At 38.7% G+C, this 115,067-nt stretch overlaps 12 protein-coding genes and 1 long non-coding RNA gene across 20 annotated transcripts in view; 2 read left to right on the top strand and 11 right to left on the bottom strand.

Moving 5' to 3' along the window:
- Positions 1–14,372: 14,372 nt before the first annotated feature.
- LOC116330755 (hemicentin-1-like) lies at positions 14,373–20,776 on the bottom strand. 2 transcript variants are annotated; one of them, XM_039619768.1, is made up of 8 exons: positions 19,838–20,776; positions 18,428–18,777; positions 18,130–18,170; positions 17,678–17,836; positions 17,452–17,589; positions 16,130–16,372; positions 15,960–16,046; positions 14,373–15,847 (listed from the first exon to the last, which is right to left on the bottom strand). In XM_039619768.1, the coding sequence occupies exons 3-8, from the start codon at positions 18,155–18,157 to the stop codon at positions 15,681–15,683; spliced, it is 822 nt and encodes a 273-aa protein (XP_039475702.1). In that variant the 5' UTR covers positions 18,158–18,170; positions 18,428–18,777; positions 19,838–20,776; the 3' UTR covers positions 14,373–15,680. The 2 variants fall into 2 exon arrangements, with proteins under 2 accessions (XP_039475702.1, XP_039475703.1); XM_039619769.1 differs by having other exon boundaries at positions 15,978–16,046; positions 18,428–20,776.
- A 1,346-nt stretch (positions 20,777–22,122) lies between these two features.
- Positions 22,123–27,231, bottom strand: LOC120442703. The gene is made up of 8 exons (XM_039619766.1): positions 27,105–27,231; positions 26,213–26,253; positions 25,760–25,918; positions 25,534–25,671; positions 24,166–24,408; positions 23,978–24,082; positions 23,764–23,865; positions 22,123–22,319 (listed from the first exon to the last, which is right to left on the bottom strand). The coding sequence occupies exons 2-8, from the start codon at positions 26,238–26,240 to the stop codon at positions 22,312–22,314; spliced, it is 783 nt and encodes a 260-aa protein (XP_039475700.1). The 5' UTR covers positions 26,241–26,253; positions 27,105–27,231; the 3' UTR covers positions 22,123–22,311.
- Positions 27,232–31,024: 3,793 nt separating this feature from the next.
- LOC116330754 lies at positions 31,025–35,946 on the bottom strand. The gene is made up of 7 exons (XM_039619767.1): positions 35,661–35,946; positions 34,744–34,784; positions 34,314–34,472; positions 34,088–34,225; positions 32,985–33,227; positions 32,809–32,901; positions 31,025–32,696 (listed from the first exon to the last, which is right to left on the bottom strand). The coding sequence occupies exons 2-7, from the start codon at positions 34,769–34,771 to the stop codon at positions 32,530–32,532; spliced, it is 828 nt and encodes a 275-aa protein (XP_039475701.1). The 5' UTR covers positions 34,772–34,784; positions 35,661–35,946; the 3' UTR covers positions 31,025–32,529.
- Positions 35,947–40,168: 4,222 nt separating this feature from the next.
- LOC116330753 lies at positions 40,169–43,860 on the bottom strand. Of its 2 annotated transcripts, none has more exons than XR_005614880.1 (7): positions 43,658–43,860; positions 43,360–43,400; positions 42,913–43,071; positions 42,687–42,824; positions 41,711–42,340; positions 41,558–41,626; positions 40,169–41,436 (listed from the first exon to the last, which is right to left on the bottom strand). XR_005614880.1 is itself a non-coding variant. In XM_039619771.1 (7 exons), the coding sequence occupies exons 2-7, from the start codon at positions 43,385–43,387 to the stop codon at positions 41,303–41,305; spliced, it is 771 nt and encodes a 256-aa protein (XP_039475705.1). In that variant the 5' UTR covers positions 43,388–43,400; positions 43,658–43,860; the 3' UTR covers positions 40,169–41,302. The 2 variants fall into 2 exon arrangements, 1 of the variants encoding a protein (XP_039475705.1); XM_039619771.1 differs by having other exon boundaries at positions 41,711–41,953.
- A 7,701-nt stretch (positions 43,861–51,561) lies between these two features.
- Positions 51,562–55,353, bottom strand: LOC116323831 (hemicentin-1-like). The gene is made up of 7 exons (XM_039619770.1): positions 55,184–55,353; positions 54,682–54,722; positions 54,229–54,387; positions 54,003–54,140; positions 52,690–52,932; positions 52,537–52,605; positions 51,562–52,406 (listed from the first exon to the last, which is right to left on the bottom strand). The coding sequence occupies exons 2-7, from the start codon at positions 54,707–54,709 to the stop codon at positions 52,240–52,242; spliced, it is 804 nt and encodes a 267-aa protein (XP_039475704.1). The 5' UTR covers positions 54,710–54,722; positions 55,184–55,353; the 3' UTR covers positions 51,562–52,239.
- A 1,760-nt stretch (positions 55,354–57,113) lies between these two features.
- Positions 57,114–61,854, bottom strand: LOC120442546. Its single transcript, XM_039619161.1, has 7 exons — positions 61,744–61,854; positions 60,973–61,013; positions 60,533–60,691; positions 60,307–60,444; positions 59,441–59,656; positions 59,240–59,335; positions 57,114–59,128 (listed from the first exon to the last, which is right to left on the bottom strand). The coding sequence occupies exons 2-7, from the start codon at positions 60,998–61,000 to the stop codon at positions 58,962–58,964; spliced, it is 804 nt and encodes a 267-aa protein (XP_039475095.1). The 5' UTR covers positions 61,001–61,013; positions 61,744–61,854; the 3' UTR covers positions 57,114–58,961.
- Positions 61,855–65,617: 3,763 nt separating this feature from the next.
- LOC120442539 lies at positions 65,618–69,045 on the bottom strand. 2 transcript variants are annotated; one of them, XM_039619149.1, is made up of 7 exons: positions 68,928–69,045; positions 68,157–68,197; positions 67,717–67,875; positions 67,491–67,628; positions 66,625–66,840; positions 66,424–66,519; positions 65,618–66,311 (listed from the first exon to the last, which is right to left on the bottom strand). In XM_039619149.1, exons 2-7 carry the CDS (start codon positions 68,182–68,184, stop codon positions 66,145–66,147), a joined length of 804 nt encoding a protein of 267 aa, XP_039475083.1. In that variant the 5' UTR covers positions 68,185–68,197; positions 68,928–69,045; the 3' UTR covers positions 65,618–66,144. The 2 variants fall into 2 exon arrangements, with proteins under 2 accessions (XP_039475083.1, XP_039475084.1); XM_039619150.1 differs by having other exon boundaries at positions 66,451–66,519.
- Positions 69,046–70,825: 1,780 nt separating this feature from the next.
- LOC116323832 lies at positions 70,826–75,859 on the bottom strand. 2 transcript variants are annotated; one of them, XM_039620195.1, is made up of 7 exons: positions 75,685–75,859; positions 74,716–74,756; positions 74,276–74,434; positions 74,050–74,187; positions 73,183–73,398; positions 72,973–73,077; positions 70,826–72,861 (listed from the first exon to the last, which is right to left on the bottom strand). In XM_039620195.1, the coding sequence occupies exons 2-7, from the start codon at positions 74,741–74,743 to the stop codon at positions 72,695–72,697; spliced, it is 813 nt and encodes a 270-aa protein (XP_039476129.1). In that variant the 5' UTR covers positions 74,744–74,756; positions 75,685–75,859; the 3' UTR covers positions 70,826–72,694. The 2 variants fall into 2 exon arrangements, with proteins under 2 accessions (XP_039476129.1, XP_039476130.1); XM_039620196.1 differs by having other exon boundaries at positions 72,982–73,077.
- A 3,533-nt stretch (positions 75,860–79,392) lies between these two features.
- LOC116323833 lies at positions 79,393–83,455 on the top strand. Of its 2 annotated transcripts, none has more exons than XR_004199729.2 (4): positions 79,393–79,457; positions 80,557–80,706; positions 81,019–81,194; positions 81,289–83,455. It is a non-coding gene; the product is annotated as an uncharacterized LOC116323833 (long non-coding RNA). The 2 variants fall into 2 exon arrangements; XR_005614975.1 differs by having other exon boundaries at positions 79,400–79,462.
- A 4,147-nt stretch (positions 83,456–87,602) lies between these two features.
- On the bottom strand, positions 87,603–90,391 carry LOC116323835 (T-cell surface glycoprotein CD4-like). Of its 2 annotated transcripts, XM_039620197.1 has the most exons (6): positions 90,307–90,391; positions 89,406–89,434; positions 88,853–89,011; positions 88,627–88,764; positions 87,833–88,075; positions 87,603–87,755 (listed from the first exon to the last, which is right to left on the bottom strand). In XM_039620197.1, the coding sequence occupies exons 1-6, from the start codon at positions 90,321–90,323 to the stop codon at positions 87,643–87,645; spliced, it is 699 nt and encodes a 232-aa protein (XP_039476131.1). In that variant the 5' UTR covers positions 90,324–90,391; the 3' UTR covers positions 87,603–87,642. The 2 variants fall into 2 exon arrangements, with proteins under 2 accessions (XP_039476131.1, XP_039476132.1); XM_039620198.1 differs by lacking the exon at positions 88,853–89,011.
- Positions 90,392–93,542: 3,151 nt separating this feature from the next.
- On the bottom strand, positions 93,543–96,327 carry LOC116323811 (T-cell surface glycoprotein CD4-like). The gene is made up of 6 exons (XM_031744273.2): positions 96,178–96,327; positions 95,544–95,572; positions 94,959–95,117; positions 94,733–94,870; positions 93,913–94,155; positions 93,543–93,835 (listed from the first exon to the last, which is right to left on the bottom strand). Exons 2-6 carry the CDS (start codon positions 95,569–95,571, stop codon positions 93,711–93,713), a joined length of 693 nt encoding a protein of 230 aa, XP_031600133.1. The 5' UTR covers position 95,572; positions 96,178–96,327; the 3' UTR covers positions 93,543–93,710.
- Positions 96,328–96,447: 120 nt separating this feature from the next.
- On the bottom strand, positions 96,448–109,052 carry usp5 (ubiquitin specific peptidase 5 (isopeptidase T)). Of its 2 annotated transcripts, none has more exons than XM_039620194.1 (20): positions 108,800–109,052; positions 108,111–108,239; positions 107,944–108,010; positions 107,709–107,836; positions 106,372–106,517; positions 105,879–106,063; positions 105,669–105,763; positions 103,186–103,379; positions 102,898–102,969; positions 101,999–102,086; positions 101,714–101,839; positions 101,276–101,429; positions 100,967–101,129; positions 100,786–100,874; positions 99,739–99,924; positions 99,293–99,436; positions 99,058–99,200; positions 98,208–98,358; positions 97,977–98,061; positions 96,448–97,315 (listed from the first exon to the last, which is right to left on the bottom strand). In XM_039620194.1, the coding sequence occupies exons 1-20, from the start codon at positions 108,905–108,907 to the stop codon at positions 97,222–97,224; spliced, it is 2,547 nt and encodes an 848-aa protein (XP_039476128.1). In that variant the 5' UTR covers positions 108,908–109,052; the 3' UTR covers positions 96,448–97,221. The 2 variants fall into 2 exon arrangements, with proteins under 2 accessions (XP_039476128.1, XP_031600035.1); XM_031744175.2 differs by having other exon boundaries at positions 99,796–99,924.
- Positions 109,053–109,187: 135 nt separating this feature from the next.
- Positions 109,188–115,067, top strand: part of p3h3 (prolyl 3-hydroxylase 3) — a 10,727-nt gene continuing 4,847 nt past the window's right edge. The window contains exons 1-9 of the mRNA XM_031744180.2: positions 109,188–109,913; positions 111,207–111,391; positions 111,620–111,778; positions 113,149–113,341; positions 113,424–113,555; positions 113,660–113,802; positions 114,017–114,106; positions 114,198–114,250; positions 114,359–114,438. Of these exons, the coding sequence (XP_031600040.1) occupies positions 109,619–109,913; positions 111,207–111,391; positions 111,620–111,778; positions 113,149–113,341; positions 113,424–113,555; positions 113,660–113,802; positions 114,017–114,106; positions 114,198–114,250; positions 114,359–114,438 (1,330 nt within the window). The 5' untranslated portion in view covers positions 109,188–109,618. The remainder of the gene's footprint in view (positions 109,914–111,206; positions 111,392–111,619; positions 111,779–113,148; positions 113,342–113,423; positions 113,556–113,659; positions 113,803–114,016; positions 114,107–114,197; positions 114,251–114,358; positions 114,439–115,067) is intronic.

Genomic DNA, 115,067 nt, shown 5'->3' with positions numbered 1-115,067 from the left:
TCAGCCTGCACTAGAGCTATCATAGGTCTCTGAGGTGCACACCTTCACTTGAGCGTTGAAGATCACCCATCTGTGAGACACAAAGAGAAAACACACAAAGGCCTGTTTAACAGCACCTGCTGCCTCCAAATGAACAGCTCAGTTACAGATGTTGTAATAAAAGTTAAAGCAGGACTCATTAGCAGAAATTGATCCATTTTCTTTTATTCAGACATGACAAACATTTTTCCTCCAGGTATGTTGGTAATAGATGGATATAAATCATTCAAACCTTCACTTCTCTGATAGATTAACACTTCAGACTGTGCACATCAGCAGCCATGAAATGAGTTTTGTCAGAGCAGATGTGGAGTATGGTGCCCCCTGCTGAAGAAGCTCTAAAATTACCACATTTTATTTTAATGCAATTCTTTAGTGATATTTGCCCTGAACTAATAAATAACTTAAACACTGGCAAGACAGCAGCAAGCACATATATAATAAGCAGTTTGGACGTTTGTAAGGCAGTAATCTATTTTGGTTTCTGTTGGAAAAAATGTTTTTACTTTTTCTTTGGTTATTATTTGACTAAAGTTGCTTCCAAAAATTTTAATTAAAACTATGAATTATCCCTTAAACCAGGGCTGATTTGTTAATAACAAATATGAACATGGAAAAATAGCTGATCCCCTCTTTTTCTGTCAGCTGCTCCTTTCAGGGTCTTTACAGCAGATCATCTCCAAGGATTTTTTTAACAGAAGAAATGTTCACAACCTCATGTCTTTTTAATCACTAAAGTGATGTTGTCTCTCCTATGATCTCTAAAGAAGATTTGCAGATTTTATCAAATTGCTCCACCAAGTTTCCACATTCCTCTTTTACACCAGTGAACAATTGCTTGGTTTTTTTGCATTATGTAAGAAGTGATTTTAATGTAAATCTGGTACTTTTAAACTTGCTGTGTTTCCCATAAAAGCAGACATTGTGTCTGCTATTTGCGATATCGTTGCTATAACGAGCTCCAATGCAGAGATTAAAGGAGTTAAGAACTCGCACAGCACCCATCAATAAAGTATTCTGAAAAGCATTGCAATGTGGTTGCTTCCCACAGGATCTTAGCTCGGTCATTCTCCACCACCCCTGGGGGCGTCTCCCATTTTGACCTCGAGACTTCCAGGCCTGATTCAGCAGAGACGTTTCTCTATACCTCTTGGTTATGGCGTTCCATGTATGCCCTGCCTGCTAGCATCTTGCACGCTGCCGTTATGTGCTGGATTGTCTCAGGGACATCTTTACACAGCCTGCACCTGGGGTCTTGTCTGGTGTGATAGACCCCAGCCTCTATGGATCTTGTGCTCAGAGATTGTTCCTGTGCTGTCATGATTAGTGCCTCTGTGCTGTCTATCAGTCCAGCTTTGTCTAGCCACTGGTAGGATTTCTGGATATCAGCTACCTCTGCCATCTGCTGGTGGTACATAACGTGCAGGGCCTGTCCTTCCATGATGGTTCCTCCTCTTCCTTGGGGCCATCCTCCTGATGTATTCATGGAAGTTCGTTGACTCATCCTGGACTGTGGTGCAGACACTTACTAGTCCCCGGCCTCCTTCCTTCCACTTAGCATACAGCCTCAGGGTGCTAGACTTGGGATGAAACCCTCCATGCATGGTCAGGATCTTCCTTGTCTTGATGTCAGTGGCAAGTCCTGAGGAGGAATTGCCCGACCCTCTGCAGGTACTTGGTGGTTGCGCCCCTCTTCTCCCTGTGCAGCAAGCAGCAAGGTGCCCTTACTCCCTGCAAATGGGCAATGGAAAACTAGGGATGGGTACCGGTATCCGGTGCCATTGTGGCACCGGTTCTGACATAAACGGTAGTAACCAGACCGAAAAGCAGCGCACATTTCGGTGCTTTATTTCGGTGCTTTTTGTTTCTTGAGATGTCATACACTTTGGATTCTAGCCAATCATTTAACCTTTGCAAGGATAGTAGGCGGGCCCAGGTACGTACGTTCTTTTAGAGCAGAGCTACAGATTAAAAATGCCCAAGGCGAAGCGGTCAAAAGTCTTGCTGTACTTCACAGCAAAAGACGCAAACTCAGCAGCCTGCAACAAGTGTTTTAAGGTGACACTGTGCAAAGGAGGTAACACCTCGAATCTGATGAAACATCTGGCGACGCGTTTTTTTAAAAGCCGAGAAATGCACCATATTTGATAGCTTGCTGCGAGACCTCACAGCGTGCACATCTATCTGTTATCGGACCCGGAGTTACCAGCATCCCCCAAGAACCCAAAGAGTAGAATCCTGGCCCCTAGCCCTGCCAGTGTAGCAGAAATGATGACGGATGATGATGGCAGCAGCAGCCGTTCTTCTCTGGGCGAGTAGCTTAATGTTGTTCGTGTGTATTTTATGTTGAGTAGGCTAACCACGTTATTAAATTAATGCATGTAAGGTGAATTAGCAAACACCATCGTAGTTACATGCGGCTGTCTTCTTGTTTGATAGAGTGATACCATATATGCCCTATAGCTGCAGAAAAGGCTAAAATTGTTAACTTTTTACAAACCCCCCCCCCAGCTAAACATGAGAGGTTTTAGGACCAAGTTTGTGTTTCCCGTTGTTTGAGCACTGGTTCCAAACAAAGGAGGTATGTTGTATCAACAGAAAAGGCTAACTTGGTTATCATTTTGCAGAAAAAAAGAGACTGCTAAAAATAAAAACATAAGAGGTTTTTGGACAAAGTTTGTGTTCTCCATTCTTTAAGCACCAGTTCGAGCACCGTTTAAGCACCGGCACCGTTTCAAAAGTACCGGTTTGGCACCGGTATCGGATAAAACCTAAATGATACCCATCCCTATGGAAAACTGATCGGTGCGTATGATATTCCCATAATGCACTGGCATAATGTCAGGGCAGCACGGGTGTGAGCAACTTTTATTGCCGATGCCCATGATGTGACCCCACCACAATGCTGCCCTGGGCAACAGCTCATGTCACCCATATCAAAAACTGCCACTGGTTAACAGATAGTATTAACAAAAAGATCAGGCCTTGATTCACAGATTTTTGGCATTTCTCAACACTGCGTCATCTGGTGGCAGACTGTTGCCAACATTTTGGACAATTAAACATATATTTTAACCACTAAATTAAACGAGAAGTAAATGTGGGACTGACTAGTGACAACATCGATGATTAGTCGCACACATCCTGAGTTCCAAGTAATAAACTAATAAAACACTTGAATTTCACTCACCTGAACTGAAGCACAGACTTCTGGGTTGGTTATCAGTTATGAGAATATTAGTCACATAATCCATTAAAACTTCCCCAAAAGGCACCAGCTGGTCATATCGATTGACAGGTGAGCCTTATTTATCTGATTTTCATCTAATATTCAGCCCTACTCTCCATGAGAAAACCTTCTGATTGGCTGCTGCTGACAAATACAAGAGAAGAAAGGCAAGAGGGCGGGGCTTATGAGCTCAAAGCTAAAGATATACAGCTGAGAAATTAACAACACCATTAACATTATCCACTCTTTTTGACAGCATATAGGAAAAACGTAGAAAAAAATATCAGAAACCAAAACTGAAAGAGCACACAGCCTGACAGAAAAACGTTTATTTATCACGGCAGAAGTAACAAAGCTTTTCTTTTTGAAATAAAAAACAAGACAAATTATCACATCTCACCAAACCAAAGAAAAACAAGTTGTGTTGATGCTTTTTTGTTGTAACACACTTTTGTTGTTTTGTTTATGTGGATATTTTGCTATTTCCTCGGACTAGCAGCTCCAGGAGGAGGCTGAATGCTGAAGTGGTGACACCAAGCTGTAATTAAGCTGTATTCGTCCAATAAAAGAAGAGGAAGCAGTGACAAATTATGGCAGTGGAAAAAAACAGTCAGGATGTGAGGAGGCTCAGAAAAGTTGCTTTTGTTTGAAACTTCTTATTATACTCAAAATATTCACTCAAGCATCCAAATCATTAAATTCAGATGTTTTGGTCACTTCCACTTCTAAATTTCCACATTACTAAATATTCCACGGTCAGCTGTTAGTGGCATTATACCAAAGTGGAATAACAGAACCCCAGCCATGAAGACGTAGGACACATGAACTCACAGAGCAGAGTCAATCGCTACAGACAACTTCATGTGACCTTCAGATCAGCATAAAGCGCACTACGACTGGACTCTAGAGCAGTGGAGACATGTTCTCTGGAGTGACGAATCAAGATTCTCCATCTGAACAATGCAGGGGAACGATTCTTGTCAGATCGTATTCGGCCAAGTGTAAAGTTAAGTGGAGGGGGTATTATTGTGCGAGGTTGTTGTTCAGGAGTTGGGTTCAGTCGGTTAGTTCCAGTAAAAGAAACTCTTAATCAGTGTTGGGCAAGTTACTTTGAAAAAGTAATTAATTATAGTTACTAGTTACTTCTTTAAAAAAGTAACTGAGTTAGTAACTGAGTTACAATATTCTAAAAGTAATTAATTACTTAAAAAGTAACTATTGTGTTACTTAAAAAAAAGTTTAAGCCTCTGGGGTCCAGGATATAATTGGCCATTTTTAACTACTTTTGATTTTCCCTCCACATTTTACCTTTAAAAACTATTTACTTTGCCTTGTTTGGTATCATTCTTTTCAGCACAACCTCACGTGTCTGAATTTACAGTTATGTTTTCATTTTTTACATACTGTATTAACACAACTGATCTAAAATCAGACAAAAAACATAGAATCAGAGTAGAAAAAGTTATATTTTTTACTGTAACAACCACAGACATGTTTAATGAATCATATTTCATAACTATAAATTGTCAATTTTAAAGTCCTATGCACAAGTTTTGCAAACAACAAAGTTATTTGCATCCATTTACCTTTTACCTTGATTTTTTTAAATAACCATTTCAAACTATTTACAGAACAATCAACTGTTCTGCATTCAATAAGATGCCACACAAATTATTTGTGCCACTCCAAAAAAATACTTTCTGTCCATTATAAAGGAGAACATCACAGCCTGATACCTGCAAGTCTGACAGCAGCAGGTGTATCACTCCTTTTTCTACCTGGAGACAGCAGTCGCCTCATTGTTCTGACACACAACACAAAACTATCCACAACACTACACACTAACTACACAAGACAACACATTAACTACAAACTCCAAACACGCTAAACGTCACAAATCTCACATCTCAAAACTCACTCTCTCTCTTTTTCTGCTGTCTTCCTCTCTCTTTCTCTCTCTCTCTCTCACACACTCCTAAAACTTCCCCAGAGCGCTGGCTAGCGCTGTCCTTAGACGTTAAACCTGACGAAACTATTCAGGAAAAAACACTCGTATATATTGTTTATCATGCGATTGTTTTGCCCCCTTAGCTCCAGGTGTTGTGCTAGACAGCGATCGTGATTGCCCTCCGCGGGAGCGCGCAGCTGCTTAAAGCTGTAGCGTCCAGATTACTTACAGCTACTTCCTGCAGCTGATATAAGATGCGGTAAGCTGAACACAGCTTCAACCGTCTGTTTGCTGAAAATAGTAACGGACCGCGTTTCCTTGTTAGTAACTGTAACGGCGCTGTAACGATAGGAATAGTAATTACTTAGATTACTCGTTACTGAAAAAAGTAACGCCGTTAGTAACGCAGTTACTTCTGACTGCGTTATTCCCATCACTGCTCTTAATGCTTCAGCTTACCAAGACATTTTGGACAATTTCATTCTTCCAACTTTGTGGGAACAGTTTGGGGATGGTCTCTTCCTGTTCCTGTTGGAACAACGTGACTGGCCTGCACAGAGTCCCGACCTCCACCCAACAGAACAACTTTGGGATGAATTAGAGCAGAGACTGCGAGCCAGGCCTTCTAGTCCAACATCAGTGTCTGACCTCACAAATGTGCTTCTGGAAGAACGGTAAAAAAAAAACAAAACAGCAGAGGGATTGACAGAGACCAAAACTGAGAAGGACAACAGACGGACAACAACAGATACATGAGAATCACAAAGAGAAAGGAGACCATGCTGAACAGTGTTTCATCCAAACTCGCTACACACATGACAAAGCTTTATAACATGAGAGGAAAAACAATGAGAGCATATTACACTAAGTATTAAAGGAAATGTGGTAACTCTTTCACACATCGGAACATTTTTGGTGATATGAAAATATCATAGATAACCATTTAACTGTAGAGGGATTGTAATAAGTAGTGACCCAGCTAGTGACAGAAAAGATCAGGCCTGGACTGTTTATTACATCACAAGCTGATGTTTGTGTCTTTTTCCTTTACTACAAATTAGTGTAGACGAAATTGTATTTTTTTTGTCACTAACTGCCGTAATTTGCTTACACAGGCATCACTGTCATATAGAAACACAGCATAAGCTTTTTTGTTTAAGCAGCCGTTCACTAAAAAAACCCCAAAACTTAAGACTGTGGTGGCCCTGCCCACCCCGTGGCTCATCTCCTGTTCAAGAAGTTTCAGTGGTGTCCCATGTTGGGATTAGAGACATCAAACAAGGAAAGGTGCCTGTGCTACAGAGTTTGTCAAAGAGCTTGTGTTCCCATACACGTCTGAAAGGGGACAGAGCCTTTCAGTCTGTGGAAAAGTTTACCTCCACAACTGTGTACAGCGCTTTGTGACGGCCTGTCTATGAAAAGCGCTTCATTAATAAACTTTATTTACTTATTTAAAGATGCCGAAGGCTGACTGGGAGAGGATTAAGTTGAATTAAGGGAAATGTAGAACTTTTACCTTGATTTTTCAATAGTATAATCTGGATTTTGGTCTCTGTTGCTTTGAATAGTCTAATGTTAGTCTCCAGACTTCATCAGAGTGCAAAACGCGATGTGTAAGTAATGCATTGTATATACTTGTTCTATATCCTTTTACCTGTTATAGTAACAGAACCATCAGTCACATTAAACAAAATTTCCCCTCATTTCACAGCAGTGATGTTTTTATTAGCCTGATTGTCAGTGTAACATGGAAGGATCCAGAAAACAAAACCATAATCCTAATATGTTAAACCCATCACTGTTCCAATAAATATGAACATTTATTTCTAAATGCATATTTTCCAGGGTCTGCTGTTTACCTGAGACCACAGAAAGTGAATGTTCATGCCGTGTCCCATCTGCCAAACATGTGAACCATCCAGCATCTGTTTCTTTCACACTGGAGATTTCCAGATTTGTCTGTCTCACGAGTGACCTCTGCACAAGTTCAACAGTGCCTAACACAGAAAATAAAAACATGTTCTAATATAATGTAATCATCATATACTGATGTTAACTATTAAGTAGTTCAAGATAATCAAGTACCTTTGCGAGTGAAGCCTCTCTGATCAACACTATGAAGAAAGTCATTTCCATGATGCCACGTCAGAGAGCGTGTGTAGCTGCTGACCCCACAGTTCAATGTGACCTTCCCCCCGACTTTTGCAAAGAACTCTTCACCTGCAGCAGAGAGTGCACCCAGCACTGAAAAGAAGATGATCACAGTAAATAAATACGCATCTTGTATTAATGTGTATTTAAAGGAGGATATATGAAACGTCTCTACACGGAGACAAAACCAGTCTATTCTCTTTATGTCGTCGTAAACTTGTGCAGTGACATTAAAGAACCTGAGATGATTAAAAGACCAGTGCAACAATATTTATAGATGATTTTTGAGTTTGATTAAACATGAGGTCACACACCATCTACAACATGTGTGTGCAGTATTTTAAAGGATTATTTACAATATTCACTTCACAAGTATATTCACTCACCAAACACAAACAACACAATCACCTTCATTCTGAAAGTTGACCTGAGGGTTTAAAATAAAACACAAATGAACATTACTGTTAACACGAAATCATAACAAGAAAACTAATTAAAAGTGAACACTTTCATTTTATACACAGCCACAGAGAGATTCTTCTTCACATGAACACTTTACAGAGAAACCACCAAGCCCTCGCTCTGTTTCCGTCCTCTCTCTGTGTCGAATGTTAAAAATAATAAAACCAGGTGTTAGATTTACAAACTGAAAAGAGTGTAACTGAGAAAGTCAAACATTTCTTGTGGCTCTTTAATTTAATCTAACCAACAGCTCATGTGAAGGTGTTTCCTGTAAAGCTGCTGTAACTTTATCTGACTGCTCATCAGAAATGAGACGTTTTTAAGAAGAAAAATAGAAATTTGCCTCCACTGAACTGACGTATATTAATTCTCCTGAAAAACAACTCAACTGAGATCATTATACATCCAATTAAATTGAATCAAAATAAATATTAACACTTATTGAGAATTTGCTGCCTCCACATGAGGTGCTTTGATTTTGATCATGCCAAAAATAAAAACGTCAAAGCTCAGTTTCAAACTTATCATTTGAAAACCTTAAATCTCAGTGACTGAACCACAGAACTAAACTCACAGGTTAAAGAATCTTTAAGCCTATTAAATTAATGTGATCGTACACATCAAAGGCTTGGAAACAAAATTGAGCGCATTTTTCTTCAGGTTTGTTTAAAAGCCTTTAACTTCAACTGCGTATATAAAACAATTTTTGAAACACTTAAAACATTTAATCTGTATTTGCTCTTAAACTGGTGCCTCTGCAGTAACTTTGAACTCCATTACAGAGCAAACAGAAAGTTTCCGGGATGGTCGAGTTAACACCTTTATTCTGAAATATAAAACCCAATTATAAAATATAAGTTGAGATCTTACCTTAATTTTGAGCAGATTTTGTGTCTTTTAGTTCAGTTATTGAAGGCAAAAATCTTTCTTCATCCTCTCCGTGCTTCACTTCACTGAAAACAAGAGCTCAAGGATGCAAAAGTGTAGAAGGCGGAAGACATCTGAAGAGAGAGCTGCAAAGTTGTTAGCCACTGCGTACCCCAGATCTTTGTGGGTTTGCTACTCATGTCTGCGCTTTCCTGCAATCTAGGCCTGGCATTTTCTACTCAGTGCAGTTCTTACAAAGAGCTGAAGAAAGTTCTGCACAGTGACTTAAAAAAAGGCTCAACCTCACACACTCAATCAGATTATACTCATGGATCCACAATGACTCCTGTAACAAATAACTAAACAGAGAAATCATAGCAGGAAGAATAGAAAGAACAGAGAGTTTTAAAAAAGACCAATATTTATTAATCACAGCAGAAATAACAAAGTATTTGTTTTCAAAATAAAAGAAACTGAAGGTAAACGAGCTGATTTGGTGTTTTTTTCTTTTATGACAGACATTAGATGTAATTCTTTTATATTAAATGACATTTTCTCTTATTGTGGATGTTAAATTCTTTCTTTGTCTTATTTCCTCACACTAACAGGCAGAGGAGGAGGTGGCGTCAGACTGAAGTGATGACACCAAACTCCAATTGTCCAATAAACGAAGAGAGGACCCGAAGCAGCCGTGGGTCTTGTTGGTTTTCTGAAATCATTTGTGAGTTAAACTTGAACAGATGTCTGATCGATCTCAGGTGGTTCTCAGTTTTACTCAGCAAGGCCCAGGAAACAAACTGAACCTGCTCTCTGAACAGACCTGAGGTTTGTAATCAGAGGATTTAAAGATAAATATCACCCCATTCAGCCTGCAGCAGAGGTAGATCCCAGGTCTCTGAGGTGAACACCTTCACCTGATCATTGAAGATCACCCATCTGTGAGACACAAAGAGAAAACACACAAAGGCCTGTTTAACAGCACCTGCTGCCTTCAAATGTACAGCTCAGTTACAGATGTCGTAATAAAAGTTAAACTGATCCATTTTCTTTTATTCAGACATGACACAAACATTTTTCCCTCCAGGTATGTTGGTGATAGATGGATATAAATCCTTCAAACCTTCACTTCTCTGACAGATTAACACTTCAGACTGTGCACATCAGCAGCCATGAAATGAGTTTTGTCAGAACAAATGTGGAGTATGGTGCCCCCTGCTGAAGAAGCTCAAAAGTTACCTCATTCAGGGGCGATTTTAGCCCATTTTTGGGGGTGCTTCAGCACCCCCAAAAATGGATAGATAACCCCTCTCCCCCTCCCAAAGTGGTTTGTTCCAGCTCTGCTCTCCCCTACTCTGGCTCTAGCGCCGTTGCTGCCAGAGTGATGGTGGCTGAGACGCAGCGGAGTGGAGGTGAAAGCACCTGCCTTAAAACAGGACATATTAGCTGCATTTAACCTTCAGTTACTCTTTATATAGTTAGGTAGGAGTCAGGCCATGTTTCGTTTTAGCTGAAAAACATTACACCCAGGTAACCTGCTGTGTTGAAAACGTGTTTCCCGACTATGTTTGCTACCCTACAATCCGTCCTATTCTGTAGTAACATCAGCAACATTTGACCGTCCTGTTGCTCCCATTTAAATGTATACAGCCTATTTAAAATCTAAAACTTAACATTGTCCGTAGCCTGCTGTTGTTACCACTGTCCTGTTTGAAATGTAATGAGAGAAACTGGTTATTTTGTCCTATGTACAAGGTACTAACTAGCTAACTGGCTGGATGCCCATTAACCTTATAACTCCACTGTTGTGTGTGTGTGTGTGTATGTTTGTGTACAGAGAGACAGCCAGGTTCATAATGGATATGAGGAAGTTTTTTCAAAAAAAGAAGCCACATTTAGGTAAAAGTGTTGGATCAGTGTTTCAATATTTATATCCTTTATTAGATGTACATGCGGTTTGGTTATTTGCCTTTTGGTTGAAAGTACACTGAGAGAGGACTTTTTTTATTAGTGATCTTAATAGTATTTTTTTTAATCTAATTGAATACAGTCTATTTGTGTATGATTGTCAGTCCAAAGAGGGAGAGAGGAAAGAGGGGAACCTGAGGAGAAAGTACAAGGTCAGGAAGAACCAGGTAAGAAAACAGACAGGGAACAGTGACAGGCAAAACAGAAACTATTAAACTGACGAAGAGAAAAAACCTGATTTTACTCATACAGTCTGGAAGCTGTGTTCTCCCTATATTAAAGCTGCTATACAGAATCTGCAAAACAAACTGGGTTGTCAGCCCTGGCACTGCATTACCATATTGAAATTCAGTCAGAGGAAGTCACGGTTGCCAAAAACTTTTTGAAGCTGAAGAGTGAGGCTGGTGCCATTCCAGATATCTTAACATCTTCTGGATAATCAGATCTTCCCCACACTGAAAACTGTTATTCAGGTTGTCCTAATGAACCCAGTTAGCAGCTGTAGCTGTGAAAGGTCTTTTAGTGTCTTGAGTCAGCTCCATACCTGGCTGAGAAGGACCATGGGTCAAAGCAGACTCCAGCACCTGGCTGTGATGTCAGTTGAGAAAGAGATGCTTGAGAGACTTGACCACCAAAATGTGATAGACAGATTTAACAACCTCAAGGTGAGGTGACATAGGATAAAAGAAAAGAAAAAATCTGCAGAGCCACAGTAGTATCGGCAGTAAAGATCTTTTCATACATTGTATACATTGTACTATAGGCCAAGGTGTCTCATTTTTTAAAATTTTTTAATAATATTTTGTACAGTTCAAGGACTCTTCTATTTTTGGAGTGTATTTTTTATGTATCTGTATTGTATTATACATATATTTTAAAAGTGAATCTCTGTCCAAAAAATGCACCCAGTTTACTTTTTACTCGCTATGAGCATCATTCATTATTCTCCCGCAGTAATTAAGGTTAGGATATGTATTTTTTTAAAAAATTCCAATCCATTCTTCTTTAGCAGCATTTAAATAACCTTTATCAGATTTGATGGTTTTGTTACAGACTTTTCAAAAAAGTGTTTTGCTTTTCTTTCACAAATGTGGGGATTAAATTGTTTTAAAATGTACAAAACAGTGATGTCATGTTTTGTCACGAGGACCCAGGCACAGAGAGACTTGATGAATTTAAGAATCATATGACTTAATAAAGAAATTTGCAGACTTGCACAGAGAGGGTAAAATTATGATGACTGATAACAGAGATGAAGACAACAGACGATGAGGACAGGGAGGAACAGGGGTTTAAATGCACCAAAGAGACAGTCAGAGGGAACTCGGGACAACTGGAGACATTTAAAGATGCAGGGACTGACAGAGACAGGGAAGAAGTCTCATCGTGACGAGTAAAGTTTACCTTGCCTGGATGGGCAGCTCTCTGGGTGCTCAGCACCCCCAAAGCTCTGATCCTAGAATCGCCCCTGGATTTGATCAAATGGCTCCACCCAGTTTCCACATTCCTCTTTTTCACCAGTGAATAAGTGCTTGTTATTTTGCATTATGTAAGAACTGATTTTAATGTAAATCTTGTACTTTTAAACTTGCTGTGTTTCCCATAAAAGCAGACATTGTGTCTGATATTTGCGATAACGTTGCTATAACTAGCTCCAATGCAGAAATTAAAGGAGTTAAGAACTCACATAAAATGGCACACAGAGGGCAGTAGTCAGACACCTAAAATGCTCAAAATATGCAAGTTATTAAAGCTTGCATGACATTTGTCTCCACATCAGATTAAAAATAAATACAGGATGTAAAGAAAATCCAGGAAAACTGTCGATCTCTATATGAATGCCTTATATTTTCTAGTTCTCAAGGATATGACGGTTGTTTTTACTTGTTGTTAAGGCCTGTTTTTTTTTTGTGGGGTTTTTCATTAACACATCAACAGATATGGGAACTTTTTTCTTTTAGTTGTGTTGAAAGAGTGTTTAATAAATAGTAATTACAAATAAAAATTATATAATTAAGGTAAAAGAAAAGACAGTTGTATTAACAGATGATTATAGTGGTAAATAATTGTGTTTAAGTTTTTATAATATTTTTTTTAAGTTAGACTCCAGGAAATAAAAAAAATATGATTTTGAATAAATACTGCTATTGAAAATTTGATTTGTTACTGCATCAATTCAGATTGTCTTAATACAAATGAACAAATGTAGTTTCATCTTTAAATGTTTTAAGACATGATTTTCTCATAACTTTGTCATAAGTGTTTGAGTTATATGTTTCAAGTAGAGGCCGGGCCTGCTATTGGTAGGACATTGCCCGAGTGACTGTTTGCCAAAAAGTAATTGCTTGTATTTAAACTGCTGTAAATAACTTGTTGGCCTATAATATGTGAAACATATGTCAACCCTGTCCCTGATTAATTATATTAAGTCATCTTGAACCACAAACGACATTCCTATCACAAGGTAAAAGCTGCAATCAGTCTCAGCCGCCTCTGTCAGTGCGCCCCAGGGCAGCTGTGGCTACAATGTAGCTTGCCATCACCAGTGTGTGAATGTGTGCGTGAATGGGTGGATGACTGAATGTAGTGTAAAACGCTTTGGGGTCCTTAGGGACTAAGTAAAGCGCTATACAAGTACAGGCCATTTACCATTTGCTTTACTCATCCAGTTAAAAAATCTCATTGATATTAAAAATGTCTTTTTTTAAAAAGAGTAATTTGGCCAAGTGGACAGCAGGAATTACAACAAATATAACAATAGTTCTGTAAACATATTTTAAGTTGCCAAAAAAGACATAGATACAATAACACAGAGCCATAAAGATTCTTGAAAAACAGGTAATTATTCAATTTTACATATAATGTTTGTAAATGCTGTTCAGTAAAGTGTATTTACCAATATAAGTAAAGACATTACACATAAGAAACATGTGAAAACAAATCAGTTTTGGACAGAGGATCACTTTTTGGCACAAAAACACCCAGGAGGCGACAGCCTTAGTGGTCTCCTTCAATGTGGAGGAGCAGTGGTTCTACTCTGAACCATAATCACTGAACTCCTCATCCTATCGCTAAGGGAGAACCCATCCACCTTTCAGAGAAAGCTTATTTCCTGTCGTTAACACGGGGCTTGATTCACAGATTTTTGACATTTCTCAACAATGCACTATATAGTGGTAGAGTGTTGCCAACATGTAGGACAAAGTAAGTTACTGGCAGTGGGCATCATTTTTTAATTTTAACAATTAGATTAAACGACAAGTAAATGTGGGACTGACTAGTGACAGTGACGATGATTAGTCCCACACATCACGAGTTTGAAGTAATTAACTAATGAAACACTTGAATTTCACTCACCTGAGCTGAAGCACAGACCTCAGGGCTGGTTATTAGTTATCAGAATATTAGTCACACAATCTACTAAAACTTCCCCAAAAGGCACCAGCTGACCACTTAGATTGACAAGTGAGGCTTATTTATCTGATTTTCATCTAATATTCAGCCCTACCCTCAGTGAGAAAACCCTTATCTGATTGGCTGCTGCTGACAAATAAAAGATAAGAAAGGCAGGAAGGTTGGGCTTATGTCCTCAAAGCTAAAGCTATATACCTGAAAGATTAACAACATTAACATTATCAACGTCCTTTGACATCATATAGAACAAGAAGTAGAAAAAAATAATCAGAAACAAAAACTGAAAGAGCACACAGCTTGACAGAAAAACATTTATTTATCACAGCAGAAGTAACAACGATTTTCTTTTTGAAATAAAAAACAAGACAAAACAAGAATCATCAAATTATCACAATGTCAAGCTGTAATTGTCCAATAAAAGAAGAGGAAGCAGTGACAAATGATGACAGCAGAAATCAACAGTCAGGATGTGAGGAGGCTCAGAAAAGTTGCTCTTGTTTGGGAGTTCTTATTATACTCAAAATATTCACTCAAGCATTAAAATCATTAAATTCAGGTGTTCTGGTCACTTCCATTTCTGAAATTTCCTCGCTAAATTTTCCACAGTCAGCTGTTGGTGGTATGATACCAAAGTGATATAACAGCAGCACACCCATGATGATGTAGGACACATAAAATCACAGAGCAGAGTCAATTAGACCTCCAACCTTCATGTGACCTTCAGATCAGCATAAAGCGCACTACGACTGGACTCTAGAGCAGTGGAGACATGTTCTCTGGAGTGATGAATCAAGATTCTCCATCTGGACAATGCAATGGATGGTTGCCAGGGGAACGCTACTTGTCTGATTGCGTTGTGCTAAGTGTAAAGGTTGGTGGATGGGGGATTATTGTGCGAGGTTGTTGTTCAGGAGTTGGGTTCAGCCGGTTAGTTCCAGTAAAAGGAAGTCTTAATGCTTCAGCATACCAAGACATTTTGGACAATTTCATTCTTCCAACTTTGTGGGAACAGTTTGGGGATGGTCTCTTCTTGTTGCTGTCGGAACAACATGACTGGCCTGCACAGAGTCCCGACCTCAACCTGACAGAACAACTTTGGGATGAATTTCTCCCACAAAACGCTACGTCCAGATGAACAGATTCAACTTTTGGAGATTTGGGATGAATTAGAGCAGAGACTGCGAGCCAGGCCTTCTAGTCCAACATCAGTGTCTGACCTCACAAATGTGCTTCTAGACAGGTGTACAGAAGCACCAAAGACTCCTATAAACACTCCTAAACCTTTGGAAAGCCTTCCTAGTTAGTTGGTTCTCAGTTTCACCCAGGAAGGCCCAGGAAACAAACCGACACCTCATCTGTAAATCTGCACCAATTTACTGAAGAGTGTAATACTCAATCTGAGACACTCATTTAGACTTTTGCCAGTTGTGAAGCGTGCCAGGACTTTTGTAAGAGCTTGGTGGAGTGAAATCATGACTCTGATCAGTTACACATTCAGTGAAGAGGACTGAACAGAACAGAAGACCAACATAATCTGTAAACACAGTGGTGCAGGAGGTCTTTAACCCATTTTCTTTTGGTTTCTTTTACCATCAGCTATCAACTCTATACATAAATATTGGATGAACGCCTTTCCTCACATACTGACCTTCTTTTTATACACTTACACAAGACAGTGACACAAACTATGAGGAGCATCCCACACTGGCAGCACACCCCAATCACAAACCACATCGAACAGGAGAGTCCCAGTGGGCAATCGTTGGCAGTACCTGAATGCAACACAGACCATTGGACAAAGTGAGAATGACAAGAATGAGTTACACGTTCAGCAAAGGATCACTTTGAGCTAATTTGCAGACATTTTGCAAAAGCTGGACGCACATGTTGTACATGTTGTACCCTGAACACTCGTTACAAATGATGTGATGTTCTTCAGGGTGGTTGGTGGAGTTGTTGTAGTTGGAGGCTCTGAAGAACAAAAACACACATCTTTATGTTTCTTTGGCCACATATGCACACAAAGGTCTTCATTCCTAGTAACTGTGTATTACCTTTCACTTTGATGGTCAGACGCTCACTAAACGTATTCCTGCCACAGGTGACGATACACTCCCAGGCCCCGTTATGTGAGGTTTTTACAGGTTTGAGTTGAACTGTTGATGGATTTGTGAGTGAATATGTATTTGGACTTCTCCACTTCACTTCACATCCTTGGTGCTGACCTTTCACCTCACACTGGAGCTTTGCCTCATCGTTCAGCTCGAGAACAGCAGAGGGTTTGACGGAGACCAAAACTGAGAGGGGAAACAGACAGATAACCACAGATACAGTGAGAATCACAAAGAGAAAGGGAGACCATGTTGAATAAGGTGCTTCATCCAAACGCATTACTCACATGACAAAGCTTTATAATATGAGAGGAAAAACAATGAGAGCATATTACACTAAGTATTAAAGGAAGTGGTAACTCTTTCACACACGGGAACATTTTTGGTGATTTGAAATAACATAAATAAACATTTAACTGTAGAGGGATCATAATAAGTAGTTACCCAGCTAGTGAGAGAAAAGATCAGGCCTGGACTGCTTTTTTTTTGTTGTTTTTTTTGTGACTGTCATAATTTGCTTACACAGACATGACTGTCATATAGAAACACAGAGTAAGGCTTTTATTCAAGTATCTGACAAAAAGAAATAAAAAACTAAGGAATACAGCTAAAGTAATTTTTTAAAGAAAATTATGTTTATATAGTTAATAGTATAACTATAATAGAATTATTAATTCATAGTTATGTCTTATGTAATATTTAATAGTTATGAATGTAATTCTAGAGCCCAGCATATGTTCATAGCCCCTCCGATGCTTCCCCTTCTCCTGATGGACTCCAGCAATGGCAGGGTGGCCACAGTTAAGAGTGTGGTGGTCTTGCCCACCCTGTAGCTCCGCTCCTGTTCAGGAAGTTTCTGACATTGCCACAGTTTGGAATCAGAGAGGACAAAGTTTTAGCAGGAAGGCTGCCTGTAGGACAGAGTTTGTTAAAGATGTTGAAGGTTGACTGGGAGAAGACTAAGCTTGATTATGGGAAATGTAGTCTCCAAACTTCAAAACATATACAAGACATGCTGTGCAAGAAATACATTTTGTATATTTGCTGTATATCCCTTTACCTGTTATAGTAACAGAACCATCAGCCACATAAAAAAAATCCCCTCATTTTTCAGCAGTGATGTTCTTATTAATCTGATTATCAATGTAATGTGCAGGGATCATTAAAACAAAACCATAACTGTCCTAATATGTTAAATCCATCACTGTTCCATTACATGTGAACATTTATTTGTAAATGAATATTTTTCAGGGTCTGCTGTTTACCTGAGAACAGAGAAAGTGAATGGTTATGACGTGTCCCATCTGCCGAACATGTGAACCGTCCAGCATCTGTTTCTTTCACACTGGAGATTTCCAGATTCGTCTGTCTCACGACTGACCTCCGTGAAAGATCAGCAGTGCCTAACACAGAAAAAAAAAACATGTTCTAATATAATGTCATTATTATATACTGATGTTTACTTTTATGTATTCTGAGATACTCAAGTACCTTTGCGAGGGTAGCCTCTTTGATCAACACTATGAAGAAAGTCATTTCCATGATGCCACTGCAGAGAGCGTCTGTAGCTGCTGACTCCACAGTTCAATGTGACTTTCCCCCCGACTTTTGCAAAGAAATCTTCACCTGCAGCAGAGAGTGCACCCAGCACTGAAAAGAAGACGATCACAATTAATAAATACTTGTCTTTTACTGATGCTTACTTAAAGGAGGATATAAAAAATGTGTCTGCATGGAGCCAAGCAAGTCATATTTTCTTAATTTTGTCGTAAACTTGTAGAGTGACATTAAAGAACCTGAGATCAGTAAAACACAAATACAACCATATTTATAGATGATTTTTCAATTAGATTAAACATGAGGTCACACACCATCTACAACATGTGTGTGCAGTGTTTTAAGGGATTATTTACAATATTCACTTCACAAGTATATTCACTCACCAAACACAAACAACACAATCACCTTCATTCTGAAAGTCGACCTGAGGGTTTAAAATAAAACACAAATGAACATTACTGTTAACATTAAATCATAACAAGAAAACTAATTAAAAGTGAACACTTTCATTTTATACACAGCCACAGAGAGATTCTTCTTCACGTGAACACTTTACAGAGAAACCACCAAGCCCTCGCTCTGTTTCCGTCCTCTCTCTGTGTCGAATGTTAAAAATAAGAAATCCTTTGAATTTATTCTGAAACATAAAACCCAATTTTAAAATGTAAGTTGAGCTCTTACCTTAATTTGGAGCAGATTTTGTGTCTTTTAGTTCTTTTTAGTGACGGCAAAAATCTTTCTTCATCCTCTCCGTGCTTCACGTCACTGAAAACAAGATCTCAAGGATGCAAAAAGTGTAGAAGGCGGAAGACATCTGAAGACAGAGCTGCAAAGTTGTTAGCCACTGCAAACCCCAGATCTTTGTGGGTTTGCTACTCATGTCTGCACTTTCCTGCAATCTAGGCCTGGCATTTTCTACTCAGTGCAGTTCTTACAAAAAGCTGAAGAAAGTTCTGCACAGTGGCTTAAAAAAGGCTCAACCTCACACGTTCAGTCAGATTACTCTCATGGATCAAGTATCACAATGATTTCTGCAACAGAGAAGTGAAAAGAACTTGGAAATAAACAAGGAAGCCACAATAGGAAGAATAGAAAGAACAGAGTTTGAAAAAAGACCAATATTTATTAATCACAGCAGAAATAAGAAAGTATTTGTTTTCAAAATAAAATAAACTGAAGGTAAACGAGATGATTTGGTGTTTTTTCTTTTTTTTCCCCGACAGTCATTAGTTGCAATTTTTTTTAATTTAATGACATTTTCTCTTATTATGGATGCTAAATTCTTTCTTTGCTATTGTTTGAATAAAGTTCTATCCAAAATTTGATTAAAACTATGAAATATCCCTTAAACCAGGGGTGATTTGCTAATAACAAATATGAAAATAGCCGATCCCTTCTTTTCTGTCAGCTGATTCTTTCAGGGTCTTTACAGCAGATCATCTCCATCCTCCAAGGATTTTTTAACAAATGTTCACAAGCTTGTGTCTTTCTAACCACTGTATTGATATTGTCTCTTCTTTGACCTCCAAAGAAGATTTGGAGATTTGATCAAATAGCTCCACCCAGTTTCCAAATTCCTCTTTTCACCAGTGAACAAGTGCTTGCCATTTTGCATTATGTAAGAAGTGATTTTAATGTAAATCCTGTACTTTTAAACTTGCTGTGTTTCCCATAAAAGCAGACACTGTGTCTGATATTTGCGATAACGTTGCTGTCACTAGCTCCATTGCAGAGACTCAAGGAGTTAAGAACTCACATAAAATGGCACACAGAGGGCAGTAGTCAGCCACCCAAAATGCTCAAAATATACAAGTTATTAAAGCTTGCGTGGCATCTGTCTCCTCATCAGAATAAAAATAAACACAGGATGTAAAGAATGAAAATCCAGGTAAATTTTTAGCACTGAAACAAAGAACATGTTGCATTTACTTAATTTAATAGTGGACATTGGTTGTACATAGACGTTCTAACAATTGAGGTAAATTGATGACGTTATTCATATTCAATAAACTGGTGCATTTTGTGTTGATAAAATGTCATTGTAATGTGTTTTATTGTGGCGGGGCGTGGTTGGTAGTGCGGCTGTCACACCTGGGCCACATCAGCTGGTCACGCCTCCCCTGCACATTATAGGGAACTGGGTCCTGAACATGGGTTGTTTTTGGTGATGTGTTCGGCTGCGAGCTGAGAAGCTGCTGCTGTGGTATAAAGTTACAGCAACCATAAAGATAAATGAAAAACAGGTAATTTCCTGAGTTTATCCTTTGTAAATCCTGTTTACTAAAGTCTGTTTACTAAAATAAGTAATGCCATTACACATAAAAAACAAATGGAAATAAATCAGTTTTGGGCAGACGATCCCTTTTGGCACAACACCCAACAGTGTTGTGCCAAAGGCGAAAGCCTTAGCGGTCTCCTTTCGATGTGAAGGAGTAGCGGCTCTACTCTGAACCCATCCATAATCACTGAACTCCTCACCCTGTTGCTAAGAGAGGGCCCATCCACCTTTCATAGAAAGCTCATTTCCTGCAGTTAACAAAAAGATCAGGCCTTCATTCACAAATTTTTGGCATTTCTCAACAATGCGTCATTTGGTTGCAGACTGTTGCCAACATTTTGGACAATTAATAATACATTTTAACAATTAAATTAAATGACAAGTAAATCTGGGACTGATTAGTGACAACATCGATGATTAGTTGCACACATCCCGAGTTCCAAGTAATAAACAAATTTCACTCACCTGAACTGAAGCACAAACCTATTATTTATCAGAATATTAGTTACACAATCCATTAAAACTTCCACAAAAGTCATTAGCTGATCACTTTAATTGACAAGTGAACATTATTTATCTTATTTTCATCTGGAACTAAGCCCTACCCTCCGTGAGAAAATCCTCTTATACAGTGGCCCTGAGAGGCCAATTGGACTGCAACTTAAGAAAACACCAGCAATACGAAAAACACTGCAAAAACACACAAAACACAACAGAAATAGGAAAAATGAAAACAGAAATAGGAAAAAACACATTTCCAAAAGCACAAGGGAAGTGTCTCTGGGGAGAAAATAACCAGTTGCAGGAACCAAAATATGCTAAGAAGTGCGCTGGGAGACATTTAAAAGAAATGGATGTCTATCAGTTTTGTGAGGAAAGAAAAGATGAGAGGTAAGTGTGTCAGCCTAACTATTAGCCTAAAAATCTGTCATCAGTATTATATGAACCATGAGACTAAAACACACTTACATAGCATATTTTGGTTCCTGCAACTGGTCCGTAGGGTTATTGTCTCCCCAGAAACATGTCCCTTGTGCTGGGGAAATCACTTTTTTTATATTTCTGTTTTCATTTTTTCTATTTTGGTTTTCTTTTTTCCTATTTCCTTTTCCATCCATCCATCCATCCATCCACCTTCTTCAGCTCTATCCGGGGCCGGGTCGCGGGGGCAGCAGCCTAAGCAGAGAAGCCCAGACCTCCCTCTCCCCAGCCACCTCCGCTAGCTTATCCGGGGGAACACTCAAGGCGTTCCCAGGCCAGCCGACAGATATAATCTCTTCAGCATGTCCTGGGTCTGCCCCGGGGCCTCCTCCCGGTGGGACATGCCTGAAACACCTCACCCAGGAGGCGCACAGGAGGCTTCCTTGTCAGATGCCCGAACCACCTCAACTGGCTCCTTTCGATGTGGAGGAGCAGCGGCTCTACTCTGAGCCCCTCCCGGATGGCTGAACTTCTCACCCTATCTGTAAGGGAGAGGCCAGCCAGCTTTCGGAGGAAGCTCATTTCCGCCGCTTGTATCTGCGATCTTGTTCTTTCGGTCACTACCCACAGCTCGTGGCCATAGGTGAGGGTAGGGACGTAGATCGACCGGTAAACTGAGAGCTTCGCTGTTACACTCAGCTCTCGCTTCACCATGACGGACGGACCGGTGCAGCGTCCGCATCACTGTGGCCGCAGCACCAATCCGTCCGTCGATCTCCAGCTCCCTTCTCCCGTCACTCACGAGCAAGACCCCGAGATACTTGAACTCCTCCACTTGGGGCAGGAACTCATCCCCAACCCGAAGTGGGCACTCCACCCTTTTCCGGCTGAGAACCATGGCCTCAGATTTGGAGGTGAACCGTTCCAGTGCGAGCTGGAGGCCATCACCCGATGAAGCCAACAGAACCGCATCATCTGCGAAAAGCAGAGATGACATTCTGAGGCCACCGAAGTAAAAGCCCTCCGCCACTTGGCTGCGCCTAGAAATCCTGTCCATAAAAATTATGAACAGGATCGGTGACAAAGGGCAGCCCTGGCGGAGCCCATCACCCACCGGGAACGAGTCCGACTTATTGCCGGCAATGCGAACCAAGCTCTTGCAACGGTTGTACAGGGATCGAATGGCCCGTAGCAATGGGGTTCTCAGTTTTACTCAGCAAGGCCCAGGAAACAAACCGAACCTGCTCTCTGAACAGACCTGTGGTTTGTAATCAGAGGATTTAAAGACAAATATCACCCCATTCAGCCTGCAGTAGAGGTAGATCCCAGGTCTCTGAGGTGCACACCTTTACCTGATAATTGAAGATCACCCATCTGTGAGACACAAAGAGAAAACACACAAAGGCCTGTTTAACAGCACCTGCTGCCTCCAAATGTACAGCTCAGGTAAAGATGTCATAATAAAAGTTAAAGCAGGACTCATTAGTAGAAACTGGTCCATTTTCTTTTATTCAGACATGACACAAACATTTTTCCCTCCAGGTATGTTGGTGATAGATGGATATAAATCCTTCAAACCTTCACTTCTCTGATAGATTAACACTTCAGACTGTGCACATCAGCAGCCATGAAATGAGTTGTCAGAGCAGATGTGGAGTATGGTGCCCCCTGCTGAAGAACCTCAAAAGTTACCTCATTTTATTTTAATACACTTCTTTCCTGATATTTGCCCTGAACTAATAAATAACTTAATCACTGGCCAGACAGCAGCAAGCACATATATAATAAGCAGTTTGTAAGTGTGTAAGGAAGTCATCTATTTTGTTTTCTGTTGGAAAAAATGTTTTTACTTTTTCATTTGTTATTATTTGACTAAAGTTGCTTCCAAAAATTTGATCAAAACTGTGAAATATCCCTTAAACCAGGGCTGATTTGTTAATAACAAATATGAACATGGAAAAATAGCTGATCCCCTCTTTTTCTGTCAGCTGCTCCTTTCAGGGTCTTTACAGCAGATCATCTCCAAGGATTTTTTTAACAGAAGAAATGTTCACAACCTCATGTCTTTGTAATCACTATAGTCCTATGACCTCCAAAGAGGATCTGCAGATTTTATCAAATTGCTCCACCAAGTTTCCACATTCGTCTTTTTCATTAGTGAACAATTGCTTGTTATTTTGCATTATGTAAGAAGTGATTTTAATGTAAATCCTGTACTTTTAAACTTGCTGTGTTTCCCATAAAAGCAGACGGGACTGGCCTTTGTTCCTGTTGGAACAACGTGACTGACCTCCACCCGACAGAACAACTTTGGGATGAATTAGAGCAGAGACTGCGAGCCAGGCCTTCTAGTCCAACATCAGAGTCTGACCTTACAAATGTGGTTCTGGAAAAATGGTCAACAACTCCTATAAACACTCCTAAACCTTTGGAAAGCCTTCCCATAAGAGTCTAAGCTGCCACGGTTGGATCTACATCATATTAAACCCCAAGGATTAAGAATGAGATGCCACTCAAGTTCATATGTGTATGAAGTCAGACGAGTGAACACTTTTGGCAATAAAGTGTCATTTGCAAGTAAAGTGTGAACAGATGTTTCACAGATTTCAGGTAGTTCTCGGTTTGACTCAGCGAGGTCCAGGAAACAAACCGAACATTTCATCTGTACATCTGCACCAATTTACTGAAGAGTGTAATACTCAATCTGAGACACTCATTTAGTCTTAAGCCATTTTTTGTTTCATCGACAATGATCAACTCTACACATAAATATTTGAACGCCTTTCCTCACATACTGTTCTTCTTCTCATGCACTTACACAAGACAGTGACACAAACTATCAGGAGAACAAACTGGCAGCAGACCCCGATTGCAATCCACATCCAGCAGAAGAGTCCCAGTGGGCAATCGTTGGCAGTACCTGAATGCAACACAGATCATTGGAGAAAGTGAGAAAGACAAGAATGAGTTACACATTCAGCAAAGGATCACTTTGATCAAATTTGCAGACATTTTGCAAAAGCTGGACGCACATGTTGTACATGTTGTACATGTTATCTTCTGAACACTTGTTACAAATAATGTGATGTTCTTACGGGTGGTTGGTGGAGTTGTTGTAGTTGTTGTAGTTGGAGGCTCTGAAGAACAAAAACACACATCTTTATGTTTCTTTGACCACATATGCACACAAAGGTCTTCATTCCTAGTGCCTGTGTATTACCTTGTACTGTGATGGTCAGACTCTGACTAAACATATTGCTGCCACAGGTGACGATACACTCCCAGGCCCCGTTATGTGAGCTTGTTACAGGTTTCAGTTGAACTGTTGATGGATTTGTGGGTGACTTTGTATTTGGACTCTTCCACTTCACTTCACAACCTTTGTGCTGACCTTTCACCTCACACTGGAGCATTGCCTCATCGTTCAGCTTGAGAACAGCAGAGGGATTGACGGAGACCGAAACTGAGAAGGACAACAGACGGACAACAACAGATACATGAGAATCACAAAGAAAAAGGGAGACCATGCTGAACAAAGTGCTTCATCCGAACTCGCTACACACATGACAAAGCTTTATAACATGAGAGGAAAAACAATGAGAGCATATTACACTAAGTATTAAAGGAAATGTGGTAACTCTTTCACACATCGGAACATTTTTGGTGATATGAAAATATCATAGATAACCATTTAACTGTAGAGGGATTGTAATAAGTAGTGACCCAGCTAGTGACAGAAAAGATCAGGCCTGGACTGTTTATTACGTCACAAGCTGATGTTTGTGTCTTTTTCCTTTACTACAAATTAGCCTGGTCCAAATTGTATTTTTTTTTTTGTCACTAACTGTCATAATTTGCTTACACAGGCATCACTGTCATATAGAAACACAGCATAAGCTTTTTTGTTTAAGCAGCCATTCACAAAAAAAACAAACAAAGCAATCTAGCTAAAGTGAATTTTTCAGTAAATTATGTTTACAGGTTTAATAAGATAACTATATTGTAATAGTTAGTTATGGATGTAATTCTAGAGCCCTGAGTATGTGTGTAGCCGTTCCAGTGCTTCCCACTCATCTGACTGACTGGGCCACACTTAAACTGTGGTGGTCCTGCCCACCCCGTGGCTCATCTCCTGTTCAGGAAGTTTCAGTGGTGTCCCACGTTGGGATTAGAGACGACAAACTTTTAGCAGGAAAGCTGCCTGTACTACAGAGTTTGTTAAAGAGGTTGAAGGCTGACTAGGAGAAATGTAGTAATCTGAGCTTGATTTTTCAATAGTATAATCTGGATTTTGGTCTCTGCTGCTTTGAATTGTCTAATGTGAGGGCAAAACATAGTGTGTAAGAAATCCATTGTATATATCTGTTGTATATCCTTTTACCTGTTATAGTAACAGAACCATCAGTCACATTAAACAAATTTCCCCTCATTTCACAGCAGTGTGATTTTTATTAGCCTGATTATCAGTGTAACATGGAAGGATCCAGAAAACAAAACCATAATTGTCCTAATATGTTAAACCCCTCACTGTTCCAATAAATATGAACATTTATTTGTAAATGTATATTTTCCAGGGTCTGCTGTTTACCTGAGACCACAGAAAGTGAATGTTCGTGACGTGTCCCATCTGCCAAACATGTGAACCGTCCAACATCTGTTTCTCTCACACTGGAGATTTCCAGATTCGTCTGTCTCAGGACTGACCTCTGCACAAGTTCAACAGTGCCTAACACAGAAAATAAAAATATGTACTAATATAATGTAATCATCATATACTGATGTTAACTATTAAGTATTTCAAGAAAATCAAGTACCTTTGCGAGTGAAGCCTCTCTGATCAACACTATGAATTAAGTTATATCGATGAAGCCACTGCAGAGAGCGTCTGTAGCTGCTGACTCCACAGTTCAATGTGACTTTCCCCCCGACTCTTGCAATGAAATCTTCACCTGCAGCAGAGAGTGCACCCAGCACTGAAAAGAAGACGATCACAGTTAATAAATACTTGTCTTCTAGTAATGCTTATTTAAAGGAGGATACAAGAAACGTCTCTATATAAAGACAAAACCAGTCATATTCTCTTTATGTCGCCGTAAACTTGTGCAGTGACATTAAAGAACCTGAGATGATTAAAACACCAGTGCAACAATATTTATAGATGATTTTTGAGTTTGATTAAACATGAGGTCACACACCATCTACAACATGCGTGTGCAGTATTTTAAAGGATTATTTACAATATTCACTTCACAAGTATATTCACTCACCAAACACAAACAACACAATCACCTTCATTCTGAAAGTCGACCTGAGGGTTTAAAATAAAACACAAATGAACATTACTGTTAACATTAAATCATAACAAGAAAACTAATTAAAAGTGAACACTTTCATTTTATACACAGCCACAGAGAGATTATTCTTCACATGAACACTTTACAGAGAAACCACCAAGCCCTCGCTCTGTTTCCGTCCTCTCTCTGTGTCGTATGTTAAAAATAATAAAACCAGGTGTTACACTTACAAACTGAAAAAGAGTGTCACTGAGAAAATCAAACATTTCTTGTGGCTCTTTAATTTAATCTAACCAACAGTTCACGTGAAGGTGTTTCCTGTAAAGCTGCTGTAACTTTATCTGACTGCTCATCAGAAATGAGAAGTTTGTAAGAGGAAAAATATAAATCTGTTTCCACTGAAGTGATTTAAATAAATTCTCCTAAAAAAGAATTTGCTGCCTCCACATAAGGTTCTTCAATCACGCCAAAAATAAAAAAGTTAAAGCACAGTTTTAAACTTAACTCTGTGAGTCTCATTTGAAAAATTAAATGTCAGTGACTGAACCACAGAATTAAACTCACAGCTTAAAGAATCTTTAAGCCTATTAAATTAACATGATCGTACACATCAAAGGCTTTGAAACAAGATTCAACTGATTTTTCTTCAGTTTTGTTTAAAAGCTTTTAACTTTGACTCCGTACAAACAACAACTTCTGAAACACTTAAAACATTTCATCTGTATTTGCTCTTAAACTGGTGCCTCTGCAGTAAGTTTGAACTCCATTACGGAGCAAACAGAAAGTTTCCGGGATGGTCGCGGTAAATTATATGAATTTATTTTGAAGTATAAAACCAATTTTAAAATGAAGTTTTAGATCTTACCTTAATTTTGAGCAGATTTTGTGTCTTTTAGTTCAGTTATTGAAGGCAAAAATCTTTCTTCATCCTCTCCATGCTTCACTTCACTGAAAACAAGAGCTCAAGGATGCAAAAGTGTAGAAGGCGGAAGACATCTGAAGAGAGAGCTGCACTCTGGAAAGTTGTAGGCCAGTGAAAACCCCAGATCTTTGTGGGTTTGCTACTCATGTCTGCGCTTTCCTGCAATCTAGGCCTGGCATTTTCTACTCAGTGTAGTTCTTACAAAAAGCTGAAGAAAGTTCTGCACAGTGACTTAAAAAAGGCTCAGCTGAACACACTCAGTCAGATTATACTCATGGATCCACAATGATTCCTGTAACAGAGAAGTGAAAATAACTTGGAAATAAACAGAGAAGTCATAATAGGAAGAATAGAAAGAACACGGAGTTTGAAAAAAGACCAATATTTATTAATCACAGCAGAAGTAACAAAGTATTTGTTTTCAAAATAAAAGAAATGGAAGGTAAACGAGCTGATTTGGTGTGGTTTTTTTCTTTTTTGACAGACATTAATTGCAATTCTTTGTTAATGACATTTTCTCTTATTGTGGATGTTAAATTCTTTTTTGTTTTATTTTCTCACACTAACCGGTAGAGGAGGAGGTGGTGTCAGACCAAAGGGATGACAAGAAACTGCAACAAAAGAGTAGATGGCCGGAAGCAGCCGTGGGTCTTGTTGTTTTTCATAAATTATTTGTGAGTTAAACTTGAACAGATGTCTGATCAGTCTCAGGTGGTTCTCAGTTTTACTCAGCAAGGCCCAGGAAACAAACTGAACCTGCTCTCTGAACACACCTATGGTTTGTAATCAGAGGATTTAAAGACAAACATCACCCCATTCAACCTGCAGTAGAGGTAAAGCTATCAGAATCAGAATCAGAATCAGAAAGGGTTTTATTGCCAAATGTTGAGCAGGTTACAACATTAGGAAATTGCTGCGGTACTTAGTGCAGAACATACTGTCAGACAACACTTAAATAAACGTAAAAATAAAAATTAAAAGTGCTAAGTAGATAGATATGTACATGAATGCAGGTGGTCATCAGTGCGAAGATGGAATGATGCAGTGAACACAGTGTAGGGTCATGTGTTAGTGGTGCTAACAGTCATATGGTTATCCCAGGTCTCTGTGGTGCACACCTTCACCTGAGCGTTGAAGATCACCCATCTGTGAGACACAGTGAGAAAACACACAAAGGCTCTTTAACAGCACCTGCTGCCTCCAAATGACCAGCTCAGGTACAGATGTCATAATAAAAGTTAAAGCAGGACTCATTAGCAGAAATTGATCCATTTCCATTATTCACACATGACACAAACAGTTTTCTTCCGGGTATGTTGGTGATAGATGGATATAAATCCTTCAAACCTTCACTTCTCTGACAGATTAACACGTCAGTCTGTGCACATCAGCAGCCATGAAATGAGTTTTGTCAGAGCAAATGTAGAGTATGGTGCCCCCTGCTGAAGAAGCTGAAAAGTTCTTCTTTTGTTATTTTTTCACTGAAGTTGCCTCCAAAAACCAAGGGTGATTTTTCAGTAGCCGTAAACATGGAAAAATCGCTGATCCTTTCTTTTTCTGTCAGCTGCTGCTTTCTGGGGTCTTTACAGCAGAACGTCTCCATCCTCCAATGATTTTTTTCAACAGAAGAAATGTTCACAAGCTCATGTCTTTCTAACCACTGTATTGATATGGTCTCTCCTTTGACCTCCAAAGAGGATTTGCAGATTTGATCAACAGTACTTACAAATAAAAATGGTATTATTAAAGTACAAGAAAACACAGTTGTATTAACAGATGATTTTAAGTAGTGACCCAAATTGCGTTTAAGTTTGTATAATATTTTTTTCAGTTAGACTCCAGGAAATAAAAAATTATGTGAGCTAATGATTTTGAGTAAATACTGCTGTTGTAAACTTGATTTGTTTCTCCGTCAATTCAGATTCTGTCTTAATACAAATGAACAAATGTAGTTTCATCTTTAAATGGTTTAAGACATGATTTACTCATAACTTTGTCATAAGTGTTTGAGTTATATGTTTCAAGTAGGGGCCGGGCCTGCTATCAGTAGGACATTGCCTGAGTGATTGTTTGACAATCAATCAAAATTACTTGTATTTAAACTGCTGTAAATAGGGCTTTGGTCTATAATATATGAAACAGTCAAATGTATCCCTCATTAATAATATCAAGTCATCATGATCCACAAACGACATTCCTATCACAAGGTAAAAGCTGCAATCAGATTTTTTGCAGTGGCTTATATATATATGCTTTATTTCTCAAGGTAAAAAATTGACATTAAAATGTCTTTTTTTAAAAAAAAGAGTAATTTGGCCAAGTGGACAGCAGGAATTGCAACAAATAAAACAATAGTTCTTTAAACATATTTTAAGTGGCCATAAAGGACATAGGTACAATAACACAGAGCCATAAAGATACTTGAAAACAGGTCATTTTAAAATTTTACATATAACGTTTGTAAATATTGTTCACTAAAGTTTATTTACCAATATAAGTAAAGACATTACATATTTTAAAAAACACATGGAAACTGTCACGGCATGGGGGATCAGATCTCTCTCTCGCTCTCGCTCTCCTCCTCTCTTTCGCCGGGGCGGAACTCATTGTGGGTTCACGCCCTCGGCCCACGCCCACTGAAGGGGAACACACCTGATGCCCATCAAGGCGATCGGCATTTAAGCCAGGAGGAGTCTGCTGGTCTTTGCTGGATCGTTGTCTACCACGCGTCAGTGAGAGTCAAGCTACAGCTCAAGAAGTCAAGTGTCTATTGTGAACATTGTAACTCTTTCTCGTTTTCTCGGCTTCAGACCTCCTGGATAACCTTTCCTGTGTAAATCTTTGTGTCAAGTGTGGAGAAAGGAACTGCAGTCGTGAGTGTGGAGAGTTGGAGAACGAGTGATTCCCTCCTTTGGATTTCCCTGGAGCCCCGTCCCTCATATTGTTGTATATAGCACTGCCCTGCACTTCCTGTATATACACCTGGTGAATTCTGTAAATAAATTCTTGTGTTCAGCTAATTCTGGAGTCCTGCGCTTGAGTCCCCCACGTTGAACCATAACAGAAACAAATCAGTTTTGGACAGACAATCACTTTTTGGCACAACACCGAACACCCAGGAGCCGACAGCCTTAGCGGTCTCCTTTCGATGTGTAGGAGCAGCGGCTCTACTCTGAACCATCCATAATCACCGAACTCCTCATCCTATAGCTAAGAGGGACCCCATTCACCTTTTGGAGAAAGTTCATTTCTTGCAGTTAACACATAGTGTTAACAAAAAGATCAGGCCTTGAGTCACAGATTTTTGGCATTTCTCAATAATGCGCCATCTGGTGGCAGAGTGTTGCGTAACATTTAGGACAAAATAAGTTCCCTGCATTGGGCATCATTTTTGAATTTTAACAATTAGATTAAACGAAAAGTAAATGTGACTGACTAATGACAACATCGATGATTAATGTTTCACATCCCGAGCTCCAAGTAATAAACAAGTTGGATTTCACTCACCTAAACTGAAGCACAAACCTCTGGGTTGGTTATTAGTTATCAAAATATTAGTTACACAATCTCATAAAACTTCCCCAAAAGGCACCAGCTGACCACTTAGATTGACAAGTGAGGCTTATATATCTGATTTTCATCTGATATCTAGCCCTACCCTCTGTGAGAAAACTCTTTTCTGATTGGCTGCCCCTCACAAATATAAGATTAGAAAGGCAGGGGGGTGGGGCTTATGTACTCAAAACTAAAGATATATACCTGAGAAATTAACAACACCATTAACATTATCCACTCTTTTTGACACCATATAGGAAAAAAGTAGAAAAATATATCAGAAACAAAAATTGAAAAAGCACACAGCCTGACAGAAAAACATTTATTTATCACAGCAGAAATAACAAAGCTTGTCTGTTTGAAATAAAAAATAAGACAAAACAAGAATCATCAAAATATCGCATCTCACCAAACCAAAAGAAATTAGGTGTTTTGGTGCTTTGATTGTAACACACTTTTGTTGTTATTCTGTGTTTTTATTTCTTTCTTGTATTTCTTGCTATTTCCTCACACTAGCAGGTTGAGGACGAGGCTGAAGCCTGAAGGGGTGTAATGAAGCTGTAATCGTCCAATAAAAGAAAAGGAAGCAGTGACTAATGATGGCAGTGGAAATCAACAGTCAGAGTTAACAAAGAGTGAAGAGACTCTGGGAAGTTGCTCTAATGTTTGGGACTTGTTATTATACTAAAAATATTCACTTAAGCACCCAAATCGTTAAATTCAGGTGTTATGGTCTCTTACATGTCTGAAATTTCCTCTCTACTAAATTTTCCATGGTCAGCTGTTAGTGGTATGATACCAAAGTGGTATGACAGCACCACACCCATGAAGTGGAAGACCACATAAAATCACAGAGCAGAGTCAATCACTACAGACCTCCAAACTTCACGTGACCTTCAGATCAGTGTAAAGCACACTGCGAATGGACTCTAGAGCAGTGGAGACATGTTCTCTGGAGTGACGAACCAATGGATGGTTGCCAGGAGAACGCTACTTGTCTCACTTTGTTGTGCCAAGTGTAAAGTTTGGTGGAGGGGGGATTATTGTGCGGGGTTGTTGTTGTCCAGTAAAATGAAGTCTTAATGCTTCAGCATACCAAGACGTTTTGGACAATTCTTCCGACTTTGTGGGAACAGTTTGGGGATGGCCCCTTCCTGTTCCTGTTGGAACAACGTGACTGGCCTGCACAGAGTCCCAACCTCAACCTGACAGAACAACTTTGGGATGAATTAGAGTGGAGACTGCGAGCAAGGTCCAACATCAGTGCCTGACCTCACAAATGTGCTTCTGGAAGAACGGTCAACAACTCCTATAAACACTCCCAAACCTTTTGGAAAGCCTTCCCATAAGATTTTAAGCTGCCACATTTGGGCCTATTTTATATTAAACACTATGGATTAAGAATGGGATGCCACTCAAGTTCATATGTGCGTAAAGGCAGACGAGTGAATACTTTTGGCAATAAAGTATAATTTGCAAGTAAAGCCTGAACAGATGTCTGATAGATCTCAGGTGTTTCTCAGTTTGACTCAGCAAAGCCCAGGAAACAAACAGAACACCTCATCTGTACATCTGCACCAATTTACTGAAGAGTGTAATACTCAATCTGAGACACTCATTTAGACTTTGGCGAGTTGTGAAGCGTGCCAGGACTTTTGTAAAAGCTTGGTGGAGTGAAATCATGACACTGAGCAGCTACACAATCAATGAGGAGCTTTAAGTAGAAGTTCACCATAATCTGTAAACACAATGGTGCAGGCGGTCTTTAACCCATTTTATGTTTGTTTGTTTGGTTCATCGTCAAGAATCAACCTTACACATAAATATTTGATGAACGCCTTTCCTCACATGCCCTCCTTCTTCTCATACACTTACACAAGACAATGACACAAACAATCAGGAGCATCCCAAACTGACAGCAGACTGCGATTGCAATCCACATCCAACAGGAGAGTCCCAGTGGGCAATAGTTGGCAGTACCTGAATGCAACACAGATCATTGGAGAAAGTGAGAAAGACAAGAATGAGTTACACATTCAGCAAAGCATCACTTTGATCAAATTTGCAGACATTTTGCAAAAGCTGGACGCACATGTTGTACATGTTGCACGTGTTGTCTTCTGAACACTCGTTACAAATGTGATGTTCTTCAGGGTGGTTGGTGGAGTTGTTGTAGTTGGAGGCTCTGAAGAACAAAAACACACATCTTTATGTTTTGTTGACCACATATGTAAACATGGGTTTTCATTCCTAGTAACTGTGTATTACCTTGTACTGTGATGGCCAGAGGCTCAATAAACGTATTCCTGCCACAGGTGACGATACACAGCCAGGGACCATTATGTGAGGTTTTTACAGGTTTGAGTTGAACTGTTGATGTATGTGTGAGTGAATATGTATTTGGACTCTTCCACTTCACTTCACAACCATGGGGCTGACCTTTCACCTCACACTGGAGCATTGCCTCATCGTTCAGCTTGAGAACAGCAGAGGGTTTGACGGAGACCAAAACTGAGAAGGACAACAGATACAGTGAGAATCACAAAGAGAAAGGGAGACCAACAAGGTGCTTCATCTAAACTCATTACACACATGACAAAGCTTTATAATATGAGAGGAAAAACAATGTGAGCATCTTACACTAAGTATTAAAGGAAAAGTGGTAACTCTTTCACACATGGGAACATTTTTGGTGATATGAAAATAACACAAATAAACATTTAACTGTAGTTATACAGCTGGTAAGAGAAAAGAGCACGCCTGGACTACTTTGTATTATTAGTTTTTTTTTGTTGTCTCTGTCATAATTTGCTTACATGGGCATGACTGTCATATAGAAACAGAAAGTAAGTTTTTCATTGAAGTGTCTGAAAAATAAATTAAAAATTAGGAATACAGCTAAAGTAAATTTTAAAGAAAATTATGTTTATTGAGTTAATAATGTAACTACAATAGAATTATTAATTAATAGTTATGTCTTATGTAATATGTAATAGTTAGTTCTGGATGTAATTCTACAGCCCTGCGTATGTGTGCAGCCCCTCCAGTGCTTCCTCTTCTCCTGATGGACTCCAGCAATGACAGGGTGGCCACACTTAAGACTGTGGTGGTCCTGCCCAACCCATAACTCCAATCATGTACAGGAAGTTTCTCATGATGTCACAGTTTGTAATCAGAGAGGACAGGTTTAGCAGGGAGGCTCTCTATAGGAAAGAGTTTGTTAAAACATCACAGCAGTGATGTTTTTATTAATCTGATTATCAGTGTAACGTGGAAGGATCCAGAAAACAAAAACATAATTGTCCTAATATGTTAAACCCCTCACTGATCCTTTAAATGTGAACATTTATTTGTAAATAAATGCTGTTTACCTGAGAACAGAGAAAGTGAATGGTTATAAAGTGTCCCATCTGCCGAACATGTGAACCGTCCAGCATCTGTTTCTTTCACACTGGAGATTTCCAGATTCGTCTGTCTCACGACTGACCTCCGCACAAGTTCAGCACTGCCTAACACAGAAAATAAAAATATGTTCTAATATAATGTAATCATCATATACTGATGTTAACTATTAAGTATTCTGAGATACTCAAGTACCTTTGCGAGTGAAGCCTCTCTGATCAACACTATGAAGAAGGTCATTTCCATGAATCCACTGCAGATAGTTTCTGTAGCTGCTGACTCCACAGTTCAATGTGACCTTCCCCCCGACTTTTGCAAAGAACTCGTCACCTGCAGCAGAGAGTGCACCCAGCACTGAAAAGAAGATGATCACAGTAAATAAATATGCATCTTGTGTTAATGTTTATTTAAAGGAGGATATGTGAAACGTCTCTACATGAAGACAAAGCCAGTCAAATTCTCTTTATGTCGTCGTAAACTTGTACAGTGGAATTAAAGAACCTGAGATGATTAAAACACCAGTACAACAATATTTATAGATGATTTTTCAATTAGATTAAACATGTCACACACAGTATTTTAAAGGATTATTCACAATATTCACTTCACAAGTATATTCACTCACCAAACACAAACAACACAATCACCTTCATTCTGAAAGTCGACCTGAGGGTTTAAAATAAAACACAAATGAACATTACTGTTAACATTAAATCATAACAAGAAAACTGATTAAACGTGAACACTTTCATTTTATCCACAGCCACAGAGAGATTCTTCTTCACATGAACACTTTACAGAGAAACCACCAAGCCCTCGCTCTGTTTCCGTCCTCTCTCTGTGTCGTATGTTAAAAATGATAAGATCAGGTGTTACACTTGACAAAGTCAAACATTTCCTGTGGCTCTTTAATTTAATCTAACTGACAGCTCATGTGAAGGTGTTTCCTGTAAATCTGCTGTAACTTTATCTGACTCCTCATCAGAAATGAGAAGTCTTTAAGAGGAAAAATAAAAATTTGTTTCCACTGAAGTGATTTAAATAAATTCTCCTAAAAAACAGCTTAACTGAGATCACTATGCGTGCAATTAAACTGCATCAAAATGAATATTAAACAAGAATTTGCTGCCTTCACATGAGGTGCTTTGATGACGCCAAAAATAAAAACATCAAAGCTCAGTTTCAAACTCATCATTTAAAAAAATTAAATCTCAGTGACTGAGCCACAGAATTAAACTCACAGCTTAAAGAATCTTTAAGCCTATTAAATTAATGTGATCGTACACATCAAAGGCTTTGAAACAAGATTCAACTGATTTTTCTTCAGTTTTGTTTAAAAGCTTTGAACTTCTACTCCGTACAAACAACAATTTCTGAAACACTTAAAACATTTAATCTGTATTTGCACTTAAACTGGTGCCTCTGCAGTAACTTTGAACTCCATTACGGAGCAAACAGAAAGTTTCTGGGATGGTCGCGTTAAATTATATGAATTTATTTTGAAGTATAAAACCAATTTTAAAATGAAGTTTTAGATCTTACCTTAATTTTGAGCAGATTCTGTGTCTTTTAGTTCAGTTATTGAAGGCAAAAATCTTTCTTCATCCTCTCCGTGCTTCACTTCACTGAAAACAAGAGCTCAAGGATGCAAAAGTGTAGAAGGCGGAAGACATCTGAAGAGAGAGCTGCACTCTGGAAAGTTGTAGGCCACTGCAAACCCCAGATCTTTGTAGGTTTGCTACTCATGTCTGCGCTTTCCTGCAATCTAGGCCTGGCATTTTCTACTCAGTGTAGTTCTTACAAAGAGCTGAAGAAAGTTCTGCACAGTGGCTTAAAAGAAAAAGCTCAGCTGCACACGCTCAGTCAGATTACTCTCATGGATCCACATTGATTTCTGTAACAGAGAAGTGAAAAGAACTTGGAACTAAACAGAGAAGTCATAATAGGAAGAATAGAAAGAACACAGAGTTTTAAAAAAGACCAATATTTATTCATCACAGCAGAAGTAACAAAGTATTTGTTTTCAAAATAAAAGAAACTGAAGGTAAACGAGCTGAATTGCTGTTTTTTTTTTTCTTTTTTGACAGACATTAGTTGTAATTCTTTTTCATTAAATGACATTTTCTGGTCCTTTTTCTTTTATTCAGACATGACACAAACATTTTTCTTCCAGGTATGTTGGTGATAGATGGATATAAATCCTGCAGCCTTCACTTCTCTCACAGATTAACATGTCAGACTGTGCACATCAGCGGCCATGAAATGAGTTTTGTCAGAGCAGATGTGGAGTACGGTGCCCCCTGAAGAAGCTCAAAAGTTATCTCATTTTATTTTAATACAATTCTTTCCTGACATTTGCCCTGAACTAATAAATAACTTAAACACTGGCCGTTTGGACGTTTGTAAGGAAGTCATCTATTTTGTTTTCTGCTGGAAGAACTTTTGCTATTATTTGACTAAAGTTGCTTCCAAAAATTTGATTAAAACTGTGAAATATCCCTTAAACCAGGGGTGATTTGTCAATAACAAATATGAACATTGGAAAATAGCCGATCCCTTCTTTTTCTGTCAGCTGCTCCCTTCAGGGGTCTTTACAGCAAATCATCTCCATCCTCCAAGGACGTTTTTAACAGAAGAAATGTTTAAGACTTCATGCCTTTGTAATCACTATACTGATTTGGTCTCTCCTTTGACGTCTTTCAGCACAGATTTGATCAAATAGCTCCACCCAGTTTCCACATTCCTCTTTTTGACCAGGGAACAAGTGCTTGTTATTTTTCATTATGTAAGAACTGATTTTAATATAAATCCTGTACTTTTAAATGTGGTCTGTTTCCCATAAAAGCAGACATTGTGTCTGATATTTGCGATAACATTGCTGTCACTAGCTCCATTGCAGTTTCAAGGAGTTAAGAACTCACATAAAATAGAACATAGAGGGCAGTAGTGAGCCACCTAAAATAATCCAAATGTACAAGTTATTAAAGCTCGCATGACATTTGTCTCCACATCAGAATAAATTTTTAAAGTTAGACTCCAGGAAATAAAAAAAATGTGATTTTGACTAAATGCTGCTATTGTAAACTTGATTTGTTACTGCATCAATTCAGATTCTGTGTTAATACAAATGTAGTTTCATCTTTAAATGGTTTAAGACATTTAAATATTTGAGTCATATCTTTCAAGTAGGGGCCAGGTCTGCTATCGGTAGGCCTGAGTGATTGTTTGCCAAAAACTAATTGCTTGTATTATATCTGCTTTAAATAACTTGTTGGCCTATAATATGTGAAACATATGTCAACTCTGTCCCTGATTAATTATATCAAGTCATCTTGAGCCACAAACAACATTCCTATCACAAGGTAGAAGCTGCAATCAGTTTCTTTTGCAGTGGCTTATATATAAGGTAAAAAATCTTGTTGAGATTAAAAATATCTTTTAAAAAAGTAATCTGGCCAAGTGGACTGCAGGAATTGCAACAAATATAACAATAGTTCTGTAAACATATTTAAGTTGCCAAAAAGGACATAGATACAATAACATGGAGCCATAAAAATACTTGAAAAACAGGTAATTATTCAATTTTACATATAATGTTTGTAAATCCTGTTCACTAAAGTTTGGGGCGATCGTGGTTCAGAGTGTTGGGAAGCTCATCTTGTAACCGGAAGGTTGCCCGTTCGATCCCCAGCTCTGGCTGTCTTGGTCGTTGTATCCTTGGGCAAGACACTTCACCTACCGCCTACTGGTGTTGGTCAGAGGGGCTGATGGTGCGATATGGCTGCCTTGCTTCTGTCAGTCTGCCCCAGGACAGCTGTGGCTACAACTGTAGCTTTCCTCCACCAGTGTGGGAATGTGAGAGTGAATGGATAGTGGAAATGTAAAGCGCTTTGAGGGTCTCGTAAAGCGCTATGTAAATGCAATTTATTATTATTATAAAGTGTATTTACCAATATAAGTAAAGACATTACACATAAGAAACACGTGAAAACAAATCAGTTTTGGACAGAGGATCACTTTTTGGCACAACACCGAACACCCAGGAGGCGACAGCCTTAGCGGTCTCCTTTCGATGTGGAGGAGCAGTGGTTCTACTCTGAACCATAATCACTGAACTCCTCATCCTATCGCTAAGGGAGAGCCCAGCCACCTTTCAGAGAAAGCTTATTTCCTGTCGTTAACACAGGGCTTGATTCACAGATTTTTGGCATTTCTCAACAATGCACCATCTGGTGCAGAGTGTTGCCAACATTTAGGACAAAGTAAGTTACTGGCATTGGGCATCATTTTTTAATTTTGACAATTAAATTAAATGACAAGTAAATTTGGGACTGACTAGTGACAGTGACGATGATTAGTCCCACACATCACGAGTTCCAAGTAATAAACAAATAAAACAACTGAATTTCACTCACCTGAGCTGAAGCACAGACCTCAGGGCTGGTTATTAGTTATCAGAATATTAGTCGCACAATCCATTAAAACTTCCCCAAAAGGCACCAGCTGACCACTTAGATCGACGAGTGAGGCTTATTTATCTTTCATCTAATTTTTCATCTAATATTAAGCCCTACCCTCTGTGAGAAAACCCTTATCTGATTGGTTGTCCCTCACAAATACAAGATAAGGAAGGCAGGAGGGTGGGGCTTATGTCCTCAAAGCTAAAGCTATATACCTGAAAATTTTACAACATTAACATTATCAACATCCTTTGACATCATATAGAAGAAGAAGTAGAAAAAAATATCAGAAACAAAAAATTTTAAAAGCACACAGCTTGACAGAAAAACATTTATTTATCACAGCAGAAGTAACAAAGATTTTCTTTTTGAAATAAAAAACAAGACAAAACAAGAATCATCAAATTATCACAATGTCAAGCTGTAATTGTCCAATAAAAGAAGAGGAAGCAGTGACAAATGATGACAGCGGAAATCAACAGTCAGGGTGAAGAAAGAGTGAAGAGACTTGGGGAAGTTGCTCTAATGTTTGGGACTTGGCATTATCCTAAAAATATTTACTCAAGCATCCAAATCAGTAAATCAGGTGTTCTGGTCACTTCCATTTCTGAAACTTCCTCACTAATATTTCCACGGTCAGCTCTTAGTGGCATTATACCAAAGTGGTATAACAGCAGCACACCCATGATGATGTAGGACTAGGGATGGGTACCGGTATCCGGTGCCATGACGGCACCGGTTCTGACATAAATGGTAGTAACCAGACCGAAAAGCAGCGCACATTTTGGTGCTTTATTTCGGTGCTTTTTTCCCTGAGATACTTTGGATTCTAGCCAATCATTTTACCTTTGCAAGCGTAGTAGGCGGGCCCAGGTACGTACGTTCTTTTAGAGCAGAGCTACAGATTAAAAATGCCCAAGGCGAAGTGGTCAAAAGTCTGGCTGTACTTCACAGCAAAAGATGCAAACTCAGCAGCCTGCAACAAGTGCTTTAAGCTGATACTGTGATACTGTGCAAAGGAGGTAACACCTCGAATCTGATGAAACACCTGGCGACGCATAGTGTTTTTTTAAAAGCCGAGAAATGCACCGTATTTGATAGCTTGCTGCGAGACCTCACACCGAGCACATCTACTGCGGGTGTGGTGCCTGTTATCGGACCCGGAGTTACCAGCATCCCCCAAGAACCCGAAGAGGAGAGTCCTGGCCCCTAGCCCTGTCAGTGTAGCAGAAATGATGACGGATGATGATGGCAGCAGCAGCCGTTCATCTCTTCGTGAGTAGCTTAATGTTGTTCGTGTATAATTTACGTTGAGTAGGCTAACCACGTTATTACATTAATGCATGTAAGGTGAACTAGCAAACAGCGTGGTAGTTACATGCGGCTGTCAGACACTCCCTTCACCCTGGCCAAAAAGGCTAAATTGACCAAAGAAAAAGTGGAAAAGAGCTAAACATGAGAGGTTTTTGGACAAAGTTTGTGTTTTTTCCATTGTTTAAGCACTGCTTCCAGCCAAGAGTGATGCCATATATGCCCTATAGCTGCAGAAAAGGCTAAGATTGTTATCTTTTTACAAAAAACAGCTAAACATGAGAGGTTTTTGGACAAAGTTTGTGTTCTCCATTCTTTAAGCACCGGCACCGTTTCAAAAGTACCGGTTTGGTACTGGTATCGGATAAAACCTAAATGATACCCATCCCTATGTAGGACACATAAAATCACAGAGGAGAGTTAATTGCTACAGACCTTCAGATCAGCATAAAGCGCACTACAACTGGACTCTAGAGCAGTGGAGACATGTTCTCTGGAGTGATGAATCAAGATTCTCCATCTGGACAATGTAATGGACGGTTGCCAGGGGAACGATTCTTGTCAGATCGTATTTGGCCAAGTGTAGAGTTAAGTGGAGGGGATATTATTGTTGTCCAGTAAAAGGAAGTCTTAATGCTTCAGCATACCAAGACATTTTGGACAATTTCATTCTTCCAACATTGTGGGAACAGTTTGGGGATGGTCTCTTCCCGTTCCTGTTGGAACAACGTGACTGGCCTGCACAGAGTCCCGACCTCCACCCGACAGAACAACTTTGGGATGAATTAGAGCAGAGACTCCGAGCCAGGCCTTCTAGTCCAACAACAGTGTCTGACCTCACAAATGTGCTTCTAGACACGTGTCCAGAAGCACCAACAACTCCTATAAACACTCCTAAACATTTGGAAAGCCTTCCTGTAAGAGTTTCAGCTGCCACAGTTGGTCCTACATCATATTAATCCCTATGGATTAAGAATGGGATGTCACTCAAGTTCATATGCATGTCAAGGTAGACGAGTGAATACTTTTGGCAATAAAGTGTAATCTGTGTGTAAAGCCAGAACAGATGTCTGAGAGATCTTAGTTGGTTCTCAGTTTCACCCAGGAAGGCCCAGAAAACAAACCGACACCTCATCTGTAAATCTGCACCAATTTACTGAAGAGTGTAATACACAATCTGAGACACTCATTTAGACTTTTGCCAGTTGTGAAGCGTGCCAGGACTTTTATAAGAACTTGGTGGAGTGAAATCATGACTCTGATCAGTTACACATTCGGCAAAAAACTTTAAGTAGAAGTTCACCATAATCTGTAAACACAGTGGTGCAGGGGGTGTTTAACCCATTTTCTTTTGGTTTCTTTTATCATAAGCTATCACACCTACACATAAATATTTGATGAACGCCTTTCCTCTCATACTGTATTTCTTCTCATACACTTACACAAGACAGTGACACAAACTATGAGGAGCATCCCAAACTGGCAGCACACCCCAATCGCAAACCACATCGAACAGGAGAGTCCCAGTGGGCAATCATTGGCAGTACCTGAATGCAACACACACCATTGGAGAAAGTGAGAAAGACAAGAATGAGTTACACGTTCAGCAAAGGATCACTTTGATCAAATTTGCAGACATTTTGCAAAAGCTGGACAGACATGTTGTACCCTGAACACTCGTTACAAATGATGTGATGTTCTTCAGGGTGGTTGGAGGAGTTGTTGTAGTTGGAGGCTCTGAAGAACAAAAACACACATCTTTATGTTTCTATTGACCACATATGTGGACAAGGGTCTTCATTCCTAGTAACTGTATATTACCTTGTACTGTGATGGCCAGAGGCTCACTAAATGTATTCCTGCCACAGGTGATGATACACTCCCAGGCCCCATTATGTGAGGTTTTTACAGGTTTGAGTTGAACTGTTGATGTATTTGTGAGTGAATATGTATTTGGACTTCTCCACTTCACTTCACATCCTTGGTGCTGACCTTTCACCTCACACCTGAGCCTTGCCTCATTGTTTAGCTCGAGAACAGCAGAGGGTTTGACGGAGGCCAAAACTGAGAGGGAAACAGACAGATAACCACAGATACAGTGAGAATCACAAAGAGAACAAAAAGAAATAAAAAACAAAAGAATACAGCTAAAGTAGTTTTTTAAAGAAAATTATGTTTATATAGTTAATAGTATAACTATAATAGAATTATTAATTAATAGTTATGTCTTATGTAATATTTAATAGTTATGAATGTAATTCTAGAGCCCAGCATATGTTCGTGGCCCCTCCGATGCTTCCCCTTCTCCTGATGGACTCCAGCAATGGCAGGGTGGCCACACTTAAGACTGTGGTGGTCCTGCCCACCCCGTAGCTCCGCTCCTGTTCAGGAAGTTTCTGACATTGCCCCAGTTTGGAATCAGAGAGGACAAAGTTTTAGCAGGAAGGCTGCCTGTAGGACAGAGTTTGTTAAAGATGTTGAAGGTTGACTGGGAGAAGACTAAGCTTGATTATGGGAAATGTACTCTCCAAACTTCAAAACATATACAAGACATGTTGTGCAAGAAATACATTTTATATATTTGTTGCATATCCTTTTACCTGTTATAATAACAGAACCATCAGCCACATACAATAATTTCCCCTCATTTTTCAGCAGTGATGTTTTTATTAATCTGATTATCAATGTAATGTGTAGGGATCATTAAAACAAAACCATATTTGTCCTAATATGTTAAACGCTTCAATGTTCGGTTATATTTGAACAGTTATTTGTAAATTTGTATTTTTCAGGGTACCTGAGAGCACAACAAGTGAATGGTTATGACGTGTCCCATCTGCGAAACATGTGAACTGTCCAGCATCTGTTTCTTTCACACTGGAGATTTCCAGATTCGTCTGTCTCAGGACTGACCTCTGCACAAGTTCAACACTGCCTAACACAGAAAATAAAAATATGTTCTATTATAATGTAATCATCATATACTGATGTTAACTGTTAAGTGTTCTGAGATACTCGAGTACCTTTGAGAGTGAAGCCGCTCTGATCAACACTATGAAGAAAGTCATTTATATGATACCACGTCAGAGAGCGTCTGTAGCTGCTGACTCCACAGTTCAATGTGACTTTCTGCCCGACTTTTGCAAAGAAATCTTCACCTGCAGCAGAGAGTGCACCCAGCACTGAAAAGAAGACAATCACAGTAAATAAATACTTGTCTTTTAGTAACGCTTACTTAAAGGAGGATATAAGAAACGTCTCTACATGGAGCCAAACAAGTCATATTTTCTTCATTTTGTCGTAAGCTTGTACAGTGACATTAAACAACCTGCGATCACTAAAACACAAATACAACCATATTGCTACATGATTTTTCAAGTACATTAAACATGAGGTCACACACCATCTACAACATGTGTGTATTTTAAAGGATTATTCACAATATTTACTTCACAAGTATATTCACTCACCAAACACAAACAACACGATCACCTTCATTCTGAAAGTCGACCTGAGGGTTTAAAATAAAACACAAATGAACATTACTGTTAACACAAAATCATAACAAGAAAAATAATTAAAAGTGAACACTTTCAATTTATACACAGCCACAGAGAGATTCTTCTTCACATGAACACTTTACAGAGAAACCACCAAGCCCTCGCTCTGTTTCCGTCCTCTCTCTGTGTCGAATGTTAAAAATAAGAAATCCTTTGAAGTTATTCTGAAACATAAAACCCAATTTTAAAATGTAAGTTGAGCTCTTACCTTAATTTTGAGCAGATTTTGTGTCTTTTAGTTCAGTTATTGAATGCAAAAATCTTTCTTCATCCTCTCCGTGCTTCACTTCACTGAAAACAAGATCTCAAGGATGCAAAAAGTGTAGAAGGCGGAAGACATCTGAAGACAGAGCTGCAAAGTTGTTAGCCACTGCAAACCCCAGATCTTTGTGGGTTTGCCACTCATGTCTGCATTTTCGTGCAATCTAGGCGTGGCATTTTTTTACCCAGTGCAGTTCTTACAAAAAGCTGAAGAAAGTTCTGCACAGTGACTTAAAACAGACTCAACTGCACACGCTCAGTCAGATTACTCTCATGGATCAATTGTCACAATGATTTCTGCTAAAGAGAAGTGAAAAGAACTTGGAAATAAACAAGGAAGCCACAATAGAAAGAAAAGAAAGAACACAGAGTTTGAAAAAAGACCAATATTTATTCATCACAGCAGAAATAACAAAGTATTTGTTTTCAAAATAAAAGAAACTGATGGTAAACGAGCTGATTTGATGTTTTTTCTGTTTTTTCCACGACAGTCATTAGTTGCAATTTTTTTTTTATTTAATGACATTTTCTCTTATTATGGATGCTAAATTCTTTCTTTGTCTTATTTCCTCACACTAACAGGCAGAGGAGGAGGTGGCGTCAGACTGAAGTGATGACACCAAACTCCAATCGTCCAGTAAAGGCAGAGAGGACCCAAAGCAGCCGTGGGTCTTGTTGGTTTTCTGAAATAATTTGTGAGTTAAACTTGAACAGATGTCTGATCAGTCTCAGGTGGTTCTCAGTTTTACTCAGCAAGGCCCAGGAAACAAACCGAACCTGCTCTCTGAACAGACCTGTGGTTCGTAATCATGCCCTGAACTAATAAATAACTCAAACAATGACCCAAGAGCAGCAAGCACATATATAATAAGCAATTTGTAAGTTTGTAAGCAAGTCATCTATTTTGTTCTTTGTAGGAGAAAATGCTTTTATTTTTCTTTTGCTATTGTTTGAATAAAGTTCTATCCAAAATTTGATTAAAACTATGAAATATCCCCTAAACCAGGGGTGATTTGCTAATAACAAATATGAAAATAGCCAATCCCTTCTTTTCTGTCAGCTGATTCTTCCAGGGTCTTTACAGCAGATCATCTCCATCCTCCAAGGATTGTTTTAACAGAAGAAATGTTCACATGCTCGTGTCTTTCTAACCACTGTATTGATATTGTCTCTTCTTTGACCTCCAAAGAAGATTTGCAGATTTGATCAAATAGCTCCACCAAGTTTCCAAATTCCTCTTTTCACCAGTGAACAAGTGCTTGCCATTTTGCATTATGTAAGAAGTGATTTTAATGTAAATCCTGTACTTTTAAAGCCTTAGCGGTCTCCTTTCGATGTGAAGGAGTAGCAGCTCTACTCTGAATCCATCCATAATCACTGAACTCCTCACCCTGTCGCTAAGAGAGGGCCCATCCACCTTTCAAATTAAGCTCATTTCCTGCAGTTAACAAAAAGATCAGGCCTTCATTCACAAATTTTTGGCATTTCTCAACAATGCGTCATTTGGTTGCAGACTGTTGCCAACATTTTGGACAATTAATAATACATTTTAACAATTAAATTAAATGACAAGTAAATCTGGGACTCATTAGTGACAACATCGATGATTAGTTGCACACATCCCGAGTTCCAAGTAATAAACAAGTTTCACTCACCTGAACTGAAGCACAAACCTATTATTTATCAGAATATTAGTTACACAATCCATTAAAACTTCCACAAAAGTCAATAGCTGATCACTTTAATTGACAAGTGAACATTATTTATCTTATTTTCATCTGGAACTAAGCCCTACCCTCCATGAGAAAATCCTCTTATACAGTGGCCCTGAGAGGCCAAATGGACTGCAACTTAAGAAAACACCAGCAATACGAAAAACACTGCAAAAACACACAAAACACAATAGAAATAGGAAAAATGAAAACGGAAATAGGAAAAAAAGAAAACAGAAATTAGAAAAAACGAAAACAGAAATAGGAAAAAACACATTTCCAAAAGCACAAGGGAAGTGTCTCTGGGGAGAAAATAACCCTACGGCCAGTTGCAGGAACCAAAATATGCTAAGAAGTGCGCTGGGAGACACTTAAAAGAAGTGGAGGTCTATTGGTTTTGTGAGGAAAGAAAATATGAGAGGTAAGTGTGTTAGCCTAACTATTAGCCTAAAAATCTGTCATCAGTATTATATGAACCATGAGACTAAAACACACTTACATAGCATATTTTGGTTCCTGCAACTGGTCCGTAGGGTTATTGTCTCCCCAGAAACACGTCCCTTGTGCTTGGGAAATCACTTTTTTCATATTTCTGTTTTCATTTTTTCTATTTTGGTTTTCTTTTTTCCTATTTCCTTTTTCCATCCATCCATCCATCCATCCATCCACCTTCTTGTCAGCTGCTCCTTTCAGGGTCTTTACAGCAGATCATCTCCATCCTCCAAGGACGTTTTTAACAGAAGAAATGTTTAAGACTTCATGCCTTTGTAATCACTATACTGATTTGGTCTCTCCTTTGACGTCTTTGAGCACAGATTTGATCAAATAGCTCCACCCAGTTTCCACATTCCTCTTTTTGACCAGGGAACAAGTGCTTGTTATTTTTCATTATGTAAAAACTGATTTCCTGTACTTTTAAACGTGGTCTGTTTCCCATAAAAGCAGACATTGTGTCTGATATTTGCGATAACGTTGCTGTCACTAGCTTCATTGCAGTTTCAAGGAGTTAAGAACTCACATAAAATAGAACATAGAGGGCAGTAGTGAGCCACCTAAAATAATCCAAATGTACAAGTTATTAAAGCTTGCATGACATTTGTCTCCACATCAGAATACATTTTTTAGACAAGTTAGACTCCAGGAAGTAAAAAAAAATATGATTTTGACTAAATGCTGCTATTGTAAACTTGATTTGTTACTGCATCAATTCAGATTCTGTGTTAAAACAAATGTAGTTTCATCTTTAAATGGTTTAAGACATTTAAATGTTTGAGTCATATCTTTCAAGTAGGGGCCAGGTCTGCTATCGGTAGGCCTGAATGATTGTTTGCCAAAAAGTAACTGCTTGTATTATATCTGCTTTAAATAACTTGTTGGCCTATAATATGTGAAACATATGTCAACTGTGTCCCTGATTAATTATATCAAGTCATCTTGAGCCACAAACAACATTCCTATCACAAGGTAAAAGCTGCAATCAGTTTTTTTTTGCAGTGGCTTATATATAATGTGGTGTCGCGAAAATGAGAGATAACCGGAGACGGTTACTAAAGTAGTGACAACGCCACCTGGGGGAGGGCGCTACAACCCCAGGAAAGATTTCTCTAGCCAATGGGAGGATTGCATTGGCTACCAAAGCCCACAGACTCGTTATTTAAAGGCAGAGGTGAGACAAAGGAAGTTTATAATTCCAAAGTTTATTAAGAGAAACTACTAAAACATAACTATAAGATTAAGGCACCTAGGGTAGCAGGGTTGAGAGAGTAAAATAATAGATTAAAACACTTTATTACCAAACAATGATTAAAACAACATACTCCCTGCCACAATGCTACCCTAAAACAAGCACAATATATTAAAAAGAAGCAACTAAACAAAATGGTGGAGACCGCCACTTGAGGAGGCAACCTACAGGAGGAGTGCCCAAGGGTGCCACCAATTACTCACCCGTGTGATTTCACAGCAAACCTCACTCACACTAAACTCTAAATGGTGCAATCTGCCTATGCCCGGTGTGTACACTCGCATGCATCGGGGAGGGGATTCCACCTCACGTGCCTAGCCTCTAAACAGGCGGCCGCACCTCCACTAAAGCAATAAAAGAAAAGATAAAACGTTAAACAATCAATAAAAGATCTACATAAAAACACATCCCAAATCACTATACTTTATAAAAGTAGTGCATAACAAACAAAACAGCATCTGACAAGACAGCAGCAGTCTAATGCACACCACTCTCTAAGGGCAACTGAGTAGCTTTCCTTAAGAGATATGTGGAGCTCAACTGCCTAGTGCTGCAGCCACCTTAGATTGCCAAGACTGCCAAATGCCTTCTCTCAGTAGTGAAGCGCAGCTATTTCTTATAGCCAGGTAATTGTCGGCTGAAAGGTGTGGATGTCAGTGGTGCGTTTAGGGACATCATGTAACATCCTAACCCAAAATCTACTTCACTACAATAAGGTAAAAAATCTTGTTGAGATTAAAAATAACTTTAAAAAAAAAAAGTAATCTGGCCAAGTGGACTGCAGGAATTGCAACAAATATAACAATAGTTCTGTAAACATATTTTAAGTGGCCATAAAGGATGTAGGTACAATAACATGGAGCCATAAAGTATGGGCTCAAAATGTGGTCATAAATATTTTGTACTTGTAAATCAGGATTTGTATGTGTAAAAAGAATTTGTGCGTGCGTAAAAAAGATTTGTATGTGTAAAAAAGATTTGTGTGTGTGTAAAAAAGATTTGTATGTGTAAAAAGAATTTGTGTGTGCGTAAAAGATTTGTATGTGTAAAAAGAATTTGTGCGTGCGTAAAAAGATTTGTATGTGTAAAAAGAATTTGTGCGTGCGTAAAAAGATTTGTATGTGTAAAAAGATTTGTGTGTGGACTTAGCCAAAAACCCCCTGCAAGTTACAAGTACGAATTTTGACCCTATTTTTCTTCCTGTCATCTGATTGGTCAATGTCATGTCAATCACAAATGTAACAATCCAATCAGAGAACAGATGGGTTTGGCTGTCGGAGGGCACTTTTTGAACTGCAGGTCCTTGAAGGGTAATACAGTTTGAAGCTGGAGGATCTCTATATAAATATCCGATAGCAGCTAGGTCCCCTTACTTTCAGCAGCTGTTGAAAGGATAAAGTTGTGGTATGTCAGTGGTTAGAAATACCATTATTACTTTAGGATTAGTTTAACACAAAGTCAGGGCTGACCCGGGACCATTGCTGTGAGTCACAGTGCGCAGCATAAAGGTCCTTTCACATCGGACGCAGGATGTGCTGCTAATGCTAACTGCTAACTAAAAGCAAAGGATCCAGAATTTGTTGCGCTGGCTGCTGAGCTCTGTGGGTTTTTGCAGCAGCTCTACCTGTACTAGATGCACCTGCTCCTTGTCGTTTCTATCTCTGACTTTATGTCCTCTACAACAGTTTCTGGTTTTTTTGCTAGTTCTTCAAATGTTCAATAAAAACATGTATGCTAATTCATAACGAAGAAAGCTTTGTAATGAAGACTGTCATTTCCAAAACACTGCCCCCCCCGCGGTCCGCAGCGCTGTTGAAAAGCCTGTGGAAGTCCCTGTATAAAGCACGTAGACCTGTGACACAAAAATCACCAAACTCGGACGACCACAGACTGTTTTCCTTCGTGGTGATGAAGGAAAACGCTGGGTTGGCATGTAAAAGGGCATGTATTCCCTTCAAGGACCTGCAGTTCAAAAAAGTGCCCCTCCGACAGCCAAACCCATCTGTTCTCTGATTGGATTGTTACATTTGTGATTGACATGACATTGACCAATCAGATGACAGGAAGAAAAATAGGGTCAAAATTCGTACTTGTAACTTGCAGGGGGGTTTTTGGCTAAGTCCACACACAAATCTTTTTTACACATACAAATCTTTTTTACGCACGCACAAATTCTTTTTACACATACAAATCTTTTTTATGCACGCACAAATTCTTTTTACAAATACAAATCTTTTTTACACACACACAAATCTTTTTTACACATACAAATCTTTTTCACACACACACAAATCTTTTTTACACATACAAATCTTTTTTACGCACGCACAAATTCTTTTTACACATACAAATCTTTTTTACGCACGCACAAATTCTTTTTACACATACAAAACTGATTTACAAGTACAAAATATTTATGACCACATTTTGAGCCCATAATAAAGATACTTGAAAAACAGGTAATCATTCAATTTTACATATAATGTTTGTAAATCCTGTTCACTAAAGTTTGGGTCGATCATGGTTCAGAGTGTTGGGAAGCTCATCTTGTAACCGGAAGGTTGCCCGTTCGATCCCCAGCTCTGGCTGTCTTGGTCGTTGTATCCTTGGGCAAGACACTTCACCTACCGCCTACTGGTGTTGGCCAGAGGGGCCGATGGTGCGATATGGCTGCCTTGCTTCTGTCAGTCTGCCCCAGGACAGCTGTGGCTGCAACTGTAGCTTTCCTCCACCAGTGTGTGAATGTGAGAGTGAATGGATAGTGGAAATGTAAAGCGCTTTGAGGGTCTCGTAAAGCGCTATATAAATGCAATTTATTATTATTATAAAGTGTATTTACCAATATAGGTAAAGACATTACACATAAGAAACACGTGAAAACAAATCAGTTTTGGACAGAGGATCACTTTTTGGCACAACACCGAACACCCAGGAGGCGACAGCCTTAGCGGTCTCCTTTCGTTGTGGAGGAGCAGTGATTCTACTCTGAACCATAATCACTGAACTCCTCATCCTATCACTAAGGGAGAGCCCATCCACCTTTCAGAGAAAGCTTATTTCCTGTCGTTAACACGGGGCTTGATTCACAGATTTTTGGCATTTCTCAACAATGCACTATATAGTGGTAGAGTGTTGCCAACATGTAGGACAAAGTAAGTTACTGGCATTGGGCATCATTTTTTAATTTTAACAATTAGATTAAATGACAAGTAAATGTGGGACTGACTAGTGACAGTGACGATGATTAGTCCCACACATCACGAGTTTGAAGTAATTAACTAATGAAACACTTGAATTTCACTCACCTGAGCTGAAGCACAGACCTCAGGGCTGGTTATTAGTTATCAGAATATTAGTCACACAATCTACTAAAACTTCCCCAAAAGGCACCAGCTGACCACTTAGATTGACAAGTGAGGCTTATTTATCTGATTTTCATCTAATATTCAGCCCTACCCTCTGTGAGAAAACCCTTATCTGATTGGCTGCCGCTGACAAATAAAAGATGAGAAAGGCCGGAAGGTTGGGCTTATGTCCTCAAAGCTAAAGCTATATACCTGAAAGATTAACAACATTAACATTATCAACATCCTTTGACATCATATAGAACAAGAAGTAGAAAAAAATATGTCAGAAACAAAAACTGAAAGATCACACAGCTTGACAGAAAAACATTTATTTATCACAGCAGAAGTAACAACGATTTTCTTTTTGAAATAAAAAACAAGACAAAACAAGAATCATCAAATTATCACAATGTCAAGCTGTAATTGTCCAATAAAAGAAGAGGAAGCAGTGACAAATGATGGCAGCAGAAATCAACAGTCAGGGTGAAGAAAGAGTGAAGGGACTTGGGGAAGTTGCTCTAATGTTTGGGACTTGGCATTATACTAAAAATATTCACTCAAGCATCCAAATCATTAATTCAGGTGTTCTGGTCACTTCCATTTCTGAAATTTCCTCGCTAAATTTTCCACGGTCAGCTCTTAGTGGCATTATACCAAAGTGGTATAACAGCAGCACACCCATGATGATGTAGGACACATAAAATCACAGAGCAGTCGCTGCACACCTCCAACCTTCATGTGACCTTCAGATCAGCATAAAGCGCACTACGACTGGACTCTAGAGCAGTGGAGACATGTTCTCTGGAGTGACGAATCAAGAGTCTCCATCTGGACAATGCAATGGACGGTTGCCAGGGGAACGCTACTTGTCTGATTGCGTTGTGCTAAGTGTAAAGGTTGGTGGATGGGGGATTATTGTGCGAGGTTGTTGTTCAGGAGTTGGGCTCAGCCGGTTAGTTCCAGTAAAAGGAACTCTTAATGCTTCAGCATACCAAGACATTTTGGACAATTTTAATTCTTCCAACTTTGTGGGAACAGTTTGGGGATGGTCTCTTCCCGTTCCTGTTGGAACAACGTGACTGGCCTGCACAGAGTCCCAACCTCCACCCGACAGAACAACTTTGGGATGAATTAGACCGGAGACTGTGAGCCATGCCTTCTAGTCTGACATCAGTGTCTGACCTGACAAATGTGCTTCTAGACAGCTGTACAGAAGCACCAACAACTCCTATAAACACTCCTAAACCTTTGGAAAGCCTTCCTATGAGAGTTTCAGCTGCCACAGTTGGTCCTACATCATATTAAACCCTATGGATTAAGAATGGCATGCCACTCAAGTTCATATGCATGTCAAGGTAGACGAGTGAATACTTTTGGCAATAAAGTATAATTTGTGTGTAAAGCCTGAACAGATGTCTGAGAGATCTTAGTTGGTTCTTAGTTTCACCCAGGAAGGCCCAGAAAGCAAACCGACACCTCATCTGTAAATCTGCACCAATTTACTGAAGAGTGTAATACTCAATCTGAGACACTCATTTGGACTTTTGCCAGTTGTGAAGCGTGCCAGGACTTTTGTAAAAGCTTGGTGGAGTGAAATCATGACTCTGATCACTTACACATTCAGTGAAGATGACTGAACAGAAGACCAACATAATCTGTAAACACAGTGGTGCAGGAGGTCTTTAACCCATTTTCTTTTGGTTTCTTTTAACATCAGCTATCAACTCTATGCATAAATATTGGATGAACGCCTTTCCTCAAATACTGCCCTTCTTTTTATACACTTACACAAGACAGTGACACAAACTATGAGGAGCATCCCACACTGGCAGCACACCCCAATCACAAACCACATCCAACAGGAGAGTCCCAGTGGGCAATCGTTGGCAGTACCTGAATGCAACACAGATCATTGGAGAAAGTGAGAAAGACAAGAATGAGTTACACATTCAGCAAAGGATCACTTTGAGCTAATTTGCAGACATTTTGCAAAAGCTGGAGACACATGTTGTACATGTTGTACCCTGAACACTCGTTACAAATGATGTGATGTTCTTCAGGGTGGTTGGTGGAGTTGTTGTAGTTGGAGGCTCTGAAGAACAAAAACACACATCTTTATGTTTCTATTGACCACATATGTAGACAAGGGTCTTCATTCCTAGTAACTGTATATTACCTTGTACTGTGATGGCCAGAGGCTCACTAAATGTATTCCTGCCACAGGTGACGATACACTCCCAGGCCCCGTTATGTGAGGTTTTTACAGGTTTGAGTTGAACTGTTGATGTATTTGTGAGTGAATATGTATTTGGACTTCTCCACTTCACTTCACAACCACGGTGCTGACCTTTCAACTCACACCTGAGCGTTGCCTCATTGTTTAGCTCGAGAACAGCAGAGGGTTGGACGGAGACCAAAACTGAGAGGGAAACAGACAGATAACCACAGATACAGTGAGAATCACAAAGGGAAATGGAGACCAACAAGGTGCTTTATCCAAACTCATTACACACATGACAAAGCTTTATAACATGAGAGGAAAAGCAATCACAGCATATTACACTAAGTATTAAAGGAAAAGTGGTAATGTCTTTCACATATTAGAACATTTTTGGTGAAATGAAATAACACAAATAAACATTTAACTGTAGAGGGATCGTAATAAGTAGTGACCCAGCTGGTGACAGAAAAGATCAGGCCTGGACTGCTTTGTTTGGTTTGGTTTTTTGGTCACTGTTATAATTTGCTTACACGGGCATGACTGCCATATAGAAACACAAAGTAAGCTTTTTTAATTCAAGTATCTGACAAAAAGAAATAAAAAACTAAGGAATACAGCTAAAGTAGTTTTTTAAAAGAAAATTATGTTTATATAGTTAATAGTATAATTATAATAGGATTATTAATTCATAGTTATGTCTTATGTAATATTTAATAGTTATGAATGTAATTCTAGAGCCCAGCATATGTTCGTAGCCCCTCCGATGGTTCCCCTTCTCCTGATGGACTCCAGCAATGGCAGGGTGGCCACACTTAAGACTGTGGTGGTCCTGCCCACCCCGTAGCTCCGCTCCTGTTCAGGAAGTTTCTGACATATCCCCAGTTTGGAATCAGAGAGGACAAAGTTTTAGCAGGAAGGCTGCCTATAGGACAGAGTTTGTTAAAGATGTTGAAGGTTGACTGGGAGAAGACTAAGCTTGATTATGGGAAATGTAGTCTACAAACTTCAAAGCATATACAAGACATGCTGTGCAAGAAATACATTTTATATATTTGTTTTATATCCTTTTACCTGTTATAGTAACAGAACCATCAGCCACATAAAATAATTTCCCTTCATTTTTCAGCAGTGATGTTTTTATTAATCTGATTATCAATGTAATGTGCAGGCATCATTAAAACAAAACCATATTTGTCCTAATATGTTAAACGCTTCAATGTTCGGTTATATTTGAACAGTTATTTGTAAATGTGTATTTTTCAGGGTACCCGAGAGCACAACAAGTGAATGGTTATGACGTGTCCCATCTGCGAAACATGTGAACCGTCCAGCATCTGTTTCTCTCACACTGAAGATTTCCAGATTGTTCTGTCTCACGACTGACCTCTGCACAAGTTCAACATAGCCTAACACAGAAAATAAAAATATGTTCTATTATAATGTAATCATCATATACTGATGTTAACTGTTAAGTGTTCTGAGATACTCGAGTACCTTTGCGAGGGAAGCCTCTCTGATCAACACTATGAAGAAGGTCATTTATATGACGCCACTGCAGAGAGCGGACGTAGCTGCTGACTCCACAGTTCAATGTGACTTTCTGCCCGACTTTTGCAAAAAAATCTTCACCTGCTGCAGAGAGTGCACCCAGCACTGAAAAGAAGATGATCACAGTAAATAAATACTTGTCTTTTAGTAACGCTTATTTAAAGGAGGATATAAAAAAACGTCTCTACATGGAGCCAAACAAGTCATATTTTCTTCATTTTGTTGTAAACTTGTAGAGTGACATTAAACAACCTGGGATCAGTAAAACACCAATACAACCATATTGCTACATGATTTTTCAAGTAGATTAAACATGAGGTCACACACCATCTACAACATGTGTGTGCAGTATTTTAAAGGATTATTCACAATATTTTCTTCACAAGTATATTCACTCACCAAACACAAACAACACGATCACCTTCATTCTGAAAGTCGACCTGAGGGTTTAAAATAAAACACAAATGAACATTACTGTTAACACGAAATCATAACAAGAAAACTAATTAAAAGTGAACACTTTCATTTTATCCACAGCCACAGAGAGATTCTTCTTCACATGAACACTTTACAGAGAAACCACCAAGCCCTCGCTCTGTTTCCGTCCTCTCTCTGTGTCGTATGTTAAAAATAATAAAACTCTGTGTTAGACTTAAAAACTGCCTCCAAAAAGGTGCTTTGATTGAAGTTTCAAACGTAAATCTGTGAGTCCAAATTGACAAATTAAATCAGTTTTAACTTCGACTCCATACATACAACAATTTCTGAAACACTTACATTTTCTCCTGTATTTGCTCTTAAACTGGTGCCTTTGCACTAACTTTGAACTCCATTACGGAGCAAACAGAAAGTTTCTAAGGTGGTCGTGTTAAATCCTTTGAAATGTAGGTTGAGCTCTTACCTTAATTTTAAACAGATTCTGTGTGTTTTCGTTCAGTTATTGAAGGTGAAACATTTTTTCTTCCTCTCTGTGCTTCACTTCACTGAAAATAAGATCTCAAAGATGCAAAAAGTGCAGAAGGTGGAAAACATCTGAAGAGAGAGCTGCACTCTGCAAAGCTGTAGGCCACTGCAAACCCCAGATCTTTGTGGGTTTGCTACACATGTCTGTAAGTCATAACAGGAAAAATAGAAAGAATGGTAAATGGACTGGTTCTTATATAGCGCTTTTCTACTCTGTCTGAGCACTCAAAGCGCTTTATACGACTAAGAACATAAGAGTTTGAAAAAAGACTAATATTTATTCATCACAGCAGAAGTAAGAAAGTATTTATTTTCAATATAAAAGAAAATGAAGGTAAATGAGCTGATTTAAAGAGTTAAACTCAGTTTTATTCTTTTGTGTTGTGTTTGTGTTCAAATATTGTGTTCAGCATTTCATCACTGATCTTCCCCTCCATTCTTACCAGGTTAAGGAGAGTGGAGCGACTGTGACATCGAGTGTTGGAGTTGTTTGTCTGTCACAGGAACACGAGCACGGAGCGGGACTTGGGAACCACGTTATTGAAACTGTTGCACATTGCTCACTAACTGCCACTATAAATAAACACACTATCTCAGACTGGAAGGTCCTGCATTTGGGTCCCGTTCTTGCCATGCACCCTGACAAACTCAGTTACAGATGTCTTGATAAAAGTTAAAGCAGGACTCATTAGTAAAAACTCATCCATTTTCTTATTCAAACATGAAACAAACCTTTTTCTTTCAGCTATGTTGGTGATAGACAGATATAAATCCTTCAAACTTTCATTTCTTTGACAGATTTACACATCAGCAGCTATGATATTGATCGCTGTTCAGAGCAGATGTGGAGTATGGTGGCCCCTGATGAAGCACCTCAAAAGTTATCTCATTTTATTTTAATGCATTTATCATCTGTCCTACATTATAAGTAAAGGAAGGAGGAAGCACATATAATAAACTTGTAGGTTTCTTATTAACTAATCTATTTGTTTCTGTGGGAATAAATACATTGTTTTTAGGTTTTATACTATGCATTTAATAAATAAATTATGTAAATGTTTTTGGGTAAACACTAATATTGTAAAGCTGATTTCTCCACTACATCAATTAAGATTCTATATTTCTAATTTAATCTTTCATAAAAACTTAAATGGTTTAGGGCAAAGGGTTTCTATGCGATTTACTAGTAAAGTTGCCCAGTATGCTGCATTTTGGTCCTCATCCCTCTCTTGCACTGCATTTCTCTTGGATGGATGTCACCATGATGACTTAATGGTTGTGAAATTCATATTCTAAAGCCACATTAGCCTCCCCCAGGTGTTAACAAAGGAAAACATCATCATTTTTATACCACATTCAGGGTGGTCAGTTGGTTCTCTGCTTTCTTGGTTAAAAAGCTGCATCCATAAAACAGTACAGTATGACGCACATAAGACACATACTTACTGATATGTGTTTGAGCTCTATATGCTCAAAGTAATAAACTAATAAAACACTTGAATTTCACTCACCTGAACTAAAGCATAAACCTCTGGGATGGTTATTAGATATCAGAATATTAGTCACACAATCCATTAAAACTTCCCCAAAATGCACCAGCTGACCACTTTGATTGACAAGTGAGCCTTATTTGTCTAATACTATCTAATATTTAGTTAATATTTATCTAATAGATAGCTTTACCCACCTTGAGAAAACTTTCTTCTGATTGGCTGCCCCTCACAAATACAAGATTAGAATGGCGGGAGTGTGCACTTATGTGCTCAACCCTAAAAGCTATTTAGCTGACCAATTAACATTAAGATTATCCACTTTTTTGACACCATATAGAGCAAAAACTAGAGAAAAATATTAGAAACAAAAACTAAAAGAGCACACAGCTTGACAGAAAGACATTTATTTATCACAACAGCAGCAACAAAGTTTTTTTTTTTTTTTTGTAGTAAAATAAAACAAAACATGAATCTCCAAACCAAAGGAAAACAAGTTGTTTTGGTGCTTTGTTTTCTTTCTGTAAAACACATCAGTTGTTATTCTTTTTTTTCTATCTCTTCACTCTAACAGGTCGAGGAGGCTGAAGTGATGACAGCAAGCTGCAATCGTCCAAAGACAGAGGAGGGGACTGAAGGTGACAACTGATGGCAGTGGAAATCAACAGTCAGAGTTAGCATAAAGAGTGAAGCAACAACAAAGTTGCTCTAATGTTTGGGACTTGTTCCCTGAAGGAGTTTTTTGTGACATACACATTATGCTAAAAGCAATCCCTCTCGCATTCAAATCATCAAATTCAGGTGTTCTAGTCGCTTCTCTGGCCACAGGTGTATAAAATAAGCCACGTAGGCTTTCAGACCTCTTCTACAAACTTTTGTGAAACAACGAGTCGTTTTCAGGAGCTCATTGAATTCCAGTGTGGTGCCATGATAGGATGCCACCTTGCAACAAATCCAGTTGTGAAATGTTGTTGTTACTAAATATTCTACAATCAGCTGTTAGTGGTATTATAACAAAGTGGAAGCGATCGGGAACGACAACAATGCAGCTATAAAGTGATAGGTCGTGTAAAATCACAGGGTAGGGTCAGCGGAGGACGAGCTTCATAGTGTGCAGAGGTGTCCAACTTTCTGCACAGTCAATCGCAACAGACCTCCAAACTTCAGGCCTTAAGATTAGCTCAAGAACAGTGCACAGGGAGCTTCAGGGGATGGGTTTTACACAACCAAGCAGCTGCATTCAAGCCTCACGTCAACAAACACAATGCAAAACATCACATCCAGTGGTTTAAAGCATGCCACCACTGGACTCTTGAGCAGTGGATACATGATTTGTGGAGTGACATATCATACTTCTCCATCTGGCAATCCAGTGGATGAGTCTGGTTTAAAGGTTGCCAGGGGAACGGTACTTGTCTGACTGCATTGGACTTACTGTAAAGTTTGGTGTAGAGGGGATTATTGTGTGGGGTTGTTGTTCAGGAGTTGAGCTTGGTCGCTCCAGCAAGAGGAACTCTTACTGCTTCAGCATACCAAGACATTTTGGAGAAGTTCATTCTGCCAACTTTGTGGGAACAGATTGAGGATGGCCTCTTCCTGTTCTTCTACAAGACAGCTCAAAGCAAGGTCTATAAAGACATGGATGAGCGACTGTGGTGTGGAAGAACTTTTGAACAGAACACCTTTGGGATGAATTAGAGCGGAGACTGCAAACCAGGCCTTCTCATCGCAGTGTTTGATCTCACAACTGTGCTTCTGGAAGAACAGTCAAGAATTCCCATAAACACACTCCAAAACTTTGTGGAAAGCCTTCCTAGAAGAATTGAAGCTGTTATAACTGAAAAAGTTGGGCCTACATTATATTAAATCCTATGGATTAAAAATGGGAGGTCACTCAAGTTCATGTGGGTTTGGAGGCAGACGAATAAATACTTTTGGCCATAAAGTGTAATTCGGGAGAAAAGCCTGAACAGATGTCTGAGAGATTTCAGGTGGTTCTCGGTTTTACTCAGCAAAGCCCAGGAAACAAAACAAATACTTCATCTGTACATCTACTGATTTACTGAAGAGTGTAATAGATAATCCGAGACACTCAATTAGACTTTTGCCAGTTGTGAAGTGTCCAGGACTTTGTAAGAGCTTGGTGTAGTGAAACTATGAATCTGATCAGTTACACATTCCGCGAAGAGGTTAGACCAACATAATCTGTAACCACAGCTATCAACACTATACATAAACATTTGATGGACGCCTTTCCTCACATACCATCCTTCTACTCATGCACTTACACAAGACAGTGACACAAACAATCAGGAGCATCCCAAACTGGCAGCAGACTCCGATTGCAATCCACATCCAACAGGAGAGTCCCAGTGGGCAATCGTTGGCAGTACCTGAATGCAACACAGATCATTGGAGAAAGTGAGAAAGACAAGAATGAGTTACACATTCAGCAAATGATCACTTTGATCAGATTTGTAGACATTTTCAAAAGCCGGACGCACATGTTATACATGTTGTACATGTTGTTCCCTGAACACTCGTTACAAATAATGTGATGTTCTTCAGGGTGGTTGGTGAAGTTGTTGAAGTTGGAGGCTCTGAAGAACAAAAACACACATCTTTATGTTACTTTTGACCACATATGCACACATGGGCCTTCATTCCATGCACCCGTGTATTACCCTTTATAGTAATACTCTTACTCAGTTGTTTGCCATCACAGGTGATGATACACTCCCAGGTCCCATTATGTGAGCTTGTTACAGGTTTGAGTTGAACTGTTGATGGCCATTCAGGTGAATCAGCATTTGGACTCTTCCACTTCACTTCACAACCTTGGAGCAGATGTTTCACCTCACACTGGAGCGTTGCCTCGTCACACAGCTTGAGAACAGCAGATGGAGTCACAGAGACTGAAACTGAGAAGGACGGAGGTGAGGATACAGTGAGAATCAGAGAGAGAAAGGGGAGTCATTAGACACATGGCACAGCTTTATAACATGAGAGAAAGACTTAAGAAAAAACAAAACATATTACACTGCATATTAATAGACAAATAACCATTTCATACACTTGTCAGAATTTTATGGATATAAAACCACCAAACATTTCACTGTGGCAGGATCACAGGAAGTAGTTGGTGAAAGATAGGATCAGGCTTGGACTATTTATTTATCAGAAACTGATTCTTATTTTTGCATTTCAAACAATTGAAGGCCAGACTGTAAGGTTTGTTGGTTACTCTCTCATCATTCGCTTATACAGGCAAGACTGCCACATAGAAACACACCATAGGCTTTTCTCTAAGCAGCAGTTTACTGAAAACAAATACAACAGAAAATAAGGACACTTTTATGTTAAAGCTCATATAGTAACAGAACTATTAGTCACATTGAAAAAATTCCCCTCATTTCACAGCAGTGGTGTTTTTATTAATCTGATTATCAGTGTAATGTGGAAGGATCCTGAAAACAAAACCATAACAGTCCTAATATGTTAAACCCCTCACTGTTCCATTAAATGTGGACATTTATTTGTAACTGTATATTTTCCAGGGTCTGCTGTTTACCTGAGACCACAAAAAGTGAATGTTCATGATATGTCCAATCTGCCGAACATGTGAACTCTCCAGCATCTGTTTCTCTCACACTGGAGATTTCCAGATTCGTCTGTCTCACAACTGACCTCTCCACAAGTTCAACATAGCCTAACACAGAAAATAAAAATATGTTTTAATATAATGTAATCATCGCATATTGATGTTAACTATTAAGTATTCTGAGATACTCAAATACCTCTGCGCATGAAGCCGCTCTGATCATCAGTATGAAGAAGGTCATATCCATGATACCACGTCAGATAGTTTCTGTAGCTGCTGACCCCACAGTTCAATGTGACTTTCCCCCCAACATTTGCAAAGAAAACTTCCCCTGCTGCAGAGAGTGCACCCAGCACTGAAAAGAAGGCAAATGAATTAAATAAATACTCATCTTGTATTAATGTGTCCTTAAAGGAGGATATAAGAAACATCTTTACATGGAGACAAAACCAGTAATATTCTCTTTATGTTGTCATAAACTTGTAGTGACATTAAAGAACCTGAGATCACTAAAAATAATTTTATACATGATTTTTTAATTACATTAAACATGAAGTCACACACCATCTACAACATGTGTGTGCAGTGTTTTAAAGGATTATTCACAATATTGTCTTCACAAGTATATTCACTCACCAAACACAAACAACACAATCACCTTCATTCTGAAAGTCGACCTGAGGGTTTAAAATAAAACACAAATGAACATTACTTTTAACATTAAATCATAACAAGAAAACTAATTAAAAGTGAACATTTTCATTTTATCCACAGCCACAGAGAGATTCTTCTTCACATGAACACTTTACAGAGAAACCACCAAGCCCTCGCTCTGTTTCCGTCCTCTCTCTGTGTCGAATGTTAAAAACAATAAAACCAGGTGAAAAAGAGTGTCACTGAGAAAGTGAAACATTTCTTGTGGCTCTTTAATTTAATCTAACCAACAGCTCATGTGAAGGTGTTTCCTGTAAAGCTGCTGTAACTTTACCTGACTGCTCATCAGAAATGAGACGTTTTTAAGAAGAAAAATAGAAATTTATTTCCTCTGGACCGACTTAAATAAATTCTCCTAAAAAAACAGCTCAACTGAGATCATTATACGTCCAATTAAATAGCGTCAAAATGAATATTAACACTTATTAAGAATTTGCTGCCACCAAAAAGGTGCTTTCATTGGAGTTTCAAACTTAAATCTGTGAGTCCCAATTGACAAATTAAATCAGTTTTAACTTTGACTCCGTACATACAACATTTTCTGAAACACTTTCATCTGTATTTGCTCTTAAACTGCAGTAAGTTTGAACTCCATTACGGAGCAAACAGAAAGTTTCTAGGATGGTCATGTTAAATCCTTTGTATTTATTTTGAATATAAAACCAAATTTTAAAATGTAGGTTGAGCTCTTACCTTAATTTTGAACAGATTCTGTGTCTTTTAGTTCAGTTATTGAAGCTAAAATCTTTCTTCATCCTCTCCGTGCTTCACTTCACTGAAAGCAAGAGCTCAAGGATGCAAAAGTGTAGAAGGCGGAAGACATCTGAAGAGAGAGCTGCACTCTGGAAAGTTGTAGGCCTCCGCAAACCCCAGATCTTTGTGGGTTTGCTACTCAGGTCTGCACTTTACTGCAATCTAGGCCTGGTATTTTCTACTCAGTGCAGTTCTTACAAAAAGCTGAAGAAAGTTCTGCACAGTGTCTTAAAAAAGGCTCAACTGCACACGCTCAGTAGGATTATGCTCATGGATCCACAATGATTCCTGTGACAGAGAAATGAAAATAACTTGGAACTAAACAGGGAAGTCATAATAGGAAGAATAGAAAGAACACAGAGTTTTATGTAACTTTATCTGGCTGCTCATCAGAAATGAGAAGTCTTTAAGAAGAAAAATAGAAATTTGTCTCCACTGAACTGACTCCATCATTGAAATTTCTTTATACACAGTTTCACTGATTTTCCTTAATTGAGACATGAGTAGCAAACCCCAGATCTTTGTGTGTTTGCTACTCATGTCTGTAAGTCATAACAGGAAAAATAGAAAGAATGGTAAATGGACTGGTTCTTATATAGCGCTTTTCTACTCTGTCTGAGCACTCAAAGCGCTTTATACGACTAAGAACATAAGAGTTTGAAAAAAGACTAATATTTATTCATCACAGCAGAAGTAAGAAACTATTTATTTTCAATATGAAAGAAAATGAAGGTAAATGAGCTGATTTAAAGAGTTAAACTCAGTTTTATTCTTTTGTGTTGTGTTTGTGTTCAAATATTGTGTTCAGCATTTCATCACTGATCTTCCCCTCTTGTCTTACCAGGTTTAGGAGAGTGGAGCGACTGTGACATCGAGTGTTGGAGTTGTTTGTCTGTCACAGGAACACGAGCATGGAGCGGGACTCGGGAATCATGTTATTGAAACTGTTGCACATTGCTCACTAACTGCCACTATAAATAAACACACTATCTCAGACTGGAAGGTCCTGCATTTGGGTCCCGTTCTTGCCATGCACCCTGACAAACTCAGTTACAGATGTCTTGATAAAAGTTAAAGCAGGACTCATTAGTAAAAACTCATCCATTTTCTTATTCAAACATGAAACAAACCTTTTTCTTTCAGCTATGTTGGTGATAGACAGATATAAATCCTTCAAACTTTCACTTCTTTGACAGATTTACACATCAGCAGCTATGATATTGATCTCTGCTCAGAGCAGATGTGGAGTATTGTGGCCCCTGATGAAGCACCTCAAAAGTTATCTCATTTTATTTTAATGCATTTATCATCTGTCCTACATTATAAGTAAAGGAAGGAGGAAGCACATATAATAAACTTGTAGGTTTCTTATTAACTAATCTATTTGTTTCTGTGGGAAAACGCCTTCTTTTTAAGTTTTATACCATACATTTAATAAATATATTATGTAAAGGTTTTTGAGTAAAGACTACTATTGTAAACCTGATTTCACCTCAGCATCAATTAAGATTCTATATTTCTAATTTAATCTTTCATAAAAACGTAAATGGTTTAGGGCCGTGCGATTTACTAGTAAAAATCTCGTGTGCTGCATTTTGGTCCTCATCCCTCTCTTGCACTGCATTTCTCTTGGATGGATGTCACAATGGTTGTGAAATCCATATTCTAAAGCCACATTAGCCTCCCCCAGGTGTTAACAAAGGCAAATATCATCATTTTTAGACCACATTCAGGGTGGTCAGTTGGTTCTCTGCTTTCTTTGATAAAAAAGCTGCATCCATAAAACTGTACAGTATGACGCACATAAGACACATACTTACTGATATGTGTTTGAGCTCTATATGCTCAAAGTAATAAACTAATAAAACACTTGAATTTCACTCACCTGAACTGTAGCACAAACCTCTGGGATGGTTATTAGATATCAGAATATTAGTCACACAATCCATTAAAACTTCTCCAAAACACACCAGCTGACCACTTTGATTGACAGGTGAGCCTTATTTGTCTAATACTATCTAATATTTATTTAATATTTATCTAATAGATAGCTTTACCCACCTTGAGAAAACTTTCTTCTGATTGGCTGCCCCTCACAAATACAAGATTAGAATGGCAGGAGTGTGCGCTTATGTGCTCAACCCTAAAAGCCATTTAGCTGACCAATTAAGATTAAGATTATCCACTGTTTTTGACAACCTATAGAACAAAAACTAGAAAAAAAATATCAGAAACAAAAACTTGAAAGAGCACACAGCTTGACAGAAAGACATTTATTTATCACAACAGAAGTTTTTTTTTTGTTTTTTTTTTTGAAGTAAAATAAAACAAAACATGAATCTCCAAACCAAAGGAAAATAAATTGTTTTGGTGCTTTGCTTTCTTTCTGTAAAACACATCAGTTGTTATTCTTTTTTTTCCTATCTCTTCACTCTAACAGGTCGAGGAGGCTGAAGTGATGACAGCAAGCTGCAATCGTCCAAGGACAGAGGAGGGGACTGAAGGTGACTACTGATGGCAGTGGAAATCAACAGTCAGAGTTAGCACAAAGAGTGAAGCAACAACAAAGTTGCTCTAATGTTTGGGACTTGTTCCCTGAAGGAGTTTTTTGTGACATACACATTATGCTAAAAGCAATCCCTCTCGCATTCAAATCATCAAATTCAGGTGTTCTAGTCACTTCTCTGGCCACAGGTGTATAAAATAAGCTACGTAGGCTTTCAGACCTCTTCTACAAACTTTTGTGAAACAACAAGTCGCTTTCAGGAGCTCATTGAATTCCAGTGTGGTGCCATGATAGGATGCCACCTTGCAACAAATCCAGTTGTGAAATGTTGTTGTTACTAAATATTCTACAATCAGCTGTTAGTGGTATCATAACAAAGTGGAAGCGATCGGGAACGACAGCAATGCAGCTATAAAGTGATAGGTCGTGTAAAATCACAGGGTAGGGTCAGCGGAGGACGAGCTTCATAGTGTGCAGAGGTGTCCAACTTTCTGCACAGTCAATCGCAACAGACCTCCAAACTTCAGGCCTTGATTAGCTCAAGAACAGTGCACAGGGAGCTTCAGGGGATGGGTTTTATACAACCAAGCAGCTGCATCCAAGGCTCACATCAACAAACACAATGCAAAACATCACATGCAGTGGTTTAAAGCATGCCACCACTGGACTCTTGAGCAGTGGATACATGATTTGTGGAGTGACATATCATACTTCTCCATCTGGCAATCCAGTGGATGAGTCTGGTTTAAAGGTTGCCAGGGGAACGGTACTTGTCTGACTGCATTGTGCCAAGTGTAAAGTTTGGTGGAGGGGGTTATTGTGTGGGGTTGTTGTTCAGGAGTTGAGCTTGGTCACTTAGCTCCAGTAAAAGGAACTCTTACTGCTTCAGCATAACAAGACATTTTGGACAAATTTATGCTCTCAACTTTGTGGGAACAGTTTGAGGATGGCCTCTTCCTGTTCCAACATGACTCTACAAGACAGCACAAAGCAAGGTCTATAAAGACATAGATGAGCGACTGTGGTGTGGAAGAACTTTTGAACAGAACACCTTTGGGATGAATTAGAGCGGAGACTGCAAACCAGGCCTTCTCATCGCAGTGTTTGATCTCACAACTGTGCTTCTGGAAGAACAGTCAAGAATTCCCAGCTAATTATGATTAAGGAACTGACCTCACAGCCCATTGTTCCTTCAGTGGGCTGGTTTCAGTCATTATGCAAATGTACTGTTTATAAGGTTTGGGGAAACCTGCAGTCAGCTGAGACTGAAGAAGTCACTTGGATGAGTGACGAAACGTTTCTCCCACAAAACGCTACGTCCAGATGAACAGATTCAACTTTTGGAGATTTACTTTCCTGGATGATTGAGAATGTATCAAGAAATTCCCATAAACACACTCCAAAACTTTGTGGAAAGCCTTCCTAGAAGAATTGAAGCTGTTATAACTGAAAAAGTTGGGCCTACATTATATTAAATCCTATGGATTAAAAATGGGATGTCACTCAAGTTCATGTGGGTTTGGAGGCAGACGAATAAATACTTTTGGCCATAAAGTGTAATTCGGGAGAAAAGCCTGAACAGATGTCTGAGAGATTTCAGGTGGTTCTCGGTTTTACTCAGCAAAGCCCAGGAAACAAAACAAATACTTCATCTGTACATCTACTGATTTACTGAAGAGTGTAATAGATAATCCGAGACACTCAATTAGACTTTTGCCAGTTGTGAAGTGTCCAGGACTTTGTAAGAGCTTGGTGTAGTGAAACTATGAATCTGATCAGTTACACATTCCGCGAAGAGGTTAGACCAACATAATCTGTAACCACAGCTATCAACACTATACATAAACATTTGATGGACGCCTTTCCTCACATACCATCCTTCTACTCATGCACTTACACAAGACAGTGACACAAACAATCAGGAGCATCCCAAACTGGCAGCAGACTCCGATTGCAATCCACATCCAACAGGAGAGTCCCAGTGGGCAATCGTTGGCAGTACCTGAATGCAACACAGATCATTGGAGAAAGTGAGAATGACAAGAATGAGTTACACATTCAGCAAAGCATCATTTTGATCAAATTTGCAGACATTTTGCAAAAGCCGGACGCACATGTTGTACATGTTGTACATGTTGTACCTTGAACACTCGTTACAAATAATGTGATGTTCTTCAGGGTGGATGGTGGAGTTGTTGAAGTTGGAGGCTCTGAAGAACAAAAGCACACATCTTTATGTTACTTTTGACCACATATGCACACATGGGCCTTCATTCCATGCACCCGTGTATTACCCTTTATAGTAATACTCTTACTCAGTTGTTTGCCATCACAGGTGATGATACACTCCCAGGTCCCATTATGTGAGCTTGTTACAGGTTTGAGTTGAACTGTTGATGGCCATTCAGGTGAATCAGCATTTGGGCTCTTCCACTTCACTTCACAACCTTTTAGCAGATGTTTCACCTCACACTGGAGCGTTGCCTCGTCACACAGCTTGAGAACAGTAGAGGGAGTCACAGAGACTGAAACTGAGAAGGACGGAGGTGAAGATACAGTGAGAATCAGAGAGAGAAAGGGGAGTCATTAGACACATGGCACAGCTTTATAACATGAGAGAAAGACTTAAGAAAAAACAAAACATATTACACTGCATATTAATAGACAAATAACCATTTCATACACTTGTCAGAATTTTATGGATATAAAACCACCAATTTTTTAACTGTGGCAGGATCACAGGATGTAGTTGGTGAAAGATAGGATCAGGCTTGGACTATTTATTTATCAGAAACAGATTCTTATTTTTGCATTTCAAACAACTGAAGGCCAGACTGTAAGGTTTGTTGGTTACTCTCTCATCATTTACTTATACAGGCAAGACTGCCACATAGAAACACACCATAGGCTTTTCTCTAAGCAGCAGTTTACTGAAAACAAATACAACAGAAAATAAGGACACTTTTATGTTAAAGCTCATATAGTAACAGAACTATTAGTCACATTGATAAAAGTCCCCTCATTTCACAGCAGTGGTGTTTTTATTAATTTAATTATCAGTGTAATGCGGAAGGATCCTGAAAACAAAACCATAACAGTCCTAATATGTTAAACCCCTCACTGTTCCATTAAATATGAACATTTATTTGTAACTGTATATTTTCCAGGGTCTGCTGTTTACCTGAGACCAGAACAAGTGAATGTTGGTGCTGTGTCCCATCTGCCGAACATGTGAACTCTCCAGCATCTGTTTCTTTCACACTGGAGATTTCCAGATTCGTCTGTCTCATGACTGATCTCCGCACAAGTTCAACATCGCCTAACACAGAAAATAAAAATATGTTCTAATATAATGTAATCATCATATACTGATGTTAACTATTAAGTATTTCAAGATAATCAAGTACCTCTGTAAGTGTAGCCTCTCTTATAAACTGTATGAAGAAAGTCATTTTCATGACGCCACTGCAGAATGTATCTGTAGCTGCTGACCCCACAGTTCAATGTGACTTTCCCCCCAACATTTGCAAAGAAAACTTCCCCTGCTGCAGAGAGTGCACCCAGCACTGAAAAGAAGGCAAATGAATTAAATAAATACTCATCTTGTATTAATGTGTCCTTAAAGGAGGATATAAGAAACATCTTTACATGGAGACAAAACCAATCATATTCTCTTTATGTTGTCATAAACTTGTAGTGACATTAAAGAACCTGAGATCACTAAAAATAATTTTATACATGATTTTTTAATTACATTAAACATGAGGTCACACACCATCTACAACATGTGTGTGCAGTGTTTTAAAGGATTATTCACAATATTGTCTTCACAAGTATATTCACTCACCAAACACAAACAACACAATCACCTTCATTCTGAAAGTCGACCTGAGGGTTTAAAATAAAACACAAATGAACATTACTGTTAACACGAAATCATAAGAAGAAAACTAATTAAAAGTGAACACTTTCATTTTATCCACAGCCACAGAGAGATTCTTCTTCACATGAACACTTTACAGAGAAACCACCAAGCCCTCGCTCTGTTTCCGTCCTCTCTCTGTGTCGAATGTTAAAAACAATAAAACCAGGTGAAAAAGAGTGTCACTGAGAAAGTGAAACATTTCTTGTGGCTCTTTAATTTAATCTAACCAACAGCTCACGTGAAGGTGTTTCCTGTAAAGCTGCTGTAACTTTACCTGACTGCTCATCAGAAATGAGACGTTTTTAAGAAGAAAAATAGAAATTTATTTCCTCTGGACCGACTTAAATAAATTCTCCTAAAAAAACAGCTCAACTGAGATCATTATACGTCCAATTAAATAGCGTCAAAATGAATATTAACACTTATTAAGAATTTGCTGCCACCAAAAAGGTGCTTTCATTGGAGTTTCAAACTTAAATCTGTGAGTCCCAATTGACAAATTAAATCAGTTTTAACTTTGAGTCCGTACATACAACAATTTCTGAAACACTTTCATCTGTATTTGCTCTTAAACTGCAGTAAGTTTGAACTCCATTACGGAGCAAACAGAAAGTTTCTAGGATGGTCATGTTAAATCCTTTGTATTTATTTTGAATATAAAACCAAATTTTAAAATGTAGGTTGAGCTCTTACCTTAATTTTGAACAGATTCTGTGTCTTTTAGTTCAGTTATTGAAGCTAAAATCTTTCTTCATCCTCTCCGTGCTTCACTTCACTGAAAACAAGAGCTCAAGGATGCAAAAGTGTAGAAGGCGGAAGACATCTGAAGAGAGAGCTGCACTCTGGAAAGTTGTAGGCCACTGCAAACCCCAGATCTTTGTGGGTTTGCTACACATGTCTGTAAGTCATAACAGGAAAAATAGAAAGAATGGTAAATGGTAAATGGACTGGTTCTTATATAGCGCTTTTCTGCTCTGTCTGAGCACTCAAAGCACTTTATACAAATAAGAACATAAGAGTTTGAAAAAAGACTAATATTTATTCATCACAGCAGAAGTAAGAAACTATTTGTTTTCAATATAAAAGAAAATGAAAGTAAATGAGCTGATTTAAAGAGTTAAACTCAGTTTTATTCTTTTGTGTTGTGTTTGTGTTCAAATATTGTGTTCAGCATTTCATCACTGATCTTCCCCTCTTGTCTTACCAGGTTAAGGAGAGTGGAGCGACTGTGACATCGAGTGTTGGAGTTATTTGTCTGTCACAGGAACACGAGCACGGAGCAGGACTTGGGAACCACGTTATTGAAACTGTTGCACATTGCTCACTAACTGCCACTATAAATAAACACACTATATCAGACTGGAAGGTCCTGCATTTGGGTCCCGTTCTTGCCATGCACTCTGACAAACTCAGTTACAGATGTCTTGATAAAAGTTAAAGCAGGACTCATTAGTAGAAACTCATCCATTTTCTTATTCAAACATGAAACAAACCTTTTTCTTTCAGCTATGTTGGTGATAGATAGATATAAATCCTTCAAACTTTCACTTCTTTGACAGATTTACACATCAGCAGCTATGATATTGATCTCTGTTCAGAGCAGATGTGGAGTATTGTGGCCCCTGCTGAAGCACCTCAAAAGTTATCTCATTTTATTTTAATGCATTTATCATCTGTCCTACATTATAAGTAAAGGAAGGAGGAAGCACATATAATAAACTTGTAGGTTTCTTATTAACTAATCTATTTGTTTCTGTAGGAAATGCCTTGTTTTTAAGTTTTGTACCATACATTTAATAAATATATTATGTAAAAGTTTTTGAGTAAAGACTAATATTGTAAACCTGATTTCACCTCAGCATCAATTAAGATTCTATATTTCTAATTTAATCTTTCATAAAAACTTAAATGGTTTATTAGTAAAAATCTCATGTGCTGCATTTTGGTCCTCATCCCTCTCTTGCACTGCATTTCTCTTGGATGGATGTCACAATGGTTGTGAAATCCATATTCTAAAGCCTCATTAGCCTCCCCCAGGTGTTAACAAAGGCAAATATCATCATTTTTAGACCACATTCAGGGTGGTCAGTTGGTTCTCTGCTTTCTTGGTTAAAAAGCTGCATCCATAAAACTGTACAGTATGATGCACATAAGACACATACTTACTGATATGTGTTTGAGCTCTATATGCTCAAAGTAATAAACTAATAAAACACTTGAATTTCACTCACCTGAACTGTAGCACAAACCTCTGGGATGGTTATTAGATATCAGAATATTAGTCACACAATCCATTAAAACTTCTCCAAAACACACCAGCTGACCACTTTGATTGACAGGTGAGCCTTATTTGTCTAATACTATCTAATATTTAGTTAATATTTATCTAATAGATAGCTTTACCCACCTTGAGAAAACTTTCTTCTGATTGGCTGCCCCTCACAAATACAAGATTAGTATGGCTGGAGTGTGCGCTTATGTGCTCAACCCTAAAAGCTATTTAGCTGACCAATTAACATTAAGATTATCCACTGTTTTTGACAACCTATAGAGCAAAAACTAGAGAAAAAATATCAGAAACAAAAACTTGAAAGAGCACACAGCTTGACAGAAAGACATTTATTTATCACAACAGAAGTAACAAAGTTTTTTTTTTTTTTTTTTTTTGAAGTAAAATAAAACAAAACATGAATCTCCAAACCAAAGGAAAATAAATTGTTTTGGTGCTTTGCTTTCTTTCTGTAAAACACATCAGTTGTTATTCTTTCTTTTCTTTTTTTCTATCTCTTTACTCTAACAGGTCAAGGAGGCTGAAGTGATGACAGCAAGCTGCAATCGTCCAAAGACAGAGGAGGGGACTGAAGGTGACTACTGATGGCAGTGGAAATCAACAGTCAGAGTTAGCACAAAGAGTGAAGCAACAACAAAGTTGCTCTAATGTTTGGGACTTGTTCCCTGAAGGAGTTTTTTGTGACATACGCATTATGCTAAAAGCAATCCCTCACGCATTCAAATCATCAAATTCAGGTGTTCTAGTCGCTTCTCTGGCCACAGGTGTATAAAATAAGCCACGTAAGCTTTCAGACCTCTTCTACAAACTTTTGTGAAACAACGAGTCGTGTTCAGGACCTCATTGAATTCCAGTGTGGTGCCATGATAGGATGCCACCTTGCCACAAATCCAGTTGTGAAATGTTGTTGTTACTAAATATTCTACAATCAGCTGTTAGTGGTATTATAACAAAGTGGAAGCGATCGGGAACGACAACAATGCAGCTATAAAGTGATAGGTCGTGTAAAATCACAGGGTAGGGTCAGCGGAGGACGAGCTTCGTAGTGTGCAGAGGTGTCCAACTTTCTGCACAGTCAATCGCAACAGACCTCCAAACTTCAGGCCTTAAGATTAGCTCAAGAACAGTGCACAGGGAGCTTCAGGGGATGGGTTTTACACAACCAAGCAGCTGCATCCAAGGCTCACATCAACAAACACAATGCAAAACATCACATGCAGTGGTTTAAAGCATGCCACCACTGGACTCTTGAGCAATGGATACATGATTTGTGGAGTGACAAATCATACTTCTCCATCTGGCAATCCAGTGGATGAGTCTGGTTTAAAGGTTGCCAGGGGAACGGTACTTGTCTGACTGCATTGTGCCAAGTGTAAAGTTTGGTGGAGGGGGGATTATTGTGTGGGGTTGTTGTTCAGGAGTTGAGCTTGGTCGCTCCAGCAAGAGGAACTCTTACTGCTTCAGCATAACAAGACATTTTGGAGAACTTCATGCTCTCAACTTTGTGGGAACAGTTTGAGGATGGCCTCTTCCTGTTCCAACATGACTCTACAAGACAGCACAAAGCAAGGTCTATAAAGACATGGATGAGCGACTGTGGTGTGGAAGAACTTTTGAACAGAACACCTTTGGGATGAATTAGAGCGGAGACTGCAAACCAGGCCTTCTCATCGCAGTGTTTGATCTCACAACTGTGCTTCTGGAAGAACAGTCAAGAGTTCCCATAAACACACTCCAAAACTTTGTGGAAAGCCTTCCTAGAAGAATTGAAGCTGTTATAACTGAAAAAGTTGGGCCTACATTATATTAAATCCTATGGATTAAAAATGGGATGTCACTCAAGTTCATGTGGGTTTGGAGGCAGATGAATAAATACTTTTGGCCATAAAGTGTAATTCGGGAGAAAAGCCTGAACAGATGTCTGAGAGATTTCAGGTGGTTCTCAGTTTTACTCAGCAAAGCCCAGGAAACAAAACAAATACTTCATCTGTACATCTACTGATTTACTGAAGAGTGTAATAGATAATCCGAGACACTCATTTAGACTTTTGCCAGTTGTGAAGTGTCCGGGACTTTGTAAGAGCTTGGTGTAGTGAAACTATGAATCTGATCAGTTACACATTCGGCGAAGAGGTTAGACCAACATAATCTGTAACCACAGCTATCAACACTATACAGAAACATTTGATGGACGCCTTTCCTCACATACCATCCTTCTACTCATGCACTTACACAAGACAGTGACACAAACAATCAGGAACATCCCAAACTGACAGCAGACTCCGATTGCAATCCACATCCAACAGGAGAGTCCCAGTGGGCAATCGTTGGCAGTACCTGAATGCAACACAGATCATTGGACAAAGTGAGAAAGACAAGAATGAGTTACACATTCAGCAAAGCATCATTTTGATCAAATTTGCAGACATTTTCAAAAGCCGGACGCACATGTTATACATGTTATACATGTTGTACATGTTGTTCCCTGAACACTCGTTACAAATAATGTGATGTTCTTCAGGGTGGTTGGTGGAGTTGTTGAAGTTGGAGGCTCTGAAGAACAAAAACACACATCTTTATGTTACTTTTGACCACATATGCACACATGGGCCTTCATTCCATGCACCCGTGTATTACCCTTTATAGTAATACTCTTACTCAGTTGTTTGCCATCACAGGTGATGATACACTCCCAGGTCCCATTATGTGAGCTTGTTACAGGTTTGAGTTGAACTGTTGATGGCCATTCAGGTGAATCAGCATTTGGACTCTTCCACTTCACTTCACAACCTTTTAGCAGATGTTTCACCTCACAGTGGAGCGTTGCCTCATCACACAGCTTGAGAACAGCAGAGGGAGTCACAGAGACTGAAACTGAGAAGGACGGAGGTGAGGATACAGTGAGAATCAGAGAGAGAAAGGGGAGTCATTAGACACATGGCACAGCTTTATAACATGAGAGAAAGACTTAAGAAAAAACAAAACATATTACACTGCATATTAATAGACAAATAACCATTTCATACACTTGTCAGAATTTTATGGATATAAAACCACCAAACATTTAACTGTAGCAGGATCACAGGATGTAGTTGGTGAAAGATAGGATCAGGCTTGGACTATTTATTTATCAGAAACTGATTCTTATTTTTGCATTTCAAACAACTGAAGGCCAGACTGTAAGGTTTGTTGGTTACTCTCTCATCATTTGGTTATACAGACAACACTGCCACATAGAAACACACCATAGGCTTTTCTCTAAGCAGCAGTTTACTGAAAACAAATACAACAGAAAATAAGGACACTTTTATGTTAAAGCTCATATAGTAACAGAACTATTAGTCACATTTAAAAAAATTCCCCTCATTTCACAGCAGTGGTGTTTTTATTAATCTGATTATCAGTGTAATGTGGAAGGATCCTGAAAACGAAACCATAACAGTCCTAATATGTTAAACCCCTCACTGTTCCATTAAATGTGAACATTTATTTGTAGCTGTATATTTTCCAGGGTCTGCTGTTTACCTGAGACCACAAAAAGTGAATGTTCATGATATGTCCCATCTGCCGAACATGTGAACTCTCCAGCATCTGTTTCTTTCACACTGGAGATTTCCAGATTCATCTGTCTCATGACTGACCTCCATGCAAGATCAATACTGCCTAACACAGAAAATAAAAATATGTTTTAATATAATGTAATCATCACATATTGATGTTAACTATTAAGTATTTCAAGATAATCAAGTACCTCTGCGCGTGTAGCCTCTCTGATAAACTGTATGAAGAAGGTCATATCCATGATACCACTGCAGAGTGTGTCTGTAGCTGCTGACCCCACAGTTCAATGTGACTTTCCCCCCAACATTTGCAAAGAAAACTTCCCCTGCTGCAGAGAGTGCACCCAGCACTGAAAAGAAGGCAAATGAATTAAATAAATACTCATCTTGTATTAATGTGTCCTTAAAGGAGGATATAAGAAACATCTTTACATGGAGACAAAACCAATCATATTCTCTTTATGTTGTCATAAACTTGTAGTGACATTAAAGAACCTGAGATCACTAAAAACAATTTTATACATGATTTTTTAATCACATTAAACATGAGGTCACACACCATCTACAACATGTGTGTGCAGTGTTTTAAAGGATTATTTACAATATTCACTTCACAAGTATATTCACTCACCAAACACAAACAACACAATCACCTTCATTCTGAAAGTCGACCTGAGGGTTTAAAATAAAACACAAATGAACATTACTGTTAACACGAAATCATAAGAAGAAAACTAATTAAAAGTGAACACTTTCATTTTATACACAGCCACAGAGAGATTCTTCTTCACATGAACACTTTACAGAGAAACCACCAAGCCCTCGCTCTGTTTCCGTCCTCTCTCTGTGTCGAATGTTAAAAATAATAAAACCAGGCGCTACACTTAAAAAGTGAAAAAGAGTCTCACTGAGAAAGTCAAACATTTCCTGTGGCTCTTTAATTTAATCTAACCAACAGCTCACGTGAAGGTGTTTCCTGTAAAGCTGCTGTAACTTTATCTGCTCATCAGAAATGAGACGTTTTTAAGAAGAAAAATAGAAATTTGTCTCCTCTGAACTGACCACATCATGGAAATTTCTTTATACACAGTTTCACTGATTTTCCTTAATTGAGATGTTTTTTTAAAAAAAAAAAAATCCAATTAATTTGTGTTATATTGAATACTTAACATTTAAGATTTTTTGCTTAAAACTAAGTTAATCAATTACTCCAAATTACAGTAATCAACACACTGAGACCAAAACTAAATTCTGATTCTCAATTCTGTCATTCATATTGTTGTATTTAATCTCAATAAATACATTGACATCTTAAAATGAGTGAATTTATGTCTTTAACATCATAAATTAATGTGATTGTACACATCAAATTTTGGAAACAAAATTTGACACTTTTTTTTTCTTATTATTTGTTTAAATGCTTTTAACTTGGACTCCTTTATGCAGCTCGTTCTGAAATACTACTCAGTCTGTATTTGCTCTTAAACTGCTGCCTCTGCCAGTAAGCTTGTAAAGAAAGGACAGCCACATTAAATCCATTTTACAAGATAAAACAAAAAGAAACCAATGAAACTAAATTTGAAAATGCTTGAGCTCTTACCTTAATTTTGAGCAGATTTTGTGTCTTTTAGTTCAGCTATTGAAGGCAAAAATCTTCCTTCCTCTCCGTGCTTCACTTCAACAAAAACAAAGATCTCAAGGATGCAAAAAAGTGTAGAACACAGAAGGCCTCTGAAGAGAGAGCTGCACTCTGGAAATTTGCAGGTTGACGCAAACCCCAGATCTTTGTGGGTTTGCTTCTCGTGCCTGCACTTTCTGCAATCGAAGCATTGCATTTTCAAAACCGTGCAGCTCTTTAAAAAAAACTGAAAGAAGTTCGGAACAGTCACGTTAAAGCTCATTTACAAAACGCTCAACTGGAGACATGCGCTCAGATTATTCTCACAGAAAAGTGATACCAATTTATCACAATTATTTTTATAACCAGGACAGTAAAATAAGATGGAGAAAAACATGTCAAGAAAAACACAAAACACTGGTTTACAGAAAGACATGTTTTTTTATTTATCACAACAGAAGTAACAAAGTATTTCTTTTTTCTTTTCAAGATAAAAATCTTTAGAAAACAGACAAAAAAAGCTGAGTTTTTGCTCTATTTTCTTTTTGTAACACATTTTTTTTTATTATTTTAAAATTTCCTCCATCTATTGGATTCTAAAAGTACCAATTTATAAAAATATGTAAAGTGAGAGACTCATTTCCTTTCTCTCTGAAATTTGTATAACAGAAGAAATAAGAAAAAGAAAAAGAAAAAAGGACACTTCAGGGAAAATATATAACAATTAAATCTATGTACAATAGTATGAAAGCATGAGGAGCATTAAAGTGAAAGTGAAAGTAAGAAGACCTCAGCAGGAGTTAATTTTAAGTGTTTTATCAGTTTGGCTGAATAGCTTCACACTGCAGTAATAAAAGAAATATTCACCTTTTCTGTCATCTGTACACAGTTTTTTTCACTTTGCTTACCTTAGATGGCTGAAAGGTTTTGCTATTTATTGTGTGAAATGGGTAATGTTTGTCTTGCATATACGTGTAATACTGCAAGTGCTAATTTTAGGACAAGAAAAAAACACTCTTCTCTGAAACAAGAAAAATAAAAAGGTTTTCCCTACACTTATTTTATTTTGTTTTTGTATTTGAATATTGAATATGTCACATGAAGCCAAAAGATGAATTGTTTGGGATCATTGTAATGCTGAAAAATGAAACTGTTGCCAGTCAGAAGTTTTATTTGAAAACCTAATGGCACTTTTGTGTGTTAATAATTTCATCAATCTTGACAAGATCTCCAACATCTCTGGTTAAAAATGGCCAGGTACTAAAACCGCAAAAAATAGAATATGTCCAAATAAAAACTTTGAAAGATATACTTTTATTTCAACAGTCACTGATTGTATTCCTGCTCTATTTATACCTGTAAACACTTTCACAAATAAGGTTAAAAAAAAATCTGGAAGTGCTATCATTTATATTTATATTCAGAGTGATGACCTGAGCTTTGCTCCAAATGCTAAACTTTTGTCACTTTGCGTGGAACACAAAGGGCTGTTAAAGCAACGCTAAAAAACAAACAAATATTTAAGACAAGAAATTAAAAAGAGTTCAACAGAAGTGGAAAAAGCCAGATTAGAAAGTTTGGTATATGTAACAACCGCAGCACCATAAAATGTCACCAGCTTACGTAATAAATGTTGTTTTTAACACCTACAAGCTGGCAGACATCACAGCTAACACTATGACTCATGTTCCAGCCACAAATGTTTTTGTGTGTGGTTCCTATCATTTGTTTCTCACGACTTTTTAAATACTATAAATACAGTTGATTTTAAATCACTGAATCAAGAAAACATCAAACAACACTACAAACAGAACAAAAAAGCCAGAAGTGTAAGACTGTAAAACTGAACATGAAAAGATTACAGCTTAGATGTGTGCTGATGTAGTTCCCTCAGATGTTGAGTTTACCACTCTCAGATACACATCATTTAAAAGTGCAATTTAAAAAAAGCTCAGGAAATGCTCACGATATTCTTTTTTCTTATCTGACTTCATTTACACTTACACATGTCCACATCAAACAGGTGGCTTTATCAGCATCTAACCAATCCCGAACACTGACAGCAGAATTCACACTCAAACTGTAATATTCAAAAATTATGAAGAGTTTCAAAACACAAAACAAGCTGAAAGAAGCACAGCTCCAACACCCAAAGGAGCAGTGTGTGTGTGTGTGTGTGTGTGTGTGTGTGTGTGTGTGTGTGTGTGTGTGTGTGTGTGTGTGTGTGTGTAGGAAAGATACTCTATAAACCCAGTCATATGGGTAAGCCATGACATATAAACACACCATCACATTATTATGATGCTTGATTTTATACACCTGTGGCTGTGGAAGTGATTAGAACACCTGACTTCAATTATTTGCATGTTGTAATCATGCAAATGATTACAACATGCAAATAATTACAACATGCTTCCTGTCCTCTCCTCTTTTATTGGACAGCCACAGCTTAGTGTAACCAGAGCCATTCACTAAGTTATCTCAGTGACTTCACCTTGACACTTTCTCTACCTGTTATGTTAAAGTGAAAAATAGAAGGAAAACAAATGATAGATTAACAAATGTGTATTACCAAATAAACAAACAAACAAAAAACACCCAAAACTGAAGAACTAAAACGACTTGTTTTCTTTCGTTCTGGTGAGGGGAGTGGGGGGTATCTGGGTGTTTTATTTTTGAACAGAAGTGCTTTCTTTGCTGTGGCAAATAAATAAATGTCTGTCAATTTCGAATAAATAAAGTGTGATCTGTCCTTTTGGTCCCTCTAACTTCTCTTTTTATTTTCACTTCCTGATTGCAGGAATAATTGTGGTGAATTGGCAGTTTGCGCCTGACAATAATCTGAGAAAACTCTTCTTGCAGGACCTGTTACGGGACAACACTTACATTTAAGCCACTACCATCCCATTACTGTGTCTGTGCTGAACAAATGTGAATATAACACTAGAGGTCAAGGGTCAGTATTTTCACGGAGGCTTAAAACTATGAGACTATGGACTATTAACCAGTAAAGCTGTCTCGGATCATATATGCATATCCCATGCCACATGCACACACAGTTGTCTATGTCATGTGGCAGCTATGCTACGTTTACTGAGTTTTCTTCAAAACCTAAATCAAAAAATGTGAGATCCTTATTGATGCACTAAATCAGCTTCCCATCTCATTCTAAAGCATCTCTACTGCAGAGACAACCTATGCAAAGGAAATGAATATGGGTCAATTTGTAATCCTATGAAGTTGTGGCGTACGCTACGTGTAAACTTTGAGAATTTTAAAAATTATTTATTCACATCCAGGCTGTCAGCAAAAATACAAAGTGTTTCAGTAATTTCACAGATTCAGTTGTCAGACAGTTTGTGCCGACAAAATAAATCAACATTGTCAAGTAATTGTTTTGTGTTATGCTGGCAGAGAGAGGCCTGCTCAAGTGTGACTAGAGTCTCTAAACTTTGTCAGATACTTGAAGTGGAATTTTAAAACTAAAACAATGTAGAACATGAGAATAGACGCTTGCAAATTGGCTCACAATAGTCTCCACAGTGTGTGTGTGTGTGTGTGTGTGTGTGTGTGTGTGTGTGTGTGTGTGTGTGTGTGTGTGTGTGTGTGTGTGTGTGTGTGTGTACCCATCAGTGGGTGGGGTGAAGTATATAAACCACATTTCTGCGCTCTGTTCTGCTTCACTCTGAAGCTAAACTTCAGCGTCACATCACTGAATCACTAAACAAGCTGAGCAGGAAGTCGTCCTGAAGCCAGTAAGGTTGATGTTTACACTTATTCATATTATCTTTAGTTGAGTAGTTAGTCAGGCCAGATTTTAAGATCTAGAAGCTTTTTCTGTCTTTATCCTTTGTGCTTGCACTGTTTCAACATTAACAGTACGAAAGCTGCTCAAATGGAAACTCGATGGAAATGCGGTTGCTAGTGACGTATAACTCGATCTCATACTCAGGTTAACTAACGGACCTGAAGACAATTTATTTTTGTGGGATTCCTTATACAGGGCTAAATTAAACATATACAACAGCTTATACAACAAAATCAGTTACCAATTAATTAGATACATCTACATACTTTTCCTTTTTTTTACTACAGAGATGTTTTTTGCTACTAAACATCTAAACTATACAATTATAGCTATAGTTACACAAGAGGGTTTAATGTGCTGTTGATTAAATATTTATGGATCAATCGAGTGTGATCTGGTTGGAGTAGAATCACTGGCACTATTTTTTTCATTTGTTAAAACAACTTGTGAAGGAAAATTCTGTTTCGATCTTGGCTGGGGACAACAAGTTTTTAGCTTTAGAGTTTAATTCGTTTCCTCAGTATCTCCTGCCTGATGCGCTTGTGTCGACTACCCTGTGTTAAGTTCATTTCCGTGTCTACATTTTCACATTTGATTGAGATTCTCACTTCCTGTTTTATTTTGGTAGTTAGTTGTTGGTAGTTAGTGTCTTGTGTTTACTTTTATTTCCCCACCTGGGACTTTGTCTGGGTTGTCTGTACCTGTGTCCTGTTTTTTTCCCGGCCATGTCCATTTCCCCAGATTGCGTTTCTGCTTGTATGTTGTTCTGTCTTCAACTCAGTCTTTTGTCTCAGTTTCTTTTATATTTTCCTGCGTGTCTGAGCTGGTCAGGTTTGGATTTTGGCTATTCTTGCAGTGTTTTTCTTGGCTTTCGAATTTGGGTCCAGAACTCTGGAATGCATGACAAATTCAGCTGTTTTCTTTTTTGTTTTTAGTTAAACAGATTTGGCTTATTCTCTGTTTTTTTATCCATAATTTCTTATGAATATCATTTGGTTAATATTCCACAGTCTCACTGTTGCACAACTTGCTATTCCACACAACAGGTTCTTTCCTGAAAAGGAATGAAGGATCTTTCACAGCAGTTTCACACCGAAAGTCAGCAAGCGATGAATTTTTCTGGTTTTATCATATGGACTAACTTCATGTTCTGCCTTCCTTTGACCTTACTGGTCATCTGTTGGTTGTGTTGCTTGGTATGTAAATAGTTACACTTACTACTTTCTTTTTCTTTCTCACACTTGTTAAAACACTCAGTTCTGTATTGATTATTAATTATATTGTACACTTTTGTAACACTCAGTTTTTCATCTTTCAAAAAATGTTTTTATGAGTCTAAATTCTTTTTTGTAAATACTTGCTTGATGCTTAATGCAATAACAGCAGAGAAAGCAAAATCAAATCAATCTCCTTGTTCATGCATCATCTGATGTAAACATTTCTATGTTTAATTCTGCAATTTGTGTTTATTACTGCAGAAATTTGACTTTAACGAATCTTTCCTGCAGGTGAAAAAGGAGCATGTGATCTATTTCACTAACCTCCTCATTGCCAATCTCGTCCACATCAGCATAATGTTCTCCTGGCAGTTGAACAAAGGACGTGTAATTGACCAAGATGACAGTATTTGCATAGCTGGTTTGATGGCTAGTTGGTATTTCAAGACATACATTGCTATTGAAAGGTGAATGTCTGTCTTTGTGTGTTCTTCCATGACATTGTATTCTCTATCCTCATACAGAATAACATACTATTGTGATATCTCTCTTGTGTTGCAGGTGTTTTGTCATCACCTGCCCAAAGTTGAAGTGCAGCAAACAAACTCAGGGATCCATGCTGGTTTCTCTCTTAATTTGGATCTTTTGTATTGCAACTGTAGTTCCTATAGTAGTCTCCAAGAAGTTTTTTATCCTCTATATTTTTGCCCTCCTTCCAGCTCTCCTGTTCATCCTGTTTTTAGTATGGACCTTCCACGCCTTGGCTGCTGACACCTTAGTGCCCACTGAGGAAAAACAAAGAATTGTACGAATTTTCCTTTTGTTCTTCTTTAATTATTTTCTGATGATCCTTCCTGGTGTCATCTGTTCTATTGGAGTATTTTTGGCTCAACCTTGCTTTCAAGTTATCATTGATAAACTTTTGACTTTGTTGCTTCTCGGCCCTTTTCTGGATTTGATTCTGGTTTGTTTCATGCATATAAGATGCAGATTCGACAGCACTGCACCAGATGTAGCTGAACATCGGCCGCCAGGCTGGGTGATGTCGCAAATACTAAGGGACAGAGAAAATAGGGTGTAAACTGTGTGAAAGATGTGGAGAAAATATGCAAACATAAACATTTACAAATATTGCTGTAAAGGAGACAACTAAAAGTTTTACTTGATGTATATAAGAAGTGTGTTCTCAGCTAAAGTTTCTTTGGTTGTTGACCACCTGAAACCCAGTTACTAGTAGTTACTCTTCACAGGAAGCATCTTAATGACGATTTATGAATCAACTTTAAAAAATGAAAAAAAAAAAACTATAAAAGCTTGTTAATAGGACTACTTTTGTACTTCCGTGCAATAAAATTTGCATTTCTTATCTGATCTAGTGATGCGTAACAATGTAAAGGTAAAACCATGAACCACCGTTCGACTTATTGAGCTGTATTTTTGCTACACAGACTGTTGTTCAGATCATAACTTTATGCATGACAGCTTTTACTGTCATAGTCTGTGGATTTTGTCAGTTCATTTTTGAGCCGTTAATATTTGGTATTGTTGAGTTTTGATTACTATTTGACTGGGTTTCCTTATTTTATTTTAAGATTATTCTAGCATTCCGAGTTCTGTTTTAGAGTTATATTTTTTGAATTATGTAGTCTCATAATTTGGTATTTATGTCTTTGTTTTACTTGACATTAGTAAAAAAAAAAAATTTTGCGTGAAACACTTCTTCTGTGTTTCTCTGTTTTGCTGATTCTTTTTGTTTGTTTAGTTACTTCATGTTTTATTTTTTGAGTTCTTTGTCTCTTGTGCTTTGTCTTTAGTTTTACTTCCCTGTGACTTGTTCTCTAGATTGAGTTCAGCTATGTCTTGGTACATTTATGTTTCCATTCTCCCTGACTGTCTTTTTCATGTATTTAAAGCCTCAGTTTGCTTGGGTTCTCTGTCATGGGAGACTGGGTTCTGGCCTTTCTCTGGTAACTTACTTATAACTATTTACTAACTTACTATAACTAACTTACTTACTCGAGTGTTAAAGTGTTCTCCTGCTTTGGGTTTATTATCATCTTCACATAATCTTTTCCTGTTTAATCTGGAAAAGATTATGACTGTAAAAAGAAAGAAAAAAACTGCAAAACCTCTCAACAAACGAAGTATCTTATTTTTTATGAAAAACTCTTAACTCTGTCAAGGGAAAACCTGCTTTGATATAAGATTAAAACATGATTTCTTGTTATTTAAATGCTCCACAAGAACATTGTACTAGGTTATTCAGTTTAGTGCATGTTAAACTGGTTGGTTTGCAGTGTTGTTGTGCAGTTTACAGTAATGAGCAGTCTGTGGTGTTCATGGTAAAATGCAGATCAAGGACAGATCCAACGATTTTGATGTATGTGAAGTGTTGCCACAAGAGTCAGGGGTTTTGTAACTGTAGTTTTGAGAAAAGAAAATCTGTCTTCTCTGAAAAACTGTATTTGAGTGTTAACCACTTGACTTTGAATTACTGTGTGCTGCATTTTTAGATTTTAAATGTCAACTTCTTTCTATATTTTCTGTGTCTGAGTCTGTCATGTGTGTTACTTTCAGTCAAACCTTGTATTTTCCCCTCTGTTTTTGTCTTCTGATTTCAAATCTACATAAGAACAACGTTGAAATGTATTTCCCACCAGCTGCTTTACCAACACACAGGTTCTTTACTGAAGAAAGTAGTGAACGATTCTATTAAATAATTACATCAGACAGAAAGCTGACTTGATGATTTATTAATTATGAGCGAAATGTATATGTGCCTCACTTGTTACAGTTACACAGTTAGCTTAAACATTATATTTTACAGGACTGCATCCTCCAAGGAACAGACAGGTTGTGGTGTTTTACATAATTGTGAAAAATATTTTTTTTTATAAAATACCTTACTGTGCAGAATTTGAAATTTCAGTGTGCTTGTGTGTGTTTCCTCAGCTGTTTCATCCCACAGTCCGAGTTGCCCTAAGTTGACTTAAATTGAACTCAAAATAATGTTATGCACGATAATCTTTTAAAGACTTTTCCATGCTAAATGATTTTTATATCATATATCATATATTCATGAAGTCTTTTGCACACAAAAATGTAAAATTTATATAAAATAAATAAATAAACCAAATTTGTGTCAGCTTGTGTGGACTTGTATGGAAAGTCAAGGGAAAATGGCAATGCTGGTGGTTCATGTGGTGAATGAAGCCAGAATGTAAATGCAAGCCCACACCACCACCACTCACACATCTCCATCCACAAGTTACTCATAGACTCACTTTATTATGACACTTGTTTCAGTGATAAGCCACAAAACGATAAGTTTTGTATAACTATAAGATTCAAATTCCAATTCAGTTTTCAAAATTCATTTTTCTCAGTAACCATTTCTCCATCACATTTGCTCAAGCTGATTTATTATCAGTGGGTTACTGTGTTTTACTTTCTATAAAACTGCAATTTAAAACTGCACATTTTCCACAGTGACGCACTTGTGATGCAAACAATGCTAACCACAATAGGCAGTGGTTAATGTGATTATGGTGGTTAACCATTGTCAAGTAATTCCAACCACATATCTCTGCCTGACAGTTAAATAGAATATGATGTAAAAACGGAAATGGAACACTCCAGTCTCCTTGTAATAGAGTGATGCACTGAAACATCTGCATACAGTAAAGATTCAAGATTATGATGGCTGAAGAGGAGCTGCTGAGATTGAATTGCTCATTTTGTCACACATCCCACAGCACATGATTTGCTCCGCATCCTCCTCTGTCCCAACAACCATTTACATGTCCTCCTTCCTCTTTGTCAGGCATCTCTGTCTTAAATATCCTTTGTCCAGTATATCAACTACCCCTCCTCTTAACATGTCCAAAACATCTCAGGGTTTCTTCTTTCACTGTGTCTAGAAACCACTGAACCTGAGCTTTCCCTCTGATCTATTTATTAATAGTCTTGTCCATTCTGGCGACTCCCAATGAAAATCTTAACAACTCTGCCTCCTTTCTTTTTGTCCGTGCCACAGGCTCCAAAACATACATTCTAGCAGGTCTGACTACCATATTGTGAACTTTCCCTTACATTTGTGCCTCCAGCTGCTCCGCCCTTTCCTTACTCTCTTCTTCACCTCTTTTGTCCACTGTCCATTACTTTGGATGGTTGAGCCGAAGCATTTAAATTAATCTAACATATGGATGTTTAAGTTTAGTCTAGTATGGAAATTAATCATCACACACATTGATTACACTGCATAACTTCAAATCAAATCCAAATGTGGTGCAAATTCGTTGTAAAAATTTCAGATCAGAGTGTTTGATGTGAATATAATGATGCTACCAAATTTCCCTGCAAAAATGCTGACGATGTCCTGTGCAGTGACTGTTTGTGGCTTCTAGACAGTGAGATATCAGACTAATCGATATTATTTCTCCCCAAATTGCTGATTTGAAGTTATTTGATGTAAAGTTTCCATGTAAAACATTAAGTTTATTGAAATCTGGTGAAATTAAAATTTAATGGATTTTTAATACATTTGTTATACATTCATACAATGACCCTAAACAATGTTTTATAAACTGAAACCCCAGCGCCTGTTTAATCCAAAATACAGATACAATAATAAATGTTAGTTTCCCATGCATGATTTATGTTTTCTGTTATACATTAAGGAAACCAACTTCCTGCCCCTCACCTCACCACATAAAGCCCCTGAGATGCAGAGGCATGTTCTTCAAAGTGCAAAGTAAATGAATGTATGCAGTTCTGCAGAAACACCTACTTGCTTCACGTTTAGGCTGTTGTCTCAACAGTGTCTATTTATTACTTTATAAATGATCTGCAGTCAGGCAGCAGATTGTGCACCAGAAATAAATCAATCAAGTTAAGGGAACATTTTTCAGAGAAATGAACTGAAACTATTTTATTTAAAACTAGACCCAAGAAGAACCAGTAAATACCCGGCCATACCCTCCATAGTGTGTGTGTGTGCCCCTGTGTGTATAAAGGGCCATAATTTCCCTGTTCAGAGTTTATCAGCTCGGCCAGTCTCCCAGGTAAGGTAGATGTTGTCACGGTACTGGGTCGTGTGACACAGTGTTTGAGTTTTATGTATTTTTGTATTCATTTTCAATCTAGTTAATTTGTAGGTTGCTGTTCAGACCTTATTTCTTAGTTATTTCTGTCATCTCCCCTTGTACCCAGTCTCCCTGGTTCCTGTGTCTGTTTCATGTCTATGTGGCTATGTTAAGTTCATGTCATGTTTTATCTCCATGTCTATGTCTCCGTGTTTCCTGTTTTATTTTGTAAGAGTCTGGTGTTCTTTGTTCTTTGTTCATTGTAGTTAGTGTTACTCTCCCCTGGATTGTCATTATGTTTCATTCGAGTCAGCTGTGTTCTCATGTGTCTCCACTTCCCTTGATCACCTCATGTGTGTATTTAAGTCCTCTGTTTTCTGAATGTTGTTGTCAGGTCGTCTGTTATCTCCACCATTGTCCTTGTCCTTGTCCTTGTCATAGTCATAGAACTTCATAGTATTTGTTTTTTAGTTTGCTTAGGGTTCCATGTTTAACTCCTGCTATCATCCAAATAAAGGATCGCTTTCTGTTTAAACCTGCAACTCCTCGTCCACATCTGCTTTTGGGTCCTGTTTCAAAAAACACACCGGCGCACCCTGCCGTGACAGATGTTTATACTTATCCAGCTTCACTTGAGGAGTAGACTAACTTTAAAGAAACTGAAGTCAGAATTGTGGCAAACATAATAATTAAGAAGTTCTTATTTTTTCCTTGTGATGGAAATACTTATATTATTACTTATACCATCCTCAGATTGTCTGATAGATGTTTCTTCTTGTTTAAAAGCTTCTAGCTTAAGACTCCTTACATGCATCTATTCATGAAAGACGTTAAATATTCAGTCTGCTCTGAAACTGGTGGCTCGGCTAGTAATTTGGACTGTTTTAGAACAAAAAGAAAGTGTTTCCAGGATAGTCACGTTAAATTAACTTTCACTTTACAAAATATTACCTCTATTAAAAATGTAGTTTGTGCCCTCAATTTTGAGCAGATTTTGCCTCTTTTAATATAGTTACGTAGAATAAGAAAAAAAATAGGAAATTCATAATGAACACATAAGAACACAGTTTGACATAAAAACAATTATTTACTAGAAAAATTTGCATTTCCTGCGAAAATGCTGTGTGGATGCCTTAACGCTGAAGCTGTCTGCTGAAAAAAGCTCAAAAAGTTGAAAAGTTGCAAAAAGTTGTATGGCGGTGAAGAAACTGAAAATTCTGCTGAAAACAGGTGAAGAAACAGAAGTTTTTTGCTGAAAAGAGGTGAAAAGCAAAACATTATACTGAAAGGGGTAAAGACGGAGAAATTTTTGCTGAAAAGTGGTGAAAAAAAAAATGTTGCCCTGAGCAGGATTTGAACCTGGCCCTCCTGGTCTCAAGGCAGCTATTCATTTCTCTGAGCCAAACTCATGCTCACAAAGAAGAGGTGGAGAGACTGACAATTCTGCTGAAATGAGCAGAAGCTGCTGAGAAGTGTGCTGATAAGAGGTGAAAAGGCTGAAAATTTTGCAGAAGAGGTGAATAAGCAGAATTTAGGCTGAAAAGAGGTGAAAATTCTGAAAATTCTGCTGAAAAGAGTTTAATCAGCAGAATTTCTGCTGAAAAGAGGTTTTTGCTGAAAACAGCTGAAAAAGATGGGATTTGTGCTGAAAAGTGGTGAAAAGGCTGAAAATTTTGCTGAAAAGAGGTGAATGAGCAGAATTTCTGCTGAAAAAAGTTAAAAAAGTTTAACTGTTAACTGAAAGAAATGTTGCCATAAGCGGGATTTGAACCCAGGCCTCCCAGTCTGAGAACGGATGCTCATCTCCGCCTTGAGGCATCCACACAATTAATCACAGCAGGAAGTAAGAAAGCAAAACTGAGCACACAATGGCAAAGATGGTCTTTGGGCTATCCTTCGAGCTGCACAGTGAAGCTGTTGTTGTTGATGTTGTAGGAGGCGGCTCTGGAAAGGAAAACACACGTTTGTTTGTTTTTTGATCACAAAAACAGGAGTCTTCATTTCCGGTATCTGTCTATTACCTTGGACTGTGATGGTCAGATCCTCACTAAGCTGATTGCTGCCACAGGTGATGATACACTGCCAGGTCCCATCATGTGAGCTTGTTACAGGTTTGAGTTGAGCTGTTGGTGACCATTCAGGTGAATCTACATTTGGGCTCTTCCACTTCACTTCACAACCTTCAATGAGACCTTTCACGTCACACTGGAGCGTTGCCTCGCTGCCCAGCAGGAGATCAGCAGAGGGAACGACAGAGACCGACACTGTCAGCAGGAGGTGAGGATACAGTGAGAAGCATAAAGAGTAAGAGGAGGCCATGCTGAACAAAGGACTTGATCCAAATTCATTAGACACATGAAAAAAACTCATAACATCAGAAAAAGACGATGGTTTACTACAACTAAGTGGGAAAATGGTAACCTTTCTTTCTGCACTGCAAAACACTTTAGGCCAGATTGTACAATAAGCTTTTTAAACTAAGTTAACTTAAACACCTGCCATGCCCATCCCTGCCCACCTCTTGAGTCCACCTCTGTTCAGGGAGTTTCTGATGATGTTCATATGGAGTACAAACGTTTAACAGGAATTTAAATGTTTGTGATGGATGTTGGATTATGGGAAATGTAGAACTTGAACGTTCAGTAGTGTAACCTGGATTTTGCTCTCTGCTACTTTGATTTGTCCCCTAAAATTCATGGTAAAATTGCTGGAATGTTCCTGTGTGTGTGTGCACTTGTAAAAAGTAGATTTTAAATTGATGTATATTATTTTCCATTAAAACTGACCTACAAAAGTAAACCGCACAACTGTTTACCTGAGAACAGAGAAAGTGAATGTTCATGACGTGTCAAATCTGCAGAACATGTGAACCGTCCAGCATCTGTTTCTTTCACACTGGAGATTTCCAGATCCGTCTGTCTCACGACTGACCTCCGCACAAGTTCAACAGTGCCTAACATAGAAAATAAAAACATGTTCTAATATAATGTAATCATCATATACTGATGTTTACTGTTAAGTATTCTGAGATACTCAAGTACCGTTGAGAGTTAGGCCTCTCTGAGGAACACTATGAAGAAAGTCATTTCCATGATACCAACGCAGAGAGTTTGTGTAGCTGCTGACCCCACAGTTCAATGTGACTTTCCCCCCGACTTTTGCAACAAAAACTTCACCTGCAGCTGAGAGCGCACCCAGCACTGAAAAGAAGACAGAGTCAACAAACACTCTCCTTAGTTACATCTAAGCTATTCAAAAAATTAAGGGAACACTTGATAATCCCATTATAACAAAGTCAGTTAAACTTTAATCTCTCCCGTTTGAAAGCAAAAACCATTTTGAAGCCATTTCACCAGCTTTGGTCCAAATCAAAATGACATGAGAAACACCAGAAAGGCAACAACAAGGCAACTTCCAAAACAGGAAAGGTCTAAAAGGTGGTGGCCACCGAAGTGACCACTGCCCTCTCCTTTCCCATCGTGACTCATTATTCTGTAGTTTTACTTTTCCTTCATGCCCTTCCCACTACTGAGACGTCACTTTCAGTCTGTTCAGGCCTTCACAGTATTTTTTTCCAGAAGTATCTTTACTCACCAAACACAAACCACACCAGCATCTTCATTCTGAGGGTTTAAAAAAAAAGTTTTACTGTTGAGATAAAACTATGAAACAAATTGAACATGAAGATTTTCACTTCATACATGGCCACAGAGAAATTCTACCAAGAAACCACCACACCCTCGATCTACTTCCATCCTGTGTGTCACTTATTAAAAATATTAATCTTGTAAAAAAAATACCTCTTTGTGGCTTTTAGTTTGTCTGAAACAATAGCTTTTAAAAGGAATTGGTTGCACAGTTTTGCTTTGAGTAAAGTGATCAAGTCAATTCTCATAAAGTAAAATTTCATTTACATCAAAGAATGCCAAAATTCATCTACAGCTATACATGAAACTAGTTTGGGTCATTTGAAGATATTTTGTGTTTACTCCCCATAACTGACAAATACATAAATTTACAACTTAAAAGTCTTTTACCCTCAAATATTAAACCATCTATATGCACCAGGGTCGAAAGGAGAAGCTTTTTAAAAAGAATTGGTTGCACAGTTTTGTTTCAAGTAAAGGGAGAGAGTCAAAATCTAATAATGAAAAAGTCCCTCATTTTCCTCAAGATCTTTTTACCTCATTTGCATCAAAGAATCTGCCAAAATTCATGCTAGGGCTAAACAAATTGAATATTTTTGGTGTTTAATTCCAATGACTGACAAAAACACAAGTTTACAACTTAAGTCTTTTACCCTGAAATATTAAACCATCTATATACAGCAGGAGTGAAAATGAGATTTAATCATTTTATTCTTTAAATATTTAAACTGTATTTGCTCTGATACTGGTGCTTCTGCCAGCAAGTTCAAACAAAAAGGGACGTTTTTCCACAACAGTCACATCAAATTCATTTATGCTCAATTTTAAGATGCAGGTTGAGCACTTACCTTAATTCTGAGCACATTCTGTCTTTTAGCAGTTAATGAATCCTCTCTGTGCTTCACTTCACCAACAACATGAGCACAAAGACACAAATACTATAGAGGTTTGAGAGCATCTGAAGAGAAACCCATTCTTTGGTAGTGGTGGGTGCAGTTTAGGTCACTCTAAACCCAAGTTAAAAATGCTTAAACTGCACGTTCTCAACCACAAAACGCCAGTTCATCATACTTTTGTCTGTAGTCAGGATGTGAAAATATAAAGAGAAGTTGTATAATGCAAAAGGACAGACCACACTTTATTTGACAGAAAGACAATTATTTATTTGCCACAGCAGAAGTAACAAAGCATTTCTGTTCAAAAATAAAAACAAAATAAAACAAGAATCACCCAGATATCACCCTCACCAAACTGAAGGAAAACAAGCTGATTTGGTGCTTTTCCTTTTTGTAACACACATTTGTTTTTATTCTTTTTGAATTCACTGACATTTTCTCTTATTGTGGGTGTTTAACTCTTTTGTCCTCACTAACAGGTAGAGGAGGAGTGATGACACCAAGCTGCAATCATCCAATGAAAGAAGAGGGGACCGGAGGCGGCAGTGACCACTGATGGCAGTGGAAATCAATAGTCGGGGTTGAAGCAGGTTTTCTGAAATCATTTGTGAGTTAAACTTGAACAGATGGCTGACCGATCATCAAGGCTCAGGAAACAAACATTTTTCCTCTAGGAAGAAGAGAAATAACAATTTAACATAAACCAGTGACACACTCCTGGGCCTGATCAACCCTGGCAGGGCCTCCTTGGATGAGGGTGTCTAGTGATAATGCCCGAAACACCCGATGAATCCAAGGTCCACTACTGACGATGTGTCCCAAATCTTAATATGATAATCTAAATCAGATCTGTGGTCGCAAATTTTGAAGCCATCGTGATAACCTTCTCCCACAACGATGTGGAGATCCAACCCTTTTAGATCCAATTAAAATCAAGACACTCAAAAAGATGCTCTGTACAAGAGTAGAATTCTTGGAACAGAGTTTAATACATTGAATCATATGAACAGCAGGAAAAATACATACAGACATTTAGCAAGAGAGTTACATAGCAGAAAGCAAGCAAAGCAAAACCCCGGGGTGTACAGCCTTAACCACAGACAGTAGAGCAACACAGAGACGGACAGAGAGTAACAGCAGAGGGGGAAAAAGTGCTGGGGGTGTCCTCTGGTCCCCTAATATATAGGGACCAGTATCCCCGCCCCCTGCTGCTGGATAACTTTCCCACCTGTCCAAACACAGCTGCAGGGGTCAGGTAGCGGCCAAGGTCTTGGCCAGAGGCCACTCAGGACTCCGGCTACCCTTTCGCTTTGGCTTATCACAATAGGTCATGACACGGTCAAACATCACACATTAATCTAATCCTAATTATTAAATCTTACACAGCAAGTGGCACAATCTTATAATATATAATCTTATAACTACATAGGTTACATGCTTAAAACACTTCAGTGTAGTTCAAAGTGTGTGTGTGTGTGTGTGTGTGTGTGTGTGTGTGTGTGTGTGTGTGTGTGTTCAGGATCTCTGTTACAATGTTACTGTTTTGGTTGTGCCGCATGAAAGACGTTGAGTGTGTATTAGGGAAGGTTAGTTACCCGAGCTGGAGAGTGAGTTATTCAGGAAAACACTCAGCAGCATTAACTGCCCTGTTACTGTAAAACCTTAATAAACCATGGTGAAGCAAAATGTCTTGTGCTTAAGGCTCTACATGAAAGTTAAAATATATATGTTCAGTGCACATAGATATATAGGTATACATGTCATACAAAAATCCACCACAGATCTCTAATCCCTAAACCTAACCAAGAAAGAAAAAACGGCAGATTAGCTTGGGTAAAAGACCGGAAGTTGTGGCACACAACGATGTGTGCTGCTGGTAAAGTTTCTGGGCTGCCTTTCCTCATAACAGGCATCCCTCAAGATTCTCTCCATTCAAAGCAATGCAATATCAGGGACTATGACATCTAGGCCTTTTACTGAAAAAGAGTGTTTGATGTGAATATAATGACGCTGATAATGCCCTTGCAGTGACTGTTTGTGGCTTCTAGAGAGTGAGCTTTCAGACCGATTGATATTATTTCTCCCCAAATTGCTGATTTGAAGTTATTTGATGTAAAGTTTCCATGTAAAACATTAAGTTTATTGAAATCTGGTGAAATTAAAATTTAATGGATTTTTAATACATTTGTTATACATTCATAAAATGACCCTAAACAATGTTTTATAAACTAAAACCCCAGCGCCTGTTTAATCCAAAATACAGATACAATAATAAATGTTAGTTTCCCATGCATGATTTATGTTTTCTGTTATACATTAAGGAAACCAACTTCCTGCCCCTCACCTCACCACATAAAGCCCCTGAGATGCAGAGGCATGTTCTTCAAAGTGCAAAGTAAATGAATGTATGCAGTTCTGCAGAAACACCTACTTGCTTCACGTTTAGGCTGTTGTCTCAACAGTGTCTATTTATTACTTTATAAACCGGAAATAAATCAATCAAGTTAAGGGAACATTTTTCAGAGAAATGAACTGGAACTATTTTATTTAAAACTAGACCCAAGAAGAACCAGTAAATACCCGGCCATACCCTCCATAGTGTGTGCATGCCCCTGTGTGTATAAAGGGCCATAATTTCCCTGTTCAGAGTTTATAAGCTGAGCCAGTCTCCCAGGTAAGGTAGATGTTTATACTTATCCAGCTTCACTTGAGGAGTAGACTAACATTAAAGAAACTGAAGCCAGAATTATGGCAAACATAATAATTAAGAAGTTCTTATTTTTTTCTTGTGATGGAAATACTTATACTAGTGATGCATTAACTGTACCTGATCTTATCCTCAGATTGTCTGACAGATGTTTCAAGGTTTGATTCTGGTGTTAAATTTAACATTTCTCTTCTTGTTTTAAAGCTTCCTTACATGCATCTATTCATGAAAGACTTTAAATATTCAGTCTGTGTCTGCTCTGCAACTGGTGGCTCAGCCAGTAATTTGGACTGTTTCAGAACAGAAAGAAAGTGTTTCCAGGATAGTCACAGTAAATTAACTCTCACTTTACAAAATATTACCTCTATTAAAATTTAGGTTAGTTTTGAGCAGATTTTGCCTCTTTTAGTATAGTTAGGGTAAAATAAGATGGAAAAAAAATCAGGAAATTCCTAGTGAACACATAAGAACACAGTTTGACATAAAAACAATGATTTATTAATCATAGCAGGAAGGAAGAAAGAGTTTCTTTAAAAAAAAAGATTTATTTCTTTATAAGAATTCGGTGAAGTGCATTTATGAATTTAATTTGTGTGCTCTTTAGCGTTCATATATGAGAAAGTTAGAACAACAAGAATCAGTTACACATTCAGTGAAAAATCACTTTGAACAGGAGTTCTGCAAAAACTGAGCACACAATGGCAAAGGTGGTCTTTGGGCTATCCTTCGAGCTGCACAGTGAAGCTGTTGTTGTTGATGTTGTAGGAGGCGGCTCTGGAAAGGAAAACACACGTTTGTTTTTCTTTTGATCACAAATACAGGAGTCTTCATTTCCAGTGTCTGTGTATTACCTTGGACTGTGATGGTCAGATCCTCACTAAGCCGATTGCTGCCACAGGTGATGATACACTGCCAGGTCCCATCATGTGAGCTTGTTACAGGTTTGAGTTGAGCTGTTGGTGACCATTCAGGTGAACCTACATTTGGGCTCCTCCACTTCACTTCACAACCTTCAATGAGACCTTTCACGTCACACTGGAGCGTTGCCTCGCTGCCCAGCAGGAGATCAGCAGAGGGAACGACAGAGACCGACACTGTCAGCAGGAGGTGAGGATACAGTGAGAAGCATAAAGAGTAAGAGGAGGCCATGCTGAACAAAGGACTTGATCCAAATTCATTAGACACATGAAAAAAACTCATAACATCAGAAAAAGACGATGGTTTACTACATCTAAGTGGAAAAATGGTAACCTTTCTTTCTGCACTGCAAAACACTTTAGGCCAGATTGTACAATAAGCTTTTTAAACTAAGTTAACTTAAACACCTGCCATACCCATCCCTGCCCACCTCTTGAGTCCACCTCTGTTCAGGGAGTTTCTGATGATGTTCGTATGGAGTACAAACGTTTAACAGGAATTTAAATGTTTGTGATGGATGTTGGATTATGGGAAATGTAGGACTCTATGGTTTCAAGACTTGAACTTTCAGTACTGTAACCTGGATTTTGCTCTCTGCTACTTTGATTTGTCCCCTAAAATTCATGGTAAAATTGCTGGAATGTTCCTGTGTGTGTGTGTGCACTTGTAAAAAGTAGATTTTAAATTGATGTATATTATTTTCCATTAAAACTGACCTACAAAAGTAAATCGCACAACAGCACCAATGTTTACCTGAGAACAAAGAAAGTGAATGTTGATGAACTGTCCCATCTGCCGAACATGTGAACCGTCCAGCATCTGTTTCTTTCACACTGGAGATTTCCAGATTCGTCTGTCTCACGACTGACCTCCGCACAAGTTCAACAGCGCCTAACATAGAAAATAAAAATATGTTCTAATATAATGTAATCATCATATACTGATGTTTACTGTTAAGTATTCTGAGATACTCAAGTACCTCTGCGAGTGAAGCCTCTCTGATCAACACTATGAAGAAAGTCATTTCCATGAAACCACTGCAGAGAGCGTCTGTAGCTGCTGACCCCACAGTTTAATGTGACTTTCCCCCCGACTTTTGCAACAAAAACTTCACCTGCAGCCGAGAGTGCACCCAGCACTGAAAAGAAGACAAATGGAGTCAGCAAACACTCTGCTTAGTTACATCAAAACTATTCAAAAAATTAAGGGAATATTTGATAATCACAGTATAACAAAGTCAGTTAAATTTTAATCTGTCCAGTTAGGTAGCAAAAACCATTGAGAAATGTTGGGATTAAGTGTCGATATTTAACAGAAACCATTTCACCGACTTCGGTCCAAATAAAAACGATATGAGTAACACTGGAAAGGAAACGACAAGGCAACTTTGAAACCAGGAATGATTTAAAAGGTGGTGGCCACTGAGGTAACCACTGCCCTCTCCTTTCCAATCAGGACTTATTCTGTAGTTTCACTTTTCCTTCATGCCCTTCTCACTGCTGAGACGTCACTTTCAGCCTGTTCAGGACTCACAGTATTTTCTTCCGGAAGTAACTTTACTCACCAAACACAAACCACACCAGCATCTTCATTCTGAGGGTTTAAAAAGTTTGTGTTTAGATAAATTGAATGTGAACATTTTCACCTCATACACAGTCACAAAGAGATTCTAAACCTCCACACCCTCGATCTACTTCCATCTTGTGTACTTGTTTGTGGTTGTTAGTTTATTTAAACCATATCCTGTAAAACCGCTTCAGCTTTGTATGTTCAGCAGAAAGGAGAAGCTTTTTAAAAAGAACTGGTTGCACAGTTTTGTTTCAAGTAAAGGGAGAGAGTCAAAATCTAATAATGAAAAAGTCCCCCATTTTCTCAAGATCTTTTTACCTCATTTGCATCAAAGAATCTGCCAAAATTCATGCTAGGGCTAAACAAATTGAATATTTTTGGTGTTTAATTCCAATGACTGACAAAAACACAAGTTTACAACTTAAGTCTTTTACCCTGAAATATTAAACCATCTATATACAGCAGGAGTGAAAATGAGATTTAATCATTTTATTCTTTAAATATTTAAACTGTATTTGCTCTGATACTGGTGCTTCTGCCAGCAAGTTCAAACAAAAAGTGATGTTTTTCCACAATAGTCACATCAAATTCATTAATGTCCAATTTTATGACGCAGGTTGAGCACTTACCTTAATTCTGAGCAAATTCTGTGTCTTTTAAGCAGTTAATGAATCCTCTCTGTGCTTCACTTCACCAAAACCACGAGCACAAGGACACAAATACTATAGAGGTTTGAGAGCATCTGAAGAGAAACCCATTCTTTGGTAGTGGTGGGTGCAGTTTAGGTCACTCTAAACTCAAGTTAAAAATGCTGAAACTGCACATTTTCAACCACAAAATTCCAGTTCATCATACTTTTGTCTGTAGTCAGGATGTGAAAATAAAAAAGAGAAGTTGTATAATGCAAAAGGACAGACCGCACTTTATTTGACAGAAAGACAATTATTTATTTGCCACAGCAGAAGTAACAAAGCATTTCTGTTCAAAAATAAAAACAAAATAAAACAAGAATCACCCAGATATCACCCTCACCAAACTGAAGGAAAACAAGCTGATTTGGTGCTTTTCCTTTTTGTAACACACATTTGTTTTTATTCTTTTTTTTTTTTTTTTTTTTATTCACTGACATTTTCTCTTATTGTGGGTGTTTAACTCTTTTGTCCTCACTAACAGGTAGAGGAGGAGTGATGACACCAAGCTGCAATCATCCAATGAAAGAAGAGGGGACCGGAGGCGGCAGTGACCACTGATGGCAGTGGAAATCAATAGTCGGGGTTAACAAAACCAGTGAAGGGACTCAACAAAGTCGCTAATGTTTGGGACTTGTTCCCTGAAGCAGGTTTTCTGAAATCATTTGTGAGTTAAACTTGAACAGATGGCTGACCGATCATCAAGGCTCAGGAAACAAACCAAACCTGCTCTCTGAACAGACCTGTGGTTTGTAATCGGAGGATTTCAAGAAAAATATCAGCCCAACATCTCATCTGTACATCTGCACCAATTTATTGAGTGTGTAATACGCAATCTGAGAGACTTATTTACACTTTTGTCAGTTGTGAAGCGTGCCGGGACTTTTGTAAGAGCTTGGTGGAGTGCAACTATGAATTTTGTCATGGGTGTTTGTTAGCGTTCACGCATCTTCTCGTTCACCTAAAGTGTAACGCTGCTTTGCTTCATTCAGCCACCCTGCGGTAGAAGTAGAGGTATCCCAGGTCTTTGGGAGGCTTCTCTGAAGCGCACACCTTCTGATCGTTGAAGATCACCCATCTGTGAGACACAAAGACAAAATACAGTTTACAAAGGCCTGTTTAACAGCACCTCCAAATGAACAACTCTTTTCATTAAAGCACACATTAAAGCAGGACTCATTAGTAGAAATTGATCCATTTTCATTATTAAGACATGAAACAAACATTTTTCCTTTAGTTATGTTGGTGACAGATGGATATAAATCCTTCAAACCTTCACTTCTTTGACAGATTAACACGTCAGACTGTGCACATCAGCAGCCATGAAATGAGTTTTGTCAGAGCAGATGTGGAGTATGGTGCCCCCTGCTGAAACCCCTCAGAAGCTACTTTATTATCATTTCAATGCAATTCTTTACAGATATTTAGCCTGCACTAGAAAATAAATTAATTAAAAGTCAGGGACCAGGAAGCACATTTAATAAAAAGTTTGTCAGGAATTTCTTTGTGCGAGTGGGGACATGAATGCAGTAAATCACAGTTATTTTGTTGCGGTATTAGCCAATATGAACATGAAAGACTGGCTGAGCTAATCTGAAAAAGTATGAAATTACATTTAAGGAACTGGAACTGGTCTGGTTTGAGCAGCAGAAAGAGACTCATGAGTCTCTTTCTGCTGCTCAGGTGAGAAATGTTGGGAACCACCGTCGCAAACCTCATAATGTGTCTAAAATACTTACTGCTGGTCCTTCTTGATGTGGGCGACATAATGGCCACACATGGTGCTCGTCCCCATGTGACTGATGAATGCAAACAACTCGTATTCTAAACAAACAAGAGAAAAAGAGATTGACTGTAATTGTAAAAAACACATTAAAGCACTTTATTAACATAGTCTAAACTAACGTGAGCAGGCACAATCTGATTATAAACATTATTTCTCCTCTTTCCGTCTCCTCCTATGGACTTACTTCCTGGTCCGTCTCTGACGCGGGGTCCAGGTGGAGGATCCCTGCCGCCCTCGCTCTCTGCAGCTGAGCGACCTCCTTCAGACACATCCATGGACTCCAGGTCATCCAGGTGAGAGAAGATCCAGTCTACTGCCCGGTCCAGGACGTTACTCTGTGTGACAAACATCAGTCAAGAGTCAAATAATTTTTAAGCTTAAAGCTGAGTCTCTGTTGATCACAAATACTTCCAAGAGTCTAACTGTTAGAGAGCAAAGACAGCTGATGAAAGATTAGAGGACAGGAACAGCACAGAAAGATTTCTTAACATGCTGTTAGTATTTGCTCTGGGGAGAAGTAGCTGCTGTGGTTGGCTGCACTCCGAGTCATCAACCATTTCCTGAAGCTCAAATGTGTGCCAAACACCTTTAGATAGGCTAAGCTATATGAGGTTTTGTGAGAACTACGTCACCATTTACAAGAATCTTTCAGGAGTCCCTGAAGAGGGAGGAAGATCAATCCAACCAAGTGCTCACAATCAAGGTGTGTCAGTGAACTTCAATCAGTACCCTATGTCCTACCCCAAGCCAGATGGATCATGTAATGTCAAGCTACAGCTTTCATGCTGCATGCAGGCAGCTTTGGTCTAGTGTTTTTATATACTATAGATTTTACTTACTACTGCACTTGTTCTAGCCCTCAGTTCATCCTCCCTCTCCCTGTAATCTAACTTTCTTCTCATTGATTAAAAAGGAGACAGCAGAAACTGTGGGCCTGAGATGCTATTAAGGAGATCCCCTCTTTTAAGGCACAAAGCCCTCTTTAAAAAAAAAAAAAAAAAAAAAAAAAAAAAAAAAAAAAAAAAAAATCTGACCGTTGCTCGAAGTGCTTTGGTTGCCTGGTCTCGGCTGAAGCCCATAGAGACTATGGTCGCCAGGTGCTCCTCAGACAGGCTCTCTGTGGGTGTGGTTCCAGGTCCAGAGCTGCAGCCAGGCAACACCAAGGGGGCAGAAAAGTCTGCAGCCAATCAGAAGTAAAAGGGAGATGTGAAAAGCAATAGTCATGGTGAGATGGCTTGATTTTTGGTAAATCACTGTTGGTCTACACACCTGGATCATCCATGTGGCTCATGATCCAGTTCATGGCAGCATCAATTCCAGTGTTCCCCGTGTAATACACCGCTTTCCTGCAGGCCTCTAGTGGGAATCCCATTTCACATAACTGGGACACAGTGGAGTCATCGAGGACTGGAGCTAAGAGAGAGTTGAAAACAGCTGAATTACTTGGATGTCGTTTTTGGTACAACAGCACAAGATTTACAAAAGGAAAAAAACAATATGAAAATGAAATGTTGTAACTTAAATTAATGTAAACTTAAACTGATACTCAGCAAGAAACAGAACCAAAACCTTGTTTTGAACCAAAAAATGTTTTTTAAAAAGGCAACTGAAGGACGCGTGAGAACAGAAAAGGCAGAAAAAAAGAAAAGAAGGAAACAAAAGTGGGCGAATGAGAGTGAGAGGGAGGAGGGAAAGAGCAGAAATGACAGACTGACACAGCAGTGGGGAGTAGAGCGAGTCGTCCTCCTCGTTGCCATGGGAACCCAGGATACCTTTAACCTCCACATCTGGTGTCATGAGTGGGGGCGGGGCCACCTCTGGCAGAAGCTCCTCCCCTGGCTGCTGGCCAGTTGCACGTAACCCGCTCAGGTCCAGAGTATCAGGAACATCGATGCTCACGTCTGCATTAGAGAAAAGTCACACTATTACAAACCACCTGAAGTCACTCATCATCAAGTACAATTCAAAATATCAACTTCCTGTCAATTGCTAATGATGAAAGAAAAAAAAAAAATGTGTTTTTTTTTTTAACAATATATATCGATTTTATTGCAGTTTGAAATGTTGTGGTGGTTGTTTCCTAGTGAGAAATCTCATTTTCAGTAATCTACAGTTTCAGTAATCAAAATATTTTAAGCGTTTCTTTGCAAAATTTTAAATGTTACACATCTACGATTTTTTAATATTTTGTTTTACACTGAAGCATGGAAGCAGCAAGTATTTGAAAACAATAACAAACAGACAACCCCTCCTCCCCTCAAAAAGACCAACCAACCAACGAAAAACTGCACTCCCTCATCCTCAGAGTGGTGACAGAGTTCCCATTCACAAGTGATGATGGGTCAGTAGTAATGTAGGCACTGTCTCGTACTACTGTGGTGAAGGAGTTTTGTCTGTAGGGTTAGGAATACCCTGGTTAGCCTGCCACTACCATGACATGACTTCACATGGGAGGGATGAATAGATGTATGTACAGCCTTTGAAATCTCAACAATGTAGCATTGCTCTCTCATTTTATTTTGCAGCACCAGCATTTAATTTAATGTTTTTTTTAAATAAACAGCCTATTTTTGTAGGTTCTCCATCACCTCTTTTTCTAATAATGTCTGACTGAAGCAGTTCGGCAAAAAAAAAAAAAAGTAAATAGTAAAAAGGGTTCATAGTAAACCCCTCTGACGTGCATGTTTGTACACAGAAATTTATTTATTTATTTTTTTTTTAAATGTTTTCAAAACAAAAATGTAACCATATCTTTTGCTCACCCAGTTTTTTGGGCACCCAGTCAAGACCAAAGGTGAACTTCTTAATCTGGATAACCAGGTGGTCGGGGAAAGAGGCGAACCGGGTCGTTCTGATAAACGAGAGAAAGGCTGTCATCACTAGAGATCTTTTAAAATCTGTTCCAGTTCACTACTTCCATTGTGAGGGTGTCTCTCTTCATACTTGGTAGCAGTAGTTTTTCCTTGAACAGCCGAGCTCCAGAAGTCCGTGAGGATCTCTGGTTCGCTGAGAGCCGCCATGCACGCTGTGAAGGGGATTTGTGCACGCACTGTCGGAGCTGACGAGTCCCCCTCCTCACGGCGGCGCTCAGCCTCCTGAAGCTCTTCTGTTATTTAAAATAAATAAATAAATAAATAATAACAATAATAATAATAATAACGGGTTTCTGTTTAATAAAATGCTCAAGTCTTCAAGTCTAAATACTTGGAAAGATCAAAATGTTAATGTTGCAGAGATTGTCCTCATCCTCACCTGTGTTGGTAGCCTGGTCCATGGGCACGGGCAGCTGAACGATGTAATCCACCCGCTGTGTGTATTTGGCTTTCTGTGACTGCTGACACACAATCCGCTCCTCCACCAGAAACCTGAAGGCTTCAGACGGGTTGGACCCAGAGCGGCAGTTTCTCTGTAGGAAGAAGAAAATGGATATTTAAAACAAAATAAGAAGGAAAAAATTAAAAGTAAAAGACAGTGGGTGGCCCTTTAGCTCAGTGCTTTGAGCGGGCGACCACATGCCATAAGGCTGAGAGTGGCCGGCCCGGGTTCGAGTCTGACCCGCGGCCCTTTGCCACCCATCTTCCCCCTTCTTTCTGCCCCCACTTTCCTGTCCTCTCTTCCTTTCCAATAAAGTTGAAAAAGGCAAAACAAACAAACAAAAAAATAAAAAATACAGTGAGAGTGATACTTTACCTCCACCATGTTTATGAAGTGCAATAAAAACTCCTGAGCATCCTGTTGTCGATTGGTGGAGAACTCCGGGTGGCCCCGCCCGACAAGTGCTTTGAACATTTGCGGTGCTATTCCGATTTGGTCTCCCTGAAAGCAAAGCCGGAGCAGAAGGATTTCTCAGTTGTGGGAGCCATCAATAGTTGTACTATAGTCTCACTGACTTTGAGCGAAAATCCCAGCATAAGGGACGGATATTTTTTCAAACCTAGATTTCTGGCTCCAGTGTGACTGATTCTGTCTGCTTACCCTGGGTTCAGCTGCACCATTTTCCTCTCCTGGGTCTGGTGCTGGTTTGGAATAGTCTCCTGACAGCAGACCATAACCGAGCTTGGCTCTGTAATAAACAAACAAAGCTGACAAGCTGCACATCCAACAGGATCCCACAGCCTCATGCAGGTGGTGGATTTAAATATAGACCAAGATGTATTTTTTACATTTTTATTTCAAATAACAAGCTGGAAAATCTAATCATGGAGCTGATATTATTATCTGTGTTGAAAGGTTGCTGCGCAGCTACTGAAAAGCAGAGATTGTTTAGAATAAAGTAGATATGAGTTTAATGAAAACAAGAAAACAATAAAATTAGATAGCAAGTAGACTTAATCTTATTATATCAAACTGTTGATAAAGAGTCAAGTTACATGAGCTGCGTCGACCTTCTGTTTTCACAATAATGGATTTTTTTTTTAAAGCAGGCTCTTTAGTTGATTTCCTGCTGTGCTACTGAAACAACAGCAAACAGGTGTCGATGTAAGTCTGTCTAAAAATAGCACCTTTCAATAGAGAAAGGCAGTATTTACACATTAAAAGACAATTATCACACTTGAAAATGCAGCTGCCAGGAAAGCGCACAACTGGGTTCGTTGCTGACAGCTGGCACACTGTAAATGAGCCTGTGTATATTTATGCAGATGGCTTATTTGATTTTACAGTGTGTGACACCAATATCAGAAAGCCATGTGTGTGTATGTAAATACATGTGCATGAAAACTAAGGTAGCACGAAAACACATCTAACATTTTAAAAAGAGCCGCTTTCACTCTCCTGCAGTACAAATGAGGGGTGTTTTTGGACATTTAATAATTATACAAAAGCTTGTAGTTTAAAATTTAAAGGAATTTAAAGGAAATTTAAAGGAAACTCACACTTGGGTTTTGAAGTCCTGGGTTGGGTCGCTCGGTGCTTCATCAATTATCTTGTCGATATTAGACACGTACCTGTGAGGTATGGACAGAAAAGCTTGAAGGAAATTCTTTGGATTCATCTTAAATGTTAAAGCAAAATATCAGACAAATTTTCACCTTTTAGGTGAATATTGAGTAAAAAGCAACATTTTTAATTTCAGTTTGCCATAAGAAATAACATGAGACACACAGCTGGATGGGGACTGTAAAAAAAAAAAAAAAAAAAAAAAAAAAAAGGAGGTTACTGACTTGCTCTGGAAGTCTGGGATGGTGAAGAGCACTTGCATGACAGAATTGAGGTAGCAGCTGTTTCCCAGGTTCTTCATGCCAGTCAGGCCGGGGCCAAACAGGGGGCGCAGGGTGGTCCCCGACTCCTGGATCACCTCCCACTCTCCCACACGCTGATTCACAGCAATCTCCAGCTCTGTCATTGTCCTCTCAGTCTGAAAGCAGAAAAGCAAATGCAGTAAGTATGGTGGCTGCAATCACACTACGTGGACTGTGTGACTGTATCTGGCTTCAGGACTTTTCAGGCAGAGCTCAGTTAATCTGAGTGGTTTAGAAAGTGGGGACTGCACTGTTTGTGAATGAAACATTGTGTAATCTCGGTTTACACCATGTGGAGGAACACTTCTGTGGCCTAAATACTGAACTGTTAGCTGAGGAATACATTCATATTACTTGCCAAGGCCAGCAGCACCTGCTGTTGCTGTATGAATTCAGTTTGAATCACTACACCGACTGCTCCATCAGTTAACACAGAGGCCATCCAAATGACTATGAATTTCATTTCATGTCATTATTTATTTAAAAGGGACAATGCAATTTAACATAGTTCTAATGTGAAGCAAGAAACTGATGTGCTGCACAGAGTTTAGAGCTCTTGCTAATTTTCAGTCAAATTAAAAATAAATTTTACAAGACTCTATGCAGTCCAATTAAAAACTGAGCATACCCTTTCTGCTTCCATAGTAATTAAGAGGGTTTAACTGATTAACTGATTATCAGTAACAGTAAAAGATTATCATTGACCACTATAAAATCAGAGGATTTGACCATTTGTAGGCAATCACCCCAAAGTCAGGCCACATAATGCTCAGAGACCCCAAAAAACCCAAATGCTACATCTCAGACTGTACAGGCCTCAGTGTGTTAAACATTACATTTAATTACAGCATGATTACAAAATGTATGGTTTGTTTTTAAAGGTTTCCAGGAGAAAAAAAAAATATCTTGCTTAAAAAACACAGCACCATGGCTTAGGTTTGCAAAGTTGCATCTGAACTAGTCACAAGAGTTCTGAGACAATTTCCTTTGGATAGATCAGACCAAAGAGGACATGTTTGACTGTAATACACAGCACCACATACTGAGAAAACCAAACAGCATAAACATCTATCAAGCTCAGTAAAGGGTTGATGATTTGTATTTGTTTAGCAGCCATACAACCTGGGCCCCTCACAATCATCAAGTCAACCATGACCTTCTCTGTTACCAAAGTATTCTAGAGTCAAATATGAGGCAATCTGACCAACAAGTCAAGTTTGGCTGAAACTGAGTATTGCAACAGACCAGTGACACAGTTTAATATCGTTTGGTTTATGATGCAGAACTTTAACCTAAGATGATTTCCTCATAAGAAAGACAATTGTGTAATCCAAACTTGTATTTAGATATTTATTCATTGCTCCCCAAAATCTAATTTTGATTGTTCGCATGTTTATTTTTTTCCTCATTGAGCCAGTTTATCTTATTCCACTTTAAGCATGTTATAGCACATCTTTAATATTTGTGCTGCCATAACTTCTCAACTTAAGATAAACAAAGCATCTTATCTTACAAGTAAAGGGAAGATATGTTGCGTAAGAAAGCAAAATTCTTTGCAAGAGCCTTAATACAAAACCTTAAAGAAAAGTTTTTATATTAAGAAAACTGATAAACGAGATTAGGCAGTATGACTCATTAATGACACCAGGCAGGCAGACAAACTATAATATACCACTAACTGCTGTATTCTTTCTTCTGCTTTACTATCCCACAATTCTTTCAACCCCTCGGCTGTGCAACATCATTAGGGGTGTATAGAAAAACATCAGCAAGAAAAGAAATAACATTAGAGTACACAGTGAGAGCTACAGACATCTTAGACAAGACAGCTGTGTAGACTGCACTCTGCATAAGAGGGGAAGTAGGTGGCCAAGAAATAAAAGACAGCAGGGATTCAAAGAGGAAACAGGTGTTGCAGAAAATGAAACAAGGGGAAGTAGGTCGATATGATAAGCAGTAATAATTATATTAAAGCACTATTATATTAAGAACAACATTATATGTAGTTAACGAAAAACAAAAGCAATAATAAATGAAAACCAGATCAGAAGGGGGTGAGATATTCAATAAGAGAAGTATCTTTTTTAAGTGTTTTCAGCTCAGTAGCACTGCAACGTTTTTAGACCTTAATTTTTGCAACACCATAGAATCAATGGCTATCTAAGAGACAAAAGTAGGCACCACCATTATTTGGATGTCTGCAAAGGGGAAAAAAAGTCCCATATCCCTGTCTAAATTTACAACACTCCAATCATAAAGCAGCAGACTGATCAATACTTCTATGTACAAGACCTTGATCTAATGCATAACATTAAAAACCAGGAAGAAATCTGACAGCTCTCAACTTGTATTGGTCGATAAGTGAATAAATCCAAAATAAAATCAGCGAGAAAAACAAAACTTACTTTCTCCATGGTCATCATGTCAATGCCAAAGTGAGCCAGGTGCTCTGGTAACTTGGAATCGAGCACCATGTCGTCCTCATCATAGGAATACACATCTGGAAAAACAAAACAGCACAGGGACAGAACTTCAGACAAATGCAAAATCTCTGTAATTTATTTTTAAAGTTAATTAACACAAACCAATTATTATCAAATCATTTTTTCGCTTACCAGCGCCATCAGGAGTGATGGTACCGAGTTTGACAGCAAGTGGGTAACCGGTCTCCTGGTAGTGGAGAAGAGCATGGTTGTTGCCTCCAGAGCCATCAAAGTACCTGCGGCCACACAGAACTTTGCCATCCGTCAGGTTCATCCAAATGTTCTCCTGGAGGTCACACACCTCGCACCGCCAGCCACTACAACAGACAGAAGAGAAAGCCTCCAATAAACACACTTTCTGATATAAAGATAACAACCCTTTATAGAGCTTAAATGGCAACATTCTCTCTTTTACAATGTATTACTGAAAAGGGAACGGGATCAATATTGAATCAGTGGATTCTAAATGTAGAAAGGCAGTATCTTGACTAAAATAGATACACCTGTGGCAACTCTATAAGATTTATTGTACATATAGACAGCCAGCACATCTTTTATCAAATTTGAAGAGAATATGTGAGCTGCTGCATGGCAAAATTATTAAATAATAGAGCTTTGACCTCACCTGGGAGGGATCTTGACTCCATTGTCTAGCTGTTTAAGGTCAGCGGCATGCTTCGACTCCTGTCTCACCTCTCCATCCCACTGCTGAACTTGTAAGGTATGAGACACTGAGTCAGCTGCCATGATACCCGCCATAGACAGGGACACCTAGGTGGACAGCAGGGAGACACATTTCAAGAAAATCTCATTTGAAGTCCACTTGCTCTTAAGAACAGAGATTTTTCTTTAAAGAAAAAGAAAACCCCAAACAGACTGGAAGGAGGCAAAAGGTTAGATGATGATATAGTAGCACTATGCATCCTCTCCACACAAACAAACAGGCAAGTAACATGAAACGACACCAGAAATTATTCCCCCATGGTAACAAATACAGCTCAAAACAATAAACCAAACATTACTCAAAGAATACACATCTTACCACCTACAATCTAACTAAGTGATTTGATAAAACTTCAAATACTTGATAACTGACAATAGAAAAAGCATGAACTCTGGAAAATGTTGGCAGTCAGGTCTGGACATTGTCTGAAGTGAGGCAGGCAACTTGAGATAATCCACTCTGGTCGTGTTCTCACTACTGGAAATACTCTTGTGAGGTTTAGGCGAGATAGCTGCCTAGGCAAAGCATGTGGAGGGCAGGACACATCATGCCCACTGTCACTGTGAATTCTCTGGACAATTATTTGCACTATTTACACATAGGAGCATCCAGAGATCTCACACTTTGCACTAGGGAGCTGACGTGTTCAAAAACTGTTTATCATTTGATCTGACTGTGTCACAGTTGAGTGCTCACATCCAACTCAACTGGGAAACGAGAAAATGCCTTGTTTATCAACCATAAATCATAATTTACGCCTATATGCATGTCACCCAAGTTCTTGTATTAAAGGACTGTTGAAAAAGTTCACTTGTTTGCTAAGATAATCTAAGGCTGTGTGATTAAGGTAAAAATCATAATAATGATTATTTTGGTCAAAATCTTGGTGCAGTATTATTTAACAAAATTATAGCAAGACTTCAAAGATGGATTTATTCAACTTTCAAAAACAAATCAGTGGATTTCCTTTCATTTTAACTATAATTTGATGGGAAAAAAATACATGTGAATGTAAATAACAAAGAAAAGGGATGGGTTTCCTGTTTCATGCCACACTGTGAAACAGGATGTGGCATTAAAATTATTTTGTATCAGTTATCTTGTTTGATAATCAAGCATATAGTTATGAGATTTCCAACATTTTAAATGAATAAAGCACATCTTATCTTACCATCTACTGCCATACTGACAACCTGGGAAAAACCTGAACAGACTAGAAAACAAACAAGACCTCTTACCCGCTCTCTTACGACATCAGGCATGGTGGCCAGGTCCTCGGATGTCACCTCCTGCCTGTCTGGCAAAATCACCACTTTTACATCCTCCTCATATTGCTCCTGCTCTACATCAAACCCTCCTTCAATACCTGAAAAGAACAAAAACAACAAGGGTGGAAGCATATGTCCCTCTTGGAAAAAGCGATACCCATAGAGTTAGCCTTTTTTCTAAATACATGTATGCTTATGCACTCACCTATAGCCAGTCTGGTGGGCTTTTTCTTAGGTGGGTGTCCAGAGCCAGAGTTACCATCATCTTCCTTCTGTTGGCATTGGGAGTAGGTGAGAGGACATGTAAAAGGATGGTGCTGATAGAGATAAATGTAATTTAGATCACCGTATTTTAACCATAAAGTGTCCCACCTTGGCCTTACGAGTCCGGGTGATGTGCAAATAAGCCCTCTGACCAGAACGAGCATGGTGCCTGTCAACATACTGACTCCCCAAACCCAGGAAACTGTTCATGCACACATACAGGCCTCCTTCACTCTCCTGTAAAGGAAGCACAGACAGTGTTTAATGCTTATTGTCCTCTCTGTATATCTCGCACCACTTGCAGTAGACTTGCAAATTAAAGTTGGACGCGATCTATAAGTCTTAAGCATGTCACAGCATCAATTGCTACAATGAAAGTAACTAGCACTCCTGTCAATTTGCTAGCCTTTGCTGTTAAACAATGCTCGTTTATTTTAAAGTCCACAGAAAAATAGTGTCTCTTAAGTGTGACACACTCTGAGCAAAGGTAAATTTACATCATCAATAGTCCTGCAACAGTTGTGACTGACTTAGTTTGACAGCTTACTCAGTTAAACCCACAGAGCTAGCTAACAAGCTATAACCGCTAAGTTTCCATTACATTGCATTATTAGCTTAGCTTGAGGCTAACCTGCTAGTTATGTGAAATGGGGAAAACGTAGAAAAACAGACCATTAAAGTGAGACAGCACTGGCAAAACGTTACGTTAGTGTGAATCACGAAAGAGGAAGGGAATACAACACAGCAACACTGTTTATCAGCTGAAGTTTTGATTTACAAAAGGAAAAATGGCTCACCGGTGAGGAAAATGACAAGGCGCATTCGTCTTTGTGGACGCGGTCCCCGGGTTTCGGGACCCGAATTGTGGACAAAACCGACATCAAAAGCTCACCAACGTCCGCCATGACGAAGCTCGCTAGTTCCACCTTGCAGCGGGACACCTGCTCTGAGTTTGGACACCCAGCCTCTTGATACCCTGGCTCGGAAGAGTGTCCGTTGTCTGGCCCGTGCTGTGCTGCCTGTGTTTGCCTGAATGAATCATGAGACGCTGCCTTGTGTTGAGGGAAGGCCGTAAAGAAGTCCCGCACACAGAGTGGCTGCTGCTCATTACCGTAATCCACAGGATATAGGTACGCGCTCTCATTTTTGTAACGCAAAAACGACTATTTTTTACTTGGTATGTCCACTGCCGAGTCGCCTCATGAAAATGTGAATGTGCGTTAATGCTCTATTAATTATAAGAAATGATTAATTTCTTCAAAATATAACCAACAACTATTAGTTTCACTTCAAACTACCAAAGCTGTTTTACAGTTATATTTACGGTAACGTCGGTTGCGTACTTCGGGTTCCTCTCGGATGAGATACAAATACTGTAGCTTCAAACATAACAAGTTTAATCAAGTCAAAACTCATCAATACCTCAAACCCAATTTGACAAACTCAAGCAAGCCCAACGGGAGTCGTTAATAAACGCGCAGCGTTGTATTACATGTATTAAATTCATAAAAAGTACATAAAAATACAAAAAAGCCCCCACTTTCTTAACAGGGAGGAAACTTTGTGGGTAGTTCTCCCCTTGGAGTCCCTCCTCTGCTGGGATTGCCTGTCGGACCATGGCGCTTCAATCGGGACGTTTGGCTGTATACGTGGCGTTTAATTGTGTTATTCTCGCACTGTTTAGTTTTACCTCAACGGCTTGGGCAAGAGGCAGCCCCAATGTTATGTCACTTCTGCAGCCGTATGATTTTCTGTATTACAGCGGGGTCCGCGCATATTTTAGTGGGGAGTGGGGCAAAGCTGCAGAGCTGCTGGAGAAATCCATCGCGACCAGGGAATCACTGTTCAGGGTCCGCAGGCAGTGTCATGATGACTGTATGGCAGCAGGGACAGAGGCTCTGAAGAAACTGGGTAAGCTGGGCGCTAATATAAATTATATCAGATATTCAATTACTGGTAATATGATCATCTGTCTGAACAATGCGCCTGAATGGTGCAGTAGAAGCTCATTAAATTAAACTGCATTAATAAATTAGCTATATAACACTGGTGTAGACCAGTTTTGTCCCTGCTGACTTATATTGGCATATCAGCAAAAATTGGCCAATAAAGATCATCTGTGACACAGTTTTGGGCGAACTAAATGTTTCAAAACTGTGTAATGAAGAGTTAAAGCTAATGGAACAAAGAAATACAGACTAAGTGTGAATCAGCTGTCAGCCAGTCTTTTTATTTTATACCCTGGTATTAATGTCATCAGTGCATCATGCAACATATTAGAACAGATTTTGTGAAATTCAATTATTCTTTTAGCTTCTCACAACTGACTTAATTACACTTGCTAGATCACAAACACACCCTCAGGGATGAAGGGCTATGTCAGGAGGGGCATCTGCTGCGAGAAATAAGGGAGCAGACACTAGTACCTTCTTCCATACAACCTGCTGAATGTTTTCAAACCTGCCAACTTTAAGGAAAAGCCAGAGGAACGACTGACCTACTCCATGAATACGTAAAGTAGAGTATTCATGGATTCATGCAGACGAAATAGTGATGTGTACGTATGCTCTGAAGAGAAGAGGAGTAGAGGTAGTAAAGGTAGATGAGTTTAAATACCTGGGATATCCAAAGCGACAAACAGTACACAAGGGAGAGGTGAAGAAGGGAATGCAGGCAGGATGGAGTGGGTGGAGACGAGTTAGAGAGGTATGGTTGAGATGGTTTGGACATACGCACAGGTGAGATAGTAGCTATATATATTGGCGGCAGCAGCAAGGTGAGAATAAAAGAGGAAGACCACAGCAGAGGTTCATAGATGTGGTGAAGGAGGGCATGCAGATGGTGGATAATAGGGAAAGAGTGAGATGGAGGCAGGTGATTCACTGTGGTCAGCCCTAAAGGGAACGGCCAAAAGAAGAAGATTGGACCTATCATGTAGCCAGACAACAGCTTTGAGTCTGTGTTAATTACTAGTTGGAAACTAGATTTTATGATTTTATGAAGTTACTGGCAGCTTCACCCTCACTTCTCGGTGTCTAAATGCGTAGCTAAAAAACAATGTGACCTCAAGAGCTCAAAGAATGTGTAAGATAGGCTTTTTTGTGTTTTGTTGTGGATTGTTGGCAGTTCTAGAACTCAAAATGTATAAAATATATGCCACAGGCTGGGACCTTATCGTCTTTTCAATGGTGTGTGTGTTGTTAGACTCTGAACAGGGGACTATGTGGGACCTCTGGGCCCTGGACTGGGTGCATCAAAAAGCTGAGTGTTTGAGGTTCTGCATTGGACGCTCTGTCACACATGTTGGACAGCTTCCTGTTTCTGCTGATATAGAGTACGAGTTTGGCACTCGCAACCCTTATAACTTTCTGCAAGTCACCTACTACAAGGTAAGTCATTCTTTACACAGCCGTAAGGAGCTGCTGCATAATAAAGCTCCTAAATTGTCATTACTTCTACCAGTACTGTGTTCCAAATTGTCATTTAAAGGGAAGCACCTGTCAGTATGGTCTGCAGCCATAATTATAGTTCAGCTCACAGCTGCATAAATAATCACAGCAACACCCTTATTGGTCTGTAACAAACTTCATTCAGTCTCTCATTTTCCTCCACATCAGCTAGAAAAGTTGCAGAGGGCGGCATCGGCAGCTCATACCTACTTCGTGGCCAACCCCTCTCACCTGGAGATGAGAAACAACATCGAGAAGTACAGACGGATGGACGGCGTGACCGACGAAGATTTCCAGGACAGAGAGAGTCACAATGAGAAACACTGGGTGAGGAGGGAAGAATAATGGGGTATACAGTGTAAGTGGGAAGAAACTGGGTTGCACTGCTTAGAAAAATCAGTCAAATCTGAATAAATTTACTGTCTGACCCATTCAGAATCAGCTGCTCCTTCAGCATTTTGGAGCCCTCATACCTTCATAAGCACAGAGGAGAGACACATGAAATTTCTAGGTCTTAAAAAGACATTTAAAAAAACTGAAGGCTGTCTTACATCCACTCCAAATGTTGCAATTTAAAGCAAAAATTTTGTGATTACCTTAAAAAAATTATCTTAATTCAACAGAAATTCTAAAAAGCTGCTTCATTGTCATATAATCTGTAGGTGAAGATAAAGAACACTTATCTAAAGAGGCTTAATGGTTAGGTTAACAGTGTTTGTCAGCACTGGTCAAACATATTGCCTTACCTTCGACCTTCTTTCACAGCCGCTAGTGTTGCTATTGTCCAACTATAAGCAGATAGCACAAAAGACCAAACTACTTATCTTTTTGAAGCACTTTAGTCCTCTGGAATGAACTAATAGTTCTCAGTTTTAGTTCCTAATAAGCATAAAAGCTTTGATTCACTAGTTAAGCAGTGGAAGTGCGAGTTTTTGCACTTCCTAACTAGTTAATGATAGCCGACATGCAGACAGGTTTAAAGGCTTTGAACAAACATATCAGACATTTCTTTAATTGACTGACCCTAACTAAGCCATAACTAGTCCTCTAATAGTCCTCACTCTGATTTAAGTTCACAACTCAACAGCTGATGAAGGGCGTTCAAACAATGATTTTAGAGACGTCACTGTGGAGAGTCAGACGTGACCTGAGGGACTGAATTTCTCTGTCTCACTCTCACCTTCACTTGTCTGTTTTCTAGCCGTGCAATCCAGATGTGAGGTGTCTGCCTCTGCCTCTCATTTTCCCTGTTCAGCCACACGTGTTATATCACGATTAGGCATAAATGCTGCCTGTAATGACATGCACATGTCTCAAAAGTAAAAATGTACTTCATCATCAAACGCTAGCCTTTAGCTTTGGGTAACACTTAACAATAAGAATTGTAATAATCAGTGTGTAAACCACCTATAATTCAATAACATCTCATCGGTATTGGTTAGTCTGTGTTTTATAAACGGTTAATCTTTTTCTCCTCCAGTAAATGTTTGTTAATGCTGCTGTAAGGATTCCTTAGAGCACTGAGAATACTTTTGCACAGCAATTTTAAAATAGTTATATTTAAAAGTGTTATATTTCTTAAGCACTATGATACAAAACAATATACAACTCATTAGTTGTTTTTTTTTAATTAGCAAGCAAATGGCGACTGTGTTATTTCCCTGTGTTAATCTCTGTCTCTGTATCACTGACTTCAGGTCCTGTATGATGCTGCACTGCAGCTCGAGGCTAACTCTGAATGGAAGCAAGCAGCAGAGAAATGGAAAGCTTGTGTGAATGAAACCCTGCGGCAGACAGAGGAGTGCAGGGTGCAGTGTGAAGTCGCTTCCCAACGGCTGCCTGAGGACAGGGGAGTTGACAGCGTTGACGGCGTGTTTGAAAAGGCAGCAGGTAAGAAGCAGGCAGAAGTTTTGAGCCAGACAGAAAGAGACCAGAAAGAGCCAGTTGTCACCAGTTTTTGTTTTCTGTCCAGCCCTCTCCCTCTCGCTGCTCTCATGCCAACAGTCATGCGTGACTCAAGTGGCCACACGACCTGGAAGGATTTCTGCTCAGGAGGACTTCCTGCCAACACAGCTTGAGCATCTGCACATCGCACAGTTTAAAGGTCTGATTTTTTAGGTCAATGTGAAGGTCACACACGTGATTTTATTATTCATCTTAAGACTGATGCACTACTTTGCCTTACTTTGCATCCTCAATTCCCGGCAGCCGGTGACATAAGCGGGGCGTTGCAGATGCTTCGCTCTCTCCTGCTGTTTTACCCCTCTGACAAGGACTCCTTAGACAACCTGCAGCTCTACCATGAGACACTAGGGGGAGACACAGAGTCACAGAGCGCACAGCCTGCTCAGGTACCATTCAAACCACTCAAGGTTCATTATATTAAAATTACCACAGTGGTGTCAAAACGTAAAAAAGTTATAAATCCAATAAAGTAATCCAAGTAATTTAAATGAGAAATACATTTTTTCTCTTCTCTTGTTCAGTTATTTCAAGCATACTTAGGTTTCAAATTCATCTTTAAAGTCATATTTAAGCACAGGTTTGTGTGTTTTTGTCACACAGGAGATTGTCAGATACATCAGCCACTCCTTGCAGGAGAAGAAGCTGTTGTATTTTGGTATGGAGAACCTCGACTTCACTTTCACAGATCCAGTAAGTACTGATGCCAAATGTGCAGTGCAGTGACAAGAGAGCCAGCTATGAAGCATTTCTTTGCTGAGGTTATTCATCACCCTCTGTGCAGGATCTTTGGACTCCAGAAGATGTTGTACCTGAATCATTGAGGGAGATCTGGAGGTAAGAAAAAAAGAAAGAAAATGAAAAAGAAATCAAAGGTGAATCTGTCACTAGTGGAAACTAATGAAACAGAAAACTCCATCTGTATCTTTTGTGTTTTACTGTTAGAGCTGAAAAAGACAAAATGAATGAGAAAATGAAAGTGGGCGAGCAGCAAGAGGAAGTGGATGACAGTGGGTTTTTTGCAGGTAAGAGACTGTATTTTCCCTATGCTATGTGTCTTCAGCCTTTTCTACCTAGGCCATCATGGGAGGAGCTCCTCGTCACCTTAATTGCACTTCAGGTAGCTTAAAGCAAGGAAACACGGGTGTATCCATGACAGATATGCCTGTTTATGTGGCATGTAACCATTAACATCCATCTATCCATTAACAAGTGAAATAATGAATAACATCCACACGTACCTATAGGCTTTGTAGGGAGTAAGGATCAACAGATTATAACAGCTCACACATCTTATGTATGTGAAAATCTAACACATTAGAGAATAGAGGATCATTTATTTGCAGTGTGTCACAGTTTCTTGGCATCTCTGTTAAAGATCACTTTACCATGACACACTAGAAGACTATTATTAAATAATGACTAAAATTAGCAGTAATCTACATATCCTATGAAATACGTGTCAATGAATCATTCTACTCTTTATATTACACTGCTTAGACTTTTCTAAAATATAAAACATGGAAGGAGTCACTTATAGTCAAGTCAAGATTAGCCTGTCTGTTGCTATGACCATCAGGGAAAGTTACCAAAAAGTCACAAGCTTTGTGGGTTTTGTTGAATATTATGGAAACTATTACAAAGAAATTGAAGC

Source organism: Oreochromis aureus, linkage group 11, assembly GCF_013358895.1.
Source record: "Oreochromis aureus strain Israel breed Guangdong linkage group 11, ZZ_aureus, whole genome shotgun sequence".
Taxonomy (NCBI): domain Eukaryota; kingdom Metazoa; phylum Chordata; class Actinopteri; order Cichliformes; family Cichlidae; genus Oreochromis; species Oreochromis aureus.
Note: the sequence above shows the minus strand (reverse complement) of the source record. Positions and strands in the feature narration are given on the sequence as shown.

Coding starts and splice junctions, on each gene's coding strand:
- LOC116330755 (XM_039619768.1), bottom strand. CDS start 18,157: ATGAAGGTGATTGTGTTGTTTGTGTTTG. Junction 17,837..18,129: donor GATTGTGTTGTTTGTGTTTG/GTGAGTGAATAT, acceptor TCTTCTTTTCAG/TGCTGGGTGCACTCTCTGCT. Junction 16,373..17,451: donor TTCACTTTCTCTGTTCTCAG/GTAAACAGCAGA, acceptor TTCCCCTCTCAG/TTTTGGTCTCCGTCAAACCC.
- LOC120442703 (XM_039619766.1), bottom strand. CDS start 26,240: ATGAAGGTGATTGTGTTGTTTGTGTTTG. Junction 25,919..26,212: donor GATTGTGTTGTTTGTGTTTG/GTGAGTGAATAT, acceptor TCTTCTTTTCAG/TGCTGGGTGCACTCTCTGCT. Junction 25,672..25,759: donor GAGAGGCTTCACTCGCAAAG/GTACTTGATTTT, acceptor TTTCTGTGTTAG/GCACTGTTGAACTTGTGCAG.
- LOC116330754 (XM_039619767.1), bottom strand. CDS start 34,771: ATGAAGGTGATTGTGTTGTTTGTGTTTG. Junction 34,226..34,313: donor GAGAGGCTTCACTCGCAAAG/GTACTTGAGTAT, acceptor TTTCTGTGTTAG/GCAGTGCTGAACTTGTGCGG. Junction 33,228..34,087: donor TTCACTTTCTCTGTTCTCAG/GTAAACAGCATT, acceptor TGTCCTTCTCAG/TTTTGGTCTCCGTCAAACCC.
- LOC116330753 (XM_039619771.1), bottom strand. CDS start 43,387: ATGAAGGTGATCGTGTTGTTTGTGTTTG. Junction 42,825..42,912: donor GAGCGGCTTCACTCTCAAAG/GTACTCGAGTAT, acceptor TTTCTGTGTTAG/GCAGTGTTGAACTTGTGCAG. Junction 41,954..42,686: donor TTCACTTGTTGTGCTCTCAG/GTACCCTGAAAA, acceptor TTTCCCTCTCAG/TTTTGGCCTCCGTCAAACCC.
- LOC116323831 (XM_039619770.1), bottom strand. CDS start 54,709: ATGAAGGTGATCGTGTTGTTTGTGTTTG. Junction 54,388..54,681: donor GATCGTGTTGTTTGTGTTTG/GTGAGTGAATAT, acceptor TCTTCTTTTCAG/TGCTGGGTGCACTCTCTGCA. Junction 52,933..54,002: donor TTCACTTGTTGTGCTCTCGG/GTACCCTGAAAA, acceptor TTTCCCTCTCAG/TTTTGGTCTCCGTCCAACCC.
- LOC120442546 (XM_039619161.1), bottom strand. CDS start 61,000: ATGAAGGTGATTGTGTTGTTTGTGTTTG. Junction 60,692..60,972: donor GATTGTGTTGTTTGTGTTTG/GTGAGTGAATAT, acceptor CCTTCTTTTCAG/TGCTGGGTGCACTCTCTGCA. Junction 59,657..60,306: donor TTCACTTTTTGTGGTCTCAG/GTAAACAGCAGA, acceptor CGTCCTTCTCAG/TTTCAGTCTCTGTGACTCCA.
- LOC120442539 (XM_039619149.1), bottom strand. CDS start 68,184: ATGAAGGTGATTGTGTTGTTTGTGTTTG. Junction 67,629..67,716: donor GAGAGGCTACACTTACAGAG/GTACTTGATTAT, acceptor TTTCTGTGTTAG/GCGATGTTGAACTTGTGCGG. Junction 66,520..66,624: donor CTGTGATGGCAAACAACTGA/GTAAGAGTATTA, acceptor TTTGTTCTTCAG/AGCCTCCAACTTCAACAACT.
- LOC116323832 (XM_039620195.1), bottom strand. CDS start 74,743: ATGAAGGTGATTGTGTTGTTTGTGTTTG. Junction 74,188..74,275: donor GAGAGGCTACACGCGCAGAG/GTACTTGATTAT, acceptor TTTCTGTGTTAG/GCAGTATTGATCTTGCATGG. Junction 72,862..72,972: donor ATGTATAACATGTATAACAT/GTGCGTCCGGCT, acceptor TGTTGCATTCAG/GTACTGCCAACGATTGCCCA.
- LOC116323835 (XM_039620197.1), bottom strand. Junction 88,765..88,852: donor GAGAGGCCTAACTCTCAACG/GTACTTGAGTAT, acceptor TTTCTATGTTAG/GCACTGTTGAACTTGTGCGG. Junction 88,076..88,626: donor TTCACTTTCTCTGTTCTCAG/GTAAACAGTTGT, acceptor TCCTGCTGACAG/TGTCGGTCTCTGTCGTTCCC.
- LOC116323811 (XM_031744273.2), bottom strand. CDS start 95,571: ATGAAGATGCTGGTGTGGTTTGTGTTTG. Junction 94,156..94,732: donor TTCACTTTCTTTGTTCTCAG/GTAAACATTGGT, acceptor TCCTGCTGACAG/TGTCGGTCTCTGTCGTTCCC. Junction 93,836..93,912: donor TCTGACCATCACAGTCCAAG/GTAATACACAGA, acceptor TTTCCTTTCCAG/AGCCGCCTCCTACAACATCA.
- usp5 (XM_039620194.1), bottom strand. CDS start 108,907: ATGGCGGACGTTGGTGAGCTTTTGATGTCGGTTTTGTCCACAATTCGG. Junction 107,837..107,943: donor GCCCACCAGACTGGCTATAG/GTGAGTGCATAA, acceptor TGTTCTTTTCAG/GTATTGAAGGAGGGTTTGAT. Junction 99,925..100,785: donor CTGGGTGCCCAAAAAACTGG/GTGAGCAAAAGA, acceptor TCTCTAATGCAG/ACGTGAGCATCGATGTTCCT.